Genomic DNA, 144,179 nt, shown 5'->3' with positions numbered 1-144,179 from the left:
GAGGTTTAACCCACAGCGCCACCCGCATCCCGTGAAGGACAGGATAAAAATCATGTATATAAATACATCAATCTTCAAAAAATAAAAATGTCCTAAGGCATTGAATTGTACCTCCAACTGTTACTGGCTTTCCAGACCATGATGAGGAAATGGAAAAACAAGGTCAAAGCAACAGCTCAAAGTACCAAAACATCAGCAGAAACAATGAGCAGCTTCAGGCAAACAAATTTGTACGGCAAAGGCTGTAGCTCAGCGGCAGAGCTCATGTATCTGTACTCAGAAGTTCACAGGTTTGATCCCTGGCGTTTCCAGCTCAAAGGACCAGGCGCAAAGGTGATGGGAAAGGTGATGCCTGAGATCCTGGAGAGATGCTGAGTAGACAATACTGAGCTAGAAAGACAACAGTCTGACATTTAAGGCAGCCTCCCATGGCATCTAGACAACTGAACCGCTCAGTATTGTCTACACTGACTGGCAGCAGTTCTCCAGGATGTCTGATGGTGGGCTTGTCCTAGTCCTACCTGGAGATGCTGGGGATTGAACCTGAGACCTTCTGCATGCAAAGCAGATGTTCTACCACTCAGCTATGGAGCATAGCTGCCAACTTACAGATTTGAAAATAAGGGACCAGCAGCCTCGAAAATAAGCGATCAGCAGCCAAAATAAGGGATTTTCAGAGCACAGCTATGTTCAACTTCTGAGCCCCTCCGAGCCAAAGGCAGAAAGCCCAGCCAGAAGCCAAACAAAGCCTCAAGTGGGGGTTCCCACAACGCAGCAACCCGGCAAAGGGGATGCAGCAAGGAAAACCACCGTCACCTCTCTGCTGGGAAGCGCTGAGCAAAGGCGAGTCCCCAGGCAATGCGGCCGATTTGATCGGCACAAGGCATGCAAGCTCCACCCCCCCAGTCGTTCTTAGACTCCTTATTGGGTGAGCAACGCAGCCAAACAACACAGTTGGAGCCTCCCTCCTCCCTGGCCAGCAGGGAGGGAGGGAGAGGAGCTGCTTCCTTTGAAACCCGGGAAATTTAAGGGACATCATCAATAAGGGACAGCAGCGGGACACAGCGCTGGCATAAGGGACTTCCCCACCAAATAAGGGACTGTTGACAGCTATGCTATGGAGAGAGTGGTGGTGCTCAGCACAATGAAGAGATGCAGAAAGGGACAGCAGTGCCCCTGATGCAGCAATGTTTATACTTGAGTGGAGTCATTTACCATCTATCCTGTAATGCAGCAAAGGGTTTAACGGTGTGGTGGTGACAACAAAGCTTCTGGCTGTGATTGGCTAAACCAACCTTCTGTCGAAGAGGGAGAAGAGTCGGTGGAAGAAGATTGGAAGAAATTTAAAGACTATTTACAGAAGTATTGCAAAATTAATGAGGGTTAGAATGATGTTTGAATGAAGCTAAGTGGTTTCTAGCTGTAATGATATAAAAGAATATGGAAAATTGGATTTTTAAATAGGTAAAAATTTAATGTTATAATATATTAAGATCAAAGATCAGGATAATAAGGAGGGAAAGAAATTGCTGAATTAATTAACTGAATTGGAATAAAAAAAAAGGGAGGTATGAGGAGGTCAGGGAAACACGGATATGAATGTAAGATATGGAAAGGTTGATTTTTTTATTTTTTTATCTGTGTACTTATTCTGTATTTTTCTTGTATTTTTATTTTTGTCTTTTATTCTTGCATTTTTTGCTTTAATGCAATTCCTTTTTCTGAAATTTTAATAAATATTTATTAAATAAATAAATAAACAAACCAACCTTCTGTCGAGGAAGCTGGGGGCTGGACATGCTAGGCTGAAGTGATTTGGTTCTTAAGATCTAGCGCTGCTTTTTGACCTCTGTCTGCCACTGGGCTGCCTCCTGGAGTTCCTCTATTCCTAGCTAGCAGAATGGTGGAAACTGTAGTCCAAAAACAGCTGGTGACCCAGGTTTGGGAAACCCTGCTCTAGGAACTAGGTTGAACAGAGAGTGGCAGGTGTAAAACGGGGAGTGTTGCAAGCTACCCTTGCTGTCAATGCATCTCCACACTTAGGTCCTACAGAAGAGGATTGTTGGAAGGCAGTAGGCCTCTGAATACCAGCTGTGGGGAGATCAGTGTTGCACTCAGGCTTCTCGTGCATGTCTGGTTGCCTACTACAAGAACAAGGTCTTGGCCCGATCCCTTCTTACCTTCTTAAGAGGCAGGACAGGCAAGAAGGGAGAGCTTCCGAAAAGAGAAGGAAGAGGCCAATGGCCAACCCCCCTCCCCCTCAATTTTACAATATCTTATTTAATGGAGTCCCCACCCTTTTGCCTCCTAGGAAGGACATGATGGCAAAACATGATGGAGCCCAGACTGGTCCCATTTTTGGCCAGAACAGGAGCACCTGCAGGGAGCTTGATTCCCTTCCTCCCTGCCATGAACATAACGTTCCCCTTTTTCTAAGGGAAATTCCCTTATTCCGAATAGGATTCCTCGGAAGAAAGGGAAAAGTTGACAGCTATGGCCATGAAGCACCCTCTGCTCTAGCTGCTAGTTGCTCTGGAGATTGTCTGCAGAGATTATGGGAAGAATACTCTGTCCTCCGCCTCTGGCCAGGAGACCAAGGGCTGCTGAGAGGCTGCACCCTCCAGCTCCTAAGAAGACCATCAAGCCAAAGGGGAGACCAGCCTGGCAACACCTGTTGGGAAGAGATGGTGCAACTGCTCTAAGGCTGTGCTCTCCTCTCCCCATTCCTCCTTTCGTATTGCATCTGTTGGTGAGCAATATTAACAGACCCTTTTTAACCATCTCAATGTCCATGTAGGATAAAAGGTAAAGGTAAAGGTACCCCTGACCGTTAGGTCCAGTCGTGGACGACTCTGGGGTTGTGCGCTCCTCTCGCTCTATAGGCCGAGGGAGCTGGTGTTTGTCTGCAGACAGCTTCCAGGTCATGTGGCCAGCATGACTAAGCCGCTTCTGGCGAACCAGAGCAGCACAGAGAAACGGCGTTTACCTTCCCGCTGGAGCTGTAGCTATTTATCTACTTGCACTTCATGCTTTCGAATTGCTAGGTTGGCAGGAGTTGGGACTGAGCAACGGGAGCTCACCCCGTCATGGGGATTTGAACCGCCGACCTTCTGATTGGCAAGCCCTAGGCTCTGTGGTTTAGACGCGCCACCTGCGTCTCCCCATGTAGCATAGCATAGTTGAAATGTGGTTATTCTCTAGTAGTCACATCTGCTTATCAGTCCTGGAGTCTCTGGGGAAACTGTTGTACATGGGAAGCCCAGGAACTGAGTGATGATAACTAGGTTCCAAAGTACCAGGTGGAGGTGTCAAAAGAAACTCATAAGAAGCTCAGAGAGATCACTGATCCTTCTAGGCCAGTATTGTCTACACTGGCTAGCAACAGCTAGCTCTCCAGGGGTTCAGACAGGGAGTCTCTCCCAACTGGAGGCTGAGATTTTGCATTGCTGGCAGAGAAGAATAATAGACATAATTGGGGGCAAGTATTGCACATAGTAAGGGACGCGGGTGGCGCTGTGGGTTAAATCACAGAGCCTAGGACTTGCTGATCAGAAGGTCGGCAGTTCGAATCCCCGCAACGGGGTGAGCTCCCATTGCTCAGCCCCTGCTCCTGCCAAGCTAGCAGTTCGAAAGCACGTGAAAGTGCAAGTAGATAAATAGGTACCACTCTGGCGGGAAGGTAAACGGTGTTTTCATCGCTGCTCTGGTTCGCCAGAAGAAGCTTAGTCATGCTGGCCACATGACCCGGAAGCTGTATGCCGGCTCCCTTGGCCAATAAAGTGAGATGAGTGCTGCAACCCCAGAGTCGGTCACGACTGGACCTAATGGTCAGGGGTCCCCTTTACCCTTTACCTATTGCACATAGTCATAGTCAAAGGGACCCAAGTTCCTCAATAAATCAGTATGACAGAATATATATATATGGTGGCGTTTAGCACAGGCACCCTAGCAAAACATCATCAACCACAAATCTGAACAGAAGTACCTTGAAAGCAATAGTCCTCTATTGTACATTTCAACCACTCCCATATATAAATGGTACTTGGTAGCAGCCAGCAACCTGAACTGCAAGTCTAGTGTTACCGTGTGAAATTTCTAAATGGAGCAGTGAAGAAAATAACAGTGGAATGAGGATTCCTTCCCGCCCCCAAAACGTGTGCAGGATGTGACATTCATTTGCATGTGGTATATCTGATGTGCAAAGAACTTTGCATGTTTACAACAACTCTTACAAGATATGAGGCAACGTGTCTCTCTGAGCAATTCCACACCTCCTACCCAGAGGTTAGGGCGATTTAAAAGTACTCCCACCACAACTAACAACCTGGCCCTGTCATAATTCGAGGCGTTTTGCTCGTCGGAGTGATGGCGGTGATGCGCAGCAGGCTTGTGTTCTAACCCCCACCCACAACATGTGAGGAAGTTAGCATTGTAGTTTGTGACAAGGGTTAGGCTGAAAGGCTAGATATTTTTTAATGCCAAGGGGTAAAAGCAGTGCATCTCTGTTTCAGAAAACTACCCTTGTTTTTCCTAGCGAACTTTAGAAAGAGGGGTGGATACAATCCTGGTGAATATGGAGTGTCGTTTTCCCCCCAGAAGCTGGGGACAACCCTTTAGAAACAGAACAAAACACAGCTACGAAGTGCAGTAACCTTATTCCTGTCTGAAAGAAGGAAGCAGTGTTATTAATACACTCATTCAAGCACTACAGTGGTACCTCAGGTTAAGTACTTAATTCTTTCTGGAGGTCTGTACTTAACCTGAAACTGTTCTTAACCTGAAGCACGACTTTAGCTAATGGGGCCTCCTGCTGCCGCTGCACCGTTGGAGCCCGATTTCTGTTCTTATCCTGAAGCAAAGTTCTTAACCTGAAGCACAATTTCTGGGTTAGCAGAGTCTGTAACCTGAAGCGTATGTAACCCGAGGTACCACTGTAATTCTCGGGGCAAACAGCTGACATGCTGCTAACGAAGGCTGTGGATATAAGAGTGCATGGCCCTTTGGTGTTGCAATTTGCACGATGCATTTAATGCGCTTTGCTCGTTGTGAGCCTGTGTGTGACAACCTGCTGCATCTTGTGGACAGAAGAGGCAAGACAAAAGCACTTTTAAATCGTTTTCATCATTGAAAAATGAGAGGCGCCGTGGCTCAGGAAGGGAGTCCAGGTCTCAGGGGTTAGACCATATGTTAGCCTTGCAGGCTGCTTTTAAGGATGGAGCAAAATCTCAGGATGAGGGGCTAAGACTGAGTAATAATAATAATAATAATAATAATAATAATAATAATAATAATTTATTATTTGTACCCCGCCCATCTGGCTGGGTTTCCCCAGCCACTCTGGGCGGCTTCCACAGAAACCAAAAAACACTAAAATATCATACATTAAAAGCTTCCCTGAATAGGGCCGCCTTAAGATGTTTTCTGAATGTCAGGTAGTTGTCCATCACCTTGACATCCGATGGGAGGGCATTCCACACGGTGGGCGCCACCACCGAAAAGGCCCTCTGCCTGGTTCCCTGTAGCTTCGCTTCTCGCAATGAGGGAACCGCCAGAAGGCCCTCGGCGCTGGACCTCAGTGTCCGGGCAGAACGATGGGGGTGGAGACGCTCCTTCAGGTATACTGGGCCTAGGATTAGCTTAAAAGCATAAGAGCATAAGAAGCACCCTGCTGGATTGAACCAAAGGCCCACCTAGTCCAACACAGCTCAGTTGGTCACAGAGCTGTTAGCGCCAAGGTTGCAGGTTCGGTCCCAGTATGAGACAGCCACAAATTCCTTCATTGTGGGGGTTGGACTAGATGATCCTCAGGGTCCCTTCCAACTCTATACTTCTATTATTTTCTTCCCCAACCAGATGGCAACGCCCACAAACAGGACATAAAGCACAACACCACCCTTCTGTTTATCGTCCCCAGGAACTGGAATTCGTAGGCATATTGATCCTAATACTGTGGGTAAGATATTGGCTTCATAAGATTGCCTTATGCTAAACTCCCTGGCCCACCAGTTGCCATCCTAATGCCTCCACAACTAGGTTTCATCCTTATGAATATACCACATTTTTCGCCCTATAGGACGCACCGCCCCATAGGACGCACCTAATTTTTTTTGGGGGGGGGAATAAAGAAAAAAAAAATTCCTTCCCCAGGCACGGGGCAGGCGCGGGGGAAGCCCGAGCTTCCCCAGCCCCCAGAACAGCCTGCTATCTGCAAGCCTAGGGAGCCGCGCCGGTCTCCCCAGGCTTGCGGAGAGGTGCGCGAAGCCCGGGGGCGCTCTTCAGCGCGCACCAGGCTTTGGAGTGCAGGCATCTCTGCGCTACCCTCCGGAGCCCCGCACGGCTTTGCGCCGGGATCCAGAGGGTGGCGCAGAGCTGCAGGAAGCCCGTGAAAGCCTGCATTCGCCCCATAGGACGCACACACATTTCCCCTTCATTTTTGGAGGGGAAAAAGTGCGTCCTATAGGGCGAAAAATACGGTAGCTAAATATATTTCTGGAACGTATGTTTTTACCTGTGTGGTGTTGTTGGGTTTTTTTGCTTGTTTTAAACACCGTATCATTTGACTGATAAATTGTTTCGTTGATTGTTTTGTAAACTGCTTAGTGACTGTCTGTGGTGAAAATGGTCTATAAATACTGGAAATAAATAACAGATAATAATAATAATAATATATTTTTTAAAAAACACCCTTCACTAAGCTCCTCTCCTAATTTGCTAGGCATCACCCGTCATCTCTCAAAATTCTTCCCCTTAGATTCTCAAGGTCTGAAACTCCAGGAAACCTGGACAGGGCTTAAAACTACTTGGAAGTAATCAACTCTGACGCCTAAACGCTAAACCTTTCTTATATTCCCAGAAGTGGAAGAGGCGGCTGGGATTGCTCAACGGCGGGGGCCAGGCCCTCTGCTCACATCTACCAAGAGTCTCCAATTTTTTGGGGGGTGGGGGGGAACGGGACCCAAAAAACAAAAGCCTTGCTTCAAACTAAATCCTGAACTCACTTTTTACCTCAGTCATTCCGCAGGGCTTGACAGCAGAGCCACACCCTTCCTGTAAGGCGGGGGGAATAATACAATGATGCATAACCAAAACAAAACCATAAAGTTAAAGCAGCCGTCTTCCGCCGCTCTGAGAGTCAGCTACTTCCTTCATGAGGCTCAGTTACTTCCTCCAAGGTGTTTCGCCTCTTCCTCTGTGACACTGGTTCCCTCACCTTTTTTTGTTCAGAGCTGTTGCATCAAGTGGCAGGCAGGGTGAGGCTGGCGGGGACGACACCCTCTCCAAATCCTCTCCTACTGCATTAAACCACTGCCTTCCTTATTTCTCTCACAGCAGGCAAGTGGACTGGCAGGAGGCAAATCTCCCACACAAGGCAACTGGACTGGACAGCGTTAGCAGAGAAAGGACACTCTGTTATGTTCTGACTTGGTTTTCATGAATTGGTGGCAGTCATCAAGTTGTTTTGTTTCTATCCAAGCTGGAAGCCATCCACGGGGTTTATTTATTTACTAAATTTGTATACCGCTCTGCAGTTCACAACACAAAACTACCCTTAAAAAAATTAAATACATAATAAAAACAAAAAACATGGGGGAAAAGGCCAAGGATAAAACATAAAATACTTACAGATGTAAAAGATAGAGGCGGGTTTGCCCTCCCAGACCTTAAATTGTATTATGAATCTGCTTGTTTGGTATGGATCAGGGACTGGATGAGATTGGATAAGCAAGAGGCATTAGAACTAGAAGGACATGATAACAGATTTCGGGGTCACGCATACTTATGGTACGGGAAAGGAAAGGTTCATAGAAGTTTTTACAACCATATAATCAGGAAATCACTAATGAGAGTATGGGAGAGATACGAAAACAAGGAAAACCCAATAATCTCCTGTCCCCAACACATTTAAAATGGCATCAGATGCCAATCAGCCAATGAGGGACGTTGTCGCTTGATGCCTAAAGGTATATAATAAAGATGTATAATTTAAAAACCGGAGGGAGAGACAGCGTTTATCTCCTGCACACATTGTAGAACATCAGATGTGCACAAATTTCTTGCGAATTTAAATTAAAAATTATGGTTTTTTTCCCCCTCTTGATCGTTATCATATAGCATTTGCCACAAGACATCTGGTCTGTGTGACGAATACCAAGTCAAATGAGTGAATCCTACCCAGACAGAGTCTGGTGACGTGAACTGTGATGCCTCATAACTTCATGAGTTTCTCTAAAAGTCAGAAAGCATATTTTCCCAAAGCTTCATAAGCAGGCTGTTTGTATCCTCATTCCCAAAGACTTGAGATGAGTTGTTGTTGTTGTTATTGTGCCAGTGACAGAGAAGGGAAGCCCTCCCAGCTCATCAATTGTTGGCTTATCAATACTTTTCATGTGGTGTCCTTACTATGTATGGTAGTATAAGACATTTAAAGTCCACAACTTTCCCAAATGGCTCCGGGGAAACCGCAGCTTTGTTTCTAGGAAATGTATGTCCTCAATCTTAGGAATGGTATTTAGGCAGAAGGTCAAGAGGAGAGCTTTACTTGGAATGCAGTTGAGGAAGTATTAAGGTTTCACTGCTGATTAATCTGTTGTTGGCTTGACAATTACTGACTTATCCTGCTATGAACCTGAGCCTGCATAGACAATTATGGCTTTATATTTTCTAACCTCACTCTCTTCATATTTTCTCTTTTGCATTCAAAATAATAAAAATTAGGAATGAAAACATTACACGGGCAAAGTTGTGGCTTGGACTGAATTATTTCAAACTGTGTTGTTGTTGTTGTTTAAATCAACCACACGGACACGTAAAGGCTGCCTTTCCAAGTATGTATATACGGAAGTAAATTCCCTTGAAGTTAGTGGCAATTGAATGTGCCTCTCCACACACCACAGTGAGGGGAAATCCTAGTTGATCCCTTTTCTCCCTGTGGTGTGTAAATACATGTCATTAAGTAAAAGCCAAGTGATGGGAAGAAGAGATTTAGCACAGCAATAGCTGAAGTCAGACAGTAACCACAGAATGCCAGCACTGCCTGAGGAGACTGTCTCAACATAGGAGGGAGAAAATATATTTTAAAGTGGGTAGAATACAACATGCTCCGAAGGCTTGCTCTTGCACACGGACCAAGGTTCTAAAGAACATTTGTTGTACGAATTGACAAGCAGCAAAAACTACAGCAACAAAACTACCAGCAAAGCATCTCTCATGGGGTTATCAGCGTCCATCCCTTTTAAAATAATGTATGCCCCATTAATTCATTGTTAGGGATGCAGGTGGTGCTGTAGGTTAAACCACAGAGCCTAGGACTTGTCGATCAGAAGGTCGGCGGTTCGAATCCCCACAATGGGGTGAGCTCCTGTTGCTCAGTCCCTGCTCCTGCCAACCTAGCAGTTCAAAAGGACGTCAAAGTGCAAGTAGATAAATAGGTACCACTCCGTCGGGAAGGTAAAAGGCGTTTCCGTGCGCTGCTCTGGTTCGTCAGAAGCGGCTTAGTCATGTTGGTCATATGACCTGGAAGCTGTACGCCGGCTCCCTCGGCCAATAAAGCGAGATGAGCACCGCAACCCCAGAGTCGGTCACGACTGGACCTAAGGGTCAGGGGTCCCTTTACCTTTTCATTGTTATAGTTATAGTTGTCATTCAGTGGGGGTTGGACTTGAGGGAGCTGGTGGCCACACGTCTCAGAGCTGGCTGTTACAGCACAGCGGCAAAAAGAGCTTATTCTACACTTAAAATCCCTGCTTCAGTTCAGGAGGTGGCCTGTCCGCACAAACCCCTTACCTGCAATGAGGCTGTGATGTGCTGAGTCTGACCCGCCTTACAGGTAAGGATTACGAAGATAAGGCTTGCAAAGCACTTCCAGGTATCTAAAGCGTTGCCTAAATGCTGCAACAGCAAGGAGCCTGGAGGGCTGGAGTTGACACATCCCTGCCTTAAGGAAAACCTTCACAACACCCTCCTGGATCAGGCCACTGGTTCATTCAGCCTCCTCTTCTTCTCACAGTAGCCAGACAGATTCCTGTGGGAAGCCTGAAAGAATACTCTAGGGCCCAACAGCACTTGCAGTTCTCAGCTACTGGTATTCAGAGAAATACTGCCTCGACTTTTGAGGTAGAGCCCAGCCGCCACGGCAAACAGCCACAAGAGATGGTGGCACCATTTTTAAGGCTCTGAGAAGATGCCACGAGCCAAATTTCATCTCCAACCACTTCATCTCCAGATCAAGAGAAGCTACAGGTGCTTAATGCTGTGAACCACCCTGAAATCTACAGATGAATAATAATAATAATAATAATAATAATAATAATAATAATAATAATTATTATTATTATTATTATTATTAGAGCTTTGCCTCTGGCTCTTGTGTTCTTCCACAGAGCAAGCCAAACATCTCAGTCAACAGAGCAGGAGACTCCTAACCTCACGGTCGTGGGTTCGAGTCCCACCACCAGGCCAAAGATTCCTGCAGGGCAGAAGCTTGCAGAAGGTGAGCCTTGTGGTCCCTTCCAGCTGTGCAGTTCTGTGATGTGGCAACATGAACCGCTGCATCTCACAGACTGGATTATCGCCCTCCAAAGAGCTGTGCTTCTTTCTTCCTTTCCTTTCTTTCTTTCTTCTCTCTCTCTCTCTCTCTCTCTCTCTCTCTCTCTCTCTCTCTGACTGAGATGGGGAAAGTGTGTTTGCGCGTGTGTCTGCTAACATGCAAAAAAAAAAAAAATGTTCTGAGTCATACCACCTTCTTAGAATTCATTTTCATTATTACTCCTGCTCAGGTCTCTGGCAGAGAGAGAGAGCGAGAAAGAAAGAAAGAGAGAGAGAGAGAGAGAGAGAGAGAGAGAGGTCTTTCCCAGCCGGGACATTCTGCGCGCAAAATTTGGGCTCCTGCCCCGCGGAGATGCGCCAAAAAGATCACTTCCAGGGCTGATTTCCTTCAGATCACTTACCAGCCATGGCGCTGCTTCCTCCCGCTGGCGCTGTCTGCCCGACCGGGGATTGCTTTTTGCAAAGCTGTCCGTCTCGCAGGCTGCAGCTTGTGCCTTCCGATCTTTCTGTTTCTGGTCTGGGCTGCTCTCGCCGGACTCCAGCTGCTACTACTATCCCTCCACCCCCCTACCCCGCGCAGGGCTGGGAATTTCCCCCGAGTGATGACGAGCATTTGGGGAGGCTGGCCCCGAGGTGACGTACTTGCCCGCCTCCTTCTCCAAAAGCGCTTTAGACAGCCCAGAAACCTCAACACCTCCTTGCTGCCTTCTCACTTGGCGTGCCGGTGAGCTCAGAGCCCCACCGCCCAGCCCATAACCTTTCTTTTCTGAATGTCAAGTTAGGGGAGCCCCCCCCCTTTGTGATCCTCTCCCCCCCAAAAAAAATCAGCTTTTAAGCAAATATGCTAAAACTCTGGTGTCATAATGAATGCTTAATATGAGAGCAACCCTTCCCACCCTTTTTAAAAAAATAATTTTTATTAAATTTTCCATTTTAACAATCCAATCAAATCACATTAAGTATTCCAAATTATACAAATACATATCATATAGTCCAAATATTCTGACAAAAGCAACCCTTTTTTTCCCACCCAGTGGGGACAGAAATCCATTTCTGCTTATTTGGGGGGGGGGGCAGTTGAGCCAGGAAAAAGACAGGGGTGGCTATTTTATTTAATTGTGGTTTTATTCATTTATTATTCACCAACTGTAAAGGAGATGAATTTATTTGACCCTATCTACATCAAGCTATATACTTATCACCAAACTCCAAATATAATTGTACATTGTATTAATTAACATTATTTTTTTAATATATTAGTGGCCATGTGATAATTTTAGCTTGTAAATTTTATTGTTTAATGTCTTAACTTGTATATTAAGGTACTTTTGTAGCTTTTATAAATGTTTTAAGTTTTTTGTATCAATCCTGTATATTTTCTTTTAATTGTTGAATGATTCTGTATACATTGCGGCAGCCTTTGGCTATGTGAAATAAAACTGGCTGAGAATTTATATTCATTTATCCCACCCTCCAGAATTTCTCCTCCCAGGGCAGCTCGCATATTGCATTTGACCACATTCAAATGATTAAAAAATACCAGTTAAAATAGTAGCACCAATAAATCGCAACAGCAGCAGAAAGAGCACATTTTGCAGCTTGCATTGCATCCTTCAGTAGCTGGACGGCAGAGTTATTTTGGATGGCCGGGAGGTTACTGATTCCCAGAGGGAGACATTTTGGAGAGATCTTGCCTCTACACTTGTTGCAGCTCCAGTTGGAGCCAACCTAGTGCAGTTACCAAGGTGGTTTGTGGGATCATTTTCACCTTATGCAATCAGAGGACAAGCCCGGCCCTCCCGGCTTATCAAATCTTGCAGACAGGGAGCCAACTGCTTGATTCTGGACCCTTTAGAATACAACAGCCAGTTGTCAATACCCCCATTTAGTGGGACGCAAGTGGTGCTGTTGTCTAAACCACTCAGCCTCTTGGGCTTGCCGATCAGAAGGTTGGCGGTTCGAATCCCCGTGACGGGGTGAGCTCCCGTTGCTCGGTCCCAGCTGCTGCCAACCTAGCAGTTCAAAAGCATGCCAGCTCAAGTAGATAAATAGGTACCACTGCGGCGGGAAGGTAAACAGCGTTTCCATGCACTCTGGTTTCTGTTGCGCCAGAAGCGGTTTAGTCATGCTGGCCACATGAGCCAGAAAGCTCTCTGTGGACAAACGCCAGCTCCCTTGGCCTGAAAGCAAGATGAGTACCACAACCCCATAGTCGCCTTTGAGTGGACTTAACCGTCCAGGGGTCCTTTACTTTTATCTTACCTTACCTCCATTTTAAAGGAAGGTGGTGGAAAAGACCATGGTGGGGCAGCTGTAGGCATTCTAGGAAGACACAGATTATTTACATTCATTCTGTTACAAGAATTTTAAGGTCATATATTTAAAAAAAAAAATTCATAACTGTATATATAAACCACATGTCTGAAACCCCACAGAACAAATGGACCTCCAATATTTCTCTGCAAGGTCAAAGTGGGAAATCTCCCCATTGTCTCTTTCCTCACAAATCCTGTCCTCACAAACCCTGTCTTAAGGGCACATTCAAGATATGAACAGGGTGTGAGCCTGTGACCTGTGACCTAGATTCCGGAATTAAGTAGTTATAATAACAAAAGAGTGGCCAAACAACCCAGATAATGCAATCGGGTAACTTGCCAGACAGGAGATAAACAACGCACTCAGATTTCTGTTGTAGACCGCCTTTTCTGTGACGTAGATATGATGTATCGGGGGGGTCTTGGGCTACACCCCTTCTGTGATGTATGTATGATGTTTCTGGGGGTGGTCTTGTACTCCAGGATGGGCAATTTAAAATGTCTATATAAGGGCATGCGCGCATGACTTTGGGTCCACCTCGTCTCTCCTGCGTGTGGGGGAACACCCTGTTGCAACAGTTAATAAAGATCAGGCTTACTAGCTGCTTTGCTTCTCAATATTCTCTGGTTGGTCTCTGTTATTTTCTCCTACCGACAGAGAACCTACAAAAGGACTCTATATGGGCTCTTGAGTACCCCATAAGGGAAAAGGAGCAGTTTTCTTCTTATAACAATTCCAATCTGGGTCCAAGCCTGGCCATGGAACTGAGTCGCCCCTGGTTGCCCTGGTGGATGACCTCTGTAGACATTGGGGGGAGTGGAACCTTGCTCCTGGTTAATCCATGACTGAATTGTTATTATCTTGAGACAGCTAGCAACTGAGGGGTGGGGGTGGGGGAACTGATCCTGGCAAGAAACTAATCCTGGCGTTGTGCTTATATGCCTTTGAGAATTGCAGCTTGATCTGCAGAAATCTGGAGGTGATGCAACATCTCCTGCTATTGTCTGAGGATCAAGATGCTGTTAAAAGGCCCAGGAGCAGGGAGCCAATGAAAGAGCTAGCAGCCTCTAGCTCTCACTTTGCCTCAAAACCCTCAGTTCTTTGAAGTGTGACAGTGACCTTTTTTAAAAGAAGAAGAAGAAGCTGTCAAAGGTGACTCAGTGAGATAATAGTTAGAAGATGGGCATGCAAGTCCATTCTTGGGTTGACATTATCACACACACACATACACACACCCTTTTTTCTTTTTTTCTTTTGCTTGTTTTAATCCAGCAAGTAACAAGAAACCACAGCCTGTGGCTTTGCTCTTTAGAGATGTGCAGCTGAAAGGCAAGAGCAAGAAAAGATTTGGCATTGCCCAAGATGCAGTGCCAAAGAAGCCCATGTCACAGTGGTCCTCTTGGCTTCCATCATGGGATTGAGTAGCTGGACCATAAAGAAGGCTGATCACCGGAGAATTGATGCTTTTGAATTATTGTGCTGGAGGAGACTCTTGAAAGTCCCATGGACTGCAAGAAGATCAAACCTATCCATTCTGAAGGAAATCAGCCCTGAGTGCTCACTGGAAGGACAGATCCTAAAGCTGAGGCTCCAATACTTTGGCCACCTCATGAGAAGAGAAGACTCCCTGGAAAAGACCCTGATGTTGGGAAAGATGGAGGGCACAAGGAGAAGGGGACGACAGAGGATGAGATGGTTGGACAGTATTTTCGAAGCTACCAGCATGAGCCTGACCAAACTGCAGGAGGCAGTGGAAGACAGAAGTGCCTGGCGTGCTCTGGTCCATGGGGTCACGAAGAGTCAGACACGACTAAACGACTAAACAACATAACATAACATAACATAACATAACATAACATAACATAACATAACATAACATAACATAACATAACAACATAACATAACATAACATAACTTACTGGGACTTTTGATGACTGATTTTCAAATATGCTTTGTAAACTTTATAAATAATGAGGATGAAGATTTTAGAGATTTCAGAGCCTTGTCTTCATTTAATCCTTATAACAACCTTTCAAGTCAGATCAGTTTCATTGTCCTCATACTGTAAATCGAGAGCTGAAGCGAAGAGATAATTGTTTTCCAGAAACCACCTACAAAGGCCATATTCAGTCCGGGAATTCCACATTTATAGCTCTGCCTCTTATCAGCTACCATCACTTAGTGTTCCCAGTTTACAGATGAGGAACTGAAAAGGTAGAGGCTTGCCAAAATATACACAAGGCCAATTTAACTGCCGTAGCTTCTCTCCAAGGCTGTGCCCACAAGATGTTTACTGTGTATCTAGATCACTATTTCTGTGTGCTTGTTTGTGTTTCTCCGCCCACACATAAGCACTTAAAAATTTGTACCTCCCAAATCTGTCTTGATGTTTCCTATCCACATTCGTGGGGAGATGGGATGCGGTGATTTTATGTGTTGTTGCTCCCTCCGCTCAGTTTAGTACAGGCACCCCCAAACTCAGCCCTCCAGCTGTTTTGGAACTACAATTCCCATCATCCCTGACCACTGGTCCTGTTAGCTATGAATGATGGGAGTTGTAGTCCCAAAACAGTTGGAGGGTCGAGTTTGGGGATGCCTGGTTTAGTACTTCTGGAAACTTGAGGTCTGTTGTGAACATGCAAGCAGGTATTTGTTTTTATGCATTGCATGGAGAAAGTGGATGGAGAGAAGTTTTTTTCCTCTCTCTCTCATAACACCAGAAGCAGAATGCTGCAAAATTCAGAACATAATATAATGGTGAGAATAGCATACAAAAACGCATTACATGGAGCGCTTCACAATAATCCAAACGGGATGAAACCAAGGAGGCGTGTGGCACTGTGGCCAAATCAGACATTGTAAGAAACAGGCACAGCTGGTGTTAGGAGGCAAATGATCCCTCTTCCAATTACTAACCATCAATTCACTAGCACTACTCTTAGCATATTCTTAATATTCCTCAGTACTGCTGTTTGGCAGTACTGGGTGTATTGGCAGTAAGGAGGAGTTGCTTGATGAGGGGAGATAAGGCTGAGAGCATCCCATGTGCCTTATCCTCTCTGAGGTGATCTGAGGTGAAAATGTAGTCCGAAGCAAACACACTGTTGCTGGTAATAATCCTGAGGTAAAAGAAGAAGGAAGGAAGGAAAAATGGGTCTGATAGCTCCCAGTGATGTGCAGCTTCAGGAAATCAATATACAAGGTTTGGAATAGATATAAAACATTGCTAGAACGCAAAACCCCGTGGTGGCTTTCACTATTGGAGGCCTTTGCAGTGAAAAAGAAAAACATGGGAAGTGATTGGGCGACATATAAATACTTGTTGATGGAAGTGGACGATAAATTAAAGTTAAAGTCATTTGAAGAGTTGAGAGGAAAGTTAACTGATTGGTTGCAATATCACCAACTGCAAGATGTGTTTAGAGAAGACAATAAAAGAAATGGGTTTGGAAGCATAAAATCAAAAATAGAGATAGAATTGCTGAGCAGTAAAAGGAATACACTGTCGAAAATGTGTAAGGCACACAAAGGATGAAGAGGTAAAGAGTGTTATGGGCCCAGGATTTGGGACATAATATTGATTTTGAAAGGTGGGGGAAATTGTGGACAAAAAAAAATTTTAAATTTAAAAATTTACTGCAACTTCCAGTCTGGCTGCTGTTACCAATAGCACCATCCAATCTTTGTACAAAGTGTTTTGCGTATTTTCCAAAAAGGATGAAAGCAAGGCTGAACCTGGGTCAGGAGGGATAATTTGCTGGTCAATAGATGAAATTTCTTTGGGAATCTTGACCCAGAAGTCATGCAGGGCCACCACAAGTGATAGATAGTATCTATCTTCCCATTCCTTGCAACCTTGGCACCAAGTGGCCAGTAGTTCACTGTTATACCGATGCCGTTTGGCAGGGGTATAAAACTGCCTGTATATTAACTTCAAAGCTATTCCTCTGTTCCTAGAGGAAGCGCTCCGGAGGGGAGACTTGGACCATATCAAATTCCACCCATCTTCTGCAATCACGTGACCAATAGCTTTCCCTCAGACTTGACTGATGGTGCACTCCAAGATTCTGAGGCAAGTAACTTATATAAAATCAGTATTATTGAAAAACAATGAAATCACTCAATTGTGTGTGTGTGTGTCTGTGTGTGTCTGTGTCTGTGTGTTTGGTTTTAAGTCCTGGGAACAGTGTACCCAATTATTTTTCCTAAACACGTGCAGACGGGCCTTGAACAGAAGCTTGGCATGTCAATACATGTCCATGTCATATATGATACGATCTCTCATAAGGACACCCGACAGAAAGGATGGGGAAACAACCCGTTATTAATGCACACGAAGCACAGGAAGTGATGAGCAGAGGGATATTTATAACAGCAAACACGTTTGAGAAAATGGGAGAGTCCCAATCAGGTTCCTTGTTCCTCATAGCCCAAAAGCAGCAGAGCCTTAAACGAGATCAACCCGTGAGTTTATAGCTCAAAACACAGCTAAGTGTTACCTAGAAACAGAGAAAGCAGGCTTATAGCAGGCTATTTCGTTATCTGCCCTCTACTGCATGGCAGTGACTCTCCAATGTCTAATGTACAGAGATCTTTCCCAGGCCAGCTTTGCTGCCTAAGAGCCTTTTAACTGGATAGGATAGGATGGATGGCGGCTAACAGATTGAGGTTGAATCCTGACAAGACAGAAGTATTGATTTTGGGGGACAGGAGGCGGGCTGGTTTGGAGGACTCCCTGGTCCTCAATGGGGTAACTGTGCCCCTGAAGGACCAGGTGTGCAGCCTGGGAGTCATTTTGGACTCACAGCTGTCCATGGAGGCACAGGTCAATTCTGTGTCCAGGGCAGCTGTTTACCAGCTCCATCTGGTACGCAGGCGGAGACCCAATCTGCCTGCGGACTGTCTCGCCAGAGTGGTGCATGCTCTGGTTATCTCCCGCTTGGACTACTGCAATGCGCTCTACGTGGGGCTACCTTTGAAGGTGACCCGGAAGCTACAACTAACCCAGAATGCGGCAGCTAGACTGGTGACTGGGAGCGGCCACCAAGACCACATAACACCGGTCTTGAAAGACCTACATTGGCTCCCAGTATGTTCCCGAGCACAATTCAGAGTGTTGGTGCTGACCTTTAAAGCCCTAAACGGCCTCGGTCCTGTATACCTGAAGGAGCGTCTCCACCCCCATTGTTCTACCAGGACACTTAGGTCCAGTGCCGAGGGACTTCTGGCAGTTCCCTCACTGTGAGAAGCCAAGTTACAGGGAACCGGGCAGAGGGCCTTCTCGGTAGTGGCGCCATCCCTGTAGAACGCCCTCTTACCAGATGTCAAAGAGAACAACAACTACCAGACTTTTAGAAGACATCTGAAGGCAGCCCTGTTTAGAGAACAGGTGCTACTGGAAGGAATTTTTTTATTCTGTTTAGAGAAGTTTTTAATGTTTGATGTATTACGGTATTTTAATATTTTGTTGGAAGCCACCCAGAGTGGCTGGGGAAGCCCAGCCAGATGGGCGGGGTATAAATAATATATTATTATTATTATTATTATTATTATTATTATTATTATTATTCTATGAAACATGTCCCCTTCATGGATCACTGCCTTGCCGTGGCAAAGGGGCTTGAATAACTCAGAGAAGCTATGAGCTATGCCGTGCAGGGCCACCCAAGACGGACAGGTCATAGTGGATAGTTTTGACCAAACGTGATCCACCTGGAGCAGGAACTGGCAAGCCACTTCAGTATCCCTGCCAAGAAAATCCCATGGACAAAGACAACAGGCATATAAAAGTTATGACGCTGGAAGATGAGCCCTTCAGGTCGGAAGGCGAACATGCGTTCTCCCAGTAAGCTATGGGTTACCCCATTATAAGGGAAACCTTTTTGCGAATTCCCGGCTGCGCTTTAGCAGAAATGCTCAGAGTTCCAGGTTCTTCAGTGCAGTGCAGTATATTTATTGTGAGTTACATATATATACAAATATATACAATAATCTCCAGGCTATAATACACGAGCAGTTCATACAGAGTACCTTGCTGCACCTTAAGGCAAATAGGAAGACCTTTCTCTCTCTCTCTCTCTCTCTCTCTCTCTCTCTCTCTCTCTCTGACCACACTCTTCTACACCACCCAATTACTGCTGGACAGGCTTCCCTTTTAAACCGATGACAGCCAATCAACTGACAGCACATTGCTGCTGAGTCTTCCTGACCCAGCACTTCCATAGAAAGTGGGTCAGCCAGTTGCATCCGCTAGCAACCTCAAGCCTGCACACTTACTATCTCACACAACATTCTGCAAATCCCGACAAACTTCTGGGCAAATCCACAGCAAGCATTTAAAGCACATTCAATGCATATTTAAAGCACATGACTTTATTATTATTATTAAATATATATATACACCGCCCATCTGGCTGGGTTTTCCCAGCCACTCTGGGCGGCTCCCAACAGAATTAAAAGCACAATAACACATCAAACATTAAAAACTTCCCAAACAAGGCTGCCTTCAGATGTCTTCTAAAAGTCAGATAGTTGTTTATTTCCTTGACATCTGATGGGAGGGCGTTCCACAGGGCGGGCGCCACTACCGAGAAGGCCCTCTGCCTGGTTCCCTGTAAGCTCACTTCTCACAGGGAGGGAACCGCCAGAAGGCCCTTGGAGCTGGACCTCAGTGTCTGGGCTGGACGATGGGGATGGAGTCGCTCCTTCAAGTCCTTTACCCAGAAAAACCCCAGGAGCCATCATTTACACCTCACAGAGCTACCATTCCCAGCAAGCTATGCCGTACAACATTATTAACAAGCTTGCCTTCTCAGGATTCTTTGGGGGGGGGGGATAACTCATGAGATTGGAAAGTATGTTACATGTGCTTTATAGTGAGGGTCTGCCCACTGTTTCCAACCCCGGACAAACAGCAGGGTGGAGACCTTGCAGGGGCCTTTCAGATAAGAATCACTGTGTGTGCGACCCTGTTTATGTATATACAGTGTTTTTTTCTTTAAAAAATATGTTAAGGCGTACTCTCATTTTCCTACTCATATTGAAATACTGTCCTTCAATGAGGCCAAAATTAGATTCACAAAATGTTTAGGGTACCCCTGCATCCCCCCAGAGGAAAAAAACCACTGTGTAATATATTTTATTTAATGGAATTTGTAACTTAATCATCAGAACCTCTGAGCAGTTTACGTAGCATATGGAACATACTGATAAGATCATATATTAAAAGCAAGTTAACCTAAAAGAAAATCAAAATGAAAATAAAAGCAGCATTTTAAAAATAAAATATTTATTTTTTTATTTTTTTATTTTTAAAATTAAAAACCCTATATTATAAAATAGTATTACATTTTGTGAGCTTGAGCAGGGTGCACGGGGGGGGGGGGGAGGCCGAACGCCGAGACCCTTTGAACCCCTGGATTCAGCAAGTGTTAAGATATAACCAAGGATTCGAATTCCTGGAATAGCCAGGTTAGCTTCCTGGTGAGGAATAATTCCCTCAAAAAGACTTTGCAGGGTTTGTGTGTATGCGTAACTGCTTGGGGAGATGGCACGGAGTGGGGAAATGGTTGGTGGGAGAAGGGTTCGCTGTGTCCTCCCCCACCTTGCTTTGGTAATCTCTCCCATCCAAAGTGGCTTTTGCTGTAGTAAGCCAGGGCTACTGTTCTGAGCGTCGGCATGAGCGTTGGTACTAAGTGCATAGGATTTTCCAATGGAGAAAAGGGCAAAAGAATATGGTTAATGAAATATACTTGGAGTCCTGTAGTGATTTCATGCTCTTTATTGCAGCTTGTAAAACAGTGATTGAATTGCCCCCAAACCTCAGGCTTTTATATACAGTCATACCTCATGTTATGCTTGCTTCATGTTATGTTCTTTCAGGTTATGTCCTGGGGGGGGGGGCGGAAGTACCGGAAAGGGTTACTTCTGGGTTTTGCCGCTCGCGCATGTGCAGAAGCACTAAATCACACTTCGCAGATGCGCACAAATGCCAAATCGCACCACGCACCTGCGCAGATATGGCGTTTCAGGTTGTGCTCTTTTCATGTGCCTCTGGAATGGATCCCGTTCACAACCAGAGGTACCACTGTACATTATTTACACAATGGGTCCCGTCTGATTGGCTGATTCTGCTTCCCTCCTGGAGCCTGATTGGTCTTTTCCTGCAGGCCAATCAGTTTTTGCATTCTACGATCCTACCAGCCTAATAGGCTGATTAACTTCCTCCTGGAGCCTGATTGGTCTTTTCCTGCAAGCCAATCAGTTGTTGCATTCTAGGATCCTACCTGCTTAGTACATAACAGGTAAGAAAGCCGAGGTTACTGCAGAGAGTTGCATCCCCATACTGAGTTCCCGTTTTTCCACTTCAGTTCATTTCTCCATGTTTCTACATCAGTTTGCGATTAAAAAAAATTCCTCGTGAAAATCCATCAGCTTTAGGGATGATATCTCCTGATATACACATTTGTGTATGTAGTATTGTCTAATACAGTCGTACCTCCCTCTGGATATGTAAACTTCGGGATGAGAATGTGGCAAACCCGGAAGTATTTTTCCGGGTTTCGCCGCACGTGCATGTGCAGAAGCGGTCCTCCAGTTGCAAATTCCCCTGGATGTGGCTGGACCTCCAGAATAGATCCCATTCACAACCGGCAGTATCACTGTATACCAATTCTCGTCAAGCAACTTCCCCCTCATATAAATTGCATATTTTCACTAGTACAGTGGTACCTCGGGTTAAGAACTTAATTTGTTCCAGAGGTCTGTACTTAACCTGAAACTGTTCTTAACCTGAAGCACCACTTTAGCTAATGGGGCCTCCTGCTGCTTCTTAACCCGAGGTACTATTCTGGGTTAGCGGAGTCTGTAACCTGAAGCATCTGTAACCTGAAGCGTATGTAACCTGAGGTACCACTGTATATGCTAGTATACTAGTATACATATGCTTTACCCTAGTCAGGGCCGGCCCACCCATGAGGCAAGGTGAGGAGACTGCCTCAGGCGCCAGGATCTACAGGAATGCATTGCCAGCTACTGCTGCTGTTACTGCGGTGACAAGTGATAGCTGAGGCATGCTACTTGGAGGCCAGAGCTACTTCGTCTTCAGAAGCCTCCCACCACATGCCGTCTCCACCGTAGTCTGTTGGCAAATAGGAGCTGATGCTTGTCTCCTCCTGCCCTTGTTGTTGTGTGTTTGACCAATGACACACTTGCTGACTGGGGGAGCAGATCAGGCAATGACCAAGATGGTTACAAAGCCCTGTTTCTCTGTGGGTCCACTTTCACGAGGGGAAACGAGGCAGGGCCTGCTGTTTTTATTCCTGGAAGATACCCATTTCCCCCACTTTATTGTTGGTGTTTTATTGCATTTACCTTATCGTTGCTTGCTGCCTTGAGTGATGACAGCACACGCATACACACACAGCTGATTGCGATGACAAAAATAAATAAAACAGCAGCTGTGAGAGAAATGTCCCTTCCCAGTCTGGCTGGCGGGTGCCACCGGGACTGAAATCTTAACTGTGGCCATACGTTGACATTTCAGATTTCTGCCAGTGACGTTTCATGTCATGTAGACTGTCCACCCCCTCATTGCCAAAAGATCACTCTTGCTGTACTAGCTTTGATGTGGGCAGGTGGGTGGATGTCTTCAGCCTCACTTCAAGAGGCTTACATCGCAAGCAACCTCAAAAAGCAAAGAGGCAAGGGGCATGAAAAGGAGTCGGAAAGGGAGGCTCTGTGATGGCCGTGGTATTTCTGCCGTGAGGGGCAACAAACACTAGCCCTAAACTTGACCTAGCACCTGCATTCCAGGGCAACTGACAGAGACCCATTGACATGGTGGGGCCCACCATCGGCACTAGCAGCAGAGGCGGGTATTCATTATAATTTCCCACAATGCCCCTGGCATAGCATTGTGCTGGGGCATTGTGGGAAATTAAAATGGAGGATAAGGGGATTTTTACAGAGCAAACCTTCATAAAGCGAGACCTGCAAGTAAATATAATTATTATTATTATTATTATTATTATTATTATTATTATTATTATTTACCATATTTTTTGCCACATAGAGCGCACTGGCCCATAGGACGCACCTAGTTATTTTGGGGGGGAATAAAGAAAACATTTGTTATTTCCCCCCCAGCCCCCAGAACAGGCAGCTCTCCGCAAGCCTTGGGAGACCGGCGCAACTTCCTGCCAGGCTCCCACGCCTTGCGGATATCTGCCTGACGCCCAAACCAGGTCGGGGAACAGCGGGATGGTGGCGTTCCCCCTCCCCACTGTCCCCCGAGCTTGTGGGGCTGGTGGTGGGGAGAAGCGCGCTTCTCCCCGCTGCCAGCCTCCAAACCAGGTCAGGGAACCGAAGCCCGGGGCGCGCCCCAGGCTTCGAGATGCAGGCTGCTATCCGCAAGCCTAGGGAGCCCAATGGGAACTCCCGTGGGCTCCCAAGGCTTGTGGAGAGCTTCCTGAAGACTGGAGAGCGAGAGGGGTCGGTGCGCACCGACCCCTCTCGCTCTCCAGGCTTCAGCGAAAGCCTGCATTCTCCCTATAGGACGCACACACATTTCCCCTTCATTTTTGGAGGGGAAAAAGTGTGTCCTATAGGGCGAAAAATAAGGTATTTATACCCCGTGTCCTCACCTCCTTCACCCCGCCCATCTGGCTGGGTTTCCCCAGCCACTCTGGGCGGCTTCAACAAAATATTAAAATATAATGGTCTGTTAAACATTAAAAGCTTCCCTACATTTCACCATAATGGGGAAGGCTGTAATCAGGAGCTAATCGCTGCCCAGGAGCTAATTGGCTACTTCAAGGTCTCATCCGCTCTCCTTTTCTGGAGTTAAACCAGACTTGCACCAGGCAGGCCTTGAAGTAGGAGACCTGTCCTCTGTAAAGCAGGGCACATGGCCCTCCTAGTTAATGAATACCTGAAATGGTTTTTTTTAAAGGTTTGCAATCCTTTTCATAGCTTCTCACCAGTTTTGCTTTCCAAATGAGAGAGACAGGTTACCAATCCACTTGAGGAAGACTCTTGGATGAGGAAGAACTGGATAAATGTTTTTAGTTACGAGCTGTGATTTGGGCAGGGGTGGCGGTGGGATGAGGATGGTGAAAGGAAACTTTGGCTGTGTACACACCGTAGATTTAAAGTACACACATGCTGCTTGTTGTTGTTTAGTCGTTTAGTCGTGTCCGACTCTTTGTGACCCCCTGGACCAGAGCATGCCAGGCACTCCTGTCTTCCACTGCCTCCCGCAGTTTGGTCAAACTCATGCTGGTAGCTTCAAGAACACTGTCCAGCCATCTTGTCCTCTGTCGTCCCCTTCTCCTTGTGCCCTCCATCTTTCCCAACATCAGGGTCTTTTCCAGGGAGTTTTCTCTTCTCATGAGGTGGCCAAAGTCTTGGAGCCTCAGCTTCACGATCTGTCCTTCCAGTGAGCACTCAGGGCTGATTTCCTTCAGAATGGATAGGTTTGATCTTCTTGCAGTCCATGGGCCTCTCAAGAGTCTCCTCCAGCACCAGAATTCAAAAGCATCAATTCTTCGGCGATCAGCCTGCTTTATGGTCCAGCTCTCACTTCCATACATCACGAATGGGAAAACCATGCACCCAGCTTATTAAAGGTGCTGGGAATTGTAATGTTGGAAGGGGCAAATGCCTCTGAATTTGCTGAGAATCACAGGTGGAGACAGCTGCTTTTGCACTTACGTAGGCTCTGCTTTCATGCTTCCTATGGATCTCTGAGTGGCCGCCGGGAGAACAGAATACAACTGCAAATTGATTCCACGCCCTCTCCCCCACCAGTTTCTCTGCCTCTGCAGTAAAGCAATCCCATAATACTATCCTCAATTCAAAAGGAGTGATTGATTTCCATGGAGCTGCTGGGTGAGTGGGTAAATAAACCAGAACATATTTCAAGCCCCACCTTGCTCTCAAACTGCAGCCACAAAGTTCAGTTTTTATTCTTCCAGCAATAAATCAGATTCAGTACACAACTACTGCTGGGAAAATGCGAGCCCTGTAGAGATAGGAGCTCCTCCTCCTCCTCCTCTTCAGTAAAGTTTATAAGGTATATAAAATAGAGAGAACAATTCTAACAGCCGGCCAGAATTAAAAGATGGTAAACAAAACTATATAATAGGCTAATAATAATAATAATAATAATAATAATAATAATAATAATAATATCTTTATTGTCATTGCTCCCTCTCGGGGACAACGAAATTACTTGGCTTCTCCATCCACCCAGGTAGGGCACTCCACACAAAAATACCAACATATAGAGTTGGTAGCGGTGCATGAGTTAAAAATAGCAAAGTTTCCTGTACAGTAGTACCTCAGGTTAAGTACTTAATTCGTTCCGGAGGTCCGTTCTTAACCTGAAACTGTTCTTAACCTGAAGCATCACTTTAGCTAATGGGGCCTCCTGCTGCTGCCGTGCTGCCGGAGCCCAATTTCTGTTCTTATCCTGAAGCAAAGTTCTTAACCTGAGGTAATATTTCTGGGTTAGCAGAGTCTGTAACTTGAAGCATATGTAACCTGAAGCGTATGTAACCTGAGTTACCACTGTATATGTCATAAAGGAATGCCAAAACATATAAATAGTGTTGGGCACTTTGATTCTTCCCTGCTGAAAATGGCAGGATACAGATTAAACGAAAACCACAATTAAAATTACAAGTGAAGAGTTATGCCCTCTCCTGCAAAGTGCTTTCCATCCATCTTTCTGAGCACCAAAGATCACACAATGAGCTGCGCAGGACCTCGTTTTTAAACATTTCTTGCCACGCAGGTTGCTATGTAACTTGTGAGGAAATATGCAAGTTGGTATGCTTATTTGTACGTTTCCCGTCAAAACAAATCAACACCGAATCTTGGCTTCAGCGCACTAGCTGTGGAAATGCCCTACTCGTTCAGTAGGATTGGCAGTATTATAATTACAGTTGTGGCACATGGTATGAAGAGTACTTAAAGCCACGCATGACACAACTTCCATTTTCCCCAGCCTACATTTCTTTTCATTTGGTTATCTCTTGAAGTTCTCAAGGCCATTGCTGGCAAGGAGAAATCAGTCTGGGCTCAATCCAAGCGTGGCTTGTTGAAACCTATATTTGGGGCACTCACTGCCAATAATTTACCTCCTCTAAAAAAACAATCCTATTGTATGAAGATATTATCCTACTGTGAACGCCCCACCCTGTGACCTGTGAGTAGAGGGTGTTATAAAAAATAAATTAATAATAATAATAATAATGGGGCTATTTCGTCTCTCATACCTTTCCATCTATTTTAGCAATGGGTCAGACTATTAGCTCAATATTGTCTACTACAGCGTTTCAGGAAGGGAGTTCCTCAAAGTCTTACCTGGAGATTAGGGACTGAACCTGGAACCGTCTGCAGACAAAGCTACAGCCGTCCAGCTTCCCATTTGTTCTCCCTCCATTCTTTAGCTATAGCACTTCCATGGCATCACAGTGATGCGCCTTTTATTGCAGCATTAAGCCAGTACCACGTAATGGGGAAGGATAGATTATATCTTGTACCAGTCTTCCAAAGCACACACAGAAGAAGCAAAGAAATTATAAACTACCAATTGGGGAAAGCACTCCAGTTTAGGAGGGACGCAGGTGGCGCTGTGGGTTAAACCACAGAGCCTAGGACTTGCCGATCAGAAGGTCGGCGGTTCGAATCCCCGCGATGGGGTGAGCTCCCGTTGCTTGGTCCCTGCTCCTGCCAACCTAGCAGTTCGAAAGCACGTCAAAGTGCAAGTAGATAAATAGGTACCACCCTGGCGGGATGGTAAACGGTGTTTCCATGCACTGCTCTGGTTCGCCAGAAGTGGCTTAGTCATGCTGGCCACATGACCCGGAAGTTGTACGCCAGCTCCTTCGGCCAATAAAGCGAGATGAGCACTGCAACACCAGAGTCGGTCGAGACTGGACCTAATGGTCAGGGGTCCCTTTACCTTTACCTTTACTCCAGTTTAGCTTGCAGTGTTCATGGAGTGAGGATTCTGAAATGGCAGCTTTAGAAGACATGCTGACAAAGGAGGCTACCCTGACCTATTTAGTCAAAAGCTGGCGGGACTGATGCCTCGAGGGCTTGATTTGTACATTTTCTCAGCATGAGATGAGTGTGGCATGAGAACCGCCAGGAAACCATGGTAATGAACAACATGGACTCCAAACCATGCAGTGCTGTCTTCTCAACAACCACTGTAAAGGCTATAAAAACAGCTGTTTGTAGCAAAACAACTCACCCATGGGCCCTGCTGGAAATACACAAGTTAAACATCCCTGGTGGTCACTTTCAGACAACCTGGTTATTGAGCAATCGTCCTGATTCATTTGCACAAAGCTTGTGAGATTTCATGCTCATCCTGATTTGTCTGTGGGGAGGGTTGTACAATGGGTCTTGCAAGCTGGACCCTTATTTTCCCCCAACCGTTGTGGGACAGGTTTGACAGGGGGGTGGGTCCACCTGTCAATCACCTGAGGTTGCAAAGCCCAGTGTGGTGCATAGTGCTTTGATCAGCTGACTCTCGGAGCTTCAAAATGCTGGGCAGAGCCCTCTACAATGACCAGCTGATTGTTTGCAATGTTTAGCTGATTGTCGGGCCTTGCAAAGAGCCATTCAGGGCACTACAGACAGGATGTGCAGGTTCAGCTGAACTGCAGTGTCTGCAAACCCTTTTGGCTCAGCTACATCTTGACCTGCCCCACACCTGACATAGGCAAAGATCAGAAGATGACCTGGATGGTCGCCAGATTCTGTGTACTGGATCTGTAGGCGCAGACCACCCCCCAACTCAAAATAAAAAGCCCCAAACACGGTTCCATGGGTGATTCTGAGTCAACTCCTTGGGACAGTTTATTGTTGTACATAGTTGCTAAATTTAGTGTTGTACATTGTTTTAATTGTCTGTTTTAACCATATTTGCACAGCAGTTTCTAATGTTGTGAGTGCCCTCCATTTACGAGGCTTCTACTCTGCAGCCTCTTATAGTTGTTTTAACTGCGAGTCTTTTAGTTCTTATGCTCTTACAGTTGTTTTAACTGCGTGTCTTTGTTTTTAGTTCTTATCTGTTTTAATTATCAGTTTTTTATCCATCCATTATCCGTGTTTAATCTTGTATTTTATCCAGAAGTTTTATCATATGCCTGTTTCCTTGTCCTCATTTGCTCTAACAATTATCGGTTAAAAAAATCCTAACTGCTATTTTATCTATATGCTTTTTAAAAATTCTGGTCTGAGACCGTAATAAAGTTCATTCACACCTGACATCATATATGTATGGCAGTCCAGGCAGGTGGGTGTGGCCTGGCCTGACCAAAATGGCCTTGAGGGCCAAATGGGGAGATTCCCCACTGCTGCTATATGATGTCACATCAAGCAGTTGTTTGCCCCACACTTTCCAATCACTTTTACTGGGGCACAGGGGGAAATCTGATTTATTTTGGAAGTGGATTCCGTTGTGCAAGAGCAGAAAATCCGTTTCAGCTGGGCGACCTAAATTTGCCACTTGAATCCCATCTGCAAAACAGCTATGGTCTGGAAGTGTTGGAGCTCTTCCCTTTCCCCCATCCCAATATTTAGATAAGTAAAATAAAAAAGTTCCTTCCAGTAGCACCTTAAAGACCAACTAAGTTAGTTCTTGGTATGAGCTTTCGTGTGCATGCACACTTCTTCAGATACACATGCGTATACAGATACAGATACAGATGTGTATCTGAAGAAGTGTGCATGCACACGAAAGCTCATACCAAGAACTAACTTAGTTGGTCTTTAAGGTGCTACTGGAAGGAACTTTTTTATTTTGACTATGGCAGACCAACACGGCTACCTATCTGTAACTAGATAAGTAAAAGTAGGTAACCCCAATAATAGTTCCTGTGGCGTGACTACAAAAGTGAGCTGTAGCTTGCTGAAACACAGCCAATATTCCCAAAGAGCTTTCACTTTGAATACATTCAAATTCTGAGAAGAGCAATTAAGGGATTTCAGGTTTGGCTCAGCTTCTGTTTCCTCCTGATCCATATTAGCAAATAACCATCCCCCTCATCTTGCAGGCATCTTTTGAAAACTATTTTGTTTATGCAGGCCCCTGCAATATGAACTCTTTTTCAAAGGCCAACTGGTATTTAATCATGTTTCTAATAGATGCTTTTTTACCGATTTTGTGACTTCATGCTGTATGCCGCTTTGATGTGTTAGTAGGAAAGTGCTGATGATAAATATGCAAATAAATAATAACCCCTTTACCTCCTGCCGCTCCTAGCACAGGCTGTCATGTTTGTGCTCTGTGGATGGGTGCCAATATTTAGGTTGGTTTCTCCTACTGCAGCTACCAAACTTCACTGCTGTTACTCATTCTCTCTTCCCAACACCTTAACTGGGGGCTTATAATCTCCTTTTGGGTACGTTCACAAAGTCATCAGTCTTTGACCCAAAGAGAATACAGTGGTACCTTGGGTTAAGTACTTAATTCGTTCCGGAGATCCGTTCTTAACCTGAAACTGTTCTTAACCTGAAGCACCACTTTAGCTAATGGGGCCTCCCGCTGCTGCCGCTGCACGATTTCTGTTCTCATCCTGAAGCAAAGTTCTTAACCCGAGGTACTATTTCTGGGTTAGTGGAGTCTGTAACCTGAAGCGTATGTAACCCGAGGTACCACTGTAGTGGAACATATAGCTCAGTGGTAGAACACCTGGTCTTGTATACAGAAGGTCCCAGGTGCAATCTCTGGTGTCTCCAGTCAAGGCTGACAGGGTAAAAAGGTAAAAGGTAAAGGACCCCTGGATGGTTAAGTCCAGTCAAAGACGACTATGGGGTTGCGACGCTCATCTTGCTTTCAGGCTGAGGGAGCCGCCATTTATCCACAGACAATTTTCTGGGACTAAACCGCTTCTGGTGCAACGGGACACCATGACGGAAGCCAGAGCGCATGGAAATGCCGTTTACCTTCCCACCGCAGTGGTACCTACTTATCTACTTGCACTGGCATGCTTTCAAACTGCTAGATTGGCAGGAGCTGGGACAGAGCAACGGGAGCTCACCCCGTTGCGGGGATTCGAACCGCCGACCTTCCGATCAGCAAGCCCAAGAGGCTCAGTGGTTTAGACCACAAGGCTGACAGACTCCTTCCCCAAACCTGGAGAGCCACTGCCTATCAATGTGGACAATACAAAAGCAGGTGAACCATTGGTTTGACTCAGTATAAAGTCCCGTATTTTTCGCTCTATAAGACGCACCAGACCACAAGACACACCTAGTTTTTGGAGGAGGAAAACAAGAAAAAAAATATTCTGAATCTCAGAAGCCAGAACAGCAAGAGGGATTGTTACGCAGTGAAATCAGCAATCCCTCTTGCTGTTCTGGCTTCTGGGATAGCTGCGCAGCCTGCATTCACTCCATAAGACGCACACACATTTCCCCTTACTTTTTTAGGAGGGAAAAAGTGAGTCTTATAGAGCAAAAAATACGGTAGTTTTCTGTGAGACACCTCTGCCAAGGCAATAATAGCAATGAAGTGCTTCCACATCGCTCTCCCTCCCCATGTCCCTCCAGCACATCCGATGGTTTCCTCCACCTCCACAGACACTTTCAAGAGCTGCTGCTGTCGCCTGTCTGTCCCCCCCCCCATTTTATGCTATATAAACTTCTGCGAGAACTCTCTTCTGTAACGCAATGGATGTAAGCATTCTAAATGAGAAAAGCTGGTGTTGACAGAGGAGGAATCAACCTCATCAGCAAGTTTCTTCATAGCACCTGTTCCCTGGTTTTCATCAGCACTCTTGATGCCATAAAAAAGGGAGGAGTTTGTGTGACAACCTTGGGCAGGTGAGGTGAGCCTCACCTGTAAGCGTTGAAGGAAAGCATCTGGCCTGGCAGTCTTTTCCCAGGGCTAACATGGGAATCAAGGCAACCCCAAAAAGGATTTCTTTCCTACCTATTGAGCTTAGGGCTGTTAAGTTTTTGTGTTTGTTCCCCAGCGCAAGAGGCTGAATTTTAAGAACCAGAAGGTCCCTATAGAAGTGGGTCTGATTATTTCTTGGTTGAGGTGAAAAAAACAGATGAATTTAGCAAACTTGGTACTGGAGTGTGGAACTGTTGAAGTTCAAAGCCTTGTGATCTTACCATGCTGCAGGCTTTGCAACAAGTTCAGAGGGCCCCCAAAGGTGGGTGTTGCTACTCCCCCCCCCATTTTTACAGATATATTTCGCAAAATGTCATTGACACAATAATAGTGCAATAGTGGTGGATTCATACTGGACAGTCCACACATTATTCCACTTTGTTCGTGGTTCTGTGATGCTCTAAAATAAAGCGTAATAAACAACAACAACAACAACAACAACAACAACATATTATTATTATTATTATTATTATTATTATTATTATTATTATTATTATTATTACCCCGCCCATCTGGCTGGGTTTCCCCAGCCACTCTGGGCGGCTTCCAACACAATATTGAAATACAGTAATTTCTCAAACATTAAAAGCTTCCCTAAACAGGGCTGCCTTGTACTCTTTCATATTTGGTGGGAGGGTGTTCCACAGGGCGGGTGCCACTACCAAGGAGGCCCTCTGCCTGGTTCCCTGTAACTTGTCTTCTCGCAGTGAGGGAACTGTCAGAAAGCCCTCGGCGCTGGACCTCAGTGTCCGGGCAGAACGATGGGGGTGGAGACAATAAAATAAACCACAACATCTGTAGTATAAAAAAAAAAAAGTTGCGGGATTTCAGCAGTTATGGGACATGCATGGATTGGAAACAAAGCAGTGCGCCCGCTCCAAAACCTTTGCTGGCACAAATGGTATTGGAAGTGGGATTGTGTACAACTGCTGCGATTTCAGCAAGCCTGGCCAGTAATAAAGGATATGGGAGTTGCAGTCCACCAGCATATAGAGGGCCAAAGGGAGCCACTCCTCCATCAGTGTCTCCTGGTTATACATAAATGGTTTCTTTGGGTCTATTTATCTTTTCTCCCTGATGCTGTTGAGCCAGCCAGCAAATCTTTTCCAGGGAGTAAGGGCTTTACAATCTGGACCTTGGTTGTTGGGAGGGGAGGAACTCTCAAGATACCTGCTGTGACCACTTAGTAATTTCATGCATGAAGGACTTTAGGAGTATTTGCTTAAGTTACAATTCCAATGGTACCAAGTTGTGTCCAGATCACCACCTCATTATACCAACACGGATATTATCAGTTTATGCAACCTGAGGATGTTTACCAGATTCCTGCTGGAGGCCTATTAGCTGCATGCTCGACTTATCCTTCCTGGCTTGCAAAATCTTTCCGGGTGGAGCTAGCTGATTGGGATTATGGGAATTGATAATGGGTGCCTGGACGAGGATGATAGACCAGCCACATTAAAATGAGACTACTGGAGGCTTGTATTGTTTATTTTCAAAGTTCTCATGAGATTCCCTCGGAGCTCAATAATTACTATTGAGTCGCAAATATTCCACACTTGGGCAAGTTGCTCAGGTGGAGTTTCAGTCCCAAAGCATCGTGTTCTGGTCACCTTGGTGAAGAGGGTAGGGGACTTATGGTGGTCCTATCATCCCTGACCATTGGGCATGCTCAGTAAAGTTGCTTTAGTATAGAACGAGGCTTAGAAGGGGCACATGCAACTCTGTTAGGTTCTCCTAGACCAGGGGTCAGCAAACTTTTTCAGCAGGGGGCCGGTCCACTGTCCCTCAGACCTTGCGGAGGGCCGGACTATATTTTGAAAAAATAATAATGAACAAATTCCTATGCCCCACAAATAAGCCAGAGATGCATTTTAAATAAAAGGACACATTCTACTCATGTAAAAACACGCTGATTCCTGGACCGCCCACAGGCCAGATTTAGAAGGCAATTGGGCCAGATCCAGCCCCTGGGCCTTAGTTTGCCTACCCATGTCCTACCTAGACATTCAGCAGCTTTCAACACCATTGCACATTGACAAATGGGGAGATCAGTGCTGAAACGCATCCAAGTTATTCCTGGTTGCAGAATGTGCTTGTAGGAGTCTGCTATGCCCAGCGCCCTATAAGGTACCACAGGAACTTCTGTTGTCTCCTGTGCCACTTTACATGGAAGATTTGGACCCAGGTACAACTGGTATGGCGAAAGAACTGAGTTAGTTTGCTTTGTTTTAAATTGGAGCCAAGGGAGGAGACCCCAAGGTTGTTCATTCATTCTTATCCAATCCACTTTCAAACTTAATCTAGGCAAGACACAGGTAGTGTTGAATTGGTGATCCAAGAATAAGTGCATAGCCAGCTCATTTTGGGATGGGTTGCTCCCCTCTTCAAAAGCCAGGTTTGCTGTTTTGGGTGTTCTGTTGGCTCCAATATGCCCACTGCTACATCTGCACACCTAGATGCAAACAGTATCTTTTAAGATACTGTTTTTGCTACAGTAACATACAGTTTGGACTGCTTTCACATATCTAGGGATAGTTTTACTGTTGTTAGCCACTCTGAGTCTGACTTCGGCTGGGGAGGGCGGGATATAAACAACATTTTTTATGATGATGATGATGATGATGATGAAAGTTTTAGCTATTACTAACTGGGGTATGCTGCAGAAACAACTCTAAGCTGTAAACCAGTGATGGCCAAACTTGGCCCTCCAGCTGTTTTGGGACTACAACTCCCATCATCCCTAGCTAACAGGACCAGTGGTCAGGGATAATGGGAACTGTAGTCCCAAAACAGCTGGAGGGCCAAGTTTGGCCATCATTGCTGTAAACACATGGACTACCAAAATGTTAAACTTCCAAGTGTGCCATAGTCGCCAACTAAGACCACGCTCCCAATTGCCCTACTTTCAAGAAGTCACGGGGCTGCATCCAGCTATGTCATACTCGTTGAAGATCCAATTAAAGTCTTGTCCACACACACCTGCTGAATGGGAGCAAATGTCAGCTGGGTTTTCTGTAGATTGGCGCTTGCTCCCATTCAATGGTAAAGAGCAGGTTTTCCTGGGGAAAGTGGTGGGGCAAACAGAAAACCGGTTGGATCCGTGCTTTCTAGGAATGAGACAAGCAAAACTGTGCATGAGTCCAAAGTCAATGTGTTCAAGTTGGCCATACCCAACTAATTCAGTGGATGTACTCAACAGTGTGACTTAAGGGCCTTTTCAGTTGACCCAATCCTAACCCCCCATTGCTTCTATATCATCCCAACAGCCTATCTGTGAAGATTGGCATTAGCCCCATAGCTGTCAACCGTCCCTTATTTGGAGGGAAACTTCCTTATCCCAGCGCTGTGTCCCTTATTGATGATGTCCCTTAAATTTCCTGGGTTTCAAAGGAAGCAGCTCCTCTCCCTCCCTCCCTCCCTGCCGGCCAGGGAGGAGGGAGGCTCCAACTGGGTTGCTTGGCTGCGTTGCTCACCCAATAAGAAGTCTAAGAACGACTGGGGGGTGGAGCTTGCATGCCTTGTGCCAATCAAATCAGCCGCGTTGCCTGGGGACTCGCCTTTGCTCAGGGCTTCCCAGCGGAGAGGTGACAGTGATTTTCCTTGCTGTATCCCCTTTGCCGGGTTGCTGCGCTGTGGGAACCACCGCTTGAGGCTTTGTTTGGCTGCCGGTTGACTAAAATCCCTTATTTTGGCTGCTGGTCCCTTATTTTCGAGGCTGCTGGTCCCTTATTTTCAAATCTGTAAGTTGACAGCTATGATTAGCCCCCATATTCTAACAGCTTTTGAAAGGTGGAATTTTATTCAAAGGCTTCTGCATCCCTTAGACCAGCCTTTCTCAACCTGTGGGTTCCCAGATGTTGTTGAACTACAACTCCCATCACCCCTAGCTAGCAAGGCCAGAGCTCAGGGGTGATGGGAGTTGTAGCCCAACAACATCTGGGGACCCACAGGTTGAGAACCGCTGCCTTAGAAACTCTCTTACACCAGCTCTTAGCACATAACGCATGCATGCATTTATCCATGCTGGGAATCAGTCTTGTGAAACAAAGATACTGATTGGGAGATGCAACTTCTACCACAAATGCATAGCAGAAGCTGCATTTACTGGCATTCTAAGCAGGGAGGCGCTTTCTATACTCCTGATTGCAATGAGAAAAAGGAATTGCATCAGAATGACAGTTTAGGGGGAAGTTGTTTGACATTTTAACTAGGTTGAAATGTAATTGGGTCTCAGACCACACACAAACAAAGCAGATGAGAGACTAGAGTTTTTTTAAATTTTTCTTTGAAAAGATGATATTTTACAATACATACAAAAATACTCTGAATATACATTATCTTTTTTCCCCCTCATTACAAAAACACAAGACAACACGTAATTTAAGATTTGTAAACAGTATTTGTTCCTAACACTTCTGGAGATTGATTTGAAGGTGGAGAGCAAATTTTGGGAGATATTTTGGCAACATGAGTGCAGTGGTGTTAAATTGGGCAGTGTTGATTCTAGGCAGGTTATTCATAATAGTACGTTGTCCAGACTCCAGTAAAACTCAATATTCCAGCCCTGCCTGCATTTATAGTCACAGCTGACAGAAAATAGGTAAACTAAAAAAGGCAGGTCAGGAATTTTTATATAATCTGGACAAGATACGAGCAATAGTTTTGAGATTTCAGCCAATAAAACTCACAATCCAAATTACTTGTGCTAAGGCCATACAGCAAAGCCTTCAGACGGTTCCAAAGTTCAAGTGTCAGAAATTATCCTAGACAATTCAGTATTGTGGCAGATTTAAGTTTTTGCTTGAATTTTAATTTTTTTTATAAAAAAAACCCAGAGTGCAATCCAATTAAAACTGAATCACATTTAACTCTCATGGATGTCAAATAGGACAGGGAAGAGGAGTAGTGAGAGAAAGCCATGCTCAACTCTCATTATGATCCATGGAGCATTTATGTTCTTAAACTATGGGTGGATTGTGTCCTAGGTTTTCGTTTTGTGGGCCTCCATGGGAAGCAGTTTTTATGGGACATGAACACAGTGCATAGGTATAGGTGCCTAATTCTACAAATTTGCCTTTCAAAAGGAGAAGCACCCTTGACACACACAGATTCTCCTGTGCGTATACTTATTCCAATCAATTTCACAAGAATCACCTAATTCATGAAATTCATCAGTTTAAGTGGAGCGGTATCCACCTTTCCACGCCGCTAAAATTGCTCGTGGGTTTCCTGATTAGAGCTGCCAACTGTGTAAAGAATATGTTTTAAGGGGGGAGATCCAGACTGCCTGTGCTACTGGGGAATCCAGTGGAAGTCCACCATAGCCAAGCTGTCTGCATGACACCCCTTTTGGGAAAAATAGGCACAAGACATTTTTTTTTGGATTTTTATAACAAAAGACGTTTTCCACTCAAGACAACACGAGACTTAAAATGAAGCTATGCATCCGCACAGTGAACGTGAAGTAGACACAGTCCAAGGGAACAAATATCCAAATCGCAGGCACACGGGGCCATGGATTTTGGGCAATAGCATCTTGGAATATATTTTTGGCAACAGTTCAGATGGTGCAGCACCTGCAGAGTGAAATTTACAGAAGATTAAATCAGTTTAAACAAAGACAAGGTGCATTGCATTGCATTGCATTGCGCAACCCACTGAGCTCAGAACTTGGCTACACTCCACTTACCTGCGTGGCAGCTATCCATGATGTCAGGCAGAGGACTTTCCCAACTGAGATCTTAGCTGGAGGTGCACCACTATTTAGCTGTGGCCCCTATCTTCCTGCTTTAAATCAGGGATAGGACACCTTTCCCCCTCCCTCCCATCTCAAGGACCACATTCCCCGGGGAGAAATCTGCCAGCAGAGGCTGGAACAGGAGCCACCAAACACACATCTGCTCCCTGACACACACACACATTCCTCTTCCACTCTCTTCCCTCCTTTCTCTCTCTCCCCCCCCCCTCCCAGGGCCGGATTTCGGTTTGATGAGGCCCTAAGCTACTGAAGGTAATGGGGTCCTTTATATGTCCAGCTGTCCTTTGTCAACAACAAATTGTCGCTGTTTTTTGTGTTGAATATATGCTATATGGTAATTTATGGACCTGATAGGTATCTAAAGCCATCAAAATGAATAAATTATGTATGACATGAAATCAATCAGTAGGCATAAGACTCATACCCTTAATCTATGCTGCCTGATCATCAGTCTACAAGCACTCTTTAGTATTAGATAACAGGTACAACAGCTTGACCTACATTTAACTGTGCTGCACTGCAGCTGCATGCTACATGTTGCCCTGCAATCAGTCCATGCAGAATGTAGGCACAATGTAGGTAAAGGTAAAGGGACCCCTGACCATTAGGTCCAGTCGTGGCTGACTCTGGGGTTGCGCGCTCATCTCGCTCTATAGGCCGAGGGAGCCGGCGTTTGTCCGCAGACAGTTTCCGGGTCATGTGGCCAGCATGACTAAGCTGCTTCTGTCGAACCAGAGCAGTGCACAGAAACACCGTTTACCATCCCGCCGGAGTGGTACCTATTGATCTACTTGCACTTTGATGTGCTTTCGAACTGCTAGGTGGGTAGGAGCAGGGACCGAGCAACGGGAGCTCACCCCGTCGCGGGGATTCAAACTGCCGACCTTCTGATCGGCAAGTCCTAGGCTCTGTGGTTTAACCCACAGCGCCACTCGTGTCCACTCTATATATAGAAATGAGCAAACCAGTGATATTTTAGGGAGCAGGCTAGCAGGCGGGGCCCATTACTTACATCATAGGAGCCTACACAACACAAAACACTGTTGCTGTCTGTAGGTTTTATTTTATTTGTTTTTTTATCTTATATTTTTATAGGTTTTTTTCCCTTTAAATTTTTTGGGTATCCCCAAGAGAGTGGGGCCCTAAGCTATAGCTTGCTTAGCTTATACGTAAATCTAGCACTGCCCCCTTCTCCCCAGCTTCTTCACCCTGCACAGCAATTCAGCTCAAAATCAACCAGCAATGGTGGTTTTTAAGCCTAACTGCTGTGCAATGTCAGGGGTGCGCGACCTTTTAGGGGGAGGTTAATCTAGCTGCAACTTCATCTCCCTGGAAAAACTGTCCTCCATCCAGTACTTAGGCTTAAAAACAGTGTCCGTCGGAACAAATGGAAGCTTTTAAGCACAGTGTCATTGCTGGTCAGGTATGGGGAAAGCCAAGGAGACGAGGCTGTAACCCAGATGGAGAGGGCCTCATGGCTGCACTCGCCCCACAGCTCCCCATCCCTGCTTTAGGTGGGATGGATGGATGGAATACGTAAGGCACCTTTTAAATACATTGCTGTTTTATGGTGCTGCTGATTGGCAACTGGTTAAGTTTTGTGTGTGTCGATTTCAGGATTGTACTGTGTATTTTAAGTGTGTAAGCTGCTTTGGGCATTTTCTCTTAAGAAACAATAGCAGCCTGCAACCTGGTCAAACAAGTGTGTGTGTGTGTGTGTGTGTATAGATACACACACACACACACACACACACACACACGTTTTAGTAGCTTAATCTATCAGTTAAGTCTGTATATAAGGTAAAGAATACAGTGGTACCTCAGGTTACATACACTTCAGGTTACAGACTCCGCTAACCCAGAAATAGTACCTCGGGTTAAGAACTTTGCTTCAGGATGAGAACAGAAATTGTGCTCCGGCGGCGCGGCAGCAGCAGGAGGCCCCATTAGCTAAAGTGGTGCTTCAGGTTAAGAACAGTTCCAGGTTAAGAACGGACCTCCGGAACGAATTAAATACTTAACCCGAGGTACCACTGTATTTCTGAAGCACGAACCAGGCTTTGTTATAGTCCAAGACACGCATCCTATTAGGGCATTTTAAAGAGAAGACCTCTTGAGAAGAGAGATTTAAGAGATTTGGGATCTCCAACACCCAGGGCAACTATAAACACGTGCAATAGTGACATACACAAACATACATACATATGGATGTTACTGAATCTGGGCACCTTTTCAGTTGCTTAGCATATTTTTTCCAAGTGAGACCAGCTGTTACAGCCCAAGTAATATGCTCTTAGAATGACATGTGGAACGAAATAATATTGCAGCAGCCATTAAAAACACATTGCACTTAACATTGCCCGAAGAGGCGCCTGCTATCGGTTGAGCGTCAGCCTGATGGAGTTTTTGACAACACGAACTCCGCTTGCTGGAATTGGAGAGGATGAATCTGGTAACTCTTTACTGGAAAGCCGCTGCGAGAGGAAAACAGAAATCAGATGTGTGAAGCTGAGCTGAGTTCAGGTACAAAAAGACACATCCGTGGACCCTGGCACTGATCCTGCGCGGCTGTGTCTTTCACCTTCCAATGCTCAGCTGTTATTCTTCTACTTAAGTAACATAGCTGAGTGTTACGGGTTTTATATTTTATTATCAGGGTCTTTTAACACTCATTTAACCCCATGAATTTAACCCCTAGTCTAGGAAGCGAAACTCTCAAGAGGCTGAAATTTGGGATTTGAACATGCATATCACCAAAAGCAAATGTTTGGCACCAATTTTTAGGGGTAAAGAAAATACGTGGATGTCAAGTAAATACTTAAGGCCTTTAGGTCACAGGAACTATAGCTCCATTTCCGGTTCTTCTTTTAAAACTAAGGGGGCTCCATACAGTACCTGTGATCTTAATGTGCCAGAAGTTGGAACCAGCGTGGTGTCTCCCAGGCTGCGCTAAAGGACCAGAAGAAGAAGAATCTAGTCAGTATTTAAAGACAATGAACAGTGAATTACAGCCAGAAGCAGATAAGTCTGTAATGTTGTGCAATTACTATCCCCCCCCCCACATGCAACTTCAAAATCTTGAAGCACAAAACAAGGCATGCCCACTCCAAAGGAATAAGAGTGGACTTTGGATTAAATGGGTTTTAAGACTGCAGCCTCATAGCAACCATGAAGGATCTGGAGACACCATTAAGGTGAAATCTGTCTGGAAGCCATGTGAAATAGCCTTTTACAGCATTCCTAAGACTTATCACAGCTACAATAGAAAGTGTTGTTGTTGGTTAGTCGTTTAGTCGTGTCCGACTCTTCGTGACCCCATGGACCAGAGCACGCCAGGCACTCCTGTCTTCCACTGCCTCCCGCAGTTTGGTCAAACTCATGTTAGTAGCTTCAACCACTCTGTCCAACCATCTCGTCCTCTGTCGTCCCCTTCTCCTTGTGCCCATCTTTCCCAACATCAGGGTCTTTTCCAGGGAGTCTTCTGTTCTCATGAGGTGGCCAAAGTATTGGAGCCTCAGCTTCAGGATCTGTCCTTCCAGTGAGCACTCAGGGCTGATTTCCTTAAGAATGGATAGGTTTGATCGTCTTGCAGTCCATGGGACTCTCAAGAGTCTCCTCCAGCACCATAATTCAAAAGCATCAGTTCTTCAGCGATCAGCCTTCTTGATGGTCCAGCTCTCACTTCCATACATCACTACTGGGAAAACCATAGCTTTAACTATACGGACCTTTGTTGGCAAGGTGATGTCTCTGCTTTTTAAGATGCTGTCTAGGTTTGTCACTGCTTTTCTCCCAAGAGAAAACAGAAAGTGTTTCTCCCTATATCCATCCAGTGCTGCTCAGCTGACATTTGATCCAGTCCTTTCGGCTCTATAGCTACTACACAAAAGTGGAAAAGGTTGGAGGCTCCTTCAAGGCAGCAAACACATGTCGTGTTAAAATCTGCTTCTGCAGCCCTTCTGGTAAGTTGTGTACTTATGCTGTAAAAACCTGTTAACGGCCTCTGCGAAGTCTGAACGGAGTTGAGTACAGTGGTACCTCGCAAGATGAATGCCTCGCAAGACGAAAAACTCGCAAGACGAAAGAGTTTTTCGTTTTTTGAGTTGCTTCGCAAGACAAATTTCCCCATGGGCTTGCTTTGCAAGACGAAAACGTCTTGCAAGTTTGTTTCCTTTTTCTTAAAACCGTTAATACCCAGGGTGCATTGCTTGAACAGTGTACAGTGGTGCTTCGCAAGACGAAAAATTCGCAAGACGAAAAAACTCGCAGAACGAATTAATTTCGTCTTGCGAGGCACCACTGTATTCAGAAGTCAGGATCCTTCCCTCCCTCCCCCTATGCATGCTTCCATCAGCATGAGGCTGCAATCCTAGGCATTGTTTCAACATCTGTCATGTAACATCAGGCCACTCTGACCAGGTACTTGCCGCTCCTACATCTTTCAGCCGTTTGAACCCGTCTTGCAAGGCAGGTGCGTGACCTCTTTTGTTCACGGAAATGTTTTTCACGCTTGCAGAAGCCACTCCATCCAGATGCTGCTGATGGTTATGGGCAGTTGTGGGAGCCACATCTGGCTCGACAGCCTTGGAGATACTGTAGGTGCCTGGAGAAGGTGCAGCCATGTTATCTGCAACTGTGGAATCCGGCTCTGCAAAAAAGAAGAATCTTTTAAAGTTTTTAACTTATAGACTTCCAACAGAGAACTCTCGCCGATGCCTTCTTCTGCCACAGTGCAGTTATGGTTCGAATATATGTTTTTTAAACAACTGAATGTTTTAATTCTTTTTTTTTAAATGAATGTATTGTTTAAACTTTATTTTGCAAACCACCCTCGGATCTTAATGGATGAAGGATAGTAGCGAAAACAATGTGGGAGGCTGCAGTTACGAGTTACTGGGCTCTGCAGCCACAGCAGGTGCTGTGATTCTCCAGAGGTTTGAGTTAACCGCTGGAGGCAAACTCCATTGTCTCTTGAGACAGATGGGTGCCAAAAAGACTAGATGATTTTTCAGATTTTAGACACAGTACGTGGACCAACTACCAGAATGGACAAACCTTGAGAAGACATCAAAGGCTGAAGGACGTTCAGTGGCTTCTCTCTGTTAGTATAGATGGTGGTATTTTGAAAGACAGCATTCCTGTGTAAAGCAGGAATAAGGGTAAGGATAATTCCCTGGATAAGGAACATGTCTTGACATGTGTTAGGCTCTATAGGTCTGGCACAACGTCACCATAAAAACCACCTCTGTTCAAATAAACAGAGACAAAAGATTTTGCTGTAAGTCAGTTCAGTCAGTTAACATTAAGCAGATTTAGGAACGTAAGAAACTGCTGCTGGATCAGGCCATAGGACCATCTAAAGCGACATTCTGCTCTCACAATAGTCAAAGCGATGCCTCTGGGAAGCCTGCAAGCAGGAACTGAATGCAACAGCGCTCTCCACACCTGAGATTGCAGGCAACTGGTATTCAAAGGCATCTTGTCTCTGGCAGTGGAGGAAGATTTAAAAGGCAGCAAAGACCCAAGTCTTTACAGTGGTAGACTAATCCAACATGGCTCAAACACACAGAGCTACAGAATCGCCAGAGCTTAGCTGTGTGTCCGCCATGAACCAACCTGAATTCATAACGGAAACAAGACCCTGGGTGAGTGCCTGGAATCTTGCTACTGCTTGGCAGAAGATTGTGTGTAACAATAGGAAGAATTTGGCCTTGGGGAAATGAACTCAAAATTGATGGACCCAGCACCAGGCATTCTCAAATGCAGGAGCAGCTGCAGGAGTCTCTTGCAACAATGGCCTCCCATAGTCTTGTGGCACCTTAAAGGTAAAGGGACCCCTGACCGTTAGGTCCAGTTGCGGACAACTCTGGGGTTGCGGCACTCATCTCGCTTTATTGGCCGAGGGAGCCGGCGTACAGCTTCCAGGTCATGTGGCCAGCATGACTAAGCCGCTTCTGGAGAACCAGAGCAGCGCATGGAAACGCCGTTTACCTTCCCGCCGGAGTGGTACCTATTTATCTACTTGCACTTGACGTGCTTTCGAACTGCTAGGTGGGCAGGAACAGGGACCGAGCAATGGGAGTTCACCCCATCGCGGGGATTCGAACCGCCGACTTTCTGATCGGCAAACCCTAGGCTCTGTGGTTTAGACCACAGCGCCACCCGTGTCCTTAAAGACTAGCAAATATAGCACAAGCTTTTATGGGCTCAAGTCCTCTTTGCTAGATGCAGGTGGCTGAGCATTCCAGGGTCTTAAGACAGAAGCGAGCTTTGAAAATGGTACAAGCATTGACATTTTTTAAAAGACCCCTGGATGGTTAAATCCAGTCAAGGCGACTATGGGGTTGCTGTTGGCATGCAACCAAGGAAACAGGGGCAATTGGCAGGCCCCCCAGCTGGCTCCAGCCCACCGGCCAGTGTGCCATGTGAACTCCAGTCCTTGGTGCAGCATGAATCTGTGACCTGAGCTTCAGAAGCTAGGGCACGCTACTCAGCAGAGTAAAAGCTGCACAAACAGAAGTGGCAGGAGAGGCTGTGTGAGCATATTTACAAGCAGTTTATTCAGCGTACATCAGGACAAAAGGAAACATGTCTGATCTCCTTTGTGTCCAAAGCAAGACAGCTAAAGCAAAAGCTATACACAAACGGAAGTTCCCAGCAAGCTGTGCTGGAGTGTGAACCGGCATGTGACACACAACAATCATGCCTGTTCCTTAAGGCGGAACGGAATATCCCAACAGTTGCAGCGCTCATCTCACTTCAGGCCAAGGGAGCCGGCGTTTGTCCACAGACAGCTTTCCGGGTCATGTGGCCAGCAGGACTAAGCCGCTTCTGGAGCAACGGATCATTGACGCAGCAACACAGAATGTATTAAGACAATGCCCACCTTTCAGCTTCTTTTGAAGAACTGCTGCTGGGTTTTGCCACGCTGCTGAAAGGGGGAAGAGCCCTGGATTGTGTCCCAACGCCTACGTCCCTGTACCTGCCCAAACAGCCGTCGTCCGCAGATGTGCTTCTCAACACAGGTCCACCAATGTGTTGGCTTATGTCTGGCATACTCTGTTGAGAAAAACCGGCTTAAGTTTGCAGACCTACAACTAAAGGGTTTGTTTTTTAAAAATAAAATAAAACGGAAAGTCCAGAATTTGGGCTCACCTTTTTTCTCTTCTGCAAGACGTCTGCAGGCAAGTAATTGTGGAGCTGTTTCTTCCTCACGTGAGCAGCTTCGATCTTCATGCCTTCTTTCAACAGGCTGATATTATTCGCCTGCCGATAAACTTAAGGCAGAAGAAAGAAAGTCAAGCAGATCAAGGAAGCCTGCACAGCAAAGTGAGCTGCTGCTTATTCTGTTGTAGCGACAGCCTCCTCCATTCACAGCCCATGCAAGCTCTGCCCCAAAGAGAAGTACACTGTGGGGCTTACAGAACAGGTGCACAGATGAATGTATGCCCTGGTAGTTTGGCTACCAAGGTGTTCGAATAGCTCTTAGGGGGCACCACTGCCTTTTAAACCCAACAACAGGAGCTGAGGGCTAAGGGGCAGAAGCAGCACAGACGGCGCTTTATTGGTAGGGTGGGGACTGTGACTGGTCACTAGGGTATATCAGAAGTCAAAATAAGAGAGCCCAGTGTGGCCCGGGAAACTGCAGAGGGTGGGGAAGAACTGTTCAGTTCTCCATCGAAGCACAGCTTGGGTAGCTACAGTGGTGCCTCGCAAGACGAAATTAATTCGTTCCGTGAGTTTTTTCGTCTTGCGAAGCACGGTGTCGGAAAAGTTTTGGAAAAGCTTCAAAAATCACCAAAAACCTCAAAAAAAGGCTACCACACCGCGTTCTATGAGTTGCTCCTCAAAGTCAAGTCACAACTGTATTAACGGTGTTAAGAAAAAGGAAACAAACTTGCAAAAAACGCAAGACGTTTTCGTCTTGCGAAGCAAGCCCATAGGGAAATTCGTCTTGCGAAGCAGCTCAAAAACCGCAAAACCCTTTCATCTAGCAAGTTTTTCGTCTTGCGAGGCATTCGTCTTGCGGGGCACCACTGTACTTAGAAGGCATCACACAGAATCCCAGCAAGTTCCAGAAGTAGCAGCACTGGAAGCCAGGAGTGAAAGCTTTAAGCTTAGCACAGTATATTTTGAGAACACACTGACCCTCCCGCCACCCTTGAGTATTCCAGTGCTTCCAAGAGCAGATCTGTCATGTTCAGTGTAAACAGAACTGATTAGATGTTATTTAATGGGCTAAGGGGGAATACCCGCAATCAAGGAATAAAACCAGGAGGTTGCAGAGGCACAATAGCTAGGTGGCATTAAGGAATGAGCGGGTTTCCAGCACTAGATTAGCCAAGATGGTGCCCTCTGGCTTCCAATTCCCATCAGCCCCAGCCAGCATTCCCTTTAATCTGGGAAAACAGATGTCGTAATAGTTACAGGTAGGTAGCCGTGTTGATCTGCTGTAGTCGAAACAAAATAAAAAAAATCCTTCCAGTCGCACCTTAGAGACCAACTAAGTTTGTTATTAGTATGAGCTTTCGTGTCTTCAGATACCACAACATCTGGAGGGCACCATGTTGGCTAACCCTGCTCTAGGGCCTTTTCTTTCAAAAGGAGACGAAGAAACAAAGTTTTTCTGAGCACAGTGGATTATACTGTTATGTTGCAAACACAGTCGCTGGATGGTTAGCAAGCAATGCTTCTTTCTCATATTTCACAAGACTAATTTATACCGAAGTGAGGCAACCCTTTGGGAAACAGGCAAGCAACCTTAGCCCGTTCAGAGGCAGGACTTTCACCAAGAAGAGAAGGGGTTTGTTTACCTGTGTCCGTGAACGACTGGATATCGTAGGTTAAGTCAACGCAGACACTCTCTGCATTCTCCGCTTTCTTAAAAATTATCCCCAGAAACCATACGGACACAAAGTCGCTCCTGAAGGGAAAGTTCCAGGACAGCATATGAACTGAAAGGACTGGCGAGATGTCAGCAAAGTTGCAGCAATGCAGGGATTGACAAGGAAAACCGGCATGATGCTTCAGTAATATTGAGGCAGGGTAGAGAGCTCCAGGTGTATCACACAGGAAAGGGTCGGGCTACACCGCAAGGCTCTGAATCTCTATGCTTCTCTTGTTATGCTAATGCAGGGACGGGGGGGGGGGGACGGGGGGACTAACAGATGTGAGAATCAGCTGGCAGATACTCAATTCATCCTCCACCTACCAAGCAGTTCTGCAAAATGCATTCCCCAGGCAGTAGTTAACTATCCCCCACCTCCTTTCTGGCTCAGGAAAAGCGAGGCTGCAGGGAAGGAATAGCCGGTAATCAGGGATTTGTTGGCACCCACCTTCATATCGGCCATAGCTGTCAATGTTTTCCTTTTTTTTAAGGGAAATTCCCTTATTCCGAATAGGATTCCTCGCAAGAAAAGGGAAAAGTTGACAGCTATGATATTGGCTAATCTTTCCCTGAAAAATTCCCTTCCAAGGACTCCTCAAGGGAATCTGTTCTTGCCATCACAACAATAAGTTTACACCCCAATGCTGTCACATTTTCACGGGCTCAAGTAGTCAACGAAGCATCAACTCACTCTTTGAATTTTTCCTTACTCCCTGGGAAGGACTGCGGATTCACTTGGGCGATTGCAATACATTCATTCCGTTCCATGTTTCCAACAAGCACGCGGATTTTCGATTCTACCAGGCCGACCCTAAAAACACGAACACGAGAAAAACGCAAAATGAAGTTTCAGTTAACCGTTTTACTGAAGGCTGCCAGATTTACTTCTAACCACCAACTGATGGGTGACACCACGTGGCCCAATGGGTGTACTGCAACAAACCAAAGTTTTAAGATAGGACCAGGAGGCGAACGTTTTGATTTACAGGCAACTCCCAATTGATGCAGGGGTTACGTTCCAATGCACCGCATATTTAAGTGACGTCACGTGTATCTGAAAAAAGCCTGCAAGCACCCCACCCTGTCCCCTTTTGTAATGTTTTCGGACTGCTTCTGGGTTCAGTGTGATGCGTGTGTGGCTGTGCTTGTATTGTTTTATTTATTTAAGCTGGTGTGCCCCAACTCTCATACTTAGAAATAAAAAATCAAAGCATGTTCAAAGCAACCCCAATAATAAACCAAACAGCAGTGAGGTTTTTGCTTTGTTTGAAAGCACAATAAAGGCTGCAGGTCTGAGATCTCTGTGCATTTTACCCTGAGCTGAGCACTTGAATGCAAGTTATTGGCATGGTCATCAAATGTCCTGCCATTCCAGGGTAAGAAGCTCTGACCTGCTCACCCCCTCCCATAATAATAATAATAATAATAATAATAATAATAATAATAATAATAATAATTTATTATTTGTACCCCGCCACTCTGGGCAGCTTCCACAGAGATCAAAAATACACTAAAATGTCACACATTAAAAACTTCCCTGAACAGGGCTGCCTTATGATGTCTTCTGAACGTCAGGTAGTTGTTTATCGCTTTGACATTTGATGGGAGGGCGTTCCACAGAGAGGGTGCCACTACCGAGAAGGCCCTCTGCCTGGTTCCCTGTAGCTTTGCTTCTCGCAATGAGGGAACCGCCAGAAGGCCTTCAGCACTGGATCTCAGTGTCCGGGCAGAATGATGGGGGTGGAGACTCTCCTTCAGGTATACTGGGCCGAGGCCATTTAGGGCTTTAAAGCCCTAAATCATATTATCATCACATTGAAAATCTAATGTCAGAAGCTTACCATTCCAAATGGTGTTCTTCAGTTGAGGAACTGGCAGTCAACACAATGTAATGCCTGGAAACGTAAAGCAATGCTAATGTGATCTTTTTTCAACTGTTTTAATAAAAGGCCTTTCCAAAGCACTAGACAACTTTCACGTCCTTGTCAGCCTTTCTCCCATTTCTTCTGTAAGGAGAAGCCTATCCCTCACATATTTCCAATGGCTTATAGGTCAACTTCTCTTCCCTATTTCTGGCCTAGTTGCTTGGATCAATTTAATGCTTAAGAAGAGTTTAAAGCTTCTACCAAGGGGAAGCTCTGTAAGAAGAATGGCTGTGGGATTAAGGAGTTTCTTTTATTTCAGCAAAGTAAGATTGGTAATTAGGGCTGGGCATACATATCTCAGTTCTGGAATGACTTCATCGGCTCCCAGTCCGTTTGAGCACAATTTTAAGTGCCAGTTTATATCTTTGAAGGGCCCTAAGCAGCTTGGGGAACCAGGACGCTGTGGGTGGCGCTGTGGGTTAAACCACAGAGCCTAGGACTTGCCGATCAGAAGGTCGGCGGTTGGGGTGAGCTCCCGTTGCTCGGTCCCTGTTCCTGCCAGCCTAGCAGTTCGAAAGCACGTCAAAGTGCAAGTAGATAAATAGGTACCACTCCTGCGGGAAGGTAAATGGCATTTCCGTGTGCTGCTCTGGTTCGCCAGAAGCGGTCTAGTCATGCTGGCCACATGACCCGGAAGCTGTCTGTGGACAAACGCCGGCTCCCTCGGCCAATAAAGCGAGATGAGCGCCGCAACCCCAGGCATCCCTTTACCTTTAAGCGGCTTAGGACCTGGGTACCTAAAAGATCACATCCTCCAACATGAACCTGCCAGAGTACATATTAAGGCCTTCCTCTAAAGCAGGGATCAGCAAAGTTTTTCAGCAGGGGGGGCGGTCCACTGTCCCTCAGACCTTGTGGGGGGCTGGACAAATTCCCCTCCCCCAAATGAACGAATTCCTATGCCCCACAAATAATCCAGAGATGCATTTTAAATAAAAAGACACATTCTATTCATGTAAAAACACCAGGCAGGCCCCACGAATAACACAGAGATGCATTTTAAATAAAAGGAGACATTCTACTCATGTAAAAACACACTGATTCCCGGACCATCTGCGAACCAGATTTAGAAGGCAATTGGGCCGGATCCGGCCCCTGGGCCTTAGTTTGCCTACCCATGCTCTAAGGCCCTCCACCATCAGAGGCAGGTGGGTGACTACCAGAAACAAGGGAGGGCTGCCCGGTAACAAGCTTGTTCTTTTTTTCACAGAAGAATTTTTACCTGCTCTGCTGGGAAGTTATTGTTATTCTGATCTTACATTGTTTTTAAACTTGTGTAAGCACTGCCAGCTACAACTGCTTCAATAGGGGCTTTGAAAGCCCAGGTATTCTCACATACTTGTACTTTTGAAAGAAGTTGGACGGCTCAAGCAGCTTTGACCAGTCTGATTTCCCTTGAAGAATCTCGTCTGTAACCACAAGACCTGTAGAGACACAAAACCGCAATGTGAGTGCTTTTGTTATAAACTTTTGCAGATCTTCTGAGTTGGGTAGCCTTGCAGTGCCTTCACAGAACTGGAACTGGGGGAGCACAAGTCGGGAAAGGGAACTCAAAGGCTAATTGGCTCAACTCACAGCACTGAGACTAAGGGGGGAAATTGCAAACCATAGAGACACCCAGCTCTACCTCTCTTTCAAATCAGAACCAGTGAAGGCAGTGAAGGTCCTGTGTGAGTGTCTGGAGGCAGTTCGAGGATGGATGGCGGCTAACAGATTGAGGTTGAATTCTGACAAGAAGTACTGTTTTGGGGGGTGGGTGGGGTCTCCCTGGTCCTGAATGGGGTAACTGTGCCCCTGAAGGACCAGGTGCGCAGCCTGGGAGTCATTTTGGACTCACAGCTGTCCATGGAGGTGCAGGTCAATTCTGTGTCCAGGCCAGCTGTTTACCAGCTCCACCTGGTACGCAGGCTGAGACCCTACCTGCCCGCAGACTGTCTCGCCAGAGTGGTGCATGCTCTAGTTATCTCTCGCTTGGACTACCGCAATGCGCTCTATCTAACCTTTGGAGGTTAACCAGAAAGTGCAACTAATCCAGAATGCAGCAGCTAGACTGGTGACTGGGAGTGGCCACCGAGACCACATAACACCGGTCCTGAGAGATCTGCATTGGCTCCCAGTACGTTTCCGAGCACAATTCAAAGTGTTGGTGCTGAACTTTAAAGTCCTAAACGGCCTTGGTCCTGTATACCTGAAGGAGCGTCTCCACCCCCATTGTTCAGCCCGGACACTGAGATCCAGCGCAGAGGGCCTTCTGGTGGTTCCCTCATTGCGAGAAGTGAGGCTACAGGGAACCAGACAGAGGGCCTTCTCGGTAGTGGCGCCCGTCCTGTGGAACGCCCTCCCATCAGATGTCAAGGAAATAAGCAGCTATCTCATTTTTAAAAGACATCTGAAGGCAGCCCTGTTCAGGGAAGTTTTTAATATTTAATGCTGTATTGTTTTTAACACTCGACTGGGAGCCGCCCAGAGTGGCTGGGGAAACTCAGCCAGATGGGCAGGGTATAAATAATAAATTATTACTACTTCTTCTTCTTATTATTATTATTATTATATCAAGTCTCGTGCAATCAAGAACCAGATACATCTCTCTTGGCCATAGTATCCTCATCTAGAAAGTGCCCTTCCCACTTCCCACTTCTCCTTCTGTTTCCACTATCATAGAATCATAGAATTGTAGCACTGGAAGGGACCTCAGGGGTCATCTAGTCCAAACCCCTGCAATGCCGGAACCTCAGCAAAAGCATCCATGGCAGATGGCCACTCAACCTTTACCTCAAAGGAAGGAGAGTCCACCACCTCCCGTCGGAGTTTGACCCTCGTCAGCCTGCATCTATGGTCTCTGGGAGAACTACACACTGCCATCTCAAAAGTGTTTATACCCCACCATTTGGGAATATATATCAAGGTGGCTTACCGTATTTGAATTCTTCTACCATTACCGCTCTGGTTGAAGTCGACACATTATACGTGGAGTTCTGTTGTGGATACGCTGGGGTGATGATGGGCATCAGGTGATACCTGTCTGATGGATTTACCTGTGGCAGGTGAAGGATTATAAGAACGTTAAGAACCCTTGCTGGGTCAGACCAAGGCCCCATCTAGTCCAGCATCTTGTTCTTACGATGGCCGAACAGAGGCCCATGCAGAGCCTCTGAGCAGGACACAAGGGCAAGAGCGCTCTCCCCAGCCATGATCTCCAGCAACAGGCATTCAGAAGCATACCAGCGTTTTTTCACTGCCATAATGACTAGTAAATTCCTTCCAGTAGCACCTTAAAGACCAACTAAGTTAGTTCTTGGTATGAGCTTTCGTGTGCATGCACACTTCTTCAGATACACAGTGTATCTGTGTATCTGAAGAAGTGTGCATGCACACGAAAGCTCATACCAAGAACTAACTTAGTTGGTCTTTAAGGTGCTACTGGAAGGAATTTTTTATTTTGACTATGGCAGACCAACACGGCTACCTATCTGTAACTGGAATAATGACTAGTAGTCACTGAAAGCCTAACCTCCCGTGTGTGCATCTGATTCCCTGTTATGCCATCAGAGTTAAACTATAGAATTTGCTAAAACAAGTTGCAGTTTATATTGTGCATTTTGGATTCTCACTTTGTATTTTTACGTTGTGAACCGCCCTGTGATCTTCGGATGAAGGTCGGTGTACAGATTCAATGACTTAGTTAGTTAATAACACAATACAGATGGCTTCCAACTCAACGTTTCAGGTCTATTGGTTTATTCTTATTCTTATTACTAACTACTATATGCATTTATTATGTGCACTTCAACCCTTTGGTCCCAGGGCAGGTCACAACAATGAAGACACATTAATATGAAAACACAGTATTACACAATGTTAAAAACGGTTTAAGCAACACAATGGAACTGCCTCATCTTCTCTTCTCCCCATGTGCCCTCCAAATTTATTTCAAGGTTCCCCCAACCCTCTGGAACAATTTTGGAGGTGTGTGGGGAAGTTCTGTTGTGCTGCTTAAAAACACTGTACTAGTGGAACTGTTTAGTTGGATACCCTATAAAAGGTACGCAGGTGTATAGTCTCAGAATTTATAACCAAGCGGGGCATATTATTCCTGAACTCTGCACTCCACTCCACTCTGCTCCCTGTTTCGTAGAGGCAAGGGAATGTCTCTCCCCCGACCCCAGCAACTGTGCCTCTGGGTGAAGCAGATAATAATAATAATAATAATAATAATAATAATAATAATAATAATAATAATATTTATTTATATCCCTCCCCAGCTGAAGTCGGGCTCAGAGCGGCTAACAACAGTAAAAGTAATACAGTAATTCTAAAATCAATTCAAAATCAAATTACTGGCAACCATTGGGCTAGAGTTCTGTGAGGATTACCAAAGGAGAGATTTATGTTGTCCCATAGAAGGCAATGCCTCTCAGTAAGGACACCTTTGTCAGGTGGCAGGCTTGTCAAAGCTGCTGCTGGTGTCCTGGAGAATCAAGAGGGATCAGTATGGGTCAGTTCTCCTCCCCTCCCTCCTGACTAAAAGAGCAGCAACACTCTCACAAGGCTGCTACAACGGACGCCGGGGGATACAGGATGGTTTTCAAGGCAATGTGCTCTACGAACCCTGGGGTCCCAGGCCGGCAAGTTGAGGTCGCTCTCTTCGGGCTCTTTCAACAAGACTGGATTGGGCCATTCCCTGAAAAGAGAGCAGGTGAGCGAAACCAAGTGCATACTGCCGTCTAGAAATCTGCATGTCAGTTATCCATATCGGTGAAGACATGCGCTTTTGTATTCGTTGGAAGCTGCCCAGGGGTGGCTGAGGCAACCCAGTCAGATGAGCAGGGCACAATTTGCTTGTCTGTTTATTACATGCAGAAAATCTTAAGTATAAAGTGCAAATACAGTGGTGCCTCGCAAGACGAAAAGAATCCGTTCTGTGATTCTCTTCGTCTAGCGGTTTTTTCGTCTTGCGAAGCAAGCCCATTGACGGATTAGCGGATTAGCGCTATTAGCGGCTTTTAGCGGCTTATTTGCTGATCGGATCAGCTGATAAGTGGCTTAGCGGCTTAGAAAAAGGGGGGGGGAGGAAAAAAAACCCGCAGGAACTCGCAAGACATTTTCGTCTTGCGAAGCAAGCCCATAGGAGATTCGTTTTGCGAAGCACCTCCAAAACGGAAAACTCTTTCGTCTACAGAGTTTTCCGTCTTGCGAGGCATTCGTCTTGCGGGGCACCACTGTACATTTGTAAGAGTGGTATTATTCTACACCAATCAGGCCAAGAGTTATACTGTTCAAATGAAGTCTAAAGAACTGTGAGACCCTTTAATTCAAGCATTCACATTTCCCTGTTGGCTGGGGTGGAGGGCAGGGAAGACGAAGTGGTCCGTGTTGAGTACAGTGGTACCTCTGGTTGCGAATGGGATCCGTTCCGGAGGCCTGTTCACAACCTGAAAAGAATGAAACCCGCGTCTGTGCACGCGCGGGTCACAATTTGCCGCTTCTGTGCATGTGCGTGACATCGTTTTCCACGTCTGCACATGCACAAGTGGCAAAACCCGGAAGTAAGCCTTTCCGGTACTTCAGGATCGCCGTGGGACACAACCTGAAGCAAACATAACATGAGGTACGACTGTACAGCCATAAGACCTGCTCCCAATTGCTCCTCAGGCCGCTGTTGCATGTTCCTTCCAAGGGAGGTACAAAGGGCAGCAACACAAAGGGCCTTTTCAGTGGTGGCTCCCTGGCTGGGAAACGCTCTCTGAAGGGTGGGTGTGCCTGGCGCTATCATTATCGTAAGACAAGCCTGCTGAATCAGGCCAATGGCTCATCCAGTCTAGCACCCTCGTCTCACAGTAGCCAACCAGATGCTTGTGGGAATCCTGCAAGCGGAACAGGACTGCAGTAGTCCTCTGTCCCTTCTGCAATTCCCAGCAACTGGTTTTCAGAAGCAGGATTCCTCAGTCAGTGAAGATGGAAAATAGCTATCACGGCAAGTGGTACCCAGTGATAGCCTTGTCCTCTGTGAATTTCTCAAATCCACTTTTAAAGCAAGCCATGTACCACCAAGACCTCCCCTGGGAGCAAATTCCATAGTTTTAACTACCGTATTTTTCGCCCTATAGGACATACTTTTTCCTCTCCAAAAATGAAGGGGAAATGTGTGTGCGTCCTATGGGGTGAATGCAGGCTTTCGCTGAAGCCTGGAGAGAGAGAGGGGTCGGTGCGCACCGACCCCTCTTGCTCTCCAGGCTTCAGGAAGCTATCCGCAATGCTTGGGAGCCTGGCAGGAGTTCCCACCGGGCTCCCAAGGCTTGCGGATAGCAGCCTGTTCTGGGGGCTGGGGGGGAGAAATATATATTTTTTCTTTATTCCCCCCCAAAAAACTATGGGCCGGTGCGCCCTATAGGGCGAAAAATACAGTATATGTTGCGAGACGAAGCACTCTCTTTTATCTGTCGACATTTAGGCAACCAGGTGAACATATTCTTGTTTTCTCAGGCAGCCTGCTGTAGTGTTAAAGTCTTTTAGTACGGCGGCATAGGAATAGTCTTATTTATAAAAAATATGTACAGACCACCATTTCATTTAAAAAACATTAATGAAGGGGTAATATTAAATATTAACAAAAACCAGAAAACCATACAGTAAAATCATTTAAAAGTTGAAAACAGACATCAATTAACCATTGTGGAACTATGTAGTTTTAATCGCCTGCAATAGGAAACTTTCTAGCAGGTGTTTAAAAGTTAAAAGCAAAATGTACCTGCTAAATCTTTATTGGCAGAGTATTCCACAACACGGGGCCGATGACGTTTAAAACTATTTCTTGCTCTTATCAAGTGAGGGTTTTTAAAATTTATCCTATTGCAAGTGACCATTGTTTTACTTCAAGACACTTTATATAGGAAGCAACAGATAAATTTTGTGGCAATAAAAAGCCACCCTTGTCCTACTGGGGCAGTGATGGCTAAACGTGGCCCTCCAACTGTTTTGGGACTACAATTCCCATCATCCCTGACCACCAGTCCTGTTAGCTAGGGGTGATGGGAGTTGTAGTCCCAAAACAGCTGGAATGCCAAGTTTGGCCCTCACTGTACTAGGGTAAAGGAAAGGCCAAATGGGAGTTAATTTTAGGGAGGCATGCACATAGCACTCTCAGGAGTACACTTCATTTATGCTGTTTGTGTTCCTGAAGACATACAAGACAATGCACAATATCAACAACTTGGAATCTGAAAACACACATCTAAACAAAACATCAGGGGAGAGACTCAGGGGGCGTTCCTGGCCAGGAAAACATTTTGATGGCAGCAGAAAGGTGCAGCTACTGAAGGCAAGTTACTTAAAAGTTTCTGGGATGGATTCCAAGGGTATCCCATTCCGAAACACACATTTTCATGGTTACCATATTTTTTGCTCTATAAGACTCACTTTTTCCCTCCTAAAAAGTAAGGGGAAATGTATGTGCGTCTTAAGGAGCGAATGCAGGCTGCGCAGCTATCTCAGAAGCCAGAACAGCAAGAGGGATTGCTGCTTTCGCTGTGCAGCGATCCCTCTTGCTGTTCTGGCTTCTGAGATTCAGAATATTTTTTTTCTTGTTTTCCTTCTCCAAAAACTAGGTGCGTCTTGTGGTCTGGTGCGTCCTATAGAGCGAAAAACATTTCAATACGACTTGCCAGTCGTAACTGAGCGGCAACAACTTGCTGGCCCGAGATCGGATCTGTATTCTTCCTACATTATAATCTAGTACATGTACGATCTGTGAATTGTGTCGGCTGGTCAGATACTTACCACCTGGAGAAAACCAGGAAGAATTTATGAACCAGCGTGGAGGCCAAGGCATTCGGATACAGCTGACACGTCCTTGCCACCAACATGGCCCAAGAAACACCACCAAGAAATCCCAGCATATTTGAATAAATTCCACGCCCTAAAAGGCAGACATTTGTCACTTCAGATTTCCCGAGCGTTTCAGATAGTTTCAGGTTAGCAGAGGGCCAAAACTAGAGCTTAAATACGCAGCAGAGGAACTATATAATCTTGTTTTTCCTTAACCAATTATGGGGGAGGGAAAGCCCAATTCTCACTGTGAAGACAGCACTCAGGAAGGGGGGGGGTTAGCTATTCACTTCTCCTGCCGAGATCGAAACAAAGACCCCTCCCCCAAAGGAGGCTAGGAGCCTTAGAAAAAGAAATCACAGCAATTCGTAATTTTAGTTCCGATTTGGATTCAAATGAATGCTTTGCTTTCGAAACAGCTCCCCCTTGTGGTGCCTATTGCCCTTCCATCAAAATATAAGCGTGCTACATCTACGTTATGGGACATGGGTGGTGCTGTGGGTTAAACCACTGTGGCGCTTGGGCTTGCCGATTGAAAGGTCAGAGGTTTGAATCCCCGCGATGGGGTGAGCTCCCGTTGCTCGGTCTCAGCTCCTGCCCACCTAGCAGTTCGAAAGCACGTCAAAGTGCAAGTAGATAAATAGGTACCGCCTCGGCGGGAATGTAAACGGTGTTTCTGTGCGCTGCTCTGGTTTGCCAGAAGTGGCTTAGTCATGCTGGCCACATGACCCGGAAAAATTGTCTGTGGCAAATGCTGGCTCCTCGGCCTGTAGATCGAGATGAGCGCTGCAACCCCAGAGTCGTCTGTGACTGGACCTAACGGTCAGGGGTACCTTTACCTTTACGTTAACCCCTTCTACTTATTATTATCATTATTATTTACTGAATTTATATACTGCCCTATACTCAAGAGGTCTCAGCAACCTGCCCAGCAGTGGTCTAATGATGTACAGGACAACAGCTGCATGCAAGTCATCTGCAAGCTGACTCCACACTGCTGATCTGCACAACCCTAAAAGGGGAGCAAATGACTAGCATTTGACAGGCCAGCTTGGGAGCAGCAGCAGCAGCAGCAACTTTGGCATGGTTCAGGATTCCCCAGCAGCTTGTATGAAGAAGAGGTGTGTGCAACTTAAAGGAGTTAAATGCATGCAAAGAACTCGCTGAAAACAACATGCATTTTACAATAGGGGATTTTATGGTACAGCTGTACTGAAGCCATGTTATACTGACTATGCGGTAATGATAATAATGTTGCACTCTACCCAATTTTCATGTTGTTTGGGCTTTTAAGACCTACATTGGCTCCCAGTACGCTTCCGAGCACAATTCAAAGTGTCGGTGCTGACCTTGAAAGCCCTAAACAGCCTCAGCCCTGTATGCCTGAAGGAGCGTCTCCACCCCCATCGTTCTGCCCGGACACTGAGATCCAGCACCGAGGGCTTTCTGGCGGTTCCCTCATTGTGAGAAGTGAGGTTACAGGCAGAGGGCCTTCTTGGTAGTGGTGCTCGCCCTGTGGAACACCCTCCCATCAGATGTCAAGGTTAATAAACAACTAAATTACTTTTAAAAGACATCTGAAGGCAGCCCTGTTTAGGGAAGTTTTTAATGACTGATGTTTTAATGTATTTTTAATCTTTTCTTGGAAGCCACACAGAGCTGCTGGGGAAACCCAGCCAGATGGGCGGGGTATAAATCATCATCATCATCATCATCATCATCATCATCGAGACAGCTGAAAAAAGTGCATTTGTCACCTGGTGATAGGCAGCTGGTGACCTCAAGAGGATCCAAGCTTCAGCTCGGTCTAAGAATGCACTTACAACAAATGAACATTGTGGGCTGTCAAACCCACATGCTGGTTGGGGCTCTCTTTCAACTGGTGAACCTTCTTTTCTTTTTTTAAAGGCCTACAATGGTACATAGAGCTTCACTTACAAATTACTTGCTTGATATTGATGCGAGGTGGTGGTCAGCCTCGCTCCCTCCAGCAATTGCTGTCACTTCACCAAAGTGAAGGACAGCACAAGAGCTTATACTCTTGCAGCCCTACCCTACCCCTCTATGCACCCAGTGCCGGATTTACGTATAAGCTAAACTCTCTTTGGGGCCCCCAAAACATTTAAAGGGGAAAAAACCTGGATGTACATTCCCAAAATATAAGATACAGTGGTGCCTCGCAAGACGAAAAGAATCCGTTCTGTGATTCTCTCCGTCTAGCGGTTTTTTCGTCTTGCGAAGCAAGCCCATTGATGGATTAGCGGATTAGTGCTATTAGCGGCTTTTAGCGGCTTATCTGCTGATCGGATCAGCCGATAAGCGGCTTAGAAAAAAGGGGGGCGAGGGAAAAAAACCAGCAGGAACTCGCAAGACATTGTCGTCTTGCAAAGCAAGCCCATAGGAAATTCGTTTTGCGAAGCACCTCCAAAACGGAAAACCCTTTAGTCTAGTGAGTTTTCCGTCTTGCAAGGCATTCGTCTTGTGGGGCACCACTGTAATAAACAAATAAAATAAAACCTACATACAGCAACAGTGTTTTGTGTTGTGTTGGCTCCTATGGTGAAAGTCATGGGTCCCGTCTGCTAACCCGCTCCCTAAAATATCACTGGTTTGCTCATTTCTATATATAGGGTGCCTACATTCTGCATGTGCAAATGGCTTTAGATACCTATTAGGTCCATAAATTATCATATAGCATATATTCAACCCAAAAAAACAGTGACAATTTGTTGTTGACAAAGGACAGCTGGACATATAAAGGGCTCCATTACCTTCAGTAGCTTAGGGCCTCATCCAACCTAAATCTGTCCCTGTACGCACCATTTGCTAAATGGGCATATAAGGCAGACCTAAATGGATCAGACCAAGGGCCATCAAGTTCAGCACCCCATGTCTTAAAGCGGCCCAGCCAGGTGCCTCCGAGTGCTTATGAAGGTTGCAACTGGCCTCTCCCTGGTGCGTCACAGTATCTGATATTCCTAGGACTTCACTGCCTCAGTCCACAGTGGTTTCATCTAAAGGACTGTCCCGTGGACCATGGAGCAAACTTGTTTTCACCTGCTCTGGAGGCTAGGACCCAAAACAATGGGTTCAAGTTACAAGAAAGGAGATTCCAACTAAGGAGGAACTTTCGGAAGGTGGTGGGCTCTCCCTCCATGGAGGTTTTTAAGCAGAGACTGGATGGTCATCTGTCATGGATAATTTAGTTGAGATTCCTGCACTGCAGGGGGTTGGACTAGATGACCCTCAGGGTCCCTTCCAACTCTACAATCCTATGACTCTATACCATTGCCAATAAACCCTTCTTACAGACCTGGGGTAGGGAAACCAGTGATCCTCCAGATGTCCTTGAACTACAACTCCCATGATTTTTGACCACTGGCCACGCGGTCTGGGGATGATGGGGACTTCAACAACAGGTGGAAGGTGAGTTTCTCACCCCTGACACAGGTGCATCCTCCGCAAATTCGCCTGATCCCTTTATAACTTGGAAATCTCCCAAGTTAGCAGGAGACCTGAAGATAAAGTTTCATGGAACCAAGATTCCATTCCTACATTCCTAGGCCAGATTTAGGAGCTAGAAAGGTTACCTAGAAGCTGTGTTGGAGTAGAAACACCTGGCCCCTGCCTTGGTGCTTAGTTAGGAGGCGCCAGCTTTTAGGTGACAGCCCCTGAACACCTGCAATTCTTGAGGCTCTGATATGACTTTGAATGAGGGGGGAAGGAAGGAAGCAAGATTCCTTCCCTGGCCACTAGATTCCAAACTGGTTTTAAGTATTCACCAGGAGCATCTAGCACATTTTCAGGTGTTTCTCTGCCACCATTAGACCAGCATTCAAGCTCGTCCTCAGGATTTGAGACATAATCGCCATTATGCAGATTTTGAAGGCAACGTGCAGAGGCGACAAGCTCACTTGGCTTAGCCTAAAGAGCCATTTCAAGGACTATTAAGCTTAGGGGCTGATACCACAAAATTTGATGTATTAAGTACTTACGTTTTGCCCACAGTTTAATTGCTCTGAGCGTCAGCCTGAAGTTCTCCTTGTCTGGTACTAAATGAAGTATTTCATCAGTGACTCTGCAACCTGCCGGCAAACGTTAAGCCTTTGCGTTAAATCGGGCAAGGGCACCAGGCTACTGAGAGGCAGCAAGACTGAACATACACGGTGCAGAATAGGCTTCTAATTTTACCTGTCCAGTCCTCCCACACAACATGGCTTGAACTGATAAAGCTAAGTGGAAATACTAGACTTGAAGGAATGGGGTTTCTTTTGTGCAGTCAGTTTAAAACTGACTCAACCCCCCCCCTTTCTTCTTAGCATTTCTAAAAATGCTTTAACTTGAGCTGTTGAGCAAATGCATAACAAGAACACAGCTGCATAAACAAGGCTCTCTCCTTTATCAGTCTGTGACAATAAGGCTGGCCTTGTCCACTCTAAAGTGGAACAGAGATGACACTCTAGGTCTTATCTTACCACAACCCTGACGCACAGAGCTAAGTCCGGGAACAAAGCCAGAGTGCATTCTCGGAGATGATGACCTCTTCCTCCAAGATAAGAGTAGGAAGAGGAAAATCCTTTTATGGTCAGAAGTACAGGAAGGAATACCCTTTTATGGTTAAGAATACCAGAGCAGGAACATCTGTGATGTCAACCTGCGTACATAGGCTGACGTGGTTGGGTTCCTAGGGAAGGAAGGAGAGGGTGCCTGGAGGATATATATACTGCATGAAACTTCTCATTTCTTTGGACTTGCTGTGGACTCACCACGCAAGTGCCTTCTGCTATCCGGAGAGCAGAATAAACTCTTTTCTTTGAACCAACCTCGGTGTCATTTGACTTCCTTCCTCCTGTCCCAGAGCAACGCAGACCCAATCGGTGAACTCCAATAAGGCTACAGACTTATCAGGCCCATGCTACGGACAGGATTCAAAGAATCACACAGCTACATCTGCCTGTCGAGGGCATTACAAACATACGCTGCTGCGTGGCAGGCTGCTTTTGGAATTGCAACCATTCGCAGGTTCAAAGCATCACAGCTATTAAGCTTCACTGTGTCACTGAGAAAGTCTGTCTATTCCATACCTACTGGGCAGCGAGACAGCCTGCGCATCCTTCCCTGAACTTCTTGGAGGAAAAGGCAGGACAAAAAATATAGGGTGCCACATGAATCTGCTACTCATAGTCAAAAATCCCTTCTCAAGTAGGGCAGATCACAGCCATTTAATACCCAGGTACTTGAGTACCTGTGTTTAGCAGCCACCGTTAAGAAAAACTGGAAAGGTACACATTACCATTTAAGCTCCGAATACACCTTATATCAAGGCTTCCCAGATGCGAGTTGTCCCGAAGATCCAGGTTATCCGACAAGATTGGCACAGCCAGCCTCGCAAAGACGAGATCGATCTAAGAAGGCAAGGAATGAAAGTAGCCTCTCAGCAAGTGACCTCTTTAACAGCTTGCCACCAAACATCAAGAACTGCTAGAGCAGTAGAAATGCCTTCGAGCATATTCTACAGACACTGCTCCGAGTATTTTTTTATTTTATTCATTCAGTAATATTTTTAGGCCGCCCTCTGTTGACAAGGCGGACACAGTAAAGCAGGTTGCCACAAGGGATTAAATTTAACTGCAGAACAATCAAAAGGGACCTTCCTGGTGAGGCGCTCCTTGAAGTGTTTAGGCCACAGGTTGTTTAGGGCTTTATAGGTAAACAAGCATACAAGCATCTTAGATTTGGCACCAGAGTGTTGAATTGGAAACCAATGCAATTCCTCCAGGTGAGTGTTATGTAGTCCTAATAAGCTGGTGGATTAATAACTGAATTGTTCCACATGGAGCCCCATAGCCAGCCTAATGCTGGTGGTCAACAAAAAAGGTTTAAAGACTGTTTCAAGGCAAATCTTTAAAAATGTAGTATAAACACTGACAACTGGGAAACACTGGCCTGCGAGCCCTCCAACTGGAGAACAGCCTTTACCAAAGGTGTCATGGGCTTTGAAGACACTCGAACTCAGGACGCAAGGGAGAAACGTGCTAGGAGGAAGGCAAATCCACACTGTGATCAACTCCTGCCTGGAAACCAATGTCCCCACTGTGGAAGGATGTGTGGATCCAGAGTTGGCCTCTACAGTCACTTACAGACTCATTGTTAAAACCGTGTCTATGGAAGACAATCTTACTCGGCTACGAGGGATCGCCAAAGAAGAAGACTGTGGGGTTACCAGCACACAGATTCCTGTGGTAAGGCTGGTGAAAGGCACTTAAAAAAATAGTTTTTATTTAGGTTTTTCGTGTTATAAAGCAAGCAGATAAGCAGGGAAAGGTGCTTCTATTGTCTCCACTTTCAATTCATAGTCTTTTCCAGAATTGTACCCGACTACAACACTTGCCCTTTCAAGTTGGACTATATCTGATAAGGAAACAGTGGGAGAATTTGCTACTATTCAAACCTGTACAAAACGAAAATGCCATACAGAGATAGAATAGGACAATTCTTACCCAAAACAAAATTAACGAGTCCATCTAATGGAAAATGGGCAATATTTAAGACAGATTAAGAAATATTGGAAAGGTTGAAAGAAAACAAGGCTCTGGTCCCAGATGGGCTGACATGGATGTTTTATAAAAAAAAGTTTTCTGGTACTTTTGAGTCCATTGAAAAATACAATGAATGAAATGGTAGAAAAATATATTCTGGGGACCTGGAAAGAAGCCAATATAGTGGTGATTCTAAAGGAAGGCAAGCACCAATCATCAGTGACTGCATATTTCCCAATATCCTTATATAATCCACAGATTATAAAATTTTCATTGGAATATTGGCATAAAGTCTGAACAGCATTATAAGCAAAACTAATGGTCCAGATCAGACAAGACTTATATGGGCAAGGAAAACGAGACAGTATTTGTGAAATTATAGCTATTATGAATTATGTGGTAAGTAATAAACATGGATTAATACTTTTGTTTCTTGATGTGGAGAAGGCCTTTGACAATGTGAAGTGGCCTTCTCTATTTCAGTTAATGAAATTCCATAATTTTGGAGATAAATTTATAAATTGGTTTCCAGTTTTCTATACTGACGCCAAAGCGAGGGTTTTAGTGACTGTTACATCATCAGTAACACTTAGCCCATCTACTGAGCCATCAATGCACTGTAAATCCAAGGTTTCTATTTGGGGGAAAGCCTCATTTTTATTTTTTTACTGTAATCAATATATTTTTGCCTCTTTTACCACTGTCTCTGCCCTTATTCTAGATATCTTTAAAATGAAATCAATTAATTTAACCATAGCTGCACACACCCATATTTTATCTTTCCATTACATTTTTAAAGATCAGTCTTTTGTATTAGGTATAATTTGGCGCTGTGGGTTAAACCACAGAGCCTAGGGCTTGCCAATCAGAAGGTCGGCGGTTCGAATCCCCGCAATGGGCTGAGCTGCTGTTGTTCGGTCCCTGCTCCTGCCAACCTAGCAGTTCAAAAGCACGTCAAAGTGCAAGTAGATAAATAGGTACCACTCTGGCGGGAAGGTAAACGCCGTTTCCCTGTGCTGCTCTGGTTCGCCAGAAGTGGCTTATTCATGCTGGCCACATGACCCGGAAGCTGTACGCCGGCTCCCTTGTCCAATAAAGCAAGATGAACGCCGCAACCCCAGAGTCAGCCACGACTGGACCTAATGGTCAGGGGTCCCTTTACCTTACTAATGATTAAAGTGCTTTGTTCCATCTCCGAGTCTTTACATTCCATCCCCCAATTCTCTGGGTTCCTTGCTCCCAACCTTCTAAAGTCAGCCTCATGCTTCCACTGAGCATGCTTAGTCCTCGTTGGACGAATGTGAGTCCCATCTACGTTAAATTATTTAACTTGCCATCGATCCTCCCATCAGTTGCAATCCATTTAACCAACTAAAGCACTCATGAAATGCAATCACATAGGATCATCTAGTTTCGCCCCCAAAACCACCATAAATACTAATTTCTATGAAGGAAAGAGGAAGTAATGATTATTATTTACCTCAATACCATCAAATTCAAACTTGATGACTGGTACATATGCATCTTCTACTGCCTGTAGGAAGGGGAGATTAAGACAGCTTTTACGTAATCCAAGTGACTGCATTTGGAATGAGATGCATTAACAGTATGACACAGAGATGGACCAATGTTCCAATTCTCTACAAGGCGGCCTCATACCACCCAATAATCATGTCAAGCACAACGCTGAAGGAATGGGTTTCCCAAATCTAAAACCTGACTGTGCAGTCGGTCTAAAAATGGGCCCTTCTCCATTAGCTAAAATCCATTAACTTGAGCACTTGAGCCAATGTATAACAAGAACCCAGCTGTATAAACAAAGCCCTCTCCTTTATCAGTACGTGACACTTAATAAATGGCCTTGTCAGTTCCGAAGTGGAGACGGGACCGCAGAGCTGGCGCTTATCTTATCCTGTAGGATGTAAATATCCTGACACTGACGCACAGACTCTCCAAGACAGAGTCGGTCAGTCCCCACGGCCGGAGATAGAGATGGCGTCAAGGGAAACTCCTATAGCTGGGTGACCCTCTTAACCCCAAGATAACAATACAGGAACAGGAACATCTGTTTATGGTCATGGATGTCAGCTTATGTACAGGAACATATGTGTATGTTCGTGGATGTCAACTTATGTGTATGAACGTACGAGGCTGGATTCCTGGGGAAGGGGGGAGAGGGTACCTGGAGGATATATATACTGTGTGAAATTTCTCTTTCTGTGGACTTGCTGTGAACTGACCACGCAAGTGCCTTCTGCTATCCAGAGAGCAGAATAAACTCTTTCTCTGAACCAAACCTCGGTGTCATTTGACTTCCTTCCTCCCATCTGGGGGCAACACAGACCCCACCAATCGGTAAAGTCTAAAAAGGCTACAATGCTTTTCAATGGAGTCAGCATGCACACGAGTAAATATTACACACACCGGCTCGTCCAAGCAAGACAAGAGACTTACTTACTCTTAAGTTCCTGATGCCATCTTTGAGCTTTAGCTTCTCAAAGAACAACTGGAAGAAGTCGGACCTTTCCACATGTCTAGGGGCAACACAGAGAGCATCTATATCAGCACCTGCAAGAAGAAAAGGCCCTCAAATTAGCAGCTTTCAGTAGCTTAAGGCAAACTACTTCCCAGGTTGAGGCGTCTTATGAGAATCATACCTTTTGTGTGGACTCCAAGCCGATAGGAACCAAATGTAAAAATCTTGCCACCACACCGTGATGAGACTGAAGATGGGAGGTTCTGCAGGAAAGTTGGAAACATTTACACCTTGAAAATCTAAGCTACTGGGTTCCAGAGGCATAGGAAGGTCAGGTGGTACCTGGTGCGGAAAATTTCTGGTCAACCCCCCCCCCCCGATTATTATGTTTTTTGCCTGCAAAAACAGTTTTACGTTATTTCATATTTTCTTACAAAGGAATGTGGATTATCGGCCTCTGATAACAGGGAGGTGACTGTGGACAGATACTTAAATCTACAGGATGGATTGTGTTTTGGCTCCACTGAATTGAATTTCAGCCTTCACGGCATATGAAAACAGCGAAGTAAAGAGTTATTTTCATGGAGGAGGGTCAAGATATTAACTGATATGCATGAAATTTCAGATATAGCTATATAATCCCTAGTTTACTAAGATAAGACCTTTGGAGCAGGTGTGTGTTTTTTTAAAAAAAGTTTTTTATGAACCGCCCTAGTACGGCAGTAATTGTTTCTTGATAATTAAGTTCTTAACCCGAGGTACCACTGTACTATCCAGGGCTTGGTGGGGCAGGTGTGGGGGGAGAAGAGGAGAGGTTGGAGAGGGCTCACCCACAGCAATGGACTTGCTGTGTACTTGAGGATGTGTGAATCATGGCAGCTGTTAATAGCTCGCCCTTTGCAGAGCCAGAATCTTACAGCAAGAACTACAGAATCCTAGCTACAAAAGGCAAGAAGGAGTAGGCTAATATAAAACTTACGTCTTTGACAAACTTCTTACCTTCTTCTCCGCAACCTCCACAATCCACTCTTTCACCAAATTATTTAGCTTACTGAGAACAACTATCCTGCAATGGGGGAAAATGTTAAAAAGGGAAGATTTAAAAGTATTAGTAGAAATTGTGGTAGCTTCAATGTTAATGTTTTTAAAAAATAAATCACTATTACTGCCTTGTTAATGTGTCACGGTAACTATTTTGCTTTCAGGTAGCAGTCACTGCCTCCTTCTTCCTGCATTCATCTCCTCAATTCACTCCTTTCCTCATCCCACCTACGACACCTGTCAGTTCGGGCATCTGTTGAAGTGGGCTGAGATTAACAAAAGCTACAACGCAATAATTTGCTCACTCTTCACTGTTTTTGCTGCAGCAGATTAACGCGGATAGCCTTCCGGTAATTACTATACGCTTAGTAATTTGAACAAATATTATGCAATATGGTGGTCCTTTGTTCACTATACGAAGGAAACCAGTCTTAAAGGCAAACTTTCCAAAGCATCTTCGCAGATATGGTTATCCTGAACAGAACAGCCTGAACTATATGCTTCTCTGGGAACAACTGTCTGCGACGGGGAATACAACTTTTGTGCTGTCCCCAAGACATTCTGGATATGTGGATAATTTGTATGGACTGATAAGAATCATTTGTGTGTTAATGTACTGTCTCACACCCATGGGTGGTGGTGGTGGATATCATATAGTAGGCATCTCTCGAGAGACAATGGAGTGCACCTCCAAGGGTCAAACTACTGCACTAGCAGCACCAAAATGACCTCCCCATGCTGCAAAGACTGGACAGTGTGTCTGGAGGTCCTGGGTTGCCTAGACAACAAGACCCCCCCTCTCGGCCTCGCTGATAATAATAGTAATAATAATTTTTTATTTATACCCCGCCCTTCCCGGTTCAGAAAACCTGGCTCAGGGCAGCTAACAATAAATTTAAAACACTTAATCGTAAAAGCAGAATAAAATACAGTGTAAAAACATGAATAACAATATAATTCAAAATTCAGAAATCAGTTTGGGGGAAATCCATCTAATAAGCATTAGATAATCACCAGGGCTAGCTGGCTGAATTAGTCCTACTTGGGCCAGTGAGGAGGCCAGGGGAGAATTAGCTGTGGGGTCCCAGAGCGGGTAATCTTCATAAAAGGGATGGGGGAAGGAAGAGAAGGGAAATAAAAGATTCAAATCTGAATTCAAATTAAAGGCCAGGCAGAATAGCTCTGTCTTATAGGCTGATGGAAGGAGGTTCAATCCTGAAGGGCCCTAGTCCCATGGGACAGAGCATTCCACCAGGTCGGAGCCATCACTGAAAAGGCCCTGGTCCAAAGGAAACCAGAGCAATACGTTTGGCACCAGCTTGGCTGCAGGAGTTGCTGGAAGGAGGCGTATAAGGCGCCATCCAACAGTCTTAGGGACTCCACTCTAACTTTGTGTAGGGTTTGCTCCTTAGCCCTTTCTTCTCCTGAAGATGTCCTACAAGGCAGCAGAGTTTTATGTTTTTTTAAAAATAATTTTTATTAACTGGCCAATCACATCAAATTAAATCACATCGTATAAATTCCAAATTACAAAGCCAAATTTTTAAATTTTGTTGGGGGAACCCATACTTCAAGATCCAAAGGGGGATTCAGATCATCTTCTTATTACTGTGTTAATGTCCAAATCAGTCCCAATCAGTCCAAACAAAGTTCATAATTCTATCCAGTCTTATCTTGGTGTTTCCACATCATATCTTATTCATATAATTTCTCTTTTTCCTTTACGATCTCTTCTGTTGGTCTCCTTAAGCCGATAACAAGTATAATAATCCTGTGTGGATTTCCCGTTCCTCCACTAAGTCCAGATGGTTTCCATATATCTCCTTCGTAGATAACATCGCTCTTTCCATCGTAAATTTTGGCATTTGTCGCTCTTAAGTCCCACCGAGGAGTTGATCCACGATATGTAAACAACTCTATTTCTCTCTTTCTCCTCCCAGACCCAAGAGCTCCAACAATGCCTCCCAAAATGGCGACGACATTTTTAACTGCGTCATTCCAAAACTCTTAGCTTTCCAGCTTCATCTTGAAACATTGCTTTGGATCGAAAGTTTATCTCCACACAGCCTTAAATCCACAGCTTAAGTCCTTAATTTCTGACTCATTAGGGGAGGGGATTCTTGTTAAATCACATAAAAAAAGGAAGGCAGGTTTTCTCCCCCCTCCCCCATTTGTCATACCGTATCTTGACGTATCTTCTCATATTTTATTCTTGTTATCAGAGATCTCTTCTGTCAGCAGTCTTTACTCCCCTTTTTCCTTGAAGCATGTGCAATTAATCTCGTCCAAATTGTTTCTTTTAAAGATCATTGCAACCAGCAGCACGAATCAGAGACGGCGTCCAGGAGAGCCGGAATCCTACAGGAGGGCTTTGTGCCTAGTGCCCCCACCCCCACAAATTCGGGGGTGGTATAGGGCACAGCAGGCAAGGGCCGTCCCCCCCACAATCCTGGGGGGGTTAAGGAGGCTAATTACCCCCATCATAGCCTCCAAATTACCTCGTGTGGGTCGGAGAGATGTTATTGTCAGCCATCTTCCGATGCGCCACCTAGTGGCCCCCCCGGCAGCAGAGTTTTAGGATCGGTTTTCCTTCTCCTCGATGGGTTGACCAGCCCCATCTGCCCCCCACTTTCCTCTACAGTCCATGCTGAAAAATGGGTTTCTTGACCCACTATTGGTCTTGCTGCTCAATCTGCTGGAGCCTGTCTTCACATGGAAGGGAGGTCCCTAACTCCAAGGGTTTGAGACCCATCGGCTACCCTCACCTGGTTTGGCTGACCAGTTGAAGGTGTTCCTGAAGGTGTGTGGCTGCCGTTGCATGTTGACAGCTTCTAGAAGCCACAGGCGAGAGCCGAGTACAGGGTGTGGACCAAAGGTGAACAAACTACCCCAGAAGGAGCATGATGTGTCCCCCACCAGAGGTACTAAAAAGGTAAAGGTAAAGGGACCCCTGACCATTAGGTCCAGTTGTGACCGACTCTGGGGTTGCGGCGCTCATCTCGCTTTATTGGCCGAGGGAGCCAGCATACAGCTTCTGGGTCATGTGGCCAGCATGACTAAGCCGCTTCTGGCGAACCAGAGCAGCGCATGGAAACGCCGTTTACCTTCCCGCCGGAGTGGTACCTATTTATCTACTTGCACTCTGATGTGCTTTTGAACTGCTAGGTTGGCAGGAGCAGGAACCGAGCAACGGGAGCTCACCCCGTTGCGGGGATTCAAACTGCTGACCTTCTGATCGGCAAGTCCTAGGCTCTGGTGGTTTAACCCACAGTGCCACCCGCGTCCCCTCCCCCTGACAACCCATACACCCTGGATACCATATTATATTAGCTGTTACACTATACCTGTTTACTCTTACCTGCGACCAAGCTCTTCCTCATCTTCAAATACACCAAAAGGCTTCATGGCTTCAATCAGCTTCTGTGTGTGGATGTAATCTATTTCCCTCGGAGGAGCCAAGCTAATTGGAGCAGTGACCCCGTAGTGCCTTTGCGGCTGGTTCTCCAAATAATTTCTATACAGGAAAAGTCACATTAAACATGATAAAGGAAATAAGTTATCTCACACAGAAACACACACACTTTTAAAAACCGCATGCACTAAACTGCAGGTATTTAGTAGAAATGATTAACGTCGGTGAGTGTGATGTTGCACACTGGAAAACGAACTTCTCATGCACTTTTCTATTTTAAAATAAAAAAATTCCTTCCAGTAGCACCTTAAAGACCAACTTAGTTGGTCTTTAAGGTGCTACTGGAAGGAATTTTTTTATTTTGACTATGGCAGACCAACACGGCTACCTATTTGTAACTTTTCTATTTTAGTAAATGTCACAACTTTCTAGCAGTATCAATTCAGGCTTCTAGGAAGTCTACAATTCCCTGACACATCATGTGGTTTAAAAGGAAGTAGCACAGTTTCTTACAGCAGGGAAATGGTACTAAATACCATTTCACCCATGTAAACAAATGTAACAAAACAAGATTTGGCATAGGGCAGGTCTATAACCAACCACGGCAAATGTGCTCTATCAGAAGTAGGCAGTTTAACATAAAAAAACCTTTATTCTAAATACAGTCGTGCCTTGGATCCCAAATGCCTTGCGAGTCTAACGTTTTGGTTCCCAAACGCCACGAATCCAGAAGTGAGTGTTCTGGTTTGTGAACGTTCTTTAGAACCCAAACACTCGATGTTTCCTGCAGCCAATTGGAAGCCGCGCTGTAGTTCCCAAACGTTTTGGAAGTCGAACCGACTTCTGGAACAGATTTCTGTTCATCTTTCGAGGTATAATAATAATAATAATAATAATAATTTATTATTTGTACCCCGCCCATCTGGCTGGGTTTCCCCAGCCACTCTGGGCGGCTTCCACAGAAACCAAAAAACACTAAAATATCATACATTAAAAGCTTCCCTGAATAGGGCCGCCTTAAGATATCTTCTGAATGTCAGGTAGTTGTCCATCACCTTGACATCCGATGGGAGGGCATTCCACAGGGCGGGCGCCACCACCGAAAAGGCCCTCTGCCTGGTTCCCTGTAGCTTCGCTTCTTGCAATGAGGGAACCGCCAGAAGGCCCTCGGCGCTGGACCTCAGTGTCCGGGCACTGATACCACCGTATCAGCCCAAAATCTACCAGCGTGCATTCATAATCCAGAGCCACACTTGCAGAAAAACAACAGTACTATCTTGAAGGCTCTATCAATATTGCTTTCCGATTTCATGGACTACCAACATGCTTGGGTAATCCAGCTCACTGCCTTTTCTCCAAAGCCACTCTCTAATGGACTGTGTATATCAGCGATAGGGAACTGGTGATCAGATGTTGTTGAACTACAACTCCCATCAGTCCCCACAGGCATGGGCAACCATCAGGGATGATGGAATTTGTAGTCCTACACCAGATAGAGAGAGCCACAGGTTCCCCATCCCTGATACACAAGGATTTGTGCTGTGGTGGTATTGCTGCCGCTGCTATTGCTTTTACCGTGGTTTTTATCTGCTCCTGTTTTTATAAATGGTTATTCCTGTTTTTGTACACCCTTGTCCTGGGATTGCTTTTGCGATGAAGGACAGGTTAAAAATATTTTAAAGCAAATAAACTAACAGTACCATAGCAATTGCATTCAGATACAGCACTTGCTAAGTTAGGCTTCCAACTAAAGTTAACCCCAATAAAACCAACAAGTACCTTACTTTTTATTTTAAAAGATGGCACCACAGCCCAACCCTGGCATAACCAAACTCCTTTTCCTTTTCTGATCTCTTCTGACCCCTTTTTGGAGGGCACATTTTATCGGGATAGGCAGAAAAGCATGAAGAAGATTCTTCATTTTATTAGTACATCATAATGTTATATTGATACTGCCAATTTAAAACTAATACAATTTATGATTGCCCCATCTGGGGCAACCCAGCCAGATGGGCAAGATACAAATAATAAAATTATTATTATTTGGAAATGTAGTATGTATGCAACATTTAAGACATTATTTGGTGACAGGGTAAAAAAAAAAGGGTGAGGTGAATAATTAGTTCAAGTTCCTCATGGCAGATTATTATTAAACCTCTGTTACTACCATGTAACTGATAATAAATAAATAAATAAATAAATAATAATAATAATAATAATAATAATAATAATAACAATAACAATATATTATTTATACCCTGCCCATCTGGGTGGGCTTTCCCAGCCACTCTGGGCACCTTCAAACAAAATATTAAAATACAGTAATGCATCAAACATTAAAAGCTTCCCTAAAGAGGGCTGCCTTCAGATGTCTTCTAAAAGTCTGGTAGTTTTTGTTCTCTTTGACATCTGGCGGGAGGGCGTTCCACAGGGCGGGTGCCACTACCGAGAAGGCTCGCTGCCTGGCTCCCTGTAACCTCACTTCTCGCAGGGAGGGAACCACCAGAAGGCCCTTGGCGCTGGACCTCAGTGTCTAGGTAGAACGATGGGGATGGAGACGCTCCTTCAGGTATACTGGACCGAGGCCGTTTGGGGCTTTCAAGTTACAGATAGGTAGCCGTGTTGGTCGGCTACGCTCATACCAATAACTAACTTAGTTGGTCTTTAAGGTGCTACTGGAAGGAATTTTTTTATTTTGACTATGGCAGACCAACACGGCTACCTGCTCATACCAAGAACTAACTTAGTTGGTCTTTAAGGTGCTACTGGAAGGAATTTTTTTATTTTGACTAGGGCTTTCAAGGTCAGCAGCAACACTTTGAATTGTGCTTGGAAATGTACTGGGAGCCAATGTAGATCTTTCAAGACCCTGTGTTATGTGGTCTTGGCGGCCGCCCCCAGTCACCAGTCTAGCTACTGCATTCTGGATTAGCTGTAGTTTCCGGGTCACCTTCAAAGGTAGCCCCATATAGAGCGCATTGCAGCTTTTACCAGACCTTTGGGGCGAAACCCAATACTCTGAGTGATACTGCCTAGCATGAGCGTAGCCTGGGGGTGCAGATGCCCCCCAAATCAAATAAATAAAAATACTTAACATACCAGCCACATCACAGATAACCCGGTTCTACCCCTCCAACATAATGCCTCGCCCGCCCCCCTGAATAAATCCTGGCTACGCCCATGCTGCCTGGACCTTCGGTGGCCAAGTACTGTAAAATACTTTAAGGGATGGAGTATTTGTAGAGGTGCGAGTCAGGACCTTAGCAAAATTCCCTCTTCCCCACAAATCCTATTGCTAAAGTGGTTCTCCACTCCAGGGCATCTAACTGTGGACCAGGAGTGTAGCACCAACAGAGCATTTTTTTAATTTTGCAGTACACGGGTTGATAATATAGGGGTGGTGTTTTTCACTTCTGGGAACAGCTGGGGGAACACCTTTTCGAAGGGCCCTCTATACAAAATATGCACATCCGGGAGCAGGCTGGGTGAGAATCTCTTTCTCCTTTTTGTACCATTTTAAAACACCACCATTGTGGGAGGCAGTATGCCTTTGAATACCAGTTGCTGGGAACCTTAGGACAGCTGACTTGCTACTATGCTCATGTTCGGGTTATAGGCTTTGTTAAGTTGTGGGTGAACATATCAGACGACACAGCGATTCTTCAAACAGCTCTTGTTTATTCACAGGCCAGAACAGAACTGAACTGAAGGGTTCCGTCAGCCTGCTTATATAGAGCTCCACTAGAACGCAACAGTAACCATTTTTTGTAACTATCCAATCACTGAACGTCACTTTCGTTCCCTTATTTGCATATGTGGACATGAACTATCTACAGTATCGCCCTGCTGGCCCAGGGTGAGAACTTCAGTACATAACAGGCTTCCCACTGTGAGAATAGGGAGCTGGAATAGATGGTCAAATCCAGCAAGCCCTCCTCACCTGCAATTCCCAGTAAATGGTAGTCAGAGGCATGAATTTGTCTTAACCCCTTTTAGCCTGGTGGTCAACAAACACAACACTGTGTGAAATTCAGGCGTTTAAACTATGTGCTTTGTGGAGTTGTTATACTTCATCTTGTCTGCCCTGAAGAAGAGCCTAGGGGGAACAGTGGAGATGGGCAAAATAAAAAAATTCCTTCCAGTAGCACCTTAAAGACCAACTAAGTTAGTTCTTGGTATGAGCTTTCGTGTGCATGCACACTTCTTCAGAATCGTGCATGCACACGAAAGCTCATACCAAGAACTAACTTAGTTGGTCTTTAAGGTGCTACTGGAAGGAATTTTTTTATTTTGACTATGGCAGACCAACACGGCTACCTATCTGTAAGTGGAGATGGGGTTCTTGTTTTTACCTGTAAGCCGCCTTGAGCCCAGTCAGGGAAAAGGGCGGGGTGCAACTTAATATATAATAGTAATAATAATTAACACAAAAAACCCACCCACAACACCCTCTTGCCAACTTTGCATGTGGCAATACCAATTCTGGCACGCAAAACCACATGCCACAGTATTCATTATTGTTACGATTTATTAAATATCCACGCCGCCCTTCATCCGAGGGTCACAGGGCGCCTTACAAAACGAAAACACAAAAGCAGGTAACTACCATCGGAACTAGGAGCAGCAGCAAGACGTGCTTCCAGCCTTTTCTAAGCGCAGTTAAGGCTGTTTGGCTGCAATTAGCTAATTACAGCTCCTCTTCTCTCTCTATGGAAGCTGCATCGTCCCAGAGAGAGCTAAAAACGGGTGCAGTAAAAGCAATTTCCCCCAAGGACGCCAAGTTTCAAACAGGTAAAGAATTATTGTTATTATTATTATTAAAAACAAACTGGGCTAGGAGAGCGAGAAGCATTCGCCCCTAAACCCATCCCATGCCTAGAGAAGCTGCTGGTCCCTGGACAATGAATGAATTGAATGAATGAATGAATAATGCAGCTGTAGCAGCAGCAGCAGGACCACGCCCACCCCTTACCCGCAAGTCTCCTTCATAGCCACCGCCAGCGCGAGCTCCGGGCGCACCTCCTGCTTCCAGCGCGCGACGCAGCCACCTGCAGCCAAGCCACGCCCACTCCCTCCGCCCTCTTATATAAGGAGCGCAGCCGCCGCCGCTGCCGCGCCCCCTGCCGTCGGCTACGTGGCATGACAACCACCTCGCTTCTACGCCAAAGCCGTCCCCCCACCCCGCTCTCGCGACCCGGGCCGGAGCGCGGGAAGCGAGGGTGCTTTCCCATGAGCCTTTGCGCGGCGGCGGGAGAGTCTATAACGGCTTTTCCCGCCTTTTTTCCCCTCTCTCGTCTTCTACCCTCACGAAGCGCAGCGTGAGGGTACAGTAGGAATACATATACCGGTAACAATAAAAGGAGGTTAAAGTAACAAAATCGCTGCGTGTGAAACTAACCAGATTCCCCTCACGCCACCATGGGAAGTGGAGTCCGTTTTTCTCGCTTTTGTTAAGCAAAGAAGAGCCGGGAAACGATTGATTTTTAGGTGGAGACATTAGGAAAAGTGTTGTGGTGACGTGGGGGGGGGGTTTGGCGGTGCTACTGCTTATCGTTGCAAGAGAAAAGTTTTTTTTTTTTTTAGTTAACAGAGCTGGTGTTGAAAATAGAAACTGGATGCTTAAAAATGTGTTCCCTCAGAAATATCGCCCTTGTTCCTACAGTCCGTTTACTATTAGCATCATCACCATCTTAAATCCTTGGTACCTTGCTGTGTTTTGCTGCTGTTTAAATATGGCTGTTGAGAACAGCACTGGGATCCTTTGGAAGGTCGGTGTGCCATGATGGAAATAAGGCAAATTACAAATAAATGTTTTAGTTTGTAGCTTTGCCCTCGGGTGGGAAAAATATTGCGCCTGGGAAAGGGAAGTGGGAGTCAACAGACACTCAAGGAATAGTTTCGGAGAAAAAGGTTTTATTTCTACCATCCATGAACTGGTAGAAAGAGCAAGTGTGATAAGTCACAAAAAGCATGCACGAAGTTCACAATCATGTGCACAAGCATATATACCCCTTTCCAGTACCCTCCTCCTTTCTCCTCCCTCAGGAGTCCTCTGAGCATGAACAGAAAGCTGTCTTGGGACTATTTTGGACTCTTCCCAGGAAAGGGGGATTGGTGCTTAGAAATGGTGCTGTGCGACCAACTGGCTTCCAGCTTACATAAGAAAAACCCTGTGCCAGATTTGCTTCATTTGTATTTATTTAAAACTACTGTACTCTTTCCTATTTTTCAAACCCCACACTAAAAAAAAAAAAAAAGGCTCCCAGAGCAGCTTACAGATCACGAAAAAAAAGAAGAGAAGAAAGCCTCAGGTTTACAATCTTAAAAAGGACACCAAAATGATTTTGCCATTTTGGGGAAAATGGCTAACAACTCCCTTTTTAAGCTCACTGGGCAAATGCAACTTCCAGAGGAGGCAGCTACATTATTAGTTTGTTGCAAAAAGCCTAGAAAGACTTGCAAGAACTAGTTTATTGCAGCAAAAAAGAGGCATCTTCAAAGACTCAAAACACATTTTCATGGCGTAAGCCATTGTGCGCAAGAGCTGGCTTTCTCAAATGTGTGCAAGGATTATTATTATTATTATTATTAATTTATTCACAGTCCTTCATTTGAGGATCACAGGGCGGTTTACAATATAAGGTTATAAAGGTAAAAGGTAAAGGACGGTTAAGGCCAGTCAAAGGTGACTATGAGGTTGCAGCGCTCGAGGGAGTCAGCATTTGTCCACAGACATCTTTCTGGGTCATGTGGCCAGCATGAATAAACTGCTTCTGGCGCAACGGAACACCGTGACGGAAACCAGAGCTCAGGGAAATGCCGTTTACCTTCCTGCTGCAGCGGTACCTGTTTATCTACTCGCACTGGTGTGCTTTCAAACTGCTAGGTTGGCAGAAGCTGGGACAGAGCAACGGGAGCTCACCCTGTCATGGGGATTCGAACCGCCGACCTTCTGACTGGCAATCCCCAGAGGCTCAGTGGTTTAGACCACAACACCACCCACGTACCATAAGGTTATACTGGTATGTATTTGTCTGCTGCATGGTTCACACCCACACCCCTTCCATTTTTATCCTTACAACAATCCTGCAAGGTAGGCTAGGCTGGAAGAGAGTAGCTAGTACAGTGGCTATATGTCTTAACTCCACAGAAGACCTGGAGTTTTCTTCCATATTCACATACTTTGTCTAGAGATTCTCCGGGTCCGTGTTTGGTTCTGGTTGAGGGTCAACTATACCAGTAGCTGGCAGACAGGATAACATGGTTTGACTGCCACAAACCTTAAAATGTATTGTTGCATGCCACCCCAGTCTCTGAGTGGGTGCGAGATTCCAGGCACTTTCCAGTTTCTTTGAAATGACGGACAGCAGAGACTGTGGTTTCTTTGTGATATATGGTTTTATTTACTCATAAATGCAACTTGATCCTATGATAGAAGCATTAGAAGGGCTAGAACACCCTAGAAGGTCCCAAGTCATATAAATAGGATGGAGGGGGCACAGGGCTGCCCTGAGACATTTTGTTGCCTGAGGTGAAAGACTAAGATGGTGTCCTCCCATATAGAAGCTGAGCAGATTGGCTGCCGAAGCTCACTTCAAGACAAGGAATGGGACAGTCCTTCAGTGCTTCTGAGGATAGCAGGCTGTATTAGGGGGCTCAGGATGTGCCATGGAGGACATACAGTACACAGTTTTTACCTTGCAATATAAAAGGCTCATTTGGGAGGAAGGGCAGGGTATAAGTTTGATTAATAAGTAAGCTGTACTTCTTGCTATGGCTTCTGTATATATGCCCTGAATGAGTTTTCACCACATTTAGTTGGGCAAGTGGTGGGGTTGGAGGGAGGTTAATTGATCCCTCCAGCAGAGACAGAGGCAGATGGATATACAGTATAATCCAAGCAGCACACTTTTTAATTGCTACATTGTAATGTTTGCATCCCACTACTCTGAGGAATAAACAGTGGCGTGTTTTACCCTCACAACAGCTCTATGTAAGGTACATTAGCCCCAGACAGTGATTTGTCCAAGGCCACCCACTGGGCTTCATAGCTGAGTGGGGATTTGAATCTGGTTTCCCTACAATTACATTCAATACCCAACACCTTGGAATGGCTCCACACTTTACATGGCAGTCATGCTTGCTGCAGGAGGTACACCGGCATTTCAACATGTAAAGAGAGAATGATAATTGTATATATGCCGTTAAACATCTTTGTTCATGTGGGGCTCCCAGACACATATGCATAGGTATGTAAGGGTGCCCATCTGTTGTTTACACTTTATGAATTCTTTGCATGAATGCAAATATGTAAGTGTCACAGTCATTTAAAATGTTCAATGGCCCTTTACCATTGGAGCCATGTTGGTTCCCTATCCTTTTGTTTTATTCAACATGCCCCTTCCCTAAGGCATAGGTTGGGAAACAATTACTTAATAATATGTAAAATACAAAGTTATTCTCTTTTGTATCTCTGCATTTATATAACATAAAACGGGAGGAATTGTAGCCTGAGAGCCCCCCCTCCAAATGATTACAACCCCAGAGCACCCACCAATTATATTCTGGCTCTGATTGCTTGCATTGAGTCCCCAGTGAAATACTGTCATTAGACTGGACAGTCCATCCGCGCCATTTCACTCCAAATTGAAGCCCAGATTAATTGTGGTACTGGCGAGCTCTCAAAACAGTTTAGGAACGAGAAACTAACCATTAACACAGTGAAGCCACACTAATCACACTAGCCTTGATGCGGTCTCTTTCTTTGATCAGCTCACTCTCTCTCAGCAGGCCCCAAAATAGCCCCAGGGTACAAGAGTGCTTCCATTGCAATCATGTTAATTTTGCTTTTAGTTTGTCTTTAGCTGTTGGAGATTAATGAATAAAAGTGGTGTTTAAATTTACAACCAGGCTTGTTCTGATAGCTCAGTGGTATCATCGCCCCTGGTTTTTCAACTTTGATTATCTGAGCCAGTCATCTACAAAAAAGGAAAGAAATGTCTTTTCTATCTAGAGCAAGACAACACACAAACCTGATGGGATGCCAGAAGTATAGAGGTGTGAGGGGTGAAAAGATAGGCAATGCCGATCTCTTGAGATGTCTTAGTGTCCTACATTTCTGCTAACTGTATTATAAAGTAACCTATTTACAGTCATTTGTCTTCTAGATTAAATATATATTGACAAACAATGGGCAGCTTTTCCGTTCATCACATTAGTGGAGCAAAACAAGTAGGACAGCAGAATGCTTACTGCAAGCAAAGCTAATCATGGATATTTAATTGAACCATTTTAATTATTAACTGTAGAGTTTGAAAAGTGGTTACTAATGCTGCATTGGAGCTCCTTTTTTTCCTGCCCAATTTCAGTTTTTAGAATAGTTATGACAAACAACAGAACGCTGCTGCATTCACATGTTACACTAAGCTACGAAGCTTAGTTTATTAAGCCATACTGTACTATGCACAAGCTGCACGTTAGTGGATGCAGCCTGCGTGCTCCCCTTTTCTCCTCCTTTTGTATGAGCAGGTAAACAAACCACAGAGGGGCTTAGTGTCTGAACCCAGAATTATAGTTTGGACTGGTACGTTTGCACATAACACTGCCAACAGGTCATGATCTGGAGTCATGGTTTTTATTGGCTTATGAATCATGGATATTTTTCACTATGGCTTGGCATTATGTCTGAACCCAGCACCCTTAATTCTGGTTTATTTTGCCCCTTCAGATTCTCACCAGAGGATAGATGACAGGAATTAGGCTATCCCTGTTCAGAAAGTGGTTGAGCTGGGCCACCATTCGAAGCTAATGGAAGGTTAATGGAAGCCACCTGAACTTCAAAGCGACAGCAAGGGTTCCAGAAGTACCCCCAAGCTGTGTACCTGCTCCTTCAAAGGGAGTGTAAGTTCATCAAGAGCAGGCAGCCTTCCAAGAGAAGTGAACCACCCACTAACAGGGCCTCAGTCTTATCTGGATTGAGCTTCAGTTCATTGGCTCTCCTCCACTCCATTACTAAGGCAAGACACTGGTTCAGCACATTCACTGCCACACCTACAGATGTAAAAGAGAAGTAGAGCTGTGTGTCATCAGTGCACTGCTAAAAATGTACTAAAAACTCCATATGACCCCACTCAGTGGTTTCATGTACAGGGTGAGTCCTTAGGAAAACCCCCATGGATACAGAGTACACATGTTCCACGGGGCCTCTTTTAAAAGACTCACCCTGTATATATTAACCAGCATGAGGGATAAAATTGAACCCCGAGGAACCCCACACTTTACTTATCTACTCAAATTGTGAGATTCCATGGATCTTTAGACCACATGTATTCTGCTTGTGAACTGATGCTGTAATTGACACAGTTCACTCAATCAGCTAAGGTGAGAATCTCCATTTTCTCATATAAAGCAAGATTCTATCCTCATGATGGCCCTCAGTCATAACATAAGACCTATTCACCATATCACAGGCCTCCCTAAATCCCTGTCAAAGCAGTATACTGTAGTACCTAGACTCCAATTCAGCAGCTGCCCCCATCAAGCTGTCAAAAAAGAAAAAAAATGCATACTTGGCTTAGTGGCAGAGAAATATAGAAGTACCTTTTTATTTTAGAAATAAGAAACAGTCAAGGTTTTTTTGTGTTTTTTAGGGAAGTGTTTAACAAGGAGAGCCTTGTGTGACAGCATTATTTACCATGAAATGCTGTCCTAGCTTGTTGGTTTCATTATTAGTTCAGGCATGGCCAAGGGCCTGGTGCTCAGCATTAAAGTTGGACAGTAATACTCTGATAAAGGATATTGTTAACGTGCCTAGGAGTAGCCTTGGTCATGAATTCATTAGCTTCATGCAGAGATTGCATGCAATTCTGATTGCTGCTTGCAGAGAAACTTTAAAGGCAGGGGTGGCTGATAATTATCGGAGCACCCTGAACTGTGTGAGTAAAGTGAACTGGGGGAACTTAGTCAACGGAATGGCCAACTTGTTTTGTCTCACTGAGAGTTGGGGGACCACATGCAAAGGAGGATGGGACTCTCATAAGCAACATATAGAACAGAGATGGGCAGACTTTAGGCTTGTCATTACTCCTCTGTTTTTGACTAGAGATCTAACAACCAGTCAGGTGCAAAAGACAGGCAGTTAGAATGAACAAGAGAATGAAATTCTGAGGCTCGGACTTTATTTTCATTACCAGAACTGAACTGAGCTAACAGTTCTTTGACACAAAAGTTCACTTCTGGATAGCTTTCCATGTCAGCCGTCTAATTTAGATTGGGAAAATTATATTGTTCCAATTGTTAACCAATTGGGAGTCAGAAACCTTGCCAGTCTGCTGTAAATCACCCAGAGGGCCACTAGTAGATTCTGACCACCTTCTGATCCAAGAGAGAATTTCAGTCGGTGTGTATTTCTTCACTCTTGTGGGACCAGATGTATCTACCAAAATCCCCTCTTCAACATTGTGACCAAAGATACAGTAGTTTTGCCCTCCCTGCCCCAGGTGGGACTCACCCTGGGGAATTGAGCTGCAGCTAATCAGCAATTTTAAAAATACAAACCCTATGTCATTAACATCATTTTACAGTTGGTAGTTAGTTTTGCTAGAGGGTTAGTCTAGGGTGGAGCACCAAATGCAAAAAGCCAAGACTGATTTCACAGATGCCCTTCAAAGGACTTCACAGTCTCTCTCACTGTTAGTGTGAAGAAGCAAAATGTGGTTTTAAATGTACTTGTATCAGATTTTTGAACTGACTATGAAAGTTAGTAAGTGGTTGTAATAATTGCACCTCTTCTTTCCCGCAGTTTTAGTGTCACCTGTTAAAAAGGGCCTAGGCCTTGAAACCTAAAGGACCATCTTCTACAACATGAATATACTCAAACACTGTGTTCATCATCTGAAGCTTTCCTCTAGCATTTGAAGGTAGGTGGACAATGACCAGAAAGAGGGCCTTTTCTGCTTAGGGAATGCTTTATCCAGGGAAGTTTGCTTCCTGCCTTTTCAGTGCCATGCAAACACACTTTTATTTACACAGGTTTCGTAGTCTGGAATATGTGTTTCATGAAGATTTCCCCTCCTGCTCTTCTGAACTTTTAAGGTTATTGTGATTAAACTATTTTATTATAAACCACCCCGATAGTTTGGCTGAAGGGTGGCCTAAATGTATTTCAAATAAATAAAATAATGTGTTCTATTTGAAACACATTTTTATTTCCTCACTCTGTTTTCCATCATAGGGTTAAGCACATTGGTAAATATCTTTTAAAGCATTTTAACCTCTCTTATATGAATGGAAGTGTTTCCTTGGACACTTAACTGGTGACATACCTTTAAAATTTGCCAAACTATGTCAGTTAGTTTTACCCAGGCATGCTTGGAAAGGCTGATGGATACTTGAATAAACTGTAAATGTTATTTTCTTTTTCTTCTCCTACATCATTTACAGCCAGTAGTGTAAGCATATGTTTGGGCTTCCCTGCAAGAGATACTGGAGGAAAGACTTTGTACTTCTCCTCCCCACAATTTCAACCTTGCAGATTTCCTGAGTCCTGGATTTCAGATATCCAATCTTAAACAAAAAACTAAAGTACCCCCTTGGTACAATCTCTGCCTGTGATAGTACAATCAAAGAGGAAGTGTTCACTTAATAATTTGAGAACATGCACCTTGCTTTCAAACAGTCAATTGCTCTTCTTTCTAATAAGCCTTTTAAAAAATTGGTTGGAATGTGTCTGTAGATAAGGTTTTCTGCTTTTGAAGTGTTCTGTTTTCCTGGAGGAGGTCTTGTTTAATCGATGAGAATTAGATAGACTATAGCCCCTTGGGGTGGCTCCATTCACTCTTCAAAGACAAGTTGCTAACAACTCAGCACTGAACTATTTTATGAAGCCATATTTCATTCTTAGCCATTTATTTAGAGAACAGCACTAATTAATTGGTGTTGAGTTGCTTTTAATTATGCCCTGCTCTTAGTAAGCTTTGGGGATCTGTTTATTGTTGGCAGTGAGGCTTGGGATGGGTAGGGGTTCAAAAAGTCTGTGTTTAGCATTTTGCTTTTCTACATTCTTCTGGATTCATCAAATACCCTGAGAAAATTACCAAGCTTTTTTCTTCTTCACAGAAATAAAAACAGTTCCTAGACTGAATCCACACATTCAGCAAAGGAAATGTCATAGAACTGTAGAGTTGGAAGGGACCCCGAGAGTCATCTAGTCCAACCCCCTACAATGCAGGAATCTCAACGAAAGTATCCATGACAGTTGTTGAGAGGTATCTGTGTAGCCAGAGGCATTTCAATGGGGCAGTATGCATAGGACTATCTGGATACCACCTGTCAATACAAACACAGTCACAACAACTCCATTTTGAAGCAAGTGTTTTCCTCTTCCTTTGCTCACTTGGGAATTTTGGCATCCCCAGTTGTTGGAATGGAGTGTAGTTACTGGGTGTTTGTGTCTAATTGTGTCTTAATTGTGCCATTCTCTTACCTGTTATGGTTCAAGGAAGGAAAGAATAATAAAATCATAGAATTGTATAGTTGGAAGAGATCCTGAGGGTCATCAATCCAACCCCCTGAAATGCAGGAATCTCAACTACAGCATCAATTACAAATGGCCATCCAACCTGTGCTTAAAAACCCCCAAGGAGGAAGAGTTCACCACTTTCTGAGGGAGTCTGTTACACTGTCAAACAGGTCTTACTGAAATTTCCTGATGTTTAGTCAGAATCTCCTTTCTTCACTTGAAGCCATTGCTTTGGGTCCTACCCTTTGGAGCAGGAGAAAACAAACTTGCTCCATCTTCCATGTTACAGCCCTTGAGATATTTGAAGATGGCTTCCATATCTCCTCTCAGTCTCCTTTATATCAGGTTAAACATATCCAGCGCCCTCAACTGTTCATCATAAGGCTTGGTTTCCAGACCCTTTGATCATCTTGGTCTCCTTCCTCTGCACACATTCCAGCTTTTCAATATTCTTCTTAAATGGGAGCACCCAAAACTGGACACAATATTCCAGGTGTGGTCAGACCAAGGCAGAATAGAGTGGTACTATTACTTCCTTTGATGTGGACACTGTATTTCTGTTGATGCAGCCTAGAATAGAATTAGTTTTTTTGACTGCTGCATCAGACTGTTGACTCATATTAAGCCTGTGGTCTACTAAGACTCCTAGATCCTTTTCACATGTACTACTGGCAAGCCAGGTGTCCCCCCATCTTATATTTGTGCAACTGGTTCACTCTAAGTGTAGAACCTTACATTTGTCCCTATTGAATTTCATTTTGTTCATTTGGGTCCAGTTCTCCATTCTGTTACGGTAATCTTGAATCCTGATTCTGTCTTCTGCGGCATTACCTACCCCTCCCAGTTTGGTGTCATCTGCAAATTGGATGGGCATTCCCTCAATTTCTTCGTCCTAGTCATTTAAAAGTCAGCAATGTTCTCAAGTTCTTAAGAGTGTTGTGGAGACAGGCTGCTTTGTGCAAACCTCTGCCTTTATGTGCAAAATGTTCTTTCCCCATATTGTTATGATAATGATCTCATGGCAGTTCACAACATAAAAATACAAGATAAAAAAACACAAAACACATAATAAAAACAAAAACCAATAACATCCCCTTCCCCCTCAATAGCTTCACTTCCCCAGAGTTGTCTCTTTTGAGTTCTTAAGTGTGCACAAAATTGACCAGGGAGATACAACCCCATGTTATACACTATTTTCTGAGTTGCAGTCTTGCTATGTGGGGTTTATATTAAGGTGGTGATGTGCTGTGACTTGATGGGGCACTGGGTTACACCATATCCTATGTTTTGTCACAGTGATAATGGCAGAGTGGTTGCTGATACAGGGTGGCTTTCCCTCCCATTGATGTCAATGAGGCAATGACCTCCCTGTTATACAAAAAGTTAATAAATGTCTCTTTTGGTTCCAACCAAAGGCTTTGTTGGAAACTTAACTGGAATGCCCTGTTTGAAGAAGAACTGTGCAATGGGTTATGGGCTTAAGGCTCTTTACAAGTCATTGTCAGTTCAGATGAAGGAGCTTTTGCTAAAAGTGGCCCATGGCTGGGAACTTATCCTGAGGAAGCTCTGTTTCATACAACCAGGCAATTGACCCATGTGTTGGAGAGGATACTTGTATATAGATGTGGATAGAGGTATAAAAAATTAATAACTCATTTCATACCTATTAATGGTGGCAAGAGCAACTGTGGCAAAATTCTGTGAAAGACATTTGATTTTGACAGCTTTGATTACTGATATTCAAAAGGCTAGCAAATTGCTGTTCTAGAAAAGATTTCCCACAAGCTGAAAGTGGCAAGAAGATATACTGCAGGATACTGATTCCTCCCGCCCCCCAGTATGGCATGATTTTATTTTATTTAAAAATGAAGAATCCTTGGCCATCTGTTTATTTCAAGGTGTGGATTTTGTGAGATCACCCAAACCCAATTTTTGTGGATATATGAAATTACAAGCAATTCTAGTAATTCTGGTGGATATTGATATTGGATTGTTCTGCAGGATAATTGATATAATATGCAAAAGATGGAAATTATTTGGATTCAACATTGGTAATTTAACAGCTGTCCAGTAAATGATTAGTTTTTGTGCTTATTTCCTATCTGTCCTTGTAGATAAGGATTATATTTTCTTGGTGAGAGAAAAAAAGTTAACACTCATTGATAAAGGAATCTTTTTGATAGTGGCTGGATGAGACTGAGAAAAATAATGATAAGCCAAGTCTAATTTCAGCTACGTGGCGTTCATTCATGATAAAAGTATTTCTAGAAACCAATTCTTTGTTTCTGTAAGAAAAAAACCAGACCCCTAAAATTATAATCTTTGATGAAGAATGAGAGCAGACATTTCTGAGTCCATCATAAATCCCAGAGCTGATAGAATACACATTGAGAATATTACTTACACACACACACACACACACACACACACACACACACTTCTGAACTTGCTGCCAGTACAATAATCTTAGAGTCAAAGAGTAATCTATCCCTAAGTGTCTTAATAATGAAAATAGTTGTCCGATAAGCATAACACTGGATGCCTAGTGCTAGAGTAAGGAATATGTTGAAAGGATTTAAATTAAATTAGTGTTTTTTTTAAAAAAAGCTTATCTTGATTGACATTGTTGAATGAAGCTCTATTTTATGATTTAATGCTAACAAAAATTTGTGGAAAGAAAGGCCCTCTTTAAGGAAAAGTAGAAGAAAACAATTACCCCAGTGCAAAAAGCTACTTATTTATTGTTTAGTATATTTATTTGTCACTTACTCTAAAAATGACTCCAACTTACAATGTGAAAACAAACTTTAAAACCATGTATAAGAACAAGAATAAAGTAAGAACTTAAAATGCTCATCCAAAATATGTATAAAAGAGCTGATTCAATTGAACTCATCCTACTAAAAATGACGAGCAGAAGAAGAGTCTGCAAACATACCTAAGTAAAGGTAAAGGGACCCCTGATTGTTAGGTCCAGTCACGGATGACTCTGGGGTTGCAGCGCTCACCTCGCTTTATTGGCCAAGGGAGCCGGCGTACAGCTTCTGGGTCATGTGGCCAGCATGACTAAGCTGCTTCTGGCGAACCAGAACAGTACACAGAAACAATGTTTACTTTCCCGCTGGAGCGGTACCTATTTATTTACTTGCACTTTGTGCTTTCGAACTGCTAGGTTGGCAGGAGCAGGGACCGAGCAACGGTAGCTCACCCCATAGCTCACGTCACGGGGATTCGAACCACCGACCTTCTGATTCGCAAGCCCTAGGCTCTGTGGTTTAACCCACAGCGCCACCCGCATGCCTTAAACATACCTAGGTACCCTCCAAATTAGGACCAAGACTGGGGCTTAAAAATGTTTTTGTCTGGTGCCTAAAACAACGAATGATGATGCCAGGTGTACCTCTTTGGGGAGAGCATTCCACAAATGAGGAGCCACCATTGAGGCAACACCCCCCCCCAAAAAAAATCCTCATTCAATATCATACTTATAAAGGGACTCCATTTATAAAGAGATTCCAGTGGGGTTCCACTGATGGATTCACACAAGTATCATAACTGCATGAGGACATGAATGCATGTAGGGAAGGTGTGGAATCTACAGCTGATATGCCCTCATTGCCCTGACACAATCATGATCTCCATTTTGAATGCTTAGAAGCAGCAAAGGTTACTTCCATGAGATCTGTTGAGCACCTTTCTAAGACAATTCTAAAAGGTAAAAAATGGACATTTTCTGACTAGTGGTCATAATGTAAGGTTACCAGTTTCCCCCCCGATGAATCCGGGGACACTTTTCAACTTCAATGGATTTTGTATGGGGACTGATTTGTAAATCCAGGGACTGTCCCTGGGAAAAAACGGGGACGTCTGGTAACCTTATCATAATGTGTTATGCAAAATCTCCCTTGTTACAGTAGCCAGCACTTAAAGTAGTGTGCAAGCCAAGGCTCACACACTTTTTTTATTTGTAGCATTTTTATCTAATCCTTTTATCTAAGGAGCTCCAGGCGGCATACATGGTTCTTCCCCTCCTCATTTAATCCCTGCAACAAACCTGTGAGGTAGATTTGGCTGAGAGACAGTGACTGGCCCAAGGTAACACAGTGTGCTTCATGGCTGAGTGGGGATTGGAACCCTGGTCTCCCAGGTCCTAATGTGGCTATACCACACTGGCTCTCATAATGGAATGTACGGGTGTGGGACATCCATATCCACATGTTTGAACCAGCCTCAGCCTGTGGGAGCAGAAAAGTAGGATTTCCCCACTCTACATCCTTTAACAATCCTTGTGGCAACTTTGAAAATATATGTGCTGACAGAATGCACATATTGTATATGGAAAAGGTAATAAATTCAGCTGGAAACATTGCACCATATTTGCCAGGAGAAGGCTGTTGTTTGCATGCCCTGCTTGTGAACTTCCAAGAGGCATTGACTATACACTGTTGGAAACAGAATACAGTACTGGACAGCAGGGACTTTTGGTCTGATATAACAGGGCTCTTACATTATTATACTGAGATTGGTATTATATAGTTTATTTCCCCCACAATAAACTTTCATTCAGATTTTGGATGCCAGTAAAGAACTGACCAATTAATCCACACCCTTTGAGCCTTTCATTGGGAACTGTGGTTCCAGTCCAGCCAGTTATAAAAATCTGTTATTCTGCCAGAGCATATTCTAGCTTGGTGTATTTCAGAAAGAATATTGTAGAGCTGGACAAGGTGCAGAAAAGGGCAACCAAAATGATCGATGAAATATAACACTGGGTTCCTTAAAGCTTTCTTTTAAATGCAAATATAGGAGGATGTAATAGTGTATAAAATGATTCATAGTCTGGAGAAAATGGACGGAGTGACGTTTTATTTTCCTCTTTTAATACTTGAAACTTGGATCATTTAGTTGGGAGATTCATGGCAGAAATTCTTCATACAGTGCATAGTTAACTCATGGAATTAATTGCCACAAGATGTGATTAAGGCTGGCAACTTGAATGGCTATCAATGGCTGTTAGTGACAATGGCTGTATACTACATCCAGGGAAGAACAGCAGGAGAGGGCTATTGTGCTCATGTCCTGCTTGACAGCTTCCCAGAGGTATGTGATCGGCCACTGTGGGAAACAGTATGCTGGCCTAGATGGGCCTTTGGTCTGGTCCATCAGGTTTGTTTTTACATTCAATTCCTTAATTACACTATTAAAAAAGGGGAAGCTACTGGACTTCAGCTGCCATAAGCCACAGCCAGTATTGTCAATGATGATGGGCATTGTAGTCCAACGACATCTGGAGGGGACCATGTTGGCTAGGTCTGCTACAAACATTGCTTCACGATACATATTGTTTTCACTTACTCCTATTCTATCATTGCACTGGAGTCTGCTTTTTAACCCAGCAGGTGACCCTTGATTGCTGATGTGAGTAATCCAAGCCCATCTTTTCTTAATTTATGCCTTAACCAGGAAAACGAAACCATAGTAAAAATACAGCTGCTCCCTCTTCTGACCATAATAAGAGGAAATGGCCAAGTCAAATAACAGCTGTCCCCTCCCCAGCATTACAGTTATGAAGGAAACTACTACCCTTATATTTTCCCTTACCTTGAACTTGTATTGGTGTTTCCTCCCTTTGCCACAGCACAACTCCTGTGCAGCAAAAAGTGAAGCAAAAAGGGAGGAGAATCTGCTAAGGAGAACTTAGGGTGATAGGGTGGGCATATGGAGACTCTTATCAGACCAGGGCTCTTTCATCCCCCACTTTAATACCACTTTTCTGCATTACTGTATTCAAGGTGGTTTACAAACCCATAGAAATGGCAAAATATAGGACAAAAATCACACTGCCACCCTATAACAAAAACAAAACAAGAATCCATATCACCTAAGATATTGCAATTATTGTGCAAGACAATAAAATGTCAGCACATAATCAAACAAAATCACCTCCATCAGTTACAAATCAATAATTAAAAAGTGACCAAACAATATCTGCAAAAATATAATAGATGAAATGCCACAGATCATGAAGAAAGAATAAGTGAGCGGCTGGGTTAAAGCTTCCCTTCCCTGTCCTGTGGAACACTGTCCACCCACAGTTGGGCATTCATGCCTCTTGCCATGACCTACCACCCAAGGAACTTGCCCTGTGCGGTAGAGGATTCTGAAGATGAAGTTTAGGCTATTTCCTCCAGGAAGAACCACCAGTGCTTATTCAGGACTCTCCTGGCTAGAGAATACAGCCCCTGCCACTATCCTATGACACTGGTGCAGTACTGCTCTCTCTTAAGTCCTGCAGAAATCAAAGACTACAAAGTAAGGGGAGCACCCTTTAAGCAGCTGGTCAACTCCTCTACACTCCAGATCTGGTCAGCTATATAAATGCTTCTGTTGACTAGCCCTCTGCAGAGACTGCCTTTTGGTGGCTGGCTTAGCAGGACACATTGGAGCTGTCCAAGGTCCTGTATGTGCTCTGCTTGACTCCTAACATGGACACTTCCTGCTTCCCCCGTGAGCCTAAAGCAGGGGTCAGCAAACTTTTTCAGCAGGGGGCTGGTCCACTATCCCTCAGACCTTGTGGGGGGCTGGACTATATTATGAAAAAAATAAATGAACGAATTCCTATGCCCCACAAATAACCCAGAGATGCATTTTAAATAAAAGCACACATTCTACTTATGTAAAAATGCCAGGCAGGCACCACAAATAACCCAGAGATGCATTTTAAATAAAAGGACACATTCTACTCATGTAAAAACATGCTGATTCCCGGACTGTCCGTGGGCTGGATTTAGAAGGCGATTGGGCCAGATCCGGCCCTCAGGCCTTAGTTTGCCTACCCATGGCCTAAAGTGTCCCCAGAACTTTTGAGTCGACACTGCAGATCATTTGCTTTCATCCCAGGGGCAAGCAGCTCCAGAATAAATTGAATATTTGCAGGGTGGGAGAAGAAGGCAGATGAGCTCAGCTTCATGCCTACAAATGTTTCTATTTATCATATTGCTGCCTTTTTCTCTCATCTAGTTGCAGAGCTCAGGCTGTTGCCTCTTTGCTGGTTATATTTCAACTGACCCAAACCATTTCTTTCCAGCTCCTTCTCCTGCAGTTGGGTTGTAGCTGGTGGCCACTTGACATAAACATTAATCAGTGCTGAAATGTAGCTAACAAAGGGATGGTAGCTCAGTGGTAGAGCATGTGCTTTGGATGCAAAAGGTCCCAGGTTCAGTCTCTGGCCTCTCCTGTTTGAAGGATCAGGTAGCATAAAATACCTTTCTCTTCTTGTTACCCTGGAGGTTCTGCCAGCTGATGTAGACAGTACTGGACTAAATAGACAAATAGTCTAAGCTGGTATAAGGCTGTTTTATAGGTACAGGTAACTCACAATGTACACACATCTAACTTGCACACATTCATATTTATGTGCTTGGCATTTAATTAAAAAAGAGAGAGCAGACTTTCTGAAAAAAAAGACTTTGTCAATCCCACTCGCTATTAAACCCAATGCATTTTGACTATATGTGATGTTGGCTTTATGCACTATCCCTGGAATGTAACCCCCTGATGTCCTGAGCACACCCAGCCAAGGAGGACAAATGGCCGATAGTTTTATTCTTTCTTGAAAAAAGCATGCACTTCTAAGGTCCTAAGGTGCATAGAATACACATGCACACATGCTTCTGGTGATGATGTAGCTGGCATTAACTTTCCTAGGCTTGTTCCCGGCTGAACAGTTGGAGCAACAGTGGGACCCCACCCCACCTGTGCTTAGGTACCCTCATCTGATGGAGTGCATGCCAGCAACCAGAGACTTCTCCTACATGGAAGTTGCCACTGTGCTTGCCTCTTCAAGCCATCCTGGTCCTAGGAGACAGTGCTACAGAGGATGGCAGGGACTTGACCACACACTTGTCAGAGCCCTGCCAGTCCCTCACACCTTGTAAGTTGAGAGTTGCCTGTAATGCTCAATGAAGCAAGCAACTTGTCACTAGCTTCCATTAAAGAAGCATCTTTAGCTATTAAACTAACCAATAACTTGGAGAAAGGGGCATTTCACTTTGCAGAGCCATAACAGTATAGAGGATAGATAAACATGGGGGAACTATTTAGAATGTTGAGCAAGGCAGACCATTGGTTTGATCCAATATAGGGTTTTCATGCATGAGGGATGGGGAGCCTATGGCTCTCCAGATGTTGCTAGAGTCCATCATTCCTGACCACTGACCCTGCTGAATAGGACTGATAGAATCATAGAACTGTAGAGTTGGAAGCGATCCCAAGGGTCATCTAGTCCAACCCCCTACAATGCAGGATTCTCAACTAAAGCATGCACTGCAGATGTCCATCTGACTTCTGCTTAGAAACCTCCAATGAAGGAGACTCCACCACCTTCCGAGGGAGTCTGTTCCACTGTCAGACAGCTTCTATCATCAGAGCTCTTCCTGATGTTTAGTCAAAATCTCTTTTCTTGTAACCATTGGTCTGGGTCTTACCCTCTGGAACAGGAGAAAACAAGCTTGCTCTTTCTATCATATCTTGTCTCAGTCTCCTCTTTTCCAGGCTAAACATATCCAGCTCCCTCAACCGTTCCTCATAAGGCTTGGTTTCCAGACCCTTGATTATCTTGGTCACCGTCCTCTGCACACATTCCTGCTTGTCAATATCCTTCTTAAATGGTGGCACCCAGAAATGGACACAGTACTTCAGGTGTGGACTGTTGAAGGCAGAATAGAGCGGTTGGAGAATAGGAGTTGGAGTATGAAGAATTTTGCCTAGTCCTGGTCCTTACTTAAAGGAAGCTACTTTACCTTGCCACTTGCAAAAATCAAGAAACATTGAGGCCACCTGATTTACTGGTAAAACATTTTCACTATATGATGCCGCTGTTTTGTTGCATATTCATTCTGATTTGTTTGCACAAATGTTGTATGATATTTTCTGATCTTGCCATTATTCCACACTTTCCAGTACATTTCTCCATCACCTTCCTCATCACACAATTTAGATTTGCAACACTGCTAAATCCACTTTAATTGCACAACCTAAATTAGTTGGTATGTGACTGAATCGTTACCACAAAATAGTGACATTTTATAAGCAGCAATTTTGAAAGTCCCCCCCCCCAACAAATACTTACATTTAAACACCTACTTTTGAAAATGTTTGGTATGGTGCCATACATTAAGGACAATGAGAGGTGCAGTGTCTATCATGGCAATGCTAAAACAGGATTTCTTGCTGGGGAATGCAAAAAGCTCACTAAGTCAGAGTCACCGTCACCATGAACAGATGAAAATGAGGTGCTTCCTGTAGAAGTCTCTTTTTAATTTCTATAATGGGCATATCCAACTGAGGCCCTTCGTCCAGGCTCTTGTTATTTACATTTCAGAATTTGATTAGGTGCACTGGAGAAGGGGTTAGCATAAGAAGCAGTGGAAGTTGGAAGGTGTAACGAGAGGGCAACTAATAAAACAGTGGATTAAAGGCCAGTTCTTGGACGCTTTTCGGTATTGCATCAGCCAAGGATCTGACTGTAAAATACTTGCTGCTCAAGAAAACTTGTTTGTTGAATACTGGACCAGTCTACACAAACAGCACATTAAATGGAAAATCTGGACCATATAACTTCAGACTGCAAGTGGTAGGGTTGCATGTCTGAACACTCCTACATGGGAAAGGGAGGAAAACTCATCTGTACACAGAAGATTAACAGCCCCTTTCAGACATGCAATGAATATGTGTCAGAAGGAAGCCAGATTCTGCTTCCAATCTACACTTGTTCATTTGAAGGTCTGCAAAAAGCTAACATGAATCCTGTTATTTCCACACTTTTCCAATAACTACCCTCTCTGGGGTAAGGACTGTAGCTCAGTAGTAGAGCATTTTCTTTGCATGCAGGAGGCTGCAGGTTCTATCCCTTGGATCTCCAAGAAGGGCTGGGAAAGACTGTTGTCTGAAACCCTGTAGAACTGCTGCCACTCAATGTAGATAATATCTACCTGTCAAAGCCCCTTGTGCAATGCTTCGCAAGTGCCTGACAGCCACCTGGTTGTCAGGTGTTTGAGAACTACCAAGTGTAAGGCACTTTGCTAGCCCTGTGCACACCAGTGCTGAGCATAGGGCCAACAAGCTGCTTTCTGCAGTTCGGTTTGTGTGACCACACAGTCAGTCCAGGAGACTTCAAGTCACTACCGATCAGCTGATAAGAAGTGACTTCAGCACTGATTTCTGCAGGGTTTGTGCAATTGAGTTCTCCATGGGGGAACTCAGTTGCACAGCTAATTGAACAGGCTTTCTGCAGCAACCCTTTAGGGAACTTGGTCACACAACTAATCCAGTTGCCTAGGTATCTGCTGTATAGTTGACATCATATGTAACCGGTGGGTTTGAGGACAAATTGGGACCCATTGGATACCCAGAGGTATCTTGTAACCTATTGTCCACCATCTGCAGTTTGGATAACTTCTTATATTAAAAATAATTAACGTTTAAAAAAAAGTTTCCAAATTAAGCAAGGATACGTTTTTAACATTGATTTTAAAGATGTTTTCTTGATGAATTGAATTGGTTAATTTGGGGGTTCCTAATTTCTTAAGCGCCAGGGATACATTTCAAAATCTAATAGACTATTGTGGGCACCACAAAATATCCATTTTACAAAGGGAAAATTGCTGATTCTCATAAATCCCTTACAAAAATAAATAAAAACAGACAACAAAGCAAACAACACACTCTGAAAACAGGCAGTCACCCCTAACAATAAAGCCACCCCCCTAATTCTTTAAAAAATAAGTTGGGATAGGGTCTTGTCAGCCACTGGGAGTGTGTCTGAGTGTTGTTGTGCCCATAGGTACTATTCTGGGTACCCCAGAATTAACTGATTGATTAAAGGTTGCAGCCCTAGGGGAAAAAAGAAAAGAAATATACTGAGTTTCTGTTTCTCTGAGAGTAATATAGAGTGGAGGGAAGAGAGCAGAGTGGGGTGGACTGAAAATATGTCAACTCCTTGACTGGATCCTGCCCTTTTATTCCGAGTAGTTACACTGTCAAGAAGGTATTTTGCTGAATTGCCTCTTTCTGCAGGAACACCACGCAACAGTTACTTCTGAGTGGCTTTATAGGGGATTTTCACCCACACCTTATAATAAACCGAGCGTGCAGATAACATATCTTTTTGTGCTTTAAAGTGCTTGGATGATAACTGTGAAAAATTATCTCACGAAGGTTACCAAGCGGTACCTGTGGCCATTTTCTCATGACCCCTGTGAGATAAAGTTTACTGCCTTAGATCATGATGCATTGTCAAATAACAGGTTTAGCTTGTCTGGCCAACAAGAAGTAATTGAGGAGTGTTATAGCTTTACAATCCTTGTTCCAAGGAATTGGGAGCATCTGAGCTGTTAGACCTGAACAAAATAGGTCAACGCTGAGAGAATAAAGTTTTCTCTATTTGTTCCCCTTTTCTTTTACTCCCAAGTTATTTCCTTTCATATGTGAAACTATTTCATGATGATCCTTGAAAATCTTACAGAAAAACCTTGAATGTTTTTTTCCCTCTCTTTCAAAAGACCATTAAAAAAAACGAATTACCATGCCTGTATTATTAATGTTCACAGTTTCCTACATTTACAGATGTTCTGTGAGAGCCCTCTCACAAACTTACACATACAAAAAAATAAACCAAAGATTGCATCTTCTGTCTTGTAAAAATGATGTCTGGTGACTGATAACACTCTCTTCTGGAGTTTTATACCACAACCAAGCAAACCTGATGAGGAATGTTTGGTTTCTCATGGGTAAACCCCACAATTTGCCCCCAGTGATAGAGCATCTGCTTTGTCATGCAGTGTTACGCAGGTTCAATCCCTGGCATCTCCAGGAAGGGCTGGGAATATTCCTAACTGAAACCCTAGAGATGTTTTGAGTTAGACATACAAATGGTCTTTGGGTGGATAGTTTCATTATAACATTTTGTGGTCCTGGACTTTTTTGTATCAGGAGTAAGGAGTTTATTATGCTTCCAGTTGCTGCTCTGTTGCTGTTTGGTAGCCAATGAAAGTCACACTGCAACAGTGGACTGGAGTGTTGCCACTATCATCCTGGATGCAAGAGACAGTGCTACAGTTCATCCACTGATGAATCCATTTTTGTGTGAACACTGCTTGGACAATTAAAAAAAATATGCTTCCTGCACAGTTGTTCTGATCCCTACCCTCTAATCTGGCTTGTGCAAAACCTGTCTGTCTTTCATCTATAATCACACTTATAGGTTGAGAAGCAATGATTTAAGAGATCTCATATTAGGGGTGCAGCCAATATGTCGGGAGAGCTTATATTTGGATCAATATGGTGTATATCAGGCAGGCAGAGCCTAGAAGCAGTTTGCAGGTGGAGCCTGCAGATTTTAGGCAAGTCTGTAAGCCTGTCAGGGGAAAAGACAGGGTATAAATAAATATATAATATCTAGAAGCTACATATATAATGTTTATATATATATATATATAATGTTCTCGAAGCTACAAACATGAGTCTGACCAAACTGTGGGAGGCAGTGGAAGACAGGAGTGCCTGGCGTACTCTGGTCCATGGGGTCACGAAGAGACGGACATGACTAAACGACTAAACAACAACAACAACAACAACAATGTCTAGAGGTTTTGCCAGGTTAGAAATGAAGCTCAGCTCTCTGTTCATCTTAGGCACAGATGGGGAACCTGTGGCCCTCCACATGTCATGGGACTCCAGCTCCCATCTACCCCAGGCAGAATGGCTAATGGTCAGGATGAAGGGAGTTGTAGTCCAATAACATCATGGATTCCCAACCCTGCTCTAAGGTTTAGGGCTAGCTTACCCCAATGCCCCCCTCCCCATCCTTATACCTTGCTTTTGGGGCAGCTATCCCCAAAGGGGGAAGCAAGCAAACACAGAAAAGAAATTGCCCATCTCATTGAAGAATTAATGTGTACCTCTATTGTACAAATTGTTCATGATTGCTGTAACTATTTTCTTGCAGCTACGCAGCTATGATTCCAGCATCATTTTCTTTCTTTTCCACTGTGTTAAGGGTTGGGTTATTTAAACTTACCATCAAACAGAATCAGAATCAAAGTGAGCTAATTTTTCTGAAATACTAATCATTTTAAGGCTATTGAACTAAATATAGAGACAGTTCATTAAATCATTAAAACTGCCTGCAATAATCCTCACAAAGTCATTATAGTAGTATTCCCTAGCCGGAGAGGTAGGTTTGCCTTAAGCACAGTTTAATCAAATTAGATAGCAGGCCTATGTCATGGGGTTTCTCCTATTGATATTCATTAAAAATACATGATTTATCACTAATCTATGTAAGGTATATCCCGATTCTGCCAAATTAATTTTGTAAGTGTTGGGGCGGGGAGTGAGGGAATAGGTAAGGAAAACATTATAGTCTATTGTTATAGTGCTGATTTAAAATGGAGGCACGATCACATTTACATTTTGCAGACTGTATCATTTTACAACATTCTGGCACTTGCTTGCTTTCCTTCCCTTTCTCATTTTAGTTAAGCACTTGCACTACCAGCTACTATATCCTTTAGGTCAGTGGTGGCCAAACTTGGCCCTCCAGATGTTTTGAGACTACAACTCCCTAGTGGTCAGGGATGATGGGAATTGTAGTCCCAAAACATCTGGAGGGCTGAGTTTGGCCACCACTGCTTTAGGTCACCCCCCCAACTTTCAATTTACAGCGATCCCTTTCAGCACTGACTTACCTGCTGTAGAAACTGTGTACACTGTTGGCAGTTCTGGCACAAGTATTTGAGCACATGGTCAGCTCACTCAGAACATTTTCAAATAAAAGGAGCTGGTTTCAGATAAGGAAAAAACCTCAGTGTGGCACCTAAATAGTTACCACCAGTCCATGTAGACGATATTGGGTGAGGTGGACAAATTACCTGACCTGGTTTAAGACAGCTTCATATGCTTCCCATGCTCTCAATTTTTAGTGACCAAGTTTTGAGGGCCTCCCCATTGCCTGATGAAAATGGATAGTGTCCTTGCACATACCCATTGCTCACCTCTTCTCTCTAGCTTATCCACTTTGATCCCCATATGATGCACTCTAATGAGTGCATTGGTTTTGGCTCACAAATTCTTATGCCACAATAATAAACCTTTAGTGTTCAAGGTGCCACAAGAGTGTGGTGTGAAAATTGTGCACACCTGGCTAGTAGATGTATACAGAAGTTAGCAAATCATCTGGGAAACATTTTTTCCCCATGCAGAAGACTTGAAAATTGCTGGGGAGGGTCTCACCAAACCACATAATACATCTTTGTTAGAATCATACAATAAAATTGTGGAGTTGAAAGGGACCCTGAGCATCATATAGTCCAACCCCCTGTGATGCAGGAATCTCAAAACGTATTCATAACCCATTAGTAGACCGTACCAGTTCTGTAAAGTAGACCTGCAGCTTACAAAGGGGTTACGTTCCAAGGATAGTACATAAAGCTAAAATCACATATTATGAAAACCACAACAGGGCCTAAACTAGAGCATTGTTAGTTTGTTCAATATTGCAGTCCTGGTCAAAATACCCTTGATCTCTGCTGACAAAAAAAAAACCAAACCAAAACATAATCAAACACAGGGTTATGTCCTCATATTTTTGATGGTTCCTCAAGCTTTCTGTGGACCATTTGAATGTTTCTCATGAACCAATAGTGGTTGGCAGACCACAGTTTGAAAACCTCTATATCTACCAGTCATTAGTCATTATCCACACTACTGTGCCACCTGCTTCTGTCCACAAGTCTCTCCTGCTGGATCATAACACTGAAAGGACTTCAAAGGTCATCTAACACAACTCGCCACCCACAACTACAACATTCCTGATTGGTCAAAATAAAAAAATTCCTTCCAGTAGCACCTTAAAGACCAACTAAGTTAGTTCTTGGTATTCCTGATTGGTGGTTGTCTAGCCTTTGCTTAAAAACTTCTAATGTAGGAGAGTCCACCACCTTGTGGGTTACTCTGTTCCACTGTTAAGCAGGGTGTGGCTGTTTAAGAAAGGAAACTAACTTCCAGATGTGAAAAATATTTTAAAACATGCATTCCCCCTCTCACAACTATTCTTTCCCCCCTTTCATTTCTGTAGTGGTGAAATTAGCTCATTATTAGTGAAATTTGTTGGTCTGTGCCCATGTTAATGTCAGAGGGTGGGTGAGGGTGGGAAGCGATTGGAATATTTAGTTCAGACCAAGGTCTCATGATATGAGGAGCTTTTTATTAAATCTGAAAAATTTAATAAGAGGCTTTTCATACCAGAGCTTAGACCATCAGAAAGCTTGATCTCTGCAGGCTGCCATCTTGTGTTGCAGAATTGAAGGTGTTTCCTTCCCACACATGCACACACACTTCAAGGGCCAAATCTGCTGCTAGTGTCATTGCAGTGAACTCAGTAGATTTAACAACACTGGGGGAAAGTTCAACAGAATTATATGAGCAAACCAGCTTTATAGCTGCAGCCCCCCCCCCCACAGTTGGAAAAATAATTTCATACATGCAAACAGATGGCATCCTGATGCTTGCTAAGCAGCAAAAAGATATTATGGCAGGGATGTGAAATACTGCACTAAAATTTGTAAGTCTTAGTGAAACATTTCTCACACTTTTCTTTCTCACTCCCCCCCACCCCTGGCCAGGTTCAGATTAATTTTGCATTTGCAAATGTGTCCTTACAACTTCATTTGGAAAAGAAAAAAGGCATTGACTATTTCTATAGGCACACCTCGAAATCCAAGCTGGAAAAGTCTACAAATGTTTTCTGTATTTCTCTTGCCCTGTACATACACAATGAATCAAAATAATATTCACCTTGGATGCAGACAATTTATGTTAATTCGCTCTAGCACAGTGGATGCCTGGTTTTCCATTGTAGTGTCATAGGAAGCTGCCTCATAACAGGTCAAACTTCAGTATTTGTTCATCTATCTCAGTTCATCTAGCTAAGCCTCTCTCCAGGGCCTTAGCCAAAGATGCCTGGGATGAAATCTGCAACTTTCTGCATACAAAGCTTATGTTCTACCACTGAGCTATGGCACATCCCAGGAACTTTTTCTATATCATCATTTCCTGAAGTACCCCAGCCACACATCCGTACAGAGTAGGGCACAAGGCTACCCCACCTTTCCCTAGGTTTCTAATTTGGGATAGCTGATCTTCTGCCTTGCAAGAGTGTCTGTTCTTCACCTCTTTGGCTTCTCTGCTTGTACATTTCATACATGCCATAAGTCTGGAAAACCAAACTTGCAAAACACATCTCACTGTTTGAGGAAATGACAGTGGGCATCCATCCACAGGCAGCTTAACATACTTAGATAACTGTCCAAAGGCATTCATTACAACTGCTGCTGACTTTTTAAACAAAATACCACAATATTTCATTTTCTTTTCACAAATAGGAAATTAATTGCATACTCTTGCAGCCAGAGCAGATATAATTCGTTATGTATTGTTAAGGTTGTGTGTGATAAATTTATCAAGCTTGCATGAAAACTACACTGAAATCACAACGGATCCATCTTAATTAAGGCTCTTTAAGTGACAGATACACCTGTCCTGAAATCAGGATGGAGGTGAGTAGATGGGGAGGAGGAAAATAACATTGCATTCCAAAAATGTAGCTGTTCTTTAAAAGAAAAGAAAACCTCTTTGAGTACATTGCAAGTACACGGCAAATGGCAACACTGAAGTTCATGATGCTGGCTTACTTATGTTCATTAATTTCAGTGGGTTTACGCAGAGTAAACCTTAGTTGAATACCATTCATAATTAACAATAAATGTACAACCTTCATAATCCATACATCATAAAATGGTAGAATTCTAGACAGATGGCTGTAGGCTTTCGTATTATACAAATTGTTTCTGCATTACAATTCCAGCTGGATATAATAGATTAATTTGTATATCCCAATAGGATCAATTTAAGAATTGTTATCTATTTTACCTTAGCAGTTTCAAAACTTAAATGTATATTGGTGCAAATAATTCTCCATTAATATTTTACTCTTTTTTATTTTAGTTTCCCTAGAGCTGGTTGCTTTAGCGATATAATAGGAACGCAATCAATCATTAATGTATTTTTTTCATTCATTCAGTTTACAGACTCTTCAATAGAATAGCTCTCTGAGAGATTTACAGGCTTAAAAAAATTCTCAGATCCAATATTTAAAATACAACTAGTCAAGAATATGAAGTAGCATTTCTCCAGCTTAAAATTATTAGTAAATACATACTAGCTTTCCTCCTATTGAAAATAGTACATGTATCCCCCAAATCAGATTGGAACCATAGTGGGGGAAAGGGTTAAAGCCTTCTCTCTCCATGCCATAGTCCCAGGACTGAGCTACATTAGTAAACAAACAAATAAACAAAACACATTATAAAAGCATCCTTCTTCTTTGGTGAACACTCGTAGCCGAGTAAGATTGTCTTCCATAAACACAGTTTTAACAATGAGTCCACAAGAGACTGTGGAGGCCAATTCTGGATTCACACGTCCTTCCATAGTGGGGACATTGGTTTCCTGGCAGGAGTTTATCACAGTGTGGATTTGCCCAGTGTGCCTTCCTCTTAGCACATTTCTCCCTTCCGTCCTTAGTTCTTCAAAGCCCATGACACCTTTGGTAAAGGCAGTTCTCCAACTGGAGTGATTGCAGGCCAGTGTTTCCCAGTTGTCAGTGTTTATACTACATTTTTTAAAATTTGCATTGAGACAGTCTTTTGTTGACCACCAGCATTACGCTTTCCATTTTTAAGTTCAGAATGGAGTAGTTGCTTTGGAAGATGATCATCAGGCATCCGCACAACATGACCAGTCCAACAAAGTTGATGTTGAAGAATCATTGCTTCAACACTGGTGATCTTTGCTTCTTCCAGTACACTGATATTAGTTCGCCTGTCTTCCCAAGTGATGTGTAAAATTTTTTGGAGACACCGTTGATGGAATCTTTCGAGGAGCTGGAGATGGCGTTTATAAGTGGTCCATGTTTCACAAGCATACAGTAAAGCTGGTAGTACAATAGTTTTGTAAACAAGCATTTTTATTTCCCTGTGAATTTCCCAGTCCTCAAACACTCTGCACTTCAATCGGGAGAAAGCTGCACTCGCAGAGCTCAGAGGATGCTGGATTTGGCATCAGTGTTGGCCCTTGTGGAAAGATAACTGCCTAGGTAGGAGAAGTGATCAACATTTTCCAACGTTATGCCATTGGGTTGGATTTGTGGTGCTGCAGAGGGGTTATTTTGTACTTAATGGTGCAGCACTTGGTCTTTTGGGTGTTGAGTGATAGGCCAAGCTTTTCATAAGCTTCTGCAAAGATATTTAGGATGGTTTGGAGGTCATCCTCTGAGTGTGCGCACACTACGTTGTCATCAGCATACTGAAGCTCTATGACGGAAGTTACGGTAACCTTACTCTTTGCTTTCAGCCTGCACAGATTGAAGAGCTTTCCATCTGTTCGATATATGATTTCTACTTCGGTGGGGAGGTTCCCTTCAACAAAGTGTAGGATCATGGCAATGAAAATAATGAATAGAGTTGGGGCAATAGCACAACCTTGTTTAGCACCTGATCCCACTATGAATGGTTCACTTTGAGAGCCATTGTTATCTGCGATTGTTGCTGTCATATTATCATGGAGGAGCGCAATGATGTTTACAAATTTATCTGGGCAGCCAATTTTCAGAAGGACAGTCCACAGGGCCTTACGATTTACAGTGTCGAAAGCCTTAGTCAGGTCAATAAATGCCATATACAGGGGTTGGTTTTTCTCTCTGCATTTTTCTTGAAGCTGTCAAGCGGTGAAAATCATGTCCACTGTCCCCCTAGAAGGCCGAAAACCATTTTGGGATTCAGGAAGGGTCACCTTGGATATTGTTAAGAGACGGTTTGAGAACCTTGCAAGAATTTTGCTGGCCGCAGCTAATAGAGAAATTCTTTGATAGTTTCCACAATCAGTTCTGTCACCCTGATTGATAATTTTGGCATCCCTAAAGTCTGCTGGGATCTCTTCTCTTTCCCAGATTTTTTCGATGAGCTTGTGAAGTTGTTGTGTAAGTTCAATTCCGCCCACTTTGAAGACTTTGGCAGGTATCCCATCAGGTCCACTGGCTTTGTTGTTTTTCATTTGGTTAACAGAACTCTCCCAGATTTGGAGAAACAGCAAGCTCATCTCTAACTTGTATTTGCGGAATTTGTGAGAACCTCAGCAACTACGGGGGAGTTGCGGTTAAGGAGATGTTGGTAATGTTCTTTCTAGCGCAGTGCAATAGCTTCTTTATCTTTTAGAAGTGTGATACCATCTGCTGAGCGTAGGGGGCATATGCCATGATTTATTGGTCCATAGATGGTCTTTGTGGCTTTAAAGAAACTTTGTGCATCATGAGTGTCAGCTAAGTGCTGGATCTCTTGAGCTTTCTTTATCCACCAGTATAAAAGCATTATAACACTGTGACACCAGATGGAGCTGTAGAGCTGAAATTGGAACTCTATGAAAATTTCCATTGTGAGCTTTAAAACAGTTTTCCCCCAGAGCATTTCCAGAGCGTTTTTTATAGCTGTGTAGATGCAGCCCCAATCTGACTCTCCCCCTACCAGGCCAGCCATTTGCTAAAAACAAGCAACCATACAATAGTATGTTATAACATGAATAATGTGACATCTAGTTTGGCCCAAATTTAGGTAGATGATCTCTAAAATGAAACAAATTTCATCATAACTGGCTTCCAAATAACCCCTTTTGGAGAGCTTTTGAGCAGGCACAGAACATTAGCTTTGTTGATTTCTATGGGAGCCCCAAGCACCTTCCCTATTGATCACTGATGCTCAAGGAAACAACACTGGAGGTTGGTTGTAGAGCAGTAGCCGATCTAAGAACTTCATCAAATCCATGGGCTACTTTGTGATGTTATAGAATGTTTGTTTATATTCTACCTTCTGAGGTTACCTTGCCCAGTGATATCTCCCCACCCAAATTCTTGAGCTGCCAGAATTAGACAGCCTGCAAACCAAAATGGAGGGAAGGGTCAAGGATGCAAAAGACAGGTGGGGAAATCTTCACAAAGAACCTAATGACAATCCACTCATGTTTCACCTCCATCTCCCATCTCCCATCAATCCCAGCCAGCATGGCCAATGGGCAGGGATGATACGAGTTGTAGTTAAGCAACATTTGGAGGGCCAGTTTCTCAACCCCTAGGCTATAGGTCTCTAAAATTATTTTTGCTCGGCACTCCTGTGCCTGATTAGAGTTTTTAAAACATTAGAGGCCTTTTTAAACTCCTCTGTCCTCTAGAAGATTATCATTCCCACCTTCTTCCTCTATTTTTTTGCGCTCCCTGCTTTATGGGAGATAAACACAGGCTACCAGCTCTCTGCCTTAAGTTAAAATAAGTCATCAGCTGTCTTTCTCTTTAGTAGTTTCATGTTCTGACCACAGAAACAGCCTGGAGGGATTCTACTCTCTCTCTCTCTTCCGCTCATTTGTCAGCCTGGTAGCTACAGTTGTGACACTAATGCTCTTGGAGGCATGCCCTGTTTGTCAACAGCAAAAAAGAGAGCCCTGGAAGCCAAACAAACAGTAAATGTATGTGTTTTAAGGAGCAATGTTTTCTTGGGAGTGTTAATGGTGGCAGGAAAGTGAGCAAGCCAGGCACTTGGCTCATCTGCAAGCCAAAAGGCCATGCAGAATTCTATGCCTGAAATAGGGCTTCTTTCCAACACATAGAATGAAATTGATTTATCTATTTTATCTTGCTTTTTGAAATCTGTCTAATATCAAAGCAGCATGTGCTGGAAGGTTTTGGTTTTTACAGCCCTAAACCTGGGGTGGGCCACCAATATTCTGTTGAGGGCCATGCAGTGGCGTAACGGGGGTGCAGAGGGGGCCGGCCGCACTGGGCGCAACATCTGGGGGTTAGGGTTAGGGGGCGCAAATCCACGGGTTAGGGGGCGCAAATTACATGCCTTGCCCCGGGTGCTGACAACCCATGCTACGCCACTGGGGCCATGTTTCCTTTGGGGTAATCTGTTTCAGGTCAGATGCTGGCTGTGGCAGGTACGGAAGTGAACCCATTTTCCCTCTTCTTTTTGCCACCTCTTTTCTCTCCCACTCTCTTTCTTTCTGCCACCCCATTACCATTTTCCTCCCTTTTATCTGGCAATCCATTCTCTCTTCTCTCTGCCCAGTGGGCTTGCCAGAGGTCTGCTCAGATCACTTGCACTGGGCTTTTGAAATTAAATTGAGGGCCACAGGACTACATCCATACAAACCTCCTTGGGTATTAAAATCTGCCTCATAGGTTCTTTTTGCAGGCCTGCCTGTAAAATATATTTGGTTGGTGGACACTAAAGACATGGTTTTCTCAGTGGTGACCCCCCTGGTTGTGGAACTCCCCACTGAGCTGCATAGTGATCCCAACACGGCAACCTTTTAAACAGGCTTTAAAAACCTACCTGTTTGGGGTTGCCTTCTCTTGAAATCTTCTAGTGCTGCTGAAATTGAGAATGTTGAGCTGATTTGAAATGTTTTATTTGTCAGAGACAAAGTCCAACACACCCAGCACTTTAACAAAGTAGTCCTGCTCAGGGACTTATTTGCATTTTGATCACACCACTGGTCTCTATATACATACAAGGGAACCATGTGTATGCAGTCTATATTTGGGCTCATGTACAGTTGATCTAGGGCCCTCCATTTTCTAGGACAAAGGACTGTGCATTCAGGCATATACAAAGGTTCTGTGCAAATTCCATTCCTAAATGCATGGAAGCCAGGGGGTGGGCATGGTGCAGAGGATGGAATCCTAATCATGCCACACAAATACCGTATTTTTTGCTCTATAAGACTCACTTTTTCCCTCCTAAAAAGTAAGGGGAAATGTGTGTGCGTCTTACGGAGCGAATGCAGGCTATTCAGCTATACCAGAAGCCAGAATAGCAAGACGGATTGCTGCTTTCACTGCACAGCAATTCCTCTTGCTGTTCTGGCTTCTGAGATTCAGAATATTTTTTTTTCTTGTTTTCCTCCTCCAAAAACTAGGTGCGTCTTGTGGTCTGGTGCGTCTTATAGAGCGAAAAATACGGTATATGTTTATTTGAACTCCTTCACAGAGCTGTTGCTAAAGGCTCTTCACCACTGTTTTCACACTACATTAATTTACTTTACAACAGCAGGTCTGGCAGCACTGTGTGGCATTCATGGGCAGCTGTTGAAGCTCCAACACCCTGATAGGGCCAGGGCAGATTTTGATTTTTCAGATTTCAGCAGTGACCTGTGCACCCCCCTGCTTCTCACCTTCAAATCTGCTCAATTCACTGCGTCATAGTTGTGGCACCCTGGAACACCTCCTAGACTTGGTACCTAGTGCAGCGGAGCAGCTTGCACTGCCCTAAATCCACCTCTGATAGGGCCCACCTAGAACCCTCTTTAAGCCTCCTTTTCCCCAATTCTCCAATCAGCATCAGGTGATTAAGGTCACTTCCAAACAACCTGTTTATTAAGAATTCATCCTGATTTGTTTGTGCAGCCTGAAGGGAGGTTAGATGAACATTCATTCTTCTTTTCATTCAGGGAGGTTATACCAAGTTGCATCAATCTATTTTTATAGCGCAGTTTTCAGTGCACTTTCTCTGTTACTTTCCTTTTTGCAAAAAGTCTGATTTTGTGGGGCAGCCATTGTAGTGCATGAGCGCCAAAACAACTTTCATTGTGCAACCTGATTTTGCCAGATGTGATTGAATGCTACCCACAAATAGTGACTGTCTGGAAGTGCCCTGGGTTAGGAAACTGCCATTACAATTTTCCACAACGCCTGGGTAGCCAACGTGGTGCCCTCCAGAGGTTGTGAACGCCACCAGCCACCAGTGTAGCAAATTGTCACTGAGCTGTAGTTCAGCAATTTCCTGAGGGCACCACGTTGGCTACCCATGACCCAGAATGTACAGTTGCCATACGTCTGGAATTTCTCAAACATATGCAGAATACTGCAGTCAGCAGCAGTGTCTAGGCAGAAATCAGCAACAACAACTTTTGTGTCCAAATTTTCACTGTTTGGGATATGGCAACCCTACAGAATGATGGTATGGGGGGGGGCATTGCTGGAAATTTAAATGGCAGGAACATAGGAAGCTACTTTATACTGAGTCTGACCATTGTCCATCTAGCTCAGTATTGTCTGCACTGACTGTCAGCAGTTCTCCAGGATTTTTGACAGGAGTCACTTCTGGCTGTACCTGTGGATGTTGGGGTTTGAATCTGGTACCTTCTCCATGCAAAGCATATGTTCTGCCAATGAGCTATAGTCCTTCCTCAATCTACTATTTTGGGTGACTCTGAAAGCAGGTATTATAAGAGAAGGGGGGGGGGAATTCTTAATGTTTTAATGCAAATTATATGTTTATAACCTTCTACCAATGAAACCTATGCTGTTTGCTTACAGTTGCGTGAAAGCAGTTTTATTAACATTTCTCAGGTTTGAACTGTGGCTGTAAAAATGAATGTCAGAGTGAACACCTGACTTCCAAGACCCAGTATGACTTAATGAATCATTTTTTATGTCTAATGAAGTAACCTGTACGCTTTCTGGTATAATGTTTTTGTTCCCTTGATGAGTCTAAAAATGGCAGGGAATATATTTCAAGTTTCTTTGTGTCTGTTGAAGTTTACACGGGGGGTGGAGGGAACAGCAGGTGGGGGGCTCCACAAGCTATCTGAGGAATGTGTCTTTCTCTTTCTTACTGGTTTTGTCCCCTCTCTGTCTGACACGGCAGGCATGCTGAACAGGAGTGGCATGCGAATCGATCGGCAGGCAATCAGTGACACGGCGGCTGGCCAGAGCCAAACTCCATGCCATCGATCGGCTCCAAATCAATTTGCACACTGCATTCTCCGCTCAGGTTACCTGCCATTTCAGGCATGGGGAAGAACAGTGAAGTGAGAAGGAAATTGCACCCAAGTATTTTGGGACCTTGGTTTGTAACCTCAAAGGTTGCACACTGCTGACCTTTCCTTGTTTATATGTCTGTGCCTAAGCTCTGTCAGAAAGTATGAGATGGATCTGTTTTGGTACGTGGTGGAAGGCTAGATTATTCCTCAAGCTCCCTGTATAGCAAAACCATTTGTGAATGTTAGCTTTAGACTCCATTGCTTGCATTCTGAAATGGTACAATCCAGAACAGGCTCACAGTGTGATAGCTATTTATTGTGTGGTCTAGGTATCTGGTCAGGCCCCTCTTTTCCAAACTAGATATTGTTACATTCTTTGCATCCTGCCCTGTTTCCAAGTTGCTCAGGGCAGTCCACGTGGTTTCTGTTCCCCCACCCACTGCATCCTCATAACAACCCTGTGAGATAGGGTTGAAAGACAGTGACTACAAGCTCAGGGCTAGGCTTTTGCAGAATTGATTTTGCAAATTAAAAGTGAGATATGAAAGATTAAACAGGGTTTAATTTAAGATCATAGAAGCTGTATTATCAGATGAAACCAATGTCCATCTAGTCCTAGGCTGGAAGTTCATAAACAGGGTATGAAATTTATAATTATGCCCTGTCTCCAACATCTCATATTCAGACTTTAAGATCATGTACATACAGACTCTATTTTGCTATAATGGTGAACAGGGGTTGTTAAAAATAACCTCCATGAATTTGTCTAATCATTCCCAGTACTTATGTTCTTAAAAAGAGAGAGATGTTAGCAGAGACCCTTGCACCTTTGGCAAGTAGCTGTACTGGTGCCCCCCACCACAAAAAATGCACTTTACTGCAATATTAGAAATTACACACAAATCTCTTTGAAGTAAAAAAAAAGTAACACACCCTCCCCCGAAATTATTCAAACATGCTGCTTTCAGTCTAGATTGATTCTAGATGCTGCCATCCACAAGGGTGGGTGTGCTTATTTGATAAGTGTTGGAAAACCCTTCCTTTGATTAGGTTATCCATGCCTTCTCCTCCCTGTACATGCCCAAGGTAAATGAAGAAGGATCTTGGTACAGGCTTTAGTGGGTCCACAGTGATTTTCCTATGCGTCCTACTGGGGACTTCAATCAAAATGTGAATTTAAATGAACTTTAGTTTGCTCAGTCTTGTATGATATTGTGACCCTTGTTATGATATTGTGACCCTTGTGTTTATGCAGTGAAATATGTGCATGCAAGGTCATTGCATGTCATCACTCATCTACCAGGCTGCATGCTAATTATGATGCACAAGTGACTTGCTGTGTAGGGATTTTGTAGTGTTTAAAGTAACTCATGGCTAGACTTGTAGGCAATTTTTGTTCCTTCTGGTATTGGCAAAGAGAGGCTCCATGCTTTACAGGGCATTCATGCTGGCTGTGAGCATGCTGGGTGCTTCCCAAAGAAAACTTCAGAACCATCAGAGGCAATAATGCTTCTGAATACCAGTTGCTTGAAACCTCAGTGGGTTTCCCACTGACATTTGGTTGGCCACTGACAACAGGATGCTGGACCAGATAGGTCATCAGCCTGATCCAGCAGGCTCTTCTTGCGTTCTTGGGTTAATAGAATCATAGAATTTAGAGGACCAAATATGTAAAAGGTGAACAATAGATATGTATCCTTACGTTGTCTGTGTACCCATAGGAAACACAGTGGCTGCAAAAAATTGTGTGGGTGCTCAGAGGGCAAGTCTCTACTGGAGGGTTTAGATTACTTGTTTCCTGCAGTTCCCTTCATGTATCCAAATAGGACTTGCCCTTATAAAGGAGTTACAGGCTCAGAATTCCCCCATCACATAGATGAGCAGCACATGCACACATTCTCACATGTATAGAGTGCCATCTCACACAGGTTGGCCCACCAGCAGTGGACAGGGCTAACCCATCACATATTTTTTAAGTCAGGGACTGAAAACCTGTGCACTGCCACTGGGAGTTCTTGGGCTGTAGCTACTATCATCCCTGGCCATTGGCAACATTGGCTGAGGCTGATGGGAGTGGCCAGCAGCCTCTGGAGGGTTAGATCAAATGCACACACACACACACACACACACACACACACACACACACACACACACACCTCCCTCCCTGAGGAGTGAAAGGCCTTAAAGGAAAATTCTTTGGTCTGGAGCCTAGCACTCCATTTCTTGGTTAATTCCCCCAGGCTTGTTGCCTGCATTGATGAGCCCTTATTGGGATGCATAGGATCCCTAGCATGGAAAGTGACAGTTTTTTGGGTGTTGCAAGCTATTGCCTGTGGAGATCTCTGTTTTGAATCTAAGCCACAAGCTGTTTTCTGTGCTGCTGATCTGACTGACACTGTTGTCCCATCATTCTCTGGCTGCTGCTCAGAGGGTCATGACACCGATTTACTTTCACAACTCAATCCACAGAACTCTGGGAATGATATTTTTGAAGAAGATGCTCAGACTTCTCCACTAGCGCCCACACAGCGGAACTTCATAGGCTTGTCATACATTAGGAAAATTCCTGACATGTCCTGGTTTTGGGGTGTAAAAATCGTGTCGGGGGGAATCTTGCTGAATTGCGGGTGTCAGGAATTTTACTTTTTGAAATATGGCAACCTAGAACTTCAGTTCTCAGTGCTCTGTAGGGAAAGGGAAAGTGTGATTAATCTCAGCCCTGGGGTGTCATTCTGAAGGGGCTTATGGGTGAAAATGGTCTCAATGCCCCCCATGTCATGTCATGATGCAGCATCATTCCAAAGGCATTCTGTGGGGAGAAAACAGCACACAGCAGCCATCACAATGTGTTTCACTGGTGCTAGTACTCTACAGTATGCCGCTGAATAGCAATTGCTGGCAATCACAAGTGCGGAGAAAGCAGTCATGCGCAGATCCTGTTTGAGGACTTCTCAGGAGGCAACTGCTTGGACACTATGAGAACAAGATCATGGACTAGCTGGGCCTTTGGCCTGATCCAGCAGGGCTCTTATGTCTATAATGGGTATTCAGAGATATACTGCCTCTGAACCTAAAGATTCTACTTAGCTATGATAGCTGCCTTACAGGAACATAACAATAGCCCTTGTGAATCAGACCAAAGGTCCATGCTGTTAGCCAATAGTGGCTAACAAGACTTCTAGAAAGATGGCTAGTCACAATGGCTATGTTCTCTATTGTCTGAGGCAATATGCCTATGATTACCATTCACTGGAAGTTGCAAGTGTGGAGGATGCTGTTGCACTCAGATCCTGCATGCTGGCTTCCCAAGAGGCATCTGGTTGGCCACTGTGAGAAAACAGGATACCAAACTAGATGGGCCTACAGCCGGATTTAGGGCTCATTTTGCATTTTTATGCAAATCAATGAACCGCTGCTGCTGCTGCTGCTGCTGTAGGGAAAGGCAAGGCCCAACATTTGGGGAAATTTATTTGGGGTTCCCCCTCCCCAGCAATGGAGTGTTGACTTGTGGGGGAGGGGGGAGATTTTGCCTCAGCAGTACTTCTTGACAAGTTTGATGGTACCTGCAGTACAGAATTTAGATCTCAAGATGGCACCAGCTGCCTGCTGAAATTAGGCTTGGCAGCAGTTATACATATTAAACAAAAGGTTTTCACAGTTTGCTGCTTTCATGTGGCGAGAGACTTTTGTGTCTATTGAGATGTTGTTTGCCATAGTTGTGTGGCTTGCTGTCCATGCAGAGCAGGAGAATAATCTAGATATACATAAACAAAGCTACACAAAAAATGAAGAAGTCTTCACTTAACTGGAAAGGCTTTCCTATAAATTCCTTTGTAGCATAAGAAGAGCCCTGCTAGATCAAGCCAATGTCACATCTCCTCAAGCATCCTGTTTTCAGTGACCCACCAAATGCCTCCTAGGAAGCCCTCAAGCAGAGCCTGAGCACACCTACCCTTCCCCACTTGTGATAGTTCGCATTCAGAGGCATACTACCTCTGACTGTGGAGGTAGAGCATAAGGCATCTTTTTAACAAATTGAAAGTCACATAAAATGGTGTTTAACATGTTATCTAAAAAGAGTGATCCAAATCCTCTTTTTTGCTCAAAAAAATTCCTTTATTGAACAACAACAGCAAAATGATTGCAGAATTTTTTAAGATCAACACCAAAGCAATGGCAAAAAGGAATGGGAATAATCTTGGTAGCTGAAGTTTGATGGTGTATTCTCCTTATTTCTTTATATAGCATCATCATTTTAAATGGTGCTTTGCAAAGCAACCTAAGCAGAAAATACAAGCTCCTTTCCAGGAAAGTTATACTCTAAGTTTTGACATCAGTGGAGGCAACAGAAAGAGAAGGCAGAGCAGCTAACAGAGGGAAATGTGCCAATGCAGTTTCATGTACTTACCTGTGGCTTCAGCAGAGCTTCGGGAATAAAGGGATTGGGAACTTGTGTTGGGGAAGTTTATTATTATGTTATCTATTTTGGGTCTTTATGCTGTAAATGGCCCTGTGATCTTTGGATGAAGGGCAGTATAATAATAATAATAATAATAATAATAATAATAATAATAATAATAATACAGTCCTAAGCACCCTTACTAAAGATTAAGTTCCATTGGACACACAGCAGGGCATAAAGATAAAGGTAAAGGTAAAGGGACCCCTGACTATTAGGTCCAGTCGTGGCCGAGTCTGGGTTTGCAGTGCTCATCTCACTTTACTGGCCGAGGGAGCTGGTGTACAGCTTCTGGGTCATGTGGCCAGCATGACTAAGCCGCTTCTGGCGACCAGAGCAGCGCACGGAAACGCCGTTTACCTTCCCGCCGGAGCGATACCTATTTATCTACTTGCACTTTGATGTGCTTTCAAACTGCTAGGTTGGCAGGAGCAGGGACCGAGCAACGGGAGCTCACCCCATTGCGGGGATTCGAACCGCCGACTTCTGATCAGCAAGTCCTTTGCTCTGTGGTTTAACCCACAGCACCACCCGCGTCATCAGCAGGGCATACTTGTGTGTAAATAAGCATAAAACTGTGCAGTATTTGAATATTTTCATGTCCAGGGGTTGAATCACAAGCCAAGAGTCAAGAAAATGAAATTATAGGATACTAATCTAGAGTTAGGGACGCAGGTGGCGCTGTGGGTAAAACCTCAGCGCCTAGGACTTGCCGATCGCATGGTCGGCGGTTCGAATCCCCACGGCGGGGTGCGTTCCTGTCGTTCGGTCCCAGCGCCTGCCAACCTAGCAGTTCGAAAGCACCCCCGGGTGCAAGTAGATAAATAGGGACCGCTTACCAGCGGGAAGGTAAACGGCGTTCCGTGTGCTGCGCTGGCTCGCCAGATGCAGCTTGTCACGCTGGCCACGTGACCCGGAAGTGTCTGCGGACAGCGCTGGCTCCCGGCCTATAGAGTGAGATGAGCGCACAACCCTAGAGTCTGGCAAGACTGGCCCCTACGGGCAGGGGTACCTTTACCTTTACCTTAATCTAGAGTTGCCCTTGAATGATGTCACCCAGATCAAACTTTAAAGCAAATTTGTAGTGTTCCTGTTCAAGGGGAATTCAGGGTGTGTGTGTGTGTGTGTTTTAGTAAGACAGCCACAATTTCTCTGGGTAGTTTCACACATTTACAAGGGTTATCTTTATCTCACAACTTCCTCTAGGTAGTTCAAGGTGATATATAGTACATGTACCCCTGTTATCCTCACAACAACCCTCTGATGAAGTAGTTTTAAAGGGAGATGGGAAAAGTTTCTCTCAATATTTTATTCTGTTGCTCTTAAATATTATCTACACATAGTACATTCCTGCACTCTGCTAGGATGGTTAAAAACAGCCCAAAAATTGCAGTAGCTTGCAAAGTCTAAAACAGACAGGTCAAGAGGCCGCTTCCTGCCTAATCAGCTACTTGAAACTGCTGATGCTAGCTACAGGTCAGAAGGTCGCTTCTTGCCCAGCCAGAAACTGCTGTTAACCGATAAACCACTAGCAAGAAGTTTCCTGTTTTACTTCTGCTTAGTAATGCAAGAAGAAAACCACTAACAAGATGTTTCCTGCTTTACTTCTGCTTTTAAGTAATGCAAGATAGGAAGAGATACGAAGGGAAATGCTTTGCTAGCAAAAGAAGACACGTGCACAAGGAGGTGGGAGGGAGTGCTGGCTTAGCAGAAAGACAGAAATGATTTAGCAAGCAATATTTGCTAGTCGATTGGGGAAGTACGGCGGGTATAAGAAAGACTGTTGAAGTGACTTGCTTTACAGCCAGAATATTTTTAGGAATTATCCAGTTGGCTGTCTCTGAGTACAGACCTTGACTCTGTGCTCAGATCTCTCAATAAACTCTTTTTCTCCAAAGAAGATTTCCTGGTACTTTTGTTCCCTCCGAGGTCCAAAGGGATGGCGTGGCTAATGGATCCCTAGGTAAATAAGGCTTCATCTCTCTGGGGGCTCGTCCGGGATCAGCCCCCTTCCCAAATACGGACCGGAGGGCCAGGCTCAACCAAGGTGAACAGCTCCGATCGGCGTTCGCATTTCCGGTGCACACCCTGCCAGTTTGTAGGGGGAGATTGCCACACCGTCCTGGAGCAGAGACATCTGGTTGAGGGAGAATAAGAAGACAGAACGGCGCCGAGGGGACAGGTCCGCAGCGGAAAAGGTAAGCCCGAGGGAAAGGGCTAGGGGCCCGAGGGAAAGGGCTAGGGGCCCGAGGGAAAGGGCTAGGGGCCCGAGGGGCCAGAGGTCTGATCAGCCTCACCTGGTAGTTGGCAGTAAGAATGCCACCAGGAAAGGAATTGGTAAAGGTTTGGGAAAGGGAATGGGGCAGAGGGAATTGAGTGTTTTGTTGATATGTTGTGTGTCAGATACTCTAGTGGATGAATTGTTGAATGAGGGCTAAGGCTTAGTGTCCCCTTGGCCGAGCGATTGTAGGATTGTGCATTTTCTGACAAACTGTAGCATGTGGAGTGTGAAAGAATTTTGAAACCCAGTTAGGAGCGGTTGTATCTGAAAAAATAGGATTTGGAGCAAGCCAATGTATTCCTCTGGAATGCTTTTTAAATAACTGGAAAACAGCCACGAAGAGTGATGATTTGGGGATTCAAATTGAAAAACGGAGACTCAAAACTTTATGTGAGGTGGACTTGCCAACCCAGGGAACTGCGTGGCTTTGATTTGCAATTAATCAACCCCCTGTGGCAAATCAACCCCCTGTGGCAAAATATATTAAATGTCCACCCAGACCAGATCCCCTATATCTCTACATGGAAGACCAATGTAAAAAAAAGAATCTACCATGGCTAAAGTCTTGCTGTGACAGCAACACACAGAACAGGATTTATACAGTGAAACCTCTGGTGTTAGAAGACCCAGAAGATGAGGAGGGGGAGTGATTAAGCCACCACCTTACACTCCACCAACAGCCCCCTCCAACCCCCCCCCCAGGCCAAAATCAAAAAGCACAGGGAGGTGCTGGTGTAGGGGGAGGAGGACCTGCGAAGGAAGATAGTGAGACGGAAGAAGAGGAAGATGAGGAAGATAACGAAGAGTTTAGGAAAACACTAGATGATATGAATCAAGGAAAGAAAATGTGGACAGAAAGACAGAAAAAGAGACTAAAGGAGTTTGTAAAGCCATTTGAGGGAAAAAGTTGGATGTGAGCCCCTTGTGAGTTGAGGCAGCAGAATGCTGCACCCCTGAAAAGAGGAAGAGATGGCAGGGGACAGGCGGCGAAGAGAGTTATGTCTCACAGACAGTATGAGAAAACCAGGAAGGATCAGGCAGCTGGAGAAATGCCCCTTCAGAGGGTTTATGATCCACCAGCCCCTGTCCCAGTTGGACAAACGAAGGCACCACGGTCCAGCATATACCCTTTTCAAGTGCAGATGTTTGTAATTGAAGAAATCAGAACCCCTCTTTTGAGGAGAATCCAGCAAAGATTATAAAATTGTTTGAAGGGATTTTTTTTAAAAACCTATAATCCCACTTATGATGATGAACAATATCCCCTGGACTCACTACTAACTACAGAAGCATTGCTTGGCCCCTGCATGAGTCAACTAGGGGAATAGAGAAGGATCCTTTTATATGGGGCAGGGAACAGCAGCAGGCTTTTCAGGATCTCAAAATGACAAGCCCCAGTGCTTAGCATCCAAACCCCAAGAAGCCTTTTACCCTGTTCACAGATGAAGACCAGGGGGGTAGCCAAGGGAGTCTCATGCCAGAAACTGAAAAATTGGCAGCAACCTGTCGCATACTTGTCAGAGAAGCTAACCCCAACAGAACAGAGATTGCCCCCCCCTGTATGAGAGTGATTGTGGCAGTGGCCACTCTACTCACAAAGGCAGATAAATTCACGTTTGGACAGGACACTAGCTGTGTAACTCCAAGAGGAAGTGCCAGATGCTGTTATTATATTCACGCCTGAAGTTTCAGGTTGCCACAGCCCTTAACCTAGCTACCTTATTACAGGTAGCTGAAGGTGAACAAGGGAGCTGCCCACTCAGTCTTGCCTGGGCCTGTAACAAAACCCACAAACCAAGTGGTTAATATAATTAGAGCCACAGGTAAATCACAAAAGGCCCCGTTTTTGCAGTCTGTTACCTGCTGCCTAGACAAATTTTTGTATATACCAGAGTGTCCCATTCTTTATTGGGCCGAGACTTGTTAACAAAATTGCAAGCCCAGATTTCCTTCCAACCAATGGGGGAAGTAATGATGACAACTGGACCAGCAGGAGAGTTTTCTTTAGAAATGCCCCTGTGAGACCATTGATGCTTGATGATGGTAAAAGAAGAGGAGGGAATCCTCCCTGTTAGCCTGCTTCATGATGTTGACCCTGGACTATGGGCGGAGGATAAAAAAAACCAATACCCCATCCCACGACAGGCAGCTGAAAGAGTGTGGGTGCATTTGAAGCGATTGCTTCAACATGGAATCTTGAAACAATGCCAATCACAGTGAAACACCCCACTGTTGCCAGTGAAGAAGGAAGATGGTGGGTACTGCATATAGGCCCCAAAGTTCTGGAAAATAGGAAAGGAAGAACAGGACTTTGAAAAACCATTGACCCAAGAAACAGGGTCTAATTGGGAGTTCATGTTGCCCTTGGCTTTGCTTAGAGTTTATAGCCTCCCATTGAAACGTATTCACTTGTCATCCTTTTGAAGTGATGTTTGGGAGACCGGTTCCTTATGTGTGCATGCTTTCACCTATCCCTGCTCAAGATGTGGAATTGAACAATTATGTACAGTCTCTCTTTCGAGATTCTCTCTCTCAACCCAGGCCCGAACTCCTTGCGTGACCAGTTTGAGCCAAGTGACGAGGTGTGGATAAGACTGGTCCCAGGCACCACTGCAACCGTGCTGGAAGGGCCCATCTGCTCTCCACACCCACAGCTGTGAAGGTCGCTGGCACCACCCCTGGGTCCACCACATTCAAGGAGGAAAGCTGCTTCAGATTGGACTGTGTCTCAGCATCCTGAAGATCCCCTCCAGTGACGACTGCCTTGCTGATATCACTCCAGAGGCTGATATCTCTACGCACGGTGAAGAATTGGATGGGAGGGGCGCCCACAGGCAGCGCCCCCAACGTAGACATTTGTTCTCCAGCCAATTTAGAGGCACCACTAGGACTTTTGATATTGGTACCAGAACTCACTCCAGATGATGTGGAACCACGTTACACCCTTGATGAACAGCAGTGGACCAGCCAAGAAGGAGCAACGCTCCAGGAAGGACCAGACAGCCGTGTTTTTGTACCCCAACATCTGGCCAGCACAATTGTAAAGAATTACCACGCGTCCACCCATTTGGGAGGCCCAGTTGCTAAAGCACACCTTGGGAGAATATTCTACCTCAACTAACTGCTGCTATATCCCAAAATGTGCCCTGTGCGCCAACCAAGAGACTGAGAACTATCACCCTTTGAACTTCTATATGGCAGGCCAACCCCTTTCGTCCGAGACATCCCCGCCAGTTTGGGGCAGATGGGAGATCACATCACCCAAGAACAAGTGCAATCCCTGTGTTTGTTGTGTGTGTTTGCTTCCTTTCCAGGTATTCCCTCGAGCGTACACCTGCAGTCCCTGGCAGTCTCGCTGAGCCGGTTCACCAGTTCCTCTGAGTGACAGCGTCTGGCGACCCCCTCATCCCCAACTGCAGTGAAAGTAGTCGAGGTGATCCCCTGGGTACATCACACGCATCTAAAGAAAGGTGTCTGGACTTGCAAAAGAAATCCTGCTGACCCTCTGAAGTTGATCATCACCTTGTGTCTGACGCTACCAGGAAAAAGCGTTGGACCACGGGCAACGCGATCCTGCGACTAATCATCACAAGGACAGTTACAAAGACTTTCTCTTTTCTCTCTTATTTTCTTTATTGACTTGCTCTATGTCTTATTGCCCTGACCCTACCGAACCTTACCGCCCTTATTGGCCTGCTGACCTCTGCTACGACTGGTTCGTCTTGCCGGTGGTAAGAGATGGCGTGCTCCTTGGCTATTGGAAACTGGGGTCTGATGAGATTACCGTATTGAGACACCCCACTGTCCCGTTGTGGCTCCTCTCCCACACCACTGACCAGCACGCATGGACAGTGCTCTTACGGGAAGCTGCAGAGACGTTCGAAATCTATCTAGTTCTGTACCGCTCTTGCTGTTGTGGGAGGGTAGTCAACTGTTATCCGGAAGGTAGAGCACTGTACCAACCTCATTTGATAGAACAGGTCCTACTCTTAACCCAGGTCATAGATGGGACAGAACCTATCTTAATGCAAGTATTGCAGGGGTGGGAGCCTTAGCCAGGTGTGCATTGAAATTGCTAAACAAGTGCCAGTAAGAATTGCCACCCCAGGATTTCAGCTTCCATATGCTCTGGTCACTAGGGAGGCAGCACGAGAGTTCAATCCACCCAACAGGGTTAATAGAAAAATTGACCCACATAGTGGGAGCATCAGCTCACCGGTGGGCTCTCATCCTTGAGGATGAGATCCTTGAGGCACAAATATCAGTGGGCTCTTCAACAATGAGCACACCCCCTGAATATTGGTGGGAGGAACCATGGAGATATTGGGTTTGGTGGGTAGGAGTGATATGTACCGCTCTTGTCATATGGATGCTCTCGTATTTCTGTTGGCATGAACGGTATCGTATTTGTGGGAAGAATAGGCCCAATAATGCTTCTATTGCTTCTTTGCTTCTGTATACCCTGCTCAATGCAATGCCTGCAACATATGATGGGAAAGATGATGTCTCGCATGGTGGGACCTCGAGTGATTGCTGTAATGAGAGAATATAGACCCCTACCCCAGAACGAATCTAAGTAATAGATTGTTCAAAAGAAGAGGACGGAGTAAAGGGAGATGGGAAAAGTTTCTCTCAATATTTTATTCTGTTGCTCTTAAATATTATCTACACATAGTACATTCCTGCACTCTGCTAGGATGGTTAAAAACAGCCCAAAAATTGCAGTAGCTTGCAAAGTCTAAAACAGACAGGTCAAGAGGCCGCTTCCTGCCTAATCAGCTACTTGAAACTGCTGATGCTAGCTACAGGTCAGAAGGTCGCTTCTTGCCCAGCCAGAAACTGCTGTTAACCGATAAACCACTAGCAAGAAGTTTCCTGTTTTACTTCTGCTTAGTAATGCAAGAAGAAAACCACTAACAAGATGTTTCCTGCTTTACTTCTGCTTTTAAGTAATGCAAGATAGGAAGAGATACGAAGGGAAATGCTTTGCTAGCAAAAGAAGACACGTGCACAAGGAGGTGGGAGGGAGTGCTGGCTTAGCAGAAAGACAGAAATGATTTAGCAAGCAATATTTGCTAGTCGATTGGGGAAGTACGGCGGGTATAAGAAAGACTGTTGAAGTGACTTGCTTTACAGCCAGAATATTTTTAGGAATTATCCAGTTGGCTGTCTCTGAGTACAGACCTTGACTCTGTGCTCAGATCTCTCAATAAACTCTTTTTCTCCAAAGAAGATTTCCTGGTACTTTTGTTCCCTCCGAGGTCCAAAGGGATGGCGTGGCTAATGGATCCCTAGGTAAATAAGGCTTCAGTTTGACAGGAGCAATTGGCTCAAGATCAGCCAACCAGTAGGTTTGTGGGAATTTGAACTCTTTCCCCCACCCCGCATCTAAACGCAATGCTCTTATCTACTATGCTATACTGGCTCTATGACTGATTTCTGCAGCAAAGTAGTGGGCATGGAATAGATTGATATCTACACTTTAACAGGCTCTAGCTTTTAGAAATGGCATGTAGCATAAAGTTGATTCCAGTCCTCGATCAGGAAATTATTTTAACCCATAATTGTCTGGGTCAAATGAGATGTGGGAACATAAGCCGTTAGGAATCTTTAAAAACAACAACACCAAAACACAAAACTCCACTAGCTGGTATCAGTGGTGCTGCATAACACATTTTTATAATCCAGAAACAGCTCTTCTTTCCTAGGTGATTTCTGTATTTATATTACTGGATTTCATAGGGCTTCTCAGGACTTTTTCCTTTTACCCACACACATCTTTAGTTGCCTATATCAGCTAAAGTCCCTCAGTGATGGCCTGGGGTACTTATTCATCATCATAACAACCGTTTAGTGTAAAATTAACAGCTTAACTGCTATGGCTATAAACAGGGGCCTGCATTACTGCAGATGGATGAGGATTACTTGGTTGCAGTCAGAATGCAGACAGAAAGAAGAACAAACAAAGTATGGCTACATTTTGGGCTTTTCAAAAGGTTAAATATGTTTAAAGGATGATTTATATCTGAGCGGTTTGCAAACTTTTACCCTCAGGGATCCCTTTCCACAGGCATTCCCTCTGCATCTTGCAGAAGTGCCTAGACATGGATCCCCAGCCTTTCTTTGGGCCCAAGGGCACTTTTGGAAGTCTAAGAAACTGTCATGGGTACCAAATACTAATTTCACATTAAAAAACATTGCAGTGCTTAGAAACACCCCAGAAGAAGAAGAAGAAGAAGAAGAAGAAGAAGAAGAAGAAGAAGAAGAAGAACTCCCCCCCCCCCAAAACACATAGAGAAAAATCTGGCTAACTCTCAAAATGAGCCACCCTACCCACAAAAGAGCCCCAAACCCCTCAAATGTTTCAAAACAGACTTTGGGTTTTTTTTTAAAAAAATCCCAACAAACCTAATTTTTAATATAAAAATTGTAAAATTAGGAGGGGCAGAGAGCGTTGATAGTGTGCCTGAGGTTCCTATGGTGCACATGGGTGCCACCTTGGGTATCTCATGGCTAGTGTGTGCCATGGAAAATATGTAGCTTAGTGATAGCTCACAGCCAGAGCATCTCAGAGCCCCCCCAAACCCCATGACATTGGCAGCTCTTTCAGTGCCCCAAAGGTGTAGCAAAGAGTTGGAGGTCTGATTTAAAAGAAGGTGGGGGTGAGAATTTCAAACACATCACCTTTGCCCATAGCCCACTTCTGTCCAAGCTGGGTGTGCCTCTAGCATTTCAGCATGGCTAAGGAGAAAAATATGTTTGGAGAAAATCTGTAGGTATTTGGGGCATAGTGCAGGGGAGAATTCTGCACCCCTCAACCAACCATACCTGAAGATGCCAGGGACTGAACCTGGGGCTTTTTGCATGCAAGGCAGATACTCTAGGACTGAGTTAACCATGCCATTTTGAGGATAAGCTTTAAATGTGGTTTGACAACTGGTGTGTGTGTGTGTGTGTGTGTGTGTGAGAGAGAGAGAGAGAGAAGAGAGAGATGTTGGTATTATAGACATTCATTTTAAAGTATTGCATTTGCAGCTGAAATAAGTTCTGAGCCTCATTTGTAAACTACCATTAAGAGAAGATTGTAGGGGATCTGGCCTGCTGGCTGAATGTGGCCCTTCAGTATGCTTGATCACATCCTTCATGACACACATCCCTCATGACTCTCACCAGGCCACTCTCTCTCACCAGGCCTTCAAAGGCTTTCTCTGTCTTTAGCTGGGCTAATGTCTCTTCCTTCCCTCAAAGGAAGATAAGGACTTCTACATAGCTGGAAGGTAGCCTACTATAGAATGCTAAGAGTGAAATCTGTTAATCTGGCCCACTTTGGCTCTGGACCACTCACCACAGGCAGTTTACCCATAAGAGAATGTGTTCCTCAGATTGAAAAAGTTTCCCCACCCTTGGTCTATCCAATCAAATGTGTCACACAGTGCCATGATGACATCTTGTCACATGATTCCTTGGGACAAGCATTTTTTTTTTAAAAAAAAGTCCAGACTGAGAACAGTCTATAGCTGTCTGTTTCCTACTGAGAATCTGCCCCCCCCCAACAGTGTTGTTCATAGCCATATAGCATCCAGTGGGTTTTCCACAGAAACTGGCAGCGATATGACACAATCTTGATTCAATCCACAGGGCTGCTTTTGCTTCAAAAATAAAGTTGTGCTGTTAAACATAGTGTAAAGTTTGACCCTTTGAGTAGATAAGAGATGGGGAGCATGTGGCTTTGATGGACTCCAGCTCCCATTAGCCTCAGCAAGCATAGCCAGTAGTCACAGATGATGGGAACTCTAGTCCAATGACCTCTAGAGGGTCCCTTTCCCCCAACCTCCATAACATCTAGTTGGGTCTTTAAACATTGCTACCTTAGACAGAATTGTGCAATTAAATAGGATAGCCCCACACCAATAAAACATGATAGGTCTTGGTTTGTAGCTCTCCCTCCCTCAGATAGCAAACCAAAGGACAAACAAAAATGCTTAAGCACACCTAGAGCTGCATCTAAACACAAAGGAGTGGGGGGAGATACCAAACAAGCTCCCCCCCTCTGTTTTCTCCCTGAGCCAAGTAATCCCTTTGATTACATCTAATACCTGCCAAAACCCAGATGGTATGCCCACCCATCTCACAGTGTGATAATGGCACATTGCAAAATCTACCCATTAATATTAATTGTCAGCCAGAGAATCTTTCTGAACTACTATAGCTTGAGATTGCCTTGTGAAAGCGGGGCACGGTTTAGTAGGGATTTTACAATAATTCCCATTCTTTCATCCCAAGTCTCACATATGTGGAATGTTAAACAACACTCATCGCATTTCTGTCATTCTCTGCCACTTGCAATCCTGGCCTTAAATATCTCTGCATTTGGGGTCCTTCACCTGCTGACCAAAGGCCTACCTTCAAATTGCCACAAGCTACACAATTGTATATCTCAGAGCATACTGCACAGGGTGTTCCCTTTCCCCTGATAGTACCTTGGATTGGTGGTACTCCAGCATATAATATATGCCTTGCTTGTCAGTCATGGTATACTCCGCTGTACCTAATTTCCAGTGGACACACAAACCCTGGAACTCCCTGGAATTTTGTCACCGCTTGTCAGAGATTGGGGGAGGTGTGCAACAGTCTTTTGTCTTCCTGTTTTGTATGTTTATCTTATGAACCATCCTGTGATCTTCAGATGTAGGGTGGTATACAAAATGTATATTTAAAATGCACTGTTCCCTACTACTAGACACATGAGTGGGTCTGTTCTCTGAATCTTATCTGAACAACTGCTTTCTTCTTTACTGGTTTTATTCCATTATCTCATTTATTCATTTCTTTCACTAAAGCCATGATTCTGTTGATTTGTTTTGCTGCTTCCAAGCGCTCTTTGCAGAAGATACAAAAAAGGAGAGCCTGGTAAATGCTGGACTAAATGGCTCCAGCTGAACAATGGCGAGTGGTGGACAAAATACGCCCGAGGTTACTAAAAGGACCTTTAAAATAAGCAGGCTGTGACATGTTAAAGATGCATTATTTGAGAGTCGGGGGCAGAGGAGGAATGAAGGGCAGGGGGAAAACTCTATGGATATAATTTAGCCCTCGCAACAAGGTCAAACTGATTTAATCCCCCCTGGAAAGGTCAAGGAAAGGCCTGGCTGACCTAACCTCTGTGCTCTCCATCTGTCTGCTCCTGAAGCCAGACACTTTCAATAGGGGATTGTGTGTTCTTGGCTGGCTGCAAACAAATTGAAGTAATCACCAGGTCTAGGGGCCTTCTCAAAGTGTTTGCTAACATTCTCCCACTGCCTCTGGAAGTCACAGTCAAAACCTCCTTCACTTCCCACCCCCGATGCTAGAAACATAAAAATGCCGTGGTTTCTTAACATGCCAAGGTTCACTGAACTTTCCAAATTCACTGGTAAAGCCACCAACTCCAGTCTTCAAATGCAGGTACTCAGCAAGTCATCTTTTCAGCCACATACTCCAGTTCTTCCCTTTGTTGAATTTTAGACTGCAAACTTTTCAGGGCAGGGACCTCTCCTCTTGTACTAAGCCCCATGCACTCTAATGGCACAATATCAACAATAAAGAGTACATAGAGTTGGTTGAGTATCAAGTTCACAGACACTGTTTAGAGAAACTGAAGAGCAGAATATCCTTATGAACAAATCAAACAACAACAACAACAACAACAACAACAACAACAACAACGTCCCTGTTCTTGAGCTTCTTTAGCACAGGAGTAGGGGACATTTAATCATATGTCCTTATGGAGAACCTTCCAGGGGCTGTGTGCCAGTAGTGGGTCTCTCCAGAGGGAAAAGTTGGAACAGTAATGGATGTGACTCTTCTCTTTGTACAGCCTGCTACATTCTAACCACACAAAAGGCAGATAGTTCTACACACCCAACTTTCATTCTGCCATGCAGGCCAGCAAAAAGTTGGGACTGAAGACCTATTTCAGCCAGGAGAGGGCATGACACAGGACCATTGAAGGGTGGAGAGAGTTCTCACAGCCAGATAGAAAGGCCTGAAGGGTCACCCAGCCCTCTGAGCCTGAGGTTCCCCACCCCTGCTTTAAATTACACACAGCCTAAATCAGTTTTGATGCATTTAGGGGCAGAGCTGAGCTGGAAGACCCATGCCTGCCACCACTGCAATTCTGGTTCCAGAGGGGCCCCTCCTGTGTCTGTGAGGCCAGCATGAACTTCCAAATGGCTGTGGCAGGGGGAAGCATTATCATGGGCACCATGGAGCTTGGAGCTAATATATAAATTTCCTTGCCACTCTCCCCGGATATAACATTGCTATATCTGGGGCACTGTGGAAAATGAAAAGCTGGGGACACTATGTAGAAAAATTAAATGGCAGCTCAAAGTCACCTAGCACTCATTGAAGCACCTGAAAAAGGGATCCCAGTATAGCTGATGGGGTGGGCCTTGCTAGGCCACTGGTGCACCGGCAGCTGCCTGGGAATTCCAGGTGCTAGCAGTGGCCCTGTGACACTTTTGTAGTTTGGAATGTACACACAATAGGAAGCTGAAGCCAATCTCAGCTTCTCAGGTATACCTGTGCAAGATGTATGTTTGCAAACACGTTTGTCATATTTACATTACAGTATACTTTATTTTTTTAAAAAAGTTTACCCTCCTGAAAATGTAATGTGTGAAACAGCCCTTAGGTGTGCAGAATATTTTGTAACAGGTGTAATGAAACAAAATACATAAGAGCATATTGCTGGAAGGAGCTTTCGCACCAATTTGTTTCCTCCAAAATGAGAACAAATGATAAAACAGAAGCTGATGCAGCATTTTATTGAACAGTTTGTGTGTGTGTGTGTGTGTGTGTAGTACTTTTTTGGTATGTAAAGTAGAGAATTCTTTAAAAATAATTGTCAGGGTAGGACAGATATGTAGCATACCGGTGTGTGTGTGAGAGAGAGAACAATTTTCATCTCATACAAAATGGCAACATGCTTCTTTTCATTTTAAATATGAATCTGCACTATTAGAAACTCAGCAAACAAGTTAAGGAAAACAAGCCAGAGCTCTCCCCCTCCCCTGCACAATATTTATTTTATTGATAAAAGCCATTGCAAGAGATGCATTCATTCCACACACACCCCACATACCTTTAAAGAGAAGATTCTATGTTTAGTGGAAGCGATTTGTTTCTGTTCTGCCTAAAGAAAGACTACCATTATCATTTCATATTGACAGAGGTTGTTAGAGTTAAATTACTGACCTTATTTGTTTGGGCTAAGATATACACCAGGATCCTCCATAAATATTCCAGGCTCCTCTCCTGAATTTTCCTTAAAAAAACAAAGAACTAAGTCAATAGCACTTGCACTTCCAGAGGTACTAGAGAAAATGGGCAGGTATTTTTTCCTGATCAATTCGGCAGCATACTAACTAGACCTGTATTGTTTAGTCAATTAATTGCAGGAGTGATGCATCTCTTTGTCTCCACAGGCCAGATCTTTATTTGATCATAGCCTCGTGAGCCAAATTTGACATGTGAGCCTGACCATCCACAAGTCAGTCACCTGATGTCATAATGATGTCAGGTGATTGACCGCTTTGAAGTCCCCGAATCAGGACTTCAAACATCACACAGGACTTGCTAAGAGGACCTGGTCCACTTGAACAAACTGTGGATTTGTTTGCTAAAGTCACAAAATATGAAGCAAAGCAAAGCATGGAAATATAAGCTGCTACATCTTTAAAATATGCCGTTTAAAGTGAGTTCCAAAGTTTCTTCTTCGCCAAGCATAGGGAAAAACCACATGTTTGGTAAGTTAATAATTGCTTTGCTTACAAACGCTTCAAAGCTCAGGTTCATGGGCTTTTCCACACATCAGTCAGAAAAGTTGCACACACAGTAAACCTTGGCTTAGTTGCAAAGTGGTGAAAGTTCCTAAATTATTGAGATAGGAACTCAAGAGATCAGCTTGACAGGGCCATGTGGCTAAGGTGACACAAACAGCTTAGCCTCTTCACATGCTGAGTTCATCAGGTAGACTAAAGAGGTTCAGGTAGACTGAAAGGGAACAAAGGCTTGACTACTTAGTTTCTCCCAAGGTGAACTAAGCCTGGCAGGACAGCTTTCTGTATGGTATTAATCCCTTCATGCATTAATTAGACTTAAGCATGTGGGTTATATGAGGTTGGTTATCCCACAGTTTAAGGCAGCTTCCTATGTTGTGGAGGGTCATAAGTTCCCCCTCCCTATGTGTGCCTCCCTTGCCATCTTATTTGAAGGAAAAGTACAACACCTTGTCCTCAAATTGCTACTCACCTGTTGTATTTAAATAAGCTGGCTCAGAAGAGGCTTTAGATGCATTTTCTTTTTCTTTTCTTTTTAAACAAAACTCCTCTTTCGTCTGTGCAAGAAGAGGCACCCTTGGAATATTTTAATAACCAAGTGGTAGCATTCTTAAATTAGAAGTACGAGCCTGGAAAAGAAAGCAGGGGGAGAACACAAAACACAACCTGACATGCTCTTATTATAGCAATGCCCATACTCCTTCTTCAGGCACAGGAGAAATGAGACAATTTCTTAATTATGACAAGATTTTTTTGGGGGGGGAAGCTTGCATTCTCTGTTTCTTGCTCTCCCCCTCCCCCATTTCCCAGACTGCAAAGTTCTCAAAAACCAAGCATAAAACTTTAAATGAAAGGGAAGGGAACTGTATGTATGTATTATTATTATTATTATTATTATTATTATTATTATTATTATTGTTGTTGTTGTTGTTGTTGTTGTTGTTGTTGTATCATCTGTTCTTCCCTATCAATTCTGTTACTCTTCCCTTATTTTTAAAAATTGTATTTATTAAATTTATTTTCCACCCTTCATCCGAAAATCACAGGGTGGCTTACAACACAAAACACAAAATAAAAACTCAAAACATAACATAATGACAATATAGGAATAATTTTCTTACTGTCTGCCTCCCCACAGAAGCATGTTGTTATTGTTAGCCTCTCCCACCCCGACACATTTAAAAGGACGTGGATTGTTTAATTAGCAAAGGTCAGGTTGAAGAGTCAGCCTTCCGTTTCCTTGTAGTTAGAAGAAAGCAAAGATAACGTACACTAGAGCTTAGAAAATCACTTTCAAAGGATCGGTTTTCACCATTTAAAATCGTTGAACCCCCCTTCGGTAGCAGGAGAAGAAGGGGGATCTTTCTTGGACTGTTTAAACCTGCAGGAGTGAGTTTAAAGTAAAGTAACTTTCCACCGTCCTGACCCTGGAGCGGGGTGTCAGAATTGACGGTTTGAAGCTCATTGACCAGAGACAAAGGTTTTTGACAGATAGTTAAAAGAAGAGTAACATTGTGATTCCATTGTTTCCTTTCGCATCTTAAAGGAACAAATATTGACAAAATATCTTAAAAAAGAAACTTTGTTGCTATTGTCCTTAAAAGAAAGAACAACCAGAAGTTTTCCCCCTAGAGGGGGACCGTGAAACTGTAACCAATTCTAGGGAGCTTGCAGCTGCTACAGATTACAACCGTGGGAAAGGACTTGTGACCTTGCAGGACAATGTTTTCAGAAGCACTGTTGGGTGCTTTCTGTAAAATAAATGCCCTATTGGATCAGTTAAGTCAGAAGACGGATTTGATGACTAATGCGGCCAGAACATTTGAACAGGTAGTGGGAAACTATATGGAGCCCACCCAGGAACTTAAACAGGAGTGTGTTCTGACAGAGCAGCTGAGAGAAGAGGATGTTGCAGAATCTGGGGTGCCAGAGATGGAGGGACTTTTGGCCCAGCAGGAAAATGAGCCTTTGGATTTGACAAATGAACTTGGAAAAAACCAGATTTGGAAAGACAAAGTTTGGACTGATTTGGAAATGGGGGGTTGGATTGACCCCCCTATGCAGGGATGTTTGGACTTTCCGAGTCTGGCAATGGTCCGTCAGAGGTTTGGAGCTATTGGGACTTCCAAATTTGGAGGGAATTTGAAACATGTCTTAAAATACCACATGGAGTCTAGTCTGGACTATGGGAAAGGGGCTGATTTGTTGAAAAGGGTCAAAAACACTACCAAGCTGGAGTTCCCACGAGTGAAAGGAAAATATGAAGAAGAGCTGCGGAAGGGACATGGAAGAGATTTGAAGGCCTTGGATATAAGATCACCAGGTTAATGTGCCAGACTAATGGGATAAAAAGGACTGACAATCCCGGGACCGGGGGGGAGGGGACGCTGGAAGAAGATTGGATTGTTTTTATTTTCGTTTTTTATCATTAGAAATGTTTTATAAAATTGATGAACGTTGGAAAAATGTTGAAATGAAACTACTTGGCTCTTGTAAAAATGTTTTAAGAATTAGGTAAAAAGGTAATGGTTATGAGAAGTTGGTAAAAATTAAGATTTAAGTCTTAAATTTTAAGACCATTGGTCCATCTTTCTCAGTACTATCTGCACTGCCAAGCAGCAGCTCTCCAGGGTTTCAGACAGGGAATGTCTAGAGATTATGGGAATGGAACCCGGGAACTACTACATGCATAGCAGTTGCTCTATCACTGAGCTACAGTCCCCCTATTAGTTGTAGGCAGCTTTCAGAAATCAGTCAGGGAGGTAAGAGTCAAGAAGCATGCCACAGTCTTGAATACTTTATTGCTCCAGCAAAATATCAGGCCACCCCAAAGGGTCCCCCCCCCATATAGCCCAGGGGTCAACCTGAATGGGCAGGGTCTGGATCCTGACAATATTTCACTGTTAGGAAGATGCTTCAAGCTGTAGTTCTAATAATTTACTACATGGGGCAGTCAGACACAGAATCTGGTTCTAAACTGATCAGTTCTTGACATGGTTGCTGGCTGAAGTTTCTACAGAAGTCATGCAGAATTTCCAACTCAGGAAACAGATTAACTTTTAGTAGTTCAGGAGGATCATGCAACCTTTTGAGTTACATTGCACCTAAACTGATTAGAATCTACAGAGTCCTCACAAACTTGGCCAATTGATAGTTGTCAATCTATATAAATAAAGAAAAAATAAAAGAAATTTATATTTCTTCATCTCTGAAATCAGTATCATATAGTAAATTACATAGTTGGATAAGCAGATTTCTGCAATGTTTGTCTCTGCCTGAAAGTATAACAATTTTATTTTTATTTTTGGTTTCTTTTCTTGAAATACTTCGGTGTTTGGAGGGCACCCCCCCCCCCGCGTTATACTGTATAGCAACTGCAAATACGTAGATTTAAGAGAATGTGTTGCAGCTGCTTGGATCAGCCCAACAAAAGGCTTTATGTAAGAAATGAATATTCCTTGTATTTTATTTTTTAAAAATAATTATTTTAAAGTGTAGAATGTGCTTTGGCATTTGCAAGAAATAGAGAAAATCAACAGTTCTATTTAAAGGAGCGTTGTTGTCTTACACTGAAAATGGTTAGCTCTGCAGATACTAGAAAGGAAACTCTCACATCTGCCTCAGCGATTTTCTCAAAAACCTGTTATGTTACATGAGTGTAAAATAAGAAAAAGAAGTTAGAAAGCTTTATTTTATGATTAATTGTCACTCACGTTTTTTGCTAGCAAGTGCTGACATGATTTCCAAACAAGCCTTATGCTGTGCAAATCCTTGTTTGCATCTGAAAGTTTGGGAACTACTATATATTTTTCCATTTCTACAGAAAGCTATTGTAGTATTCAAGTATGTGTGTACATATATTCCACACTTCTTCCTTTAAATAAGAGAATAAAGCAACAAACCCGCCTGAAGTCTAATTCAAAGCAAATTCCTCCAGAAATATTTTTTGTGTGATGTAATCTTCTACCTATGTACTCTACCTCTTTCTGGATGCATTTTTATTGGTGGGGTGCTAACCGTGTAAAATCAGTGCTTTTTTCTAAAAAATGTTTAGGGGTACTCTCAAGAAAACCACCATTTTATAGTTCAAATTGGGGAAAATAAATACAATAAATGGACAAAAGTACAAGGATTCACAAAATGTTTAGGGGTATGCATCCCCCTGCATCCCCCCAGAAAAAAGCACTGTGTAAAGTAATGCAACCCAATCAATAAATATGAGAGGTATGTATGTAGCTGTCACTTCATCATCATCATCATTATGCTTATAGTGCCATTTGAGGTGTCCAAAGTGATGGTGGCAAGGAAAAAATAGGTGTAAAAAGAGAATTCTCTGGATGCTAAGATCCAGGTATGGGGCAAGTACTCTATGGTGAGAGAACGCCAGCAGAGATTTAAAACCACAAAACATGCAGTGAAGTAAAGTGTAGAAATAGAGGCTGTTAGACCTTTAAAATATGTCTTTCTAAGTGAATTCCAAAATAGTCCCCTCTTCCGCCAGCATAGGAAGAAACCACACGTTTACTAAGTTTTAAATGGTTTACTTACAAACTCTCTAATGGGCAGGTACATGTGCTTTTCCATATGTCAGCCAAAAAGCACAGGCAGTAAAACGTGGCTTAGTTACCGTGGTGAAAGTTCCTGAATTATTGGTATGGGAACTAAATAATGGCTTGTAGAAGCCAGGCGGTGTCTTCTTGGAGCCACCATCACATCATGTTGAGCTTCTCAGGTAGACTGAGGGGAACAAAGTCTTGATTACCTAGTCCTAACCAAGGCTGAGTTAAGCCTGGCAGGACAGCTTACTTTATGGTCTTAACCCCTTCATGCATAATTAGACTTAAGCATGTTCATGGAATCATAGAAATGTAGAGTTGGAAGGGACAATGAGTGTCATCTAGTCCAACCCCCTGCAGTGCAGGAAACTTTCACCCAACATGGGGCTCGAACCCGTGACCCTGAGATTAAGAGCCTCACGCTCTCCCAACTGTGCTGTCCCAGGCATGTTGGTTATATGAGGCTGGTTATACCACAAACCCCTTCTCAGGCAAATATAACAATTGCACGCACAATTAATGAACCACCCATCTTGACTCAAAAGTTCTCAGAACTGTCTCTTGGTAGTGGCTTGGTCAGAATGTTGGCTGCTATTTCTTTGGTTTGACAATGCACCAATTCAACAAGTCAATCTGACATTCCTCTTCTCTCCCTCCTTACTTGGTGTGCTGCCATGGGAGGGCGGTGAGTGGATAGGGACAGATCCCTCTTGCTCAGAAGTCTACAATGATCACTTGCAGAGACTCATATAAAATTAAACTGAGGTCTGCATGTTGCCCACTCCTGAACTGAAGCACAACTATAAAGTTGGGCTGATTAAACTCTGAGGGGGTTTTATTTTTAAAAAATCGTATCCCACATTTTCTCCATAGAGCTCAAGGTGGGATACATGGCTCTCACATCTTGCATTTTATCCTCACAACAAGCTTGTGATGTAGGTTAGGCTGAGAGACAATGACTGGCCTAAGGTCAAACAATGAGCTTCATAGCTGAGTGGGGATTTGAACCCTGGTATGCCAGGTCTTTAATTGCAATTCTAGGGTTATTTTGCTGTTTTGTTGTTAGCTACATTAAGGTAAAGTGAGATAAAAAGTAAATTAAATAAAGAGGTGGGCTCAAAAGGCCTCAGTTAACTTCTTCTGTAGGTCTCCAGGGTTTCAAGAAAGTGTATCTCCCAACCTTACCTGGAGATGCCAGGGATTGAACCTGTAACCTTCTGCTTGCAAGGCAGACAATCTACCATTGAGCTATGGCCCTTCCCTATAGACAGACATACCCCCATTAATTTATCCTCTCCCTTTCATCTACCTTAACAATTCTCAAATAATATGTATTTTAGAGTTACTGAAGGTGAATCAAATCTATAAAAATGCTGGAATCCCCCAAAGTTTAGATTTGGAACAAGTCCCCAGGATCTGATCAAAGGGATCTAAGCAGGAAAAGCCATGTCAGAGGAAACCTGGCAATGAAATACTTTTAACAGTCTATGTGGTAAGATAGTCTATATGCTGGACTGAAGTTAAGAATAAATTTGCTAATTTGTGGTTAACCTGGTCAAGAGCATAACGTCCATTCTCTTGAGGCCTCTTTGCAGGAAACACCTTTGGAAATAGGGAACTGAACTTGGATGATTTAGCTAATGCACAACTAACGGCTGTGCTTGGTGCAACATGCAGCAAATGAAGAAAAGTGTGGCAAGGGTCATGTCTGGGGCAACCAGAATGGCTACCCACCTACATAGACACTTTGCTTAAAGCTGCTTGTAAAAGCTGTTCGCCGGTAGAATTTGGTGCTGACACACTGGACAATATGGCTTTGGGGTGTTTTTTTTCCCTTTAAGAACTAGCCAGAACTAGACTCAGGTCAGAGATCCAGGGAAGCACCATCATTAGAAAGACTGGCTGGGGATATGTTCAAATTAGGTGCTTGAAACACTGTGAGGTCACCCACCCACCTCTTGCTGCATTTCAAGCTACATTTGTTCACCTCAGAGAGGGGTTAGGGTTTTTTTCACCTGACATACATGAGCTTTCGGTTTTCTCCACTCCTGGAACCCCACTGGACCTCTTATTTGTTATATTATTATTTTTATTATTATTATTATTATTTATACTGAGCATTATCCTAGGGTCACAGGGCGGCTTACACTAAAAGCACGAAAATACATAACATAGTAACAAACAAACAAAATACCCTCACCCCAAACTGTCATTTGCACTGCGCACTTATCTGTGGCTCTGCAACGGCTGATAGGGTATGCTCACATTACTGCTTACTTACAATACCATATGAGAGAGAAAGAGAGAAACATACATAAATACATACATAAAGTTATTTGTATGCCACCTTTCCATAGTTAAAACCATGCTCAAGGTGGCTTACAACATGAAAAAAATACATAATTACAAACATAACACAAGCAGTCATAAACAATAAAACATCCAAAAGGATACAACCAAATTAAACAATTTCTGCTATGTTTTTATATATGCTGGAAGCCACCCAGAGTGGCTGGGGCAACCCAGTCAGATGGGCAGGCTACAAATATTTCTTCTTCTTCTTCTTCTTCTTCTTCTTCTTCTTCTTCTTCTTCTTCTTCTTCTTCTTCTTCTTATTTTATACTTCTTATACTTCTTTAAGGTATAAAATAAAGATGCAAAAATTAATATCAAAACCAGCAACAGCAACAACAATCCCTGTGCCAACAAAAAACCCTAAATAACACCCCAACCCAAAAGTCTGTTCAGTCTCAGCTTTTGTAGCTGGAGTCAGGGCCCTGCACTCCCAAGCGAGATGGAAAAAGACCTGCGAGGCAGGGAGCCGGTCTTCTGGGACTCACAACCAAGATGATCTCTGGCCTCTTCAGCAGCATCAGCTTTTGTAGCTGGAGTCAGTCAGGGTCCTGCCCTCTCAGGCCAGATGGCGAAAGGCCTGCAAGGCAGGGGGGCGGGTCTTCCACGTCTCACAGCCAATAGACAGACAGAGATAATAATAAAAAAAATGGATTACATATTCTGAATGCTTACATTTGCCACACTGTTGGTTGTTTTTTTCTCAGTGACAGCTTAGGGCTGTCACTAATTAGTTGTATTAATCAATTTAAAACTTTTTGACCAGCTTAACAAACATACACACACAGTTAGGTGCATAATCTAAAAACAAAACACTTTTTATGTTATCCTTTTTCTTCATAAGAACACAAAAAGCTGCCTTATACTGAGTCAGATCTAGCTGATTATTGGTCCATCTTGCTCTGTATTGCCTACACTGACTGGCAGCAGCTCTGTGATTTCTCTCTTTCTCTCTCACACAGGGTTATCTCCCAAACTTATCTGGCTGGGGATTGAACCTGGAACCTTCTGTGTGCAAAACATATGCTCTGCCACTGAGCCATGGCCCTTTTCCAAGGTCATATGCAACTTTCGCACACTTAATCCATTCACCAGTTCAAAACTTATTTTTAAAAAATATTTATAAACTGCACTTTCCTAACAACATCAACAACAAATTGTTGTTGTTTAGTCATTTAGTCGTGTCTGACTCTTCGTGACCCCATGGACCAGAGCATGCCAGGCACTCCTGTCTTCCACTGCCTCCTGCAGTTTGGTCAAACTCATGTTCATAGCTTCGAGAACACTGTCCAACCATCTCGTCCTCTGTCGTCCCCTTCTCCTTGTGCCCTCCATCTTTCCCAACATCAAGGTCTTTTCCAGGGAGTCTTCTCTTCTCATGAGGTGGCCAAAGTACTGGAGCCTCAGCTTCACGATCTGTCCTTCCAGTGAGTACTCAGGGCTGATTTCCTTCAGAATGGATAGGTTTGATCTTCTTGCAGTCCATGGGACTCTCAAGAGTCTCCTCCAGCACCATAAGTTCCAATTGTAGTAAAAACACCAGTACTGTAGGAACATCCATAAATGCTGGTTGGTTCAAAGAAAATTCGCATTGCAAAGTTTTTAGGTGGTATCTAAAAGAAGGAATGATTCCTGACCAATTTTACTGGTCACTGGTCAGAGATTGCCATATGAAAGGCTTGGGCCTTTGTAAAGACCAACTGAATCTCAGGGTCATGGGGAACAACAAGTAGTGATCTTAGGTGATCAGATGGTCCTCAAGGCACTTTGGGCCCAAGTAGTTTTCAGCTTTGTGAATTTACATAAGAACCTTGAACCTGGCCTGATACCAAATTAGCAGGTCTATCTCAGCAATGGAGTAATGTGTTGCCAGGATCCTCGTCCTGTGAGCAGTCTGGCCACTGTATTCTGCACTAGCTACAACTTCCAAAGCGGAAAGTAACTCCACATAAAGCATGTTACAGTAATCAAGTCTTATACGATAGACAAAGATTGCTTCAATTGTTTGACATTTATAATTATAATCTGTGGCTTTAAATGGTAATAGGTTTACTTACTCACTTATAAAGATGTTTGGGACTGACTGAGTTGCTCACTTGAGTGAAAATCAAAATTATTATGGATCTTCCAGACCACCTAGAAAGGTAAAATTTGGTGTGCACAGAATTCCAGGCACTGATTACTGGAATTATCTGCACTAGAGTCTTACATTTGCTGTAGATTTCAGTCATATTCATTATTGCTGGAGTGAGACAAAATCTGCAAGGACCCTTTGACGTTTTCATCCAAGTGTTCCACTGCTACTTTCCTTGGGGGCAGGGGGCAGGACAATTTTCCAGCTCAGATTCAGAGCTGGAAAAATGGGGGGGGGGAGGTGCAGAAGAATAGGCTGAAGAATAAAACATTTGGTTATAAAAGCTACATTGCAAGTATAGAAAATGTTTTCTTGCAGGCCCACCTAGTGCATAAGCTTGCAATTGATATGTGACATGTGGAGACTACTGGCTTGTGAGAGACCAATCTCTCTCACACAAAGAGAGATTATTGTTGATGAAAAAATACAAAGATGTTTATTATAGGAAGTACATAACTTGAATAGGATAGAGGTTCTAGTTCTAAGCTACTTTACTTAAGCTAGAGAAAACAAAGGCAGCCATGCTTGACCCTTTGTTCTCAGGAGAATAGCTCCAAGTTGACCTTCTGGCTTGAGGTCCAGTGTGTGAGAGAGGTAGAAGTTGGAGAGGATGCAAGCTAAGAATGTCAGAGCCCATCCACACTTTTATTTTCCCTGTGTGTTCTAGTATTTGTTTCCATCTATTATGACAGGTCTGAGAGGTTTCTTCTTCTTTTGCTCTGCTGCTTTTCCCAGGTAGGAAAACCCAATGTTTACTGCTGAATCAAATCTTATGAAATCCATGGAAAACCCAAAGGGAGTTTTGTTCCTCTTCCTAAATTGCTCCTAAAATAGCTCCTGAACAGGTTTCCTTGTTCTTTCTGGGGAGTTGTGTTTGGGGTAGTCTGCTCCCACTCTTCTTCTTTCCCTGCCTACCCCTCAAGCATCATTTTTCAGTTGTCTCTCTTGTTTCTGAGCATCTGCATTGAAGTTCTGCATGGGGGGGGGGGATCTGTTTAGCACTCATGTAGAATTTTTGATTCTATGGTACATGTGCAAAACACATATATTTCTTCTGAATTTTATACTCATCTGTTTTCAGTTTATATGTCACAGGTTTCTTTTTCTGTTTTCCTTGCCCTACCTTTTAAACTTTAATAAGTATTGATAGTGGAAATGTTTCAGCTCCTTTGTATGTTGAACATCAAAGCACAAAACCCGGGGAGGATTCCACTTCCTTGCAGAAAATTGGGGGCCAAATCTGCAGGCGGCAAAGTCCTCTTCCCCATTGTATCCTATCATGTAATTCTTTGGGGTGTGTGTGTCCAGGTGCTTCTTATACATTCCACAGCCCCACTTGCAATGTACAGTGGTACCTCAGGTTACATACGCTTCAGGTTACAGACTCCGCTAACCCAGAAATAGTACCTCGGGTTAAGAACTTTGCTTCAGGATGAGAACAGAAATCGTGCTCCTGCGGTGTGGCAGCAGCAGGAGGCCCCATTAGCTAAAGTGGTGCTTCAGGTTAAGAACAGTTTCAGGTTAAGAACGGACCTCCGGAATGAATTAAGTACTTAACCCAAGGTACCACTGTACATTGCTGGTTGTTTGCAAGGGTGGGAGGAGAAGAGAACGGAAAAGCAACTTTTGCTTTATTTCTTATCTTTGTTCCTTTTTTTACTTGTATTGTGTAGACTCTTCCACAGGTGTCCAAAAAATATTATGTTATTCAATTCAACTCTAGGATCAAGGCTTCCATTACAGTTGTAGGAGGAAAGGGTTTTCCTTAGACAAGCTGTCATTAACTGTAGAAATCCACCCCTCATGTGCAGTTGACCTGCACTGATACCTGAATGAATCTGGTATGTTCTGCAAACTTTGTGAACAAGTTGACATTCCTGAGCAATAAGCTCTACCACAGAATGATGGCCCCTCCCCTTTCCCTTTGGGGTTATTCCCAGGCGGTTTATTTTTCTATTTACCAGATGCTTTACACCCACAAACCACACAGGAAGCCTGCTGAGGACTGTTAGCCCAGGGGCTAGCAAAGCCAGTGGAAATGACACACTACCCTTAACAGCGGCTGTAACCCACAGTTCCTGTGCTTGCTGGTCATTCTTCCTTGACTCAGTCCTCTCCCTCTTGCTTCTGGTTGAGTGCTAGAGGGCTACATCAGACATGGCAACAGCTGCCCTCTGGATGGAGCCCTAGTGCCACAGCTTAAGCAAAAGGGCTACAGCTCTGTGGTAGAGCATCTGCTTTGCAGGCAAAAAGTTCCAGGTTCAGTTCCCTGACATCCAGATCAAGGGCAGGGGAACTTTATTACCCCAAGGGCAACCTTCTGAGAGCCACATGCCACTGGTAGGTGGGGCCAGAGGCAAAAATGAATGGTGCAATTAATGTAAATGTTACCTTTGTACAGCAGACTAGTTTCTATGCTACCATTACAAAAACACCAGAAACCATGATTTTTTTATTGACTTGCCTAAGATCCAGGACAAAGTGCCGCCTTTCAGAAATCTCCCCGGATGTTTTTCCGCCATTGAAATCCCGGTAATGTCTGGGAAAATCAGAATGTATGGCAGCCTTATCTATGCATACCCCTCTCTGTTCTCCAATGCAGACAAGCAATGGACATGATCAGAATTCCAGCCAAGCAGGGGCGAATGAAGGTGTCGTGACACCCGGGGTTGGGCGTCGCTATGTACAATGCATGCGCTGTATGTAGTGACACCGCACATGCACTGTACATAGTGGTTTGCCGGCAGCTGTGCTCCAGCACCGTACAGACGGTGCCGGGATCCTTCTGTCGCTGCTACAGCCATGAACAGAGGATCCTCTACATGTGGCTGTAGCGGTGACGGAGGGATCCCACATTTGACACTCCAGTACACATACATGAACTATCTCAAATCTAAGGATAGAACTTACGCATTGCCTGAGATGCAATGTTTCTTGGTGGAGCCATTTCATGTACCATGGTGCATGCATTGCTTTATCTCTCTGTGCTTGAAAACTAGCAGGCAAAGTGCATGCCAATGGTGGGCAGGGCCAGAGGCAAAAGTGGGTGGAGCAATGGATGTGACTCTTACCTTTTGCACAGTAGGCTTCATTCCAGCCATGTACAGTCCAAATGTTTCGGTGAACCTTTCAGCATGCACACATCTCTCCAATAGAGACAAGTAAGAGGACTTATTATAGCCCAAGGAGACATTCCAGCCAGACACTCAAGGACGGCAGGGAATGTGGCCCTCCAGGCTTATCTATTTGGCCCTTCTCCAGGGGAGACTCCTTGTGCCTAGGTCACAAAGCCCTCCTGGCACTATTCCATGTCTTCTTTGTCTGTCTGGGATGTGTCTATGAACTGAGATAACACTTCTTGCTTGCCTGGATGAAGATACATTTGTGTGCGCACAAATGTAAGTCTACTGTACAAAGATGAGAGTCAAATATATTGTCTGACCCATGCAACACCCACCCACCCACCCCAGGTTGTCCACAAGGGAATGTGGCCCTTGGTCTGAAAATAGATTCCCACCCTAGCCCCAGGGAGAATGCAGCTAGGGCTAGCCCAACAGAATTTGCTGCCTGAAATGCAAGGACAAGAACAGGGACAACTGCCTTTGGAAGCTGGATGGCAATTTAATCTTTACCTCAATGCTGATGACAAGACAGCATCCTCAACTACACATGAGGCCAGCTTAGAAGTATAGAAAAAGTCATGGGAGTAGCTAGGGGTGCATTGGGGGCAGTTTCCCCTCCTAAATCAAGTAAATAAATAAAAATACTTAACTATCTAACCAATTGCATCACAGATAACACAGTTTTGCCCCCCCCCCGATAAAATAAATAAATCCTGGCTATGCCCATAAAAGAAGAATAGAGTAGGTCTTATAGAAAGTACAATTATGGACTTATGCACACTTTTTGCCCCACTCTTTCCAGGCACAGGTCTGCACTTACAAGCTCCGTGTCCAAGCATTTTTGTTTTTTGCCCAAACTTTGTCCCCCAAAACCAGCTCTTTAGTGCTCAATCAGAGCAAACATCAGTTCAAATTTTCTGCAGATTGCTGTTTTCTCCGATGGAGCTTTAAAGAGCGGGTTTTCATGGGGAAAGCTCTGGAGCAAAAAATGAGGGTGCTTGGACACAGAGCTTTGAAAAATGCCTGGAAAGAGCAGAGCAAAGGTAGTGTAGCTAAGTCCTTAGTCTTTTTAGAGAACTTTAAGGAGACTTTAAGGAGACTTCAGCGGTTGCTGAACAGCTTGGTAGGTTTCTGGATGAAACATCGGCTCTGGATCCATTCCAGTCCGGCTTCCGCGCTGGTCATGGGACCGAGACGGCTCTGGTCGCCCTAACAGATGATCTTCGTAGACAGCTAGATCGAGGCAGGTCGGGGCTGCTGATTCTTCTAGATCTGTCAGCAGCTTTCGACATGGTTGATCACGAACTTCTGGACCACCGCCTCGCCGACGTGGGGATCCAGGGCACAGTCCTTCAATGGCTGCGCTCGTTTCTCTCTGGTCGGGGAAGAGGGTGGCGCTTGGGGGGGAACTGTCATCCCGCCACTCCTTGGTGTGTGGAGTGCCTCAGGGTGCGATTCTCTCCCCGATGCTTTTTAACATCTTTATGCGCCCCCTCGCCCAGCTTGTCCGGAGTTTTGGGCTGGGCTGCCATCAGTATGCTGATGACACCCAACTCTATCTGTTGATGGATGGCCATCCTGACTCGGCCCCAGACACACTGATCAGATGCTTGGAAGCTGTGGCTGGATGGTTACGTGGGAGCCGGTTGAAGTTAAATCCTTCGAAGACAGAGGTCCTCTGGCTGGGACGGGACGATATGGGATTGAGGGGGCAACTCCCATCTCTTGCGGGGGTGCAATTAGTGCCAGCACCGTCCGTTAAGAGTTTGGGTGTAATCTTCGATACCTCCCTCTCCATGGAGGCGCAGATTGCAGCTATAACAAAGGCGGCATTTTTTCATCTCCGCCAAGCTAAGCAGTTGGCTCCTTACCTCTCTCGCCCTGACCTAGCCACTGTGATCCATGCGACGGTCACCTCCAGACTGGATTATTGTAACTCGCTCTACGTGGGGCTGCCCTTGAGACTGACCCAGAAACTCCAGCGGGTGCAGAATGCCGCAGCGAGACTCCTTACGGGGTCTTCGCTGCGGGATCACATTCATCCGGTGCTATACCAGCTGCACTGGCTCCCGGTGGAGTACAGGATCAGGTTTAAGGTGCTGGTTTTAACCTTCAAAGCCCTACACGGCCTAGGACCCTCGTATCTACGGGACCGCCTCTCCTGGTATGCCCCACAGAGGAACTTACGGTCCTCAAATAAAAACATCTTGAAGGTCCCAGGCCACAGAGAGGTTAGGCTGGCCTCAACTAGAGCCAGGGCTTTTTCGGCTGCGGCTCCAACCTGGTGGAACGCTCTGTCACAAGAGACAAGGGCCCTGCAGGACTTGACATCTTTCCGCAGGGCCTGCAAGACAGAGCTGTTCCACCAGGCCTTTGGTTAGGGCACAGCCTGACTCCCTCCTTTGGCAATCTTTACAATACTTTAATTTATGGTTGCCATCAATTTTGATTTTAATTAATTCTTATGATGTTTTATAATGTTGCACTATTTTAGTGTTGTTAGCCGCCCTGAGCCCGGCTTCGGCTGGGGAGGGCGGGATATAAATAAAATTTATTATTATTATTATTATTATTAGTCTTCAGACAGCACCTTAGAGATCAACTAAGTTTGCTATTGGTATGAGCTTTCGTGTGCATGCGAAGTGTATCTGAAGAAGTGTGCACGCACACGAAAGCTCAAACCAATAACAAACTTAGTTGGTCTCTAAGGTGTTACTGGAAGGATTTTTTAATATTTTGTTTCAAAGTGGGACTAGTGAGCTGTTGTTTTGCTGGAGAGAGGCCCAATGGCCAGACAGCAAGGTCTGGCGTGGGGAGACACCTTGCAGCCCCTGTGCCTGAGGTTCCCCATCTCCTCAGCAGTAAATGACCTCGCGTCTACTTTGGGTTTACTCCCAAGTAAGCATCCCTCATCCTGTGCCGGGCAACAGCTGTCTTCCCTTTAAGCATGTCGGCAATGTAAAAGAAAAAGAAAAAGTGGGGGGTGGGAGGAAAGGCAAAACAATTTAAAATTATGGGTGTGATGCTGGGGAGGAGTGGGGGCGTTCCTCCGACACCCCAATCAAAGGCAGCCGGGGCTTGGAAGAAACGCATTTACGCCAAAAGGCAGCCAAGCCGAGGAGGCGGGTGCGTTTGTTGCGTTTGGAAAAGTTACCGAGCGTGACTGTGTCCGTCGTCGCTCTATTGAGAGTGCGGCGACTTGCGTTGTAGGATCTGCAAAACAATAAGGAAAAGAGACTCCCACATCCTCGTCGGAGACTGTGATACACACAGCTCTCAAAATGCAGTAAAATAAAAGTCCCTGCTCTGCACAGGAATGCAGCACTTTGCGAACAAACCAGAAACCTGGTGCCTCCCACGCCGGCCTGGGAGTAAAACTCACTGAATACCGGAGGTACATCTAAGCAAACGTAGATGTGTGGTATCCGAAGTCAGTTGATGGTTCCTTGTTTGCCAGAAAATTGCCCTTGCCTCCCGGGCCCGGGCTACCTTCCAGTACAAGTTTTGCAGTAATAATAAAAAGGGAAAGGCGGGGAGCTTAAATCTAACATTGCAATATCTGTTTCCTCCTGAAATAATTACTGATTGCTTAAGAAGAATAAGCTACGCGTGCTTAGGAGACGTTGCAGAGTCGCTAGTGATTGCAAGGAATAACAACGAATTAAAGGGGAATTTTAGAAGAGGGGGCGGAGTAGTTGGTGCAGAGCAAAAGGAAAAGCTAGCCGGTGTGTTCGCGTGTGCAAAAGAATGGAGGTATAAAGCGGGCGGGGGGGGGGGAGAGAGAATAAAAAAGAAATAAGGAAACTGAAGGAGAAGGCGGAGGGAATGACAAAAATGTTGAGTGTTGATTTATTGCAGAAAGCCGCTGGTCATTTCCATATATTGAAATGCGCCCAAGCGGCCAGCGAGGCAATTTCCTTTGAAGAGCCGCTGCCGCTACAACCGCCTCCGTGCCTGGCCTAGGCTGTTCCCACGTGACATCTCCCCCCTTCTCCTTTCTTCCAGCATCTTTGCACTTGTGGGCAGATGAAGACGAGTAGCATCTTATATATGTGATTGAAGCAGGATTGTAAAGGCAGGCTCTGGGCTTTGGGGAGGAAGAGGACTGAGTGGCGGGGACAGGTGGGCTCGTGAAGAACAGCCCACCCCCACCCCCGTTTTCTTGTTCCACCTTTTTTCTCCATCTACCCTTGCTCGGGTGTCTTTGTGCCTTTCACTGGGCTGCGCGAACAAGTCAAGCGATTGACTGGTGTGTTTTCCAGGCGAGGCTGGTTTCTTCCGGAGGAAGCCCCACCGACGTCCCGGGGATTTGCTCCCCGAGTGAGTGGGCGCATACAGCTTCTCTAGGAGGTCAGTGGGGCTTCCTACCCTGCCAGCTGAGTAAGGTTCCCTTTCGTTAAATATGCTGAGAATCGGCCTGCGCTGCAACCCAGCGTGAGGTTAGTTGAGAGGAGAACCTCACTGGCCTCGTTGGGAGTTACTCCCGAGTAAACGGTTCGAATCCTCACAACGGGGTGAGCTCCCGTTGCTCAGTCCCTGCTCCTGCCCACCTAGCAGTTCAAAAGCACATCAAAGTGCAAGTAGATAAATAGGTACCGCTCCAGCGGGAAGGTAAACGGCGTTTCCGTGTGCTGCTCTGGTTCGCCAGAAGCGGCTTAGACATGCTGGCCACATGACCCGGAAGCTGTCCCCCGGCTCCCTCGGCCAATAAAGCGAAATGAGCGCCACAACCCCAGAGTCGGTCACGACTGGACCACGACTGGTCAGGGGTCCCTTTACCTTTACCTTTAAACATGCCAAGGCTGCTGCAGGCTGTTCTAAGCTGAGTCGCAGGGGTGTAGCCCATAGCTGTCAACTTTTCCCTTTTCTTGCGAGGAATCCTATTCGGAATAAGGGGATTTCCCTTAAAAAAAGGGAAACGTTGACAGCTATGGCGTAGCCGCATGTAAACGGATCGAGAGCCGTTTCTTTGCGAAATTTATCAGTTGAATCCCAAACTTCTACACCTTTACATAGAGAAGCCCCACCGCATTCCACCGTTGGGTCTTAAACACATCTACACACATCTACACTCTCACACTTCCCTGATAGTTGGATGTTGTGGGCCTTTATGAATGAGGGGATGTGATATAAATTTATTGTGAATTATTCTGACAGTGGAAAGTACAACTCTTCATGTCCCTAAAAAGCCACCTTCCTTTCACTTAAATAACAGTTTTTGTTTTAGGCTCAACAGTGGCGTAGCGTGGGGGTGCAGGGGGGGCTGGCCGCACCAGGCGCAACATCTGGGGGTTAGGGTTAGGGGGCGCAAATCCACGGGTTAGGGGGCGCAAATCCACGGGTTAGGGGGCGCAAATTACTTGCCTTGCCCCGGGTGCTGACAACCCATACTACGCCACTGAGGCTCAATATACCATAACAATAAATAATACAAAATAACATAGTTTAGCTCCTGACAATATAATCCTATGTAGGTCTACTTGGAACCAAAGGTCAGTAGGTCTTAACCCCAAGTAAGTGTGTATTGGATTGTAGCCAAAGGCTTCCGAGTTGACATTCATGGGGATGCAAGCCTAAGCACTAAGGAGTAAGTAAGCCCCATTGGACATAATGGGACTTACTTCAGTGTAAGCATGCCCAGCGCTTGACTGTAAGGTCCCAGGCCTTTGCACACTTACTTTACAGCAAGCCCCATTGAACTTACTAGCCCCATTAAACTTAATGAGTCTTCTTGAGTAAACAGCTGCAGTCCTGTGCACCCACATTTATTTATTTATTTTGACAATTTGGATGCCACTTAACACTGTATCGTTTCTAAGTGGTGTACAATAAGGTTACAAAAGAGATGCACTAGAGATAAAATGAACCATAAAATCAGAAAAGACTTATTTAAAATGTCTGCTGAAATAAAACAGCTTTCCCAAAAAATGTCACTTAAATTAGAGTAAACCCCATTGTGTTTAGAAAGACTTAGGTGGCAAGACTAGCTGTATACTTGGAAATAAATCCTGCTGAATTCAATGGGGCTTGCTCCCAGGTAAGTGGGTGTAGGATTGCAGCTTTACTTCTGAGTAAGCATGCATCGGCTTGGGCCACATATATCTTTTAAAAACCAAGCAAAAAACTTTAAAAATATTAATCTTCTCTGTTTTTTCTAACGTTTTCTGTGCCACTATTTCTTTTTTCCTCTCCATAAAGCTGGTATGTAAATAATAGGTAGGGAGGTCATTTATAAATAATGGTTGGAGTGGGGGAGTACACCAAAGATTCCAACGAGGGCAGGGGCTGATAAAAATGCAATGCAATTCTATTGCTGAGCAGTCATGAATTGTTCAGTTTGCAAAGAGGTTTCTGCTATGCCCCCCCCCCCAGGTGTTGGAGAAGGAGGAGGTGTGGATAGGAAGTGTTTCCTGTACAGCTTGCATCAAACCCCTGCTGAGAAACTAGGGGGTGGGGGCGAGAGGGGAGGAGAGACAGGGACAGTGGCGAATGAGGGACTCCTTGGAGGTGAATGGTGGGGGGGATCATACATATCACAGAAGCCCCGTCTAGATTTATGGTTGCATAAGAGGCTTGATCATTTCCATATATTGAAATGTGGTGTCCTTTGCACGCATCGCCCAAGCCCTTGGAAAAAAAAAAGGGAGGGAGGAGAGAAGGAGTAAGGCAAGGGATGGGGGCTGGTGGGGGGAAGAGACACTGGATTCTGCCTTGATCAATGTTGACTGTGAAGCCAGGGGGAGGGGGGACTGGGGGAAGGAAACCCTATGCTTTCACCAGATGGAACAGGGTCTATGCAAAGGTCAAGGTTAGCTCAGGCTGCTATTGAATCGGTTGCAGGCTCAAAGATAGCTCTCTGCCTTGGAGGCACCCACTGGGGCTTCTCAAAATCAAATCTAATAGAAAAGGCAGTCACAGAATGAAATCGCTTCATCTGAATGCTAAAATTGTTATTTGGCTACATTAAAGACAGCCAGGGAAGGGTGGGGGAGAGAGAAAGGGAGAGACCAGTCACATTTCTAACAGTTTGCATCTGGGAAAGGGGAAAAAATATGGACGCATTTGTGCGTGTGCACACACACACACACATACACACACACACTGAATATGTTGATAGCATCAGCAACTTGCAAGAATGATAAAGAGGAGCATGTAGTGTGTATGTGGATCAGATTTAAGTTGCTCCAGGAAATGCACATTTAGAAAGGGACTAATTCATAGTTCTGATTTTGCACTGGTACAATCTCTACATTCATGTACATGGACTACCATACCAAACCCCAGTGGGCCTTCTTAAGGCTTTGGGTTGCGAAGTTTAGCTGATTAAATGGATCAGCCCTTTTGATTGATTTAAAACACA

General features: G+C 44.4%; 2 protein-coding genes and 2 long non-coding RNA genes across 6 annotated transcripts in view; 1 reads left to right on the top strand and 3 right to left on the bottom strand.

Moving 5' to 3' along the window:
* The window catches only part of REL (REL proto-oncogene, NF-kB subunit), a 63,087-nt gene extending 51,934 nt beyond the window's left edge, over nt 1–11,153 (bottom strand). The window contains exon 1 of one of the 2 annotated variants that reach the window (XM_083494453.1): nt 10,947–11,153. In XM_083494453.1, coding sequence (XP_083350579.1) covers nt 10,947–10,953 — 7 coding nt within the window. In that variant the 5' untranslated portion in view covers nt 10,954–11,153. The remainder of the gene's footprint in view (nt 1–10,946) is intronic. The other variant, XM_083494452.1, reaches the window with a different exon arrangement.
* A 26,451-nt stretch (nt 11,154–37,604) lies between these two features.
* PAPOLG (poly(A) polymerase gamma) lies at nt 37,605–76,301 on the bottom strand. Of its 2 annotated transcripts, none has more exons than XM_083494382.1 (21): nt 75,927–76,301; nt 68,593–68,748; nt 65,193–65,259; nt 64,375–64,456; nt 64,176–64,285; nt 63,198–63,251; nt 60,472–60,583; nt 59,174–59,263; nt 55,131–55,269; nt 51,963–52,035; nt 50,269–50,389; nt 48,694–48,778; nt 47,271–47,324; nt 46,121–46,240; nt 45,356–45,465; nt 43,698–43,819; nt 43,429–43,601; nt 41,598–41,680; nt 40,979–41,190; nt 39,438–39,491; nt 37,605–39,016 (listed from the first exon to the last, which is right to left on the bottom strand). In XM_083494382.1, exons 1-21 carry the CDS (start codon nt 75,944–75,946, stop codon nt 38,918–38,920), a joined length of 2,136 nt encoding a protein of 711 aa, XP_083350508.1. In that variant the 5' UTR covers nt 75,947–76,301; the 3' UTR covers nt 37,605–38,917. The 2 variants fall into 2 exon arrangements, with proteins under 2 accessions (XP_083350508.1, XP_083350507.1); XM_083494381.1 differs by lacking the exon at nt 75,927–76,301 and adding an exon at nt 73,619–73,703 and having other exon boundaries at nt 40,970–41,190.
* On the top strand, nt 73,762–81,976 carry LOC310702918. The gene is made up of 3 exons (XR_014523790.1): nt 73,762–74,462; nt 74,753–75,668; nt 80,447–81,976. It is a non-coding gene; the product is annotated as an uncharacterized lncRNA (long non-coding RNA).
* Nucleotides 81,977–120,324: 38,348 nt separating this feature from the next.
* Nucleotides 120,325–125,367, bottom strand: LOC310703578. The gene is made up of 2 exons (XR_014524268.1): nt 125,128–125,367; nt 120,325–122,391 (listed from the first exon to the last, which is right to left on the bottom strand). It is a non-coding gene; the product is annotated as an uncharacterized lncRNA (long non-coding RNA).
* Nucleotides 125,368–144,179: the final 18,812 nt, after the last annotated feature.

The sequence above is a fragment of the Podarcis liolepis genome (genome assembly GCF_965112155.1).
Source record: "Podarcis liolepis genome assembly, chromosome: 3".
NCBI lineage: Eukaryota > Metazoa > Chordata > Lepidosauria > Squamata > Lacertidae > Podarcis > Podarcis liolepis.
Note: the sequence above shows the minus strand (reverse complement) of the source record. Positions and strands in the feature narration are given on the sequence as shown.

What these genes read in the sequence shown, in the direction of transcription:
- PAPOLG (XM_083494381.1), bottom strand. An exon ending in GGTAGAAGAATTCAAATACG is followed by an intron (nt 48,779 to 50,268) that starts GTAAGCCACCTT and finishes GTGTCTCTACAG; the next exon opens with GTCTTGTGGTTACAGACGAG. An exon ending in GCCTTTGATGTCTTCTCAAG is followed by an intron (nt 41,191 to 41,597) that starts GTTTGTCCATTC and finishes TCTTTTTTGCAG; the next exon opens with AGCCGGATTCCACAGTTGCA.